The 144,179-nt window shown below is 41.5% G+C and overlaps 2 protein-coding genes across 3 annotated transcripts in view; both read right to left on the bottom strand.

Annotated features, from left to right (window-relative positions):
- Positions 1-17,111: 17,111 nt before the first annotated feature.
- On the bottom strand, positions 17,112-89,241 carry LOC123770452 (tectonin beta-propeller repeat-containing protein). 2 transcript variants are annotated; one of them, XM_045762299.2, is made up of 21 exons: positions 88,742-89,241; positions 77,619-77,877; positions 76,364-76,546; positions 71,047-71,199; positions 66,416-66,508; positions 66,028-66,208; positions 59,708-59,961; positions 49,192-50,201; positions 41,986-42,090; positions 40,566-40,737; positions 37,261-37,426; positions 36,952-37,061; positions 33,111-33,250; positions 30,176-30,254; positions 28,867-28,989; positions 28,480-28,599; positions 28,144-28,294; positions 27,194-27,390; positions 21,996-22,205; positions 21,436-21,669; positions 17,112-17,601 (listed from the first exon to the last, which is right to left on the bottom strand). In XM_045762299.2, the coding sequence occupies exons 2-21, from the start codon at positions 77,841-77,843 to the stop codon at positions 17,239-17,241; spliced, it is 4,269 nt and encodes a 1,422-aa protein (XP_045618255.2). In that variant the 5' UTR covers positions 77,844-77,877; positions 88,742-89,241; the 3' UTR covers positions 17,112-17,238. The 2 variants fall into 2 exon arrangements, with proteins under 2 accessions (XP_045618255.2, XP_045618254.2); XM_045762298.2 differs by having other exon boundaries at positions 66,025-66,208; positions 88,742-89,234.
- A 48,644-nt stretch (positions 89,242-137,885) lies between these two features.
- The window catches only part of LOC123770451 (piwi-like protein Siwi), a 54,993-nt gene continuing 48,699 nt past the window's right edge, over positions 137,886-144,179 (bottom strand). Inside the window, exon 18 of the mRNA XM_069301839.1 lies at positions 137,886-139,545. Coding sequence (XP_069157940.1) covers positions 139,429-139,545 — 117 coding nt within the window. The 3' untranslated portion in view covers positions 137,886-139,428. The remainder of the gene's footprint in view (positions 139,546-144,179) is intronic.

Raw genomic sequence — 144,179 nt, forward strand, 5'->3', positions numbered from 1 at the left:
CTTGAGGTTTTTGTTTTTCTTACCTTGGCTTCTGGGTTTATGAGTTGTTTCTCAGGTTTCTGGCTTACTATCTTTTAGTCGTAGAAAATGTTTTTGAGTCTACCTATTCTCACCCCAGCTTCTTTACCAAAGTAAAACCGTATTCTTTCCTGAGGGACCCTATAATTTTTTTGGGCACAGTTTTTCCTTCCTCTCACCCATCGTAATTCTGCTGTTATCTTGCATTGGTATCTTCATCCTGCTAGGCGGACTCAAGCTACATCTCTCATCCTTAATCCATGCACCATATCTCTTAGCCGTTTCACAAGAGTGGCTCAAGTAGTTCAACAATAGGTTCATCCTTGTACACACATCCTAATTTATAATTATCCTGTGGATATTTGTTAAAGAAGCTGTTTTCCTTCACGATGTCATGCTCTAACATCCAAAGCGTGGAGGGTTCGGGAGAAACAACTATACATTTGTGGCACCTCCCTCGGTGTTCGCAACTGTGCTTACAGTGTGTAGCATAGTCGGCTCTCCTCCAGCCGACTCTTTCTCCCCCTCTTGGTGGAGGTCAGGGTGCCCTGCAAGAGTGCTTCATGGTCTGTTTCCTGGCCCCCGAGGGTTTGTTGGGCACCAATCTGCAGCACAGGCGAGAGCTTCCCATGTACCTTTACTCTCTCTATTTCCGATACACGTTTGACTTGGGGAATACCTGGGTGGAATGATTCAGAAATTGGGCTTCAAGTGAATATGAACAGCGTCTTTTTTGACCAAGCCAAATGTCAAATATGGCATGAAAGGGGCTCTGAGCGAAAGTTCTAGAGGTCACTCTGGGCTGGACTCTGTGGCACTGGTGTAGAATACCACCCAGATCTGACTTCTCATAATAATTTTCAATAGAACCAGAAGGGATCTAGCCATAGGGAGCATCCAAGTGTCTTGATGAGAAAGGAATTTTTCATAATCACTCTCGGTCAAAATTTACAGGTGATATTTTTGAGTTTTAAATATATTTGCAAAGTTTCACCGATTTATTAGGAATAAATTAGATCAATTATATTATCAGGTATATATTTCTTCTTCAATACATTGGAATATAAGTATGGTTATTAGATTTGGCCAGACAAGAGGGGGACCTGGTACAATAAACTGATCTTTGTTCAAAATGATTTCACAATTATGTATCATGTTTAAGTAAAGGCTTTTATTTATACATCAGGAAGGCTCATGGCAAAACTACTTTTAGGCCTTTTATGTTATTTGTAGTAATCGTGCTAATGTTGTGTACTTAAAATGACATCATAATACTTTGTGTGTATTTTTGCAATTTCATTCTAAGAAATACATATTTGCACTTTATTCCATTCAAAAAAAAATTCTCTCCACATGTATACATTTAGCTTTATATTTTAAAAATAAAAAAAACAAGTCAATAATAAAATACAAAATCACAATTCTAAAGCTTTTTATTAAACAAGTATGTTACAAAGGGTCTTACTAACCCTTCTGCTGAAGTGCGTATTTATAGGTGATTTTGTTCTTCCATGGAGAGTGCAAAGCGTGCCTGCGAATGTCGAGTCAAATGAGAACTGTACATAAAGTTTGCAAAACGTTTGGTTTGGTGTGTGACATTGAGAGAGCTCTGGGAATAAAATGGCTTTGCTTTGATAAGCTGGAGAAGCCTCAATGCCTACGTTATGGAGGGTGGCATCATCATATTCAGTTTCTGTTCAGTCTAATATACTAAAGACTAAACTATACCACTTAGATTTTCAACTTTTTTTTTATCGTGTCATCATTTTCTATATACATAATTTAACAAACTCAGATTATTCATAGATTTGTTAAAAATATGCCACAGCAGAAGGATTAACCGAGAATTTCATTGTATGTTGCAAAGGTCTTTCTTTTCATTTCTTTTAACAAATGAAGCAAACGCAAAGCTACTGAACAAAGATTGATATACTGAAATGCACTGCTCTTTATTACTAACATTAAGAAATATACCAGAGAATTTACATACAATTCCAGCAGAGGACCTGATAGGCCTAGCTATAATTTGAGTCAATCTGGGATATCAAGCTCCTAACATGTTTTAACCTTATTAAAGCATAAAAATATCACCTATAGGAAAATGTCACAGTAATACATGTCAGATGTTACACAATTTCACACAAAATATACCAGAATTTATATAATTATTATAACAGGCAAAACTACTCTTCATAAATTAACATTTTCAATAAAATAAACAATTAACAGAAACCTACTATGTCTTTTACTATGTCTTTTAGTGATGCATTATCTGTTTGTGTAACACATCTGTAAATTAAGAAGAGAAGAAAATGATGCAGCCCGTCCTCCTACGGTTTCAAAACATCAAGAAAACGGTTAATTTAAAGTGTCCTTTCCTAACCCAGCAGACTAAGCCAGAGGACCCTAAAAAGAAAATGGTGACGTACTTCCATTTTCTAGTATGACAATTTTTGGCCTTAGGAATGCATACAAGCAAAAAGCAACGTTCTTTGTAAGGCTACAGGTTGAATGATAATGCTATATCACCGAGTTGTGATGGCGTAATGGCAATATTTACAGTCTAAAATATCTTTCAAACAAAACCTATTCACATCATCTAGGGCAATACCATACATTATTGTCATGGTCTGAAGAGTAACACACTTCCCACTAATGATTAGCATGCTTCAATATACTGTACTGAACTGCAAATGTAGTTTTGAACTTTTGGGAACTTTAGATAATCATATCTTTATGCTGTGTTTCCACAATTGAGCTAGCTAGCATTCTTACCCCATATTGTGAGCTAACATTCTCACCCCCATATTGTGAGCTGGCATTCACACTCCATATTCTGAGCTAACATTCTCACCCCCATATTGTGAGCTGGCATTCTCACCCCGTATTGAGCCGACATTCTCACCCGGTACTGTGAGCCGACATTCTCACCTGGTACTGTGAGCCAACATTCTCACCCGGTACTGTGAGCCGACATTCTCACCCCATACTGCGAGCCGACATTCTCACCCCATACTACGAGCCAACATTCTCACCCCATGCTGTGAGCCGACGTTCTCACCCCATACTGTGAGCCGACATTCTCACTCCATACTGTGAGCCGACAGTCTCACCTTGTACTGTGAGCCGACATTCTCACCCCATGCTGTGAGCTGACATTCTCACTCCATACTGTGAGCCGACAGTCTCACCTTGTACTGTGAGCCGACATTCTCACTCCTTACTGTGAGCCAACATTCTCACTCCTTACTGTGAGCCGACGTTCTCACCCCATACTGTGAGCAGACATTCTCACTCCATACTGTGAGCTGACATTCTCACTCCATATTATGAGCTGGCATTCACACCACACATTGTAATTACCTAAGTATAGTTACAGGATGAGAGCTAACATGAGCTAGAATGTCACGAGTGGCATACCACAGGATTCAGTTCTTGTACCGGTAATGTTCATTGTCTACATAAATGATCTACCAGAAGGAATACAGAATTATATGAATATGTTTACTGATGATACTAAGATACTAGGGAAGATAAGAAACTTCAATAATTGGCATGCCCTTCAAGAAGACCTGGACAAAATAAATGTATGGAGCACCACTTGGCAAATAAAATTTAATGTATATAAATGCCATGCTATGTAATACGGAATAGGAGAACATCGACCGCACACAACCTATAAATTATGTGAAAATGCTTTAAAAAATTATGAGAGAGAGATCTAGGGGTGGTTCTAGATAGAAAACCATCACCTGAGGACCACGTAAAGAACATTCTGTGGGGAGCCAATGATATGCTTTCCAATTTCAGAATTGCTTTTAAATATGGACATGGATGGTGAAATACTAAAGAAATTATTCATAACCTCTGAGATCAAAGCTGGAATATGCAGCGGTTGTATGGTGACCATATCTTAAAAAGCATATCAACAAACTGGAAAAGGTGAAAGACATGCAACTCAATGGCTCCCAGAACTGAAGGACAAGAACTACAAGGAGAGGTTAGAGGCATTAAATATGCCAAAACTAGAAGATGGAAGAAAAAGAGGCAATATGATCACTACGTACAAAATAGTAACGGGAATCGATAAAATTGATAAGAATTCCTGAGACCTGGAACTTCAAGAACAAGAGTTCATAGATTTAAACTAACGAAAAGAAGAAGCTGGAGAAACATATGAAAATTCACTTTTGCAAACAGTGGTAGATGGTAGAAACAAGTTAAGTGAGGTGGTGAAGGCCAAAATTGTCAGTAGTTGTAAAGCGTTATACGACAGACTTCTGGGAAGACGGGACACCACGAGTGTAGCTCTCATCCTGTAACTACACTTTGGTAATTACACACACACACACAGGCTGTCTATCCCCAACAAAATGACTATTACACAAATTATTAATTTGCACATACGAATGGAAACCTTAAAATGTGAAAAAGAAGGGAGACGTGTCAAGAATTATATAGAGCAAGGGTATATACCCAACACCTGACTGCACTGTGAAGATACACATTACTGTATTTTATCTATCAAGTCTCTATGAATTTATAATAATTCTTGTTGCTGGAGGCAGGAAGCCTGTACTTAGGCTTACCAAATATTCCCTCAGTCAACTACTGACCTTTCCCGGGTTGCAACCCACAACAATTGCCAAACTCCCAGGTGCCTACTAACTGCTAGGCGAACAGAAGCGTCAAGTGAAAGGAAACATTCCCAACCGTTCCTTTCCTACCTGGGCATTCAACCCAGGTCCCCTTGACTGAGAGTCGAGGATGTAAACTACCGATACACACTACTCGTTTCAAATGAGCAAACCAGTTCAACCCTTTATACAACCTTAATTGAACTTACACTTATATTTCATAACAAACTTCACAACACTGTTTCATGTATAAATATTATACCAAAAATATTGAAATGTGTTGGACTAGCCTGTCATCACTATTTGAAATCTCTGACAGAGGCTTGAAAAAACTAATCCGATTATATACAGTATGTTTTAATGTAAATATAATAGCCATTACTTGTACAACCAGCCAACAAGACAAATCTTATACAACTCCAAAGATTTGCAAAACATATACATCATTGTATCATTTATAGTATAAAGAAGAGGCTTAGAGCCACTGAAGGTTTTGAAGATAAAACTCATCTTCACAGATTAAAGAAGTTTGCTTAAGCTGACATGCTTGAAGCAATACAAAAATTCTAGATATACCACTGTACCAGTATATGCCTGAAACATTATGCATAATAGTGGTTTATTAAATATGCATTTTATGGAACAACTATTCTACCACTGTACCATGTTCCTCTGTATATTTTGTATCTATACTGTATCACGCAATCAAATTCTCCCTAGTTAGGGGGAATTTGATAAGCTTAACACTTTCGCCGCACGATGACGCATGTTATGTTATGCCCCAATAAATTTTGTTATTTATGCAGCATATTGCAGCATAAAACCAAAATATGGAGTAAGCCTGATGACGCAAATAGGCATCAATAATTAAAAAATTTGTAGAAATTCCATTTATTATCCGAATACTATGGGACTTGTTTTAAAATGTGCATCAACATCTGCCCATTCTCTGTATACCCCACATGGCATCCTAACCTCACCGTGTGGGCGCCCACTCATGCTGGAGGCTCACTGTTCTCATGACCTTGCACATGACAGGTGTGGCCTCCCCTCGAGTCGAAAAGTTTCCCCATTCTGGTCATTTTATCTCAGGTGTTTGTTGTTACCGGTTTTATAAACACAGCAAATTGACTTCCCGATGGATACTGATCAAGAAGAGAGCTAGTCCATGACTAAAGCATTGAAAGAAACACATCCAAGGGAAAAGTTATTTAGTTTTCATTGAATGAATAGAAAAGTGAGACTTGTATGGTCTTATATCCCTTTACAGCATTCTACGACGAACATTTTAATATCAAACTGAACAAAATAGCACGAAAATTGAGGTAAAAAAGCTGAAGAGATAATAAACATTGGAGTGATGAGCTCTCGGGCAATGCTTGGGTTACCTTGCAGTGTGCGGTGAGTCTAAAGAACTGTATAGGAAAGAAAGACATACTGTACTGTATGTTCTTATATGTAAATATAGCATGAAAATTGGGGTCAGAAAAAAAAATCACTGATATAAATCAGTAAACCATTATTATGCTATTACTAGTAAGCTAGTAAAAACAGTATACATTAGCAAACCCATCACTAGTATACATTCATAAGCCAACCCTGTAAAATACATTAGTATAACTAGCAATGTTCAGACAATGCATCACAATAATGTGGCTGAAGATATAATGACCAAACCACACATCAGAAGATAAAGAAACGATGATGTTTCGGTCCGTCCTAGACCATTATCAAGTCGTTTAATAGAAGAGAGGGACATGCAAATAAATAAGGTAAAAAGAGGTGAAGAGCAGGAAAGAGAACTAAAAAGGCAAGAATAGGATGAAGGTACTGTAATAATAGTATGAAGGTAAGAATAAGAGGATCGTAAGAAGAAGAGGAAAGGTAAGAATAAGAAATGGGGGTAAGAGAAAGGGATTAGGAATAAGAGAATGGGGGGAGGGGGGAAAAGCTCAAGTCAAATCACATTTGGTAGGAAGGTTAGAGCATTTAAGTATATACTGTGAAAGTGAAGAGTCAACAGCAACACAACTAGGACGAAGGTTCATGTTGGGAATGGTGTGAATCAGAGCCAGTTCGACAAGATGGCAAGTTTTCCTGCCTCTACTCTTCACAGTAGAGGCAGGAGAGATTGTTTTAGAAGAAGACCAATCTATAGGATGATTATTCTCTCTTAACATGACAGAAGAAAGCATTGTTTGTGTCTGCAAACTTAACACTTCTTTTGTGTTCCTTAAGCGTGTCATTCAATGTATGGCCAGTTTCACTAAAATATTAGAGAGGACAAGACGAACATGTTAAAGGGCAGTAGTGTTTAATTAGCAGTGTTAGCAACTTAACTATTTTCAGCAGTTGCTAATATTTTCCTTGTAGCTGTGTTTTGGAGTGTTCTACCTTTCTGGGAAGTAATTATGAAAAGAAAGTGCTAGCCGGTAACATTATTTAGCACCGTCTATGTCACTGGATATACAAAAGGCACTAAAATATCACTAAAGATTCCAATATGAGAACAAAGTAACAAAAAGCAAACAATATCAAAGTTATCAGACTCACTAAAGATGCTAACTAGGGAAAAATGACCCCAAGGGTCATTAGGAAAGTAAGACGTACAATGCAGGCGAGGAGTTGCAATAACGTGGCTGAAATATGTTGACCAAACCATACACTAGAAAGTGAAGGGACGATGACGTTTTGGTCCGTCCTGGACCATTCTCAATCGACTTGAGAATGGTCCAGGATGGACCGAAACGTCGTTGTTCCTTCACTTTCTAGTGTGTGGTTTGATCAAGACGTACAATCATCCCAAAAATCGGGACTTGTACAAGGAGGTGCATGACAAAGTGGGACAGAATAATTACAAGAAAACTGAAGAAATTAAAGATACAAAGGAAAGAAAAAGACACAGGTAAGATCAGGATCAGAGAAATCAGAGTTAGGGGCATAGCTAAAGTCAGCAGAGATGGCTAAGGGGAAGGGGGCTGTAGTAAGGATCATAAGTAAGTCGACACATAAGTAAGTCAGGCTGAAGGACAGTGTGCTCTGGAGAACAGGCAACATTAGAGGAAGGAACAAGGGCACTGGGAACACCTACAGTGAGGACAGATAGCTCAGCTACCGAGATGTGACGAGGTGCAGGAATAAAAACGGAGGGTGGGGACGGGTTTAATGCCTTCTTACCTGCCAGGGAAGAAGAGGGAAAAAAGACCAGGTTAATGCTACTAAGAGATAGCTGCTATTGTCTCAGGTGGGAAGGGAGAACAAGAGTGGGTGACATGAGGATGGTAGGGTGGAGGGTGGACATTGGCCCAATAGTCATATGTCAATAAGTGCCAAAAGACAGGGAAGGACAGAGAGGGAAGATGAGACCGAGAACTGAAGGGGCCTACAGTGGATAAAGAAAAGCAAAGAGGCGAAAAGATGATGCAAAAATGATGGGCAGGGAAAGAGTGGGAAGGTAAGGTAGAAATGCTGGCCAGTAACACCAGAGGAACATCTACAGTCTCAGACTGTAGGAGAGCAAGGTGGAAGAAGGGGGTAGGGGGCAAGGGGCTTGTGGAGGTGCTGGGGGTCAAGACTTAGACACGGTTGTGGACCTGAGGAAAGGGAGGAAGGTGGGATAGAGGAGTGCTATGTACTGCACGTCGCACTTGATGCAGGTACCAGTCTGGGTGGGATTAAACTGAACTGGAACATCCACAGAGTCAATAAGGTGTCTGAGTATGTGTAACTCTCATATATAATGACATGATGACTGGATATGGTCATCATGGAAGATATCTCAATAATTAGGCCATATCAGGGATGAACAGATCGTGGAATGTATCAGCAGTTGTGGAAAATGTGTGCACTTGATGGCAAGGATGGTGCCTTGGACCTCTTGGAAGGAGGAGAGCATAAAAGACACTATAGTAACCATCAAAGACTGAACTCAAGTGATGTGGTAGTCACTACTGGGGATGCAGAGGTTGACCCTGCCAAGGAAGAGGCTGAGAAGGAGGGGAGGATTAGAAGGGAGTAGCCAAAGACTAAGTCTGGTCTGGGCCCACCATAGCTGAAGCTATGGAGCCCGATCTTCCACTACAGTTCAACGCGGTGGCCTGGCCACCCATTCCACAATACTGAGAAGACACTAAAGTAAACAGAAATTAGACTTTGCAGCCCTGCACCCCTACCCATCATGGAGCCCAACAAGGGGAGTCATAAGCACATGGGCAACCTTAGGGGTAACTGGAACAATATATGTAGGCCACTATTGAAGGGCGTGAATAGTATCCCAGGGACTGATAGGGATACCAACTCTATGATGCCCACTTGACTCAATATCTGAGCTAACCAGACAAGCTGACCGATTCACATGGGCCACACTGAACCACCTGTTTTACCCCCCCCCCACCCCCCCCTCCAAGGGCTGCACCTGCTGGGTAGATGCAACAACCACATAAAGTATTATATTTATATTTTTATTGGCAAGAAAATCTTGCAATAATAGTGAGACGTCAACTAGTTTATTTTTTGCATTTTTTTCTGGGAGAGATCCTTAGGTGGCTCCCTGGTGCTTGCAGGTAGCCTCCAATTCTTACACTCGTTGAACGTATGGAGGGGGGATGGGGGAGTTTATTCATCAGCCTTGCAGGTTTTGTGTACCTCTACGATCGTATTCTCTCTCACAACTCTTGCACCACATACTCACTTACACTGCTTGTATTCATCTGCTACCCTTCTCTCTTCCATCTATTTATTCTTTAATATTACAAAGAAAAGAAATAAAAACATGTTAAAAATTAAATGTGAGCACATGTCAGTAACACTTTTGGTACAAAAATCTATATCCTCAGTTCAGGGGATGATGCCAAAGATGTCAACAATTAAAATATTTGTAAAAATTCCATTTATTGTCCGATTATTACGGGACTTTTTTTTTAAATGTGCGCCAACACCTTTCCATTCTCTGTATACCTCACATGACAACCTAACCAAAGCTCTGAAGTGTCGCGTCTGCTACAAGTCTGGTAAAAGAAAGGATACCGGGTATAAGTGCAAGTCGTGTGGTTTGGCACTGTGTGCCGCATCATGCTTTGGCTTGTACCATCGCAAGAGGACATACTGGGTGGCTAAGCGGTAATGCTTACCCACATCCCCTCCATCTGTAAAACATCTGTTGAGTGACTTTAGGAAATCTTGCCCTTCGAAGGAAGTGGAAGGGTTCTACCTAAATGCTCAATTCATGCTGTACAAACATCATGGTTGCCAAGTACAGATATGTTTAATCATTTTTTTTTACACATGATATTGTGGCCCAAACACTTACGAAGGAAACAAGACAAAAACTAGTGAAATAGTGTAACAAATAACGTCGGGAATGAATAACGACAATAAATAATGACGAAAAGCCCTTTTTTTCCCTATGACGATGTACTTTAACTTATGGTATTGGTAATGTTGTTCTTCTATTTGACATTATATGCATATATCCCTTTAGAGCATTCTATTGTGAACAATTTGATACCAAAATGAAAGACGTAGCATGACAATTGCGGTGAGAAAACTGGAAAGAGTACAGTATAAACACTTGAGCATGGTTGTGTGTTCCCGGGCAACGCTCGGCCTACCTTGAGGTGTGCTGCAGGTCGCCCGCCTACCCAGCCAAAGTGTTAAAAACAATTAAACATAAAAAAAACGCCACTCCGACCAATGAACAGAGCAACGACAGCACTAATAGTCACACAGGCAGTATAACAGCTGTTTACATATTTCAGGTCCATCAAAATAGAAATAAGTATTGGGGTGGTATAAATAAATAAATGAGCACAAATATTTTCACAACCATTTTGTGGGCAGTGAAACACATATCATTGGAATTGCCATTTATCTACCTAAAAGCCACAGAAAAACTGCAGCGCAATTAAAGATTCATTTATGCACTATTTTGGCATGCCCTAAACACATACCTTAATGTAGGTTTCATCACAAAATTCGATGGAATACGTATCGTATGGCAATACAGTATGTACCTAATATTACAACAATGGAAACAATCAGGTCATCTAAGCAGTACAGATCTTTGTAACCCAAAATATTTGCATCACTAAATAATATGATGTGTACTATAATATTATACATATATATCAAAGCTATGAGCAAATTAATGAACTCTGAGGCACTATGAATGTACAAGAAGAATGTCAACAGATATAAGCTATCCGTGAAGATTTGAACAAATGACGGAGGATATGCGAGTGTGCTTGTAACTTCCTACACTGACTGACTTCCCTGTGTAAGTCATTATAATTTCACATTTCTGGTCACTGAGCAAGATATCCAAGGTGTAAATTTACTCACAAAAGTTACAGCGTCAAAACATCACCAATAACTCTGCAACGGTCTTTGGAAAATTGAAATAGGTGCACCACCGACTTTGCAGATGAATTGATATTGTTCAAAAAATGGTAGGGGGGGGGGACACTATTCCTACTTAACAAAATTTAATCACAAGAAAATTATGTGAATATTACACTGTAAAAAATTAAATACAATTTTGTTTTACTAATTACTGTTGAAAGGAATTAGTAAAAACAAAGGAATTTTAAAACTTGTCCAACATAAATGTATTTGTAATTGTCAGTGAGGTGATAGCAATATTATTATATTCACAACAAAATCACAATAATGTGGCATATCTATGAGAATATTTTGGAGCAGGACCAAAGGAATTGAACGATCCAAGATTTTCTCAGATTATTATTGGAACGTGTAAGATACTCTTATGTTACTAAATAAGTTGGCCCATAGTTCTGTAAATCTTATAAAGTACTAATTGTGATCCCAAAATACAGCCCATGTAAGTGTGTTTATATATAGAATACAAGAGTGTGTGTATACAAAATGTTAAGAGTGAACAAATCTACGCAGTGACAAGGAGTCGAACCTGCGTCCGAGAGCACCCCAGACGCTGCCTTAATCGACTGAGTTATGAGTAAAACCCTGGTTTGTGCCTTGGAGAGACTGCAGGATCCAGTAAGTAGAACTTTGGTTTCAACTCCTTTTGACCATGTCGTAGCTCAGTCGATTAAGGCAGCGTCTGGGATGCTCTTGGACGCAGGTTCGAATCCTCGTCACGGCCCTTGTGGATTTGTTCATTTGATGCATCACGCAATTGTGATTTTTGTGTGTAAATGTTAAGAGTGTGTGTGTCATACCTATGAGTCAGAATCACACTACTAGGCCTAGTTAGCAGACACAGTTATAATTTAATTGCTAGAGCTTTTAATTTTGTTTTTCTTATATATCAGGCAAAATCATTCAGATTTTAATTACCGTATTTGTCGGCGTACAAGAGGCGTTTTTTTATTTGTAAATGTATAAAAAATGGCCCCGCGTCTATTGCAGCCATATTACGAATGCGAGACCGAGCGCCATAGGCAAGGGAGCCAGATGAGCATACTAAGTTTGCTAGGCACAAAAATCGTTGCTAATAATAAAATATTGAAAACGAGCCAAATTATTACAGTCAATTGTTACTAATAATAAAATATTGAAAACAGGCAGAGTTATCACAGTCTTATCACAAACTTACGAAAAATTGCTTACGATATACGTCAGCAGTTATGAAGGAAGCTCACATCTCGCAACCTTACCCAGCATACATAACCCAAATCTATGTCATACATTATTTAATGACTGTGTTACTTTTAAAACACATTCATTACATAAATGAAAAATGCTCCTAGAAATTTTAAAGGAATGTTCAACTTGCATTCGCCAGCCAGCCATTTGCAATGAGTGAATGACAACAAAACCAGAGCGTTATGATGATGCCCCACCACTGAGAGTGCCACCGCCGGGTGCGTAGCCCTGGTGGCCTGATGCAGCAACACAAAACATCACATCCAGAAATAAAAGTTTCACATCCTGTATAGCAATTCTCTTGCCCAAAATATAAACAACTACACAGCTGATCTTAGAGGAGGTAAGACTTGAGATACAAAATCCACTTGAAAATATTTTTCAATAAATGTATGATGAAACAAACTAATATAGTTTTTTCCACAAAAATAGCCTTGTAAATTAGGGGTGTATCCTATGCAAGGGTGCATCTTTTACACCGGCAAATACTGTACCACACACCGCTAATACTGTATACTATTTAACCTAGTTTTATGTAGGAACAGAGTTTTGGAATAATAGGCATATCTGGTTAAGAGACTGTTAGTTCACATTTAAAGTTTGCCTATTTTACTTAGGGTATTCAAATATAAATCTTTAGAAATACAGAAACTGTGCAGCTGAAAAATATAAATATATAGAAATAAAGGGCCTTAAAGTGCAGTACATGTGCAGTGAGGCTATTTCATGTCATTATATAAATTGTGAATGATATTTTGAACAAACGACATTTTTTCACTTTAATATTTACATTCTTTCATTCTACAGTATTATTCACATTTCTTCCGTCTCCAAGGTAAGACCTCCCTGTCGTATGAAAGTGGGAAAAGGGGGGTGGTAATAGTGAATAATTAGATGACATCATATGCTTCTAAAGCAAATATTTTGACTGGAAAACCAAAAATACTGACTTCTGTAGTGGCACAAAGAGCACAATATATTCTTAATTCAAACAGAGAAACTGTATACAAAATATATAACTACAGTACCCTACATGGAAGGAATGCATACACTGTATACTGTATTGTACATAAAATGACAAATTCTAAAAAAATGCAATAATAAATGGACTAATATTCAAAACTATTTGAGCCACTTTATCACTTTGACGACGATTCCTTAATGTTATAAGTGAGCCTTTGCAACGACCTTCGGGTTCTTGATAGAAACTTCATAGGCCATGAACGCTATTTTCTACACAGAACTATATACAGTACTGTATATACTGTATATATTATATATAATGTATATACACAGTATATATAAATATACTGTACATATACAGTATATATATATATATACTGTATATACACTAGCACACCAGTAACTGGCATAGTAGTGTAACAATTTTGTCATCAATCATGGCTAAGCAAAACTGTTCCCGTTACCTCATTTCTTGTCTGCGGTACATCTGACCCATTCTCTATGATGCAATACCAGATAAACCAATTAATTTTAACGGGTCTCTCTCTCTTGAACCATCAAGTTCATCTTCTAGCTTTACAACTTCAAGATAATCAGAATCATATACCGTACTGTACAACTGTTTGGTACAATATATGCCAGAAAATGCAGTATTGTACTTGCCTCGCAAGCACAATTAGGCGAGTACAATACTGCATTTTCTGGCATATGTAACTAATGTAACTAATTTACAAGGATGCTTTAAAGATCTTTTTTTTAAGTATGTTTCATCATAAATATATTGATTGTTATTTTAACCCTTTAACTGCGCAACGCGCCTGCAGGCCCAGGCTTAGGGTGCGCAACACACCCCCGGGTGTTTTTATTTTTCACGTTCCATTCAAAACTCCCGCGGCTACATGGGGTTCACATCAGCTTCCTCAGGGGTCTTGTAAACAGACGCCATCTTAAAAAAAATCATGGTCCACATTGCCGGGTGTCAGAGCCTGAGTAGTGAGTGAGCAACCAAGGCTGGCGCTCGCAGCATGAGCGCACAGCACTGCTGTTCAGCGTGTGACCACAGCATTGCCTAATATTGTCAAAATATATATATAATCTGTTTTATTTAGCCATGATAGTATTATAGAAGAGCCCGAGTGTGATAATGACTGGGTACAACGTTCAAATATCAGTGATTCAATGCTGTTCACGATGTTCACAGCGTTAGCCACAGCACCACAGCATTATTTTGTCCATCTAGGAATCTTCAAACGACTTTTTAGGTTCCTTTTCAAAATAAACTTGTGGTCAATTATTCATTTACAGGTATTAGTGACCATAATTGTGGTTATAATGAGCGTTGTGCGTAGGAAGGAGAAATTTTGGTGAGGGAGGGAGGAAGGAAGAGAATTGAGGTAGCCTCACTGTGTGGCAGTAACTCATGTTATGCTCACCATGCTAGCTTCGTGGTTCGCTATGGGGAACACACATGTACATGGGTATATACAGTGTGTGTGGAATAGTGTAATAACAGCACCAGGAGTATGTTGTGAGGAGCTATTTTGGTGAGGAAGGCGACTTCATAATCGTGGCGTCGTCTGCTGTCTGCTGTGTGATTTGTCATGCAGTGTATGGTGGCCACTATACTGTTTGGACACAATACCGGCTTACTTGCATAGTTCTGGTAAATAAAACATGTCGATAGGTATATATAACATGTGTAAATTGTGTAATAAATACAATAACAGTATGATGGGAGGAGCAATGTTGGCGAGTAAGATGTTGGAGTGAGGGAGGGCTGGCTGGGTGTGGCTGCTCACACTCGCGATGTTCTGAGTGTGTTGATGGTGAATGTATATAGTGTGTGGCAGTGTAGTGTGTGTACATATGTTGTAAATATACATAAATGAACTTGAAACATTCGTGTGAATAACTGTATGATTTGGAGGAGCAATGTTGGCGAGTTGGAGGAGTGAGGGAGGGCTGGCTGGGTGTGGCGGCTCACACTCGCGGTGTTCTGAATGTGTTGATGGTGAATGTATATAGTGTGTGACAGTGTATAGTCTGTAAATAGATTGTATATATACATAAATTAGCATGATACATGGTAAATATGTGTAACATATGTGTACACAAGTGTCATGCACGTAACACAGTGTCTTCGGACAGTATGGATGTTTTACTGCCATAATATAGTGTACGTGTTCATTATACATAGGATTAGCATGTAAAAACAAATAAAATGTATTTGGAACTGTGCGCAAAAAAAGTGCAAAAATATATTCGCGGCAACTCGCGTGCCCCGCCCCGGGTGCCCCACCGGCCCCGGGTGCATACTGCTCTGGCGCACGGGGAATTATGACGTCACGGCCCACCTTTCAGACCCCATTGCAGCCAAAATAAGTACAATTTCAAACTTGCGTTGCTATACCCATATACAGGGAGGGGTTTTTGACACTTTCCGAAGAAAAATTTTTTTCCCAAGGTTTTATTTCCTGCGCACTGGGGGGATGTCATATTTATAGGCCGCGCAGTTAAAGGGTTAAAGTGATTTTATAAGGAAAAACATAAGATTTTGTACCTGTAAATACAACTTACATGTGTAAATTGTATTTCCATGCACCGTTTATCCACCGCTGGATAAACAACATGCTCTCTAGGTGCCAGAAAATACAGTACTTCCTGACTATGATGATCGCATGAGTGACTGCTGGAAAATCTTCTCAACAATGCCCAAGTAAAGTATTCAATAGTTTTAATCATATACTGTACACTTATGTATTGCACGTTAGAAAACTCGGTATGTTGTGGTTCGACTCAGGCGTTCACTGCATTGTCAATTTAATATTCATTATCTCTTGTACATTTGCCCTGTATATCCAGCAGAGAAAAAAGCAATGTGGAAACTATGACTTCTACTTGCCATATTAACTTTTAATACCGATGTCAGTCTCCAAATAACATAGCCAAGGAATATGAAATAAAATGAAAGTGACGATGTTTCGTTTCATCTTGGCCTGTCACCAAGCTGTGACCTTATCAATTCACTACCTGGGGCCAGATTCATGAAGCAGTTATGCAAGCACTTACGAACCTGTACATCTTTTCTCAATCTTTGGTGGCTTTGTTTACAATTATTAAACAGTTAATGAGCTCTGAAGCACCAGGAGGCTGTTTATAATAACAAAAACAATTGATTGGGAGGTTTTCATGCTTGTAAACTGTTTAATAAATGTAACCAAAGCCATCAAAGATTGAGGAAAGATGTACACGTTCGTAAGTACTTGCGTAACTGCTTCGTGAATCTGACCCTTGATAAAGAGCCCCCGGCTAACTGAAATGTCATTATTTTCATTTCATACGAATCACTCGATTTATTTATTTCAGTCACATTATTGTGGCCTATTTTCTGCATCAATGAAGAATTATTATTGTAGGATAACAACCATGATATTCACCTGTATTTGATATGTATACCTCGAGATCTTCACAACTCAAGTCTCACATGATATACTCAAAATGTTGTTGTGTTGGACTGCACCTTTTAAAGACCAGCACATACCCAGACAATGCATGAAGAGAAGCTGCCAATTATTCGTTTTACTAAAAATCTAGTTTTCATTATCATATACTTCTTAAGAGATTCTTATAGAAGCAATGGTAGCTATTATAGATGTTATGAGGCATCACATAATGAACAATTTATCTTGTATGCTGGAGTTTGTTTATTTACGACGGTATGTAATGTGAATGATATCGTGAATGGAGAAGAGATTCATTTATTTTATAAAATTTACAACCTTTCTCCAATTCTTGTTTTATGGTGTGATGCCTCTTTATCACATCAAAGTGGGGAAATAGGATGATAATGTATGTAATAAAATCCATATAATACTCGAAGGGTTACGTTTAAACAGTTAAATACTGAATAGTATGAACATCGTATAAAGGAATCTCAAAAACTTACAATCTATTAACATTACATGTACAAAAGTAAACATTGTTTTTACCTCCATTGTCACGATGGAAGAGGGACACGTGCACAAATGGAGCTCCAACCAGTACCTACTGTGTATTCCCAGCTTGTGCCTAATGGACAAGATGGCGATATTCCAAGTCTGCGTGCAATCACTCCCTGTACTGTTCCCTTTTCTGTGACATAGGAGTCCAACACTGCCCACAGAGATCCGTCGGCACCAACACTAAAACTCGCGATATTTCCACATACCCACTCCCAGCTGGTTCCTTCTGGGAAGAGGGGTAGGACATTTGTCCGACGGTAAAGAGAACCGTCTCGGTCCAAGCCCCACACTGTTCCAGCACCAGCACTAACTTCTACAAGTGGCTGTCCTGGTGAATCAATGTTGACCCAGTCTGTACCCTGTAACACAATTATGAAATCTGAATTGGAAAAACAGCCCTGTTTGGGAATGGCAAAATATGGCACTAAGCTAGAGTTAAACTAATATCTGATCTCATATACTGTACTCATATGTAATGGCAGGTTGTCATGATCTACTTTAATGATTCACATTCTCTGAGTATGATGGACCCTATTCTTTGTTTACAAAACTTTTGGGGACCTGGTTGTAAACCAAATGGCAGATTGTTTTCCAGGGAAAATGAGTAGAGTTAGACTGAAGTTGATGTGTGGGAAAGAAGAGCTCTAAGCCTGCTAACAAGAGACAGAACTTGTTTGCTCCTGTTCACTCCTAAATCTACCCAGAACACTGATCATACACCAGGCTCTAATTGACTTTTAGCCCCGTGACAAGTACATTAAGGAGCTGGTAACATCTACTTAGTGCTCTGTCTCACCTAAGGGGTGAGAACAGGTGCTAGATCAACCAACACCAGCCCAAGCCACAGGAAAGCGATCTAGTTACAAAAGGAGTGTACACAGACTGCAATCAATTATGAAAAAAAGGCATTTGTAGCCATGAACTAAAAGGGTAAACAAAAATGAGGAACATTTACAACCTCAAGTGAAAATCTGGTTTAAAGATAGCCACTGTAGAGCATATAACAGACAATACATACATAGCTAGAGCTTGCGTGTTATAACAAGGCCAGCAACAATGCCTCGGCCAGATATGAAGTCCTAAAGGCACTGCTTAGGTACTGGCCCAACTAAAGAGAACCACGCAATGAAGAAAGCTATGTCAAACAGCCATAGGAAAGATACTCCAAGGATTATTAATTCTCAACAATCGGCTCCAGGGACGATAATCCTGGGAGTCAAGCTGAAGCAGTTAACAATACCTTAATGACAGTCACGCAAATGACTGGGTACCACGTCAAGAAGCAAAGAACCTTCTACAGCAACACATAGCCTAATGAGATGAATGACAAAAGTGAGGATCTCAATGATCATGAGAAAGATTATAGTAAAAGCAGATCAAAATAAATCCTGATTGTTGGTACTCGGTGACTTCAATTTGAAACCAATAAACTGGGTAAGCCAATGAAGCAAAAACGAAGGACATTTGGAATGGCAGATTCGAAAACCTCATCCTTGAGACATTCGTGTATCAAAACATTAAGCAGGTTATGAGAATGAGAGATGATGATGTTCCATCAATGATGGATTTGATATTCACCAGAAAGGGGAAAAAATAAAAACATTCAGTACCTCTCTCGGGTAAGAGCAGCCCATGTTTTCTTGCAAATAAAATACTGTACTGCATGTAATGTCTTATAATCTAGAAGAGAATGGGGAAAAGAACACAAATGAGTTCAATATAGGGGCCTGACAGCCGAGTGGACAGAGCTTCGGATTCGTAATCCTGAGGTTCCGGGTTCGATTCCCAGTGGAGGCGGAAACAAATGGGTAGAGGTTCTTTCACCCTGATGCTCCTGTTCCCTAGCAGTAAATAGGTATCTGGGAGTTAGACAGCTGCTACGGGCTGCTTCCTGGGGATGTGTAACAAAAAGGAGGCCTTGTCGAGGACCGGATCGCGGGGACGCTAAGCCCCGAAAATCATAAGATAACCTCAAGAAGGCCTAACCCTCAAACATACCAGAAACAAAAACAAACAAGAAATAACTACACGGCAGTGAGGAAAGAGAAACTCTGAGAAAGAGATAGTGGACAAATGTAAAACAGACCTATTCTATAAATTTATTAAAAGCAAGCTGCATGTACAGGATGAAATCCAGAGATTGAAAATGGGGGAACAGATTCACACAGAATGAAAAAGAATGTGTAAAACCTTAAATGAACAGTTCTAAAGTTTATTAATGTAAGATGAGTTTTTCAGAGAACCAGAAACAGTGCCAATTTCAGAGATTATCATAGAGTACATAGAGGTGTCAAGACAAAGTGGAAAAATGACTCAAGGAGCTAGGAAGACCCAAGGCAGTTGGACCAGATGAAGTTTCACCTTGGGTCCTGAGAGAATGCACACCTGAGCTCACCACTCCACTTGAATTGATATTTCAGATATCTTTGTGTAAAGGAATCTTAGCAGACATGGAAAAATGCAACTAGTTCAAGTCTACAAAAATGGTGGCGAGAAGACCCTCTAAATTATAGACCGGTATCATTAACAAGCATATAGTCAAAACACTGGAAAAAATAGTTGAAACCAAATGGGTTGAATATCTGGAGAGAAATTATACAATAACAGACAGACAGTTTAGTTTTCGAACAGGAAGATCCTGTGTAACAAATCTACTTAACTTTTATGATAAAACCACAGAGATTGAGGAAAAAAGATGATTGGGTAGAATATATCTATCTGGGCCTAAAAAAGGCTTTTTGACAAAGTCCCACACAAAAGGTTGTTTTGGAAATTGGAACATGCTGGAGGGGTGACAGGGAGACATCTGACATGGATGAAAATTTTCAAACTAACAGAAAGATGGGGGCAGTAATCAGAAGCAATGTACTGTATTTGACTGGAGGAGTGTTACTAGCGGAGTACCAGAGGGTTCAGTTCTTGCACCAATGATGTTCATCAGCTACATAAACGCTCTACCATCTACCAGAAGGAATACATGAACATGTTTGCTGATGATGCTAAGCTACTAAGGAAGATAGGAGACCAAGATTGTCATACCCTTCAATTGGTCTAGATAAAATAAGTGCTTGGAGCACTATGTGGCAAATGGAATTCAATGTGAATAAATGCAGCATTATTGAATGTGGTATCAGAGAAAATTGAATTTTTTCACAATTTACACACACAACTTACTAATTATGTTTAAAGCAATTAAAGAACTCTAACAAAGAAAGAAATCTATGGGTGGCTTTGGATGGTAGAGTGTCACCAGAGGAACACAAAGAACATTGTGCAAGGAGCATATGCATCTGTTTCCAACTTCCGAGTCGCTTTTAATTATATGGATAGTGAAATACTAAAGAAACTACGGGTGGTTTTCTGGACTTTTGTGAAACCAAAATTGAAATATGCAGCAGTTGTATGGTACCCGGTCGGCCGAGCGGACAGCACGCTGGACTTGTGATCCTGTGGTCCTGGGTTCGATCCCAGGCGCCGGCGAGAAACATTGGGCAGAGTTTCTTTCACCCTATGCCCCTGTTACCTAGCAGTAAAATAGGTACCTGGGTGTTAGTCAGCTGTCACGGGCTAAAGCCCCGAAATCATCTCAAGATAACCTCAAGAAGATACTCATATCTCAAGAAGCACATCAATAAACTGGAAAAGGTGCAGCGGCATGCTACAAAATAGCTCCTGGAACTGAAAAATAAGTTACAAAGAAAGGCTAGAGGTACAAAATATGCCAAAGCTATAAGATAGAAGAAAAAGAAATGATATGATCACCACTTACAAAATAATAACAGGAATTGACCAAATTGACAAGGAGGAATTCCTAAAACCAGCAACTTCAAGAACAAGAGATCACAGATTCAAGCTAAGAAAACAAGGTACCAAAAAATATTAGAAAGTTTTCTTTTGAAGAGTGGTAGATGGTTGGAACAAGTTAAGTGAGGTGATAGAGGAAACCAAAAACATCAGTAGTTACAAAGCGTTATATGACAAAAAGAATGGTGGGAAGACTGGACACCACAAGCATAGCTCTCATCCTGTAACTACACTTAGGTAATTACTGTTGGGTGAACAAAGGCATTAGGTGAAAGGAAATATGCCCAACTATTTGTACTTCTTCTGGGGATAAAACCCATGATCCACAGAGTACGAGTCAAGGCTATGAACCCCACGTGGTGTTGTACATCCCAAACCTGCCGACTCACCTGTGGAGTCTTCTTCGTTATGCCAAGCCTCAGATGTGCTCGGCCATCTTTGCTCACAGCCCACACCCCACAGCCGTCCACACCAGCACACACGCTGCACATGGGACACTCTGCTGGTACCAGTACCCACTTCTCCCCCTCGTGTTTGGATTCCGTCACACCTTGGCGGATCACAACTTCACCCGTGACACTCACGCCCCACACTGGTATTGTGCCATCCTCAGCATACTCTGGCTATGGTGAAAAAGATAAAATATTGATTAATCTTCCATGATTTTGTGAAATGAGTATATTCCTACATTTAATGACGGGCATGTACTGTACTTAAAGAATTACTATAAATGTAGTAATATAATTACTGTATTAGATACAGTATCTGCATGGATAAAAATGTGCATTACTGGCTTTAAACAACTGCATAATTTTGCAAACTACTCTTCTGTCATAAAGCAACTTACAGAACAACTTACAGAACCAAGCCAGGTAAATTACAAAAAAACAAGCCATGCAATTTATAGAAACAAGTCAAGTAACTTATGGTATCAAGCCATGCAACTTACAGAAACTGAGACATGAACAAGTGCCACCTTCTCCATCTGTGACCAGGGACCCGACGTCGAGACTCGGCACTTTCTCACCCAGCGGCGGCGACGCACCAGGTCTGTCACGTAGCGGTGGCCATGGTAACTAAGGGGGAAATCTGTGGCATATTGCCACCCTTCACGATCGACTCCTCCTGGGGTGTGATAGTCCACGCACCACTCGCTCGTCTGTTGGCACCCACGCTCAAGTTAGAATTAATTGAATTTCTTTTTCATCATTCTCCGTATTTGCACTTCAACAGTTCATATATATTCCTTATTTAAAACGTCTTTGGTCATTATAGGCATTATAATATTGAAGAGATGTTTTATGGTGTATTTTGAAGGTTTTTTGCTTTGTGGATTTATGTCCCTACTATACCCTGTACAAATATTGCACATCTCACCTCACTAACACCAACTGTAACCCACACATTAATACTTTTTCACCCTATTTTCCTGTGCAGTGGATTCCTGTTCCTTTCGATCCAGTAAGTGATCAGATGCAATGTAAACAAAGGATTAACAAGAAATTTATACTAAGGTCACTAGAAAGGTCTAGGCTAAAGTGATGATGAAATCGATCTACTGTACTGGAACAGCCTTATAGAAAACAAGTGTGGGTATCTGCCTCCTTTGGCATCATTCATCTGATGACTTTCTGCTCTCGGATTGCCATGAAGAATAATATTTAGGAAGTCTTGATTAACCTGGAACACAGACAGGTTATACTGCCATTCTGATTTTGACCTTTTTGATAATTATTTGATGACAGAAAGGAAGCTTCATCTACATCCCATCTCAATCAGGTAAAAGCAATAGCGGCCATCCATAGTTTTAAAATCTTGTGACTGTGGACTGCTGTAGGAACTAAAGTCCAATTAGCCAGAAAAGAAGTTATGGCTAGAGTCCAATGCCACAATGGGAGGTCCTAGGTGGAGACCACTTAACCGAGAACAAACCACCAGTGTGCTGTTGGAAAACAGATGGAGCCCCCCCTAGGCAGAGCCATGAACTGGAGAACAATCCAGACTGTTGCAGTTTTTTGGGGGACGTGTAAATGCAACAAAGTTAGAGACCCGCTGCTCCATGTAATTACCTAAGTGTAGTTACAGGATGAGAGCTATGCTCATGGTGTCCCGTCTTCTCAGCACTCTTTGTCATATAACGCTTTGAAACTACTGACGGTCTTGGCCTCCACCACCTTCTCACTTAACTTGTTCCAACCGTCTACCACTCTATTTGCGAAAGTGAATTTTCTTATATTTCTTCGGCATCTGTGTTTAGCTAGTTTATATCTATGACCTCTTGTTCTTAAAGTGCCAGGTCTCAGGAAATCTTCCCTATCGATTTTATCAATTCCTGTTACTATTTTGTATGTAGTGATCATATCACCTCTTTTTCTTCTGTCTTCCAGTTTTGGCATATTTAATGCCTCTAACCTCTCCTCGTAGCTCTTGTCCTTCAGTTCTGGGAGCCACTTAGTAGCATGTCTTTGCACCTTTTCCAGTTTGTTGATGTGCTTCTTAAGATATGGGCACCATACAACCGCTGCATATTCTAGCTTTGGCCTAACAAAAGTCGTGAACAATTTCTTCAGTATATCGCCATCCATGTATTTAAAAGCAATTCTGAAGTTAGAAAGCGTTGCATAGGCTCCTCGCACAATATTCTTTATGTGGTCCTCAGGTGATAGTTTTCTATCTGGAACCACCCCTAGATCTCTTTCTTTATCAGAATTCTTTAAAGATTTCTCACATAATATGTAGGTTGTGTGGGGTCTATGTTCTCCTATTCCACATTCCATAACATGGCATTTATTAACATTAAATTCCATTTGCCAAGTGGTGCTCCATATACTTATTTTGTCCAGGTCATCTTGAAGGGCATGACAATCATCTAAGTTTCTTATCCTTCCTATTATCTTAGCATCATCAGCAAACTTGTTCATATAATTCTGTATACCAACTGGTAGATCATATATGTAGACAATAAACATCACTGGCGCAAGAACTGAACCCTGTGGTACTCCACTCTTGACATTTCTCCAGTCCGATACATTGCCTCTGATCACTGCCCTCATTTTTCTATCAGTCAGAAAATTTTTCATCCATGTTAGAAGCTTACCTGTCACCCCTCCAATATTTTCCAGTTTCCAGAACAACCTCTTATGTGGAACTCTGTCGAAAGCCTTTTTTTAGGTCCAGATAGATGCAGTCAACCCAACCATCTCTTTCCTGTAATATCTCTGTTGCTCGATCATAGAAACTGAGTAAATTCGATACACAGGATCTTCCAGATCGAAAACCATACTGTCTGTCCGATATTATATCATTTCTCTCCAGGTGTTCTACCCATTTAGTTTTAATTATTTTTTCCAATATTTTGACTATTACACTTGTCAATTATACCGGTCTATAATTAAGGGGGTCTTCCCTGCTTCCACTTTTGTAGATTGGAACTATGTTAGCCTTTTTCCACACATCAGCTACAACTCCTGTAAACAGGGATGCCTGAAAAATCAGTTGAAGAGGAATGCTGAGCTCAGGTGCATATTCTCTCAGAACCCATGGTGAAACTCCATCTGGACCAACTGCCTTGTTCTTATTTAGCTCCTTGAGCATTTTTTCCACTTCATCTCTAGACACCTCTATGTGCTCTATGTTGTTCTCTGGAATTCTTATTGTATCTGGTTCCCTGAAGATTTCATTTTGTACAAACACACTTTGGAACTTTTCGTTTAATGTTTCACACATTTCCTTTTCATTTTCCGTGAATCTATTTCCCATTTTCAACCTCTGTATATCATCCTTTACCTGCAATTTGTTGTTTATGAATTTATAGAATAGACCTGGTTCTGTTTTACATTTGTCTGCAATCCCTTTTTCAAAATTTCTTTCTGCCTCTCTCCTCACTGCCGTGTAGTTGTTTCTCGCATCTTTGTATCGCTGGTATGTTTGGGGGTTTGGCCTCTTCCTGTATTGATTTCATTTTTGTGTCTTTTGGTCTCTGGCCGTCTCGCACTTTCTGTTGAACCAATCCTGTTTCCTAGTTCTGCTTCTCTGTTTTGGTATAAATTTTTTTGTGCCTTTATCATATATTTCACAAAACTTGACATACATCTCATTCACTTCCTTGCCTAGCAACAAGTTTGTCCAATTATACCCACAAAAATAATTTCTAAGGCTGCCATAATGTCCTCTCCTAAAGTCAGGTTTTTCAATTGCATCAACCTTCATATTTTCTTCCAGATTATAACGCATTGCATACTTTATTCCCAAAAAGACATAGTCACTTTTACCCAAGGGAGGAAGGTACTGAATGTCAAATATTTCTTCCTCAGATAAGTCAAGATAAGTCAGAATGGAGCAGACTGTCTTGACACTCACTGTCATAGGCCAAACTTCCTCCTCTACATGAGAATAAGAGGAGTCAGCTGCCTGGCTCTGCCAAGAAATGTATTATAATCCATCTCTAAGTCAGAGCTAAATAATAAAAGCTGCTTCATACGAGTCATTAATTCCTCCCGAGGAGGAATGGACCATTTTCCCACTTGAAAGCAGGGAGAGAAAATTACTCTGGCCTAGATTCAGGCCTCTCATATAACTCCCTCAGCATGTAAAAGCAGACCGTATGTGTATAGGCTTTCGTATTTCTTCCAGCGAGATACCGTTCCAACTCGCAAAAATAATAAATGGGATACTGTTGATGATGATGGTTCATGATTGTATATAGATACAAAACTTTATATAGATCCAAGTTATCACGTCATGCCTGACCCCAAGTCAAGCATATAGAGTAGAAGAGCTCCCAGAACCCCTTCCAGGGATACTCCAGGTATCTTTGGAGAAGTGAGTGCTTACTTGGGGCATTTTGGTCCCTTGGTCTTCAGATACAACATAGTTGACTGCACTTATGATACATCTAGGATAGAATCCCGCCAAACACACGACGAAACTATGACATTGCTACAATGTTCGAACAACTTTTAACACCTTCTAACGTGTAGTAACAAGCATCTAACAAGTTGTAACAACTTTCTAACATGCCATAACAAGATGTAACAGCTTTGCAACAAGTTATAATAAGGTAACAATAGGGACCATTATGCTGTGTGTTTGCAGAGTTTCCTTATACAGTACTGGTATAATGTGTGCGGAAATAAAAACCGCTATTTGTCTATGAGTGAGTGCGAGGAAGAGCCAAGCAGGAAGAGATATGACATGCTACCAACCAGCAATGGCTAGCTTCTGAAATTACCCTGTTTGAACCAGTACTGATTTTTCTGCAATATATTCAGATTTTACTCTATTTCTTCATAATAAAGAAGTAACTATCATAGGTTTGCTTAACACAGTTCAGTAATTCTGGTGTTGAAGACTGCCACTTGTGAGCGGGCAGATACCAAACATCATTCCTAAGCTGACTCGTGTATAATCTATAATGATACTTGAGGTTATTTTGAAATGATTTCGAGGCTTAGCATCTCCGTGGCCGGGTTCTCAACCAGGCCTCCTTTTTGTCAAACATACCCAGAAAGCAGCCCGTAGCAACTGTCTAACTCCCAGGTATCTATTTACTGATAGGTGAACAGGGACATCAGCGTAAAACTGTCCCATTTGTTTCCGCCTTCGCCGAGGATCGAACTCGGAACCTTAAGACTACGAATCCCGAGCTCTGTTCACTCAGCCGTCAGGCCCCATGATAATATTTATCATGATGATATTTTGATACTGGTTATGATAACATTTTATTTATTTTATTTTTATATACAAGAGTTCTTACATCCTTGTAAAGCCACTAGCACGCATAGCGTTTCAGGCAGATCCAGCACAAGTATGACTAACAATATCACATTTGATTAACCAATAATGATGGCTCTAATATTATTTATAATTACCACTACAACCCAACAGCATTAAGAGTATTAATATTATTTAACTACTTTTATCGATTGCTGTCTTTTGTATTTATTAAATAATGTATCCCATTGACTTTTCACATTAAAACCAATATACTGTACAGTAAACCTGGAATGTTACTTGCATTAATGTTACAAGCTCTCAAGTCAAGCCTGGCCTCGAGCCAGGCTTGGAGTGTAGAAGAACTCCTAGAACCCCATCAAGCAGGTGTTATTTTACCCATGATAAAAGCAAGATATTCCTCATACACCTCACCCAAGACCAATGACGGGACTGCAATCTGATGGTCTCCTTTGCACGGTGGTGACGTCCTGTCTGGTCGCTCCAAGTGTGGCGGTCAGTAGGAAGTCCTCGGTGGGTGAAGCCAGTCACCGGGTTCCAGCGCTGATTCTCCCACACGTACATGTGCCGCACATCGCTCATAATCTGCACTCCTGTGTCATTACTACTGGCTGTGGGAGGATACATCCCTTTAATTGACCCAACATGATACATGCTGATTTGTAAACTAGAGGGTGTGCCTCAGTCTCCATTGTTAAGTCATAACAAGAGTGCTAGTTCGTGTGGAGTAAATTCTTTTATTAATAATGATTGCCCTGAATAGATCATCTAATAACAATTATTAAAACCGAGTTAAAATATTACAGTAGATACACGTTAGTCTAACTGCATAAGCAATTGCAAATAGGATATGCAGAGATCAACTGGAAATAACTGATGAACTAATTATGGATAATTATTTATGGATGCAACCCACAATAGTTGGCTAGGTCCCAGGTACTTATATACTACTAGGTGAACAGTCGCATTACGTGTAAAGAAATGTGCCCCGATATCTCATCGTCTGGGAATTGTACCTGGGACGGTTGTGAACCAACCGCAGTGGACAGTGCATTACAGCAGCCCAGCCTCTCCAGAGCTGCCAATGTCGGTAAACTGACGTACTAAATTCCCCAAACCTAACCTAATTGAAGATCCATGAAAAGAAAATTGTACATCACCTCAATTTTGCAAGCCACTATGACTTATTACATCAGTTTTTGCCCTCGGGGGGGATTTATACGTCAAAATGCACCATACTATTCGAAAGGACGGGTTGATCACAGATACGTGAAGCAACTATATTAATGAACAGCAGTCCTAAAGAAAACCATCCTGTTAGATGGTAGCAAATTAATTTGATATAAATATGACAAATGCCTCACTTTTATAAAGTCCTCCACCTGTAGCTCCCGTGTAGGTGTAAACATGGAAGTCATGAGATATGCCCCAGGTTACTCCACCAGCTCCACTCTCCACACACTTCAAGTGTCCGCCCAGGCCTTGCCAGTACCATTCACTCAACTGACGCTCTCCCTGTGATAACATTATCTGCGATAAATATTCAGCAAATGGTCAGATTAATCATGGACAAACCATTAATTATCTACCAGAAAACTTGCAAAAAATAATTGATACACTTCTTTAGAAATCAGTTCAATATAATGATTCTTAACATTAAATCTATAGACATATACTGGTACTGAAGGTGGTGTACGCACAGCTCCATGGTTGTAGGTCACTGCGTCAACAGTGATGCCTCCTCTCACCACCAAGTGTGTGATTTTTGCAAATGAAAAACGATGCTTGAAGCTACACCAAAATTTATCGTTTATGGAGATCTGAAACAAGCATGTTATTTTAAAATGATTCTGGATTCTCAGTCCACACTCCACAAACTCATATTATTTCAGAGGGGTATATTCATAGTGCTGTGTAAGTAGTATAATACACTATATATAGTACAGTATATTCATAGCCAAGTACCTGCTTCTTCACTAATTGTAATGGTCTGAATTAATGTGAATATTCTGTAACTTAAAGTTATCATATTCTTCCAGTTTTTACAATTAAGTAATAGATATTTATACTTTAATAGAAGAGCTAACCTTGAAGTCATTGTCGTCACAGACGACCGACACTTCACAGTGAACACCGGGAGACAATCCTGTCAGGTCCTCGATCACTTCACTACCCCAGATGCCCTTCTTCTTACTATTAAGCACACTGTTCTGAAATATACACAATAAGAGTCAAAATTCAAGTTCACTATCAAAAACCAAGTTTATAAAGTAATGAAGAACCATTTTCTGGTGGGCCCTCAGGAGCCCACCAAACATGATGAAGGTAAAGCTAAGACTTAGGATTATGTACGAAGCCTCCGAGATCCGCCCTCACTTCCCGGGAGCCAGGATGAGAATGTGGCTCTCTTTACGAGGCAAGGAGAAGTTGGGGGGGGGGGGTAATGGGCAAACATATGAACTTCTCCCAAACATAAAATAACTGACGTTGCAGTTAAGAATGAGGAGGGTCTTGTAGTACAGATGGATTCATTCTCGACTCAGAATTGGGGATCCCGGGTTCCCTTACCCAGGCTGGAAAGAAATGGTTGGGCATGTTTCCTTTCACCTGGTGCCTCTGTTCACCTAATCTACCAAGGCATCAGCTCTTGTGTGGTTGCATGCTGGGAAGGGTCAGTAATTCAACACTGGGGGACCTCGGTACAAGTGTAGAGTATATATACATATCCCTTACTGTACACACAGGCTTCCTGTCCCAGACGAAAATGAATTAAAAGTGAGCGTGAGAAAGATGATCTCGAAGGTGAGATTTCTAAATGATGGACAGACCCTAAACCTCTCTGACGCAAGAAGTTTATTGCAATGTCTGGAGGCTTATGAGAACAAATATTTATAAATGCCTTACTTAGCCAAATAAAGGAAGGGAAATAAAAGTCCTGAACAACAGGCTAAATTCTAACTGAGATGGACTCCAAAAAAAGAGCTAAACAATCCAAAACTTTGGGAGCTACTGGAGAATACCTCCCAAAAGATGACATCTGCGACAAGGAGGAAACAAGTAATGAACAGGGCGAGCCTAACAGTCCGGTAAGAAACCGGAACAAAGTTACACAGTATTAACTAATTACCTAAGTGTAGTTACAAGGCGAGAGCAATGCTCAAGGAGTCGTCGTCCCAGTACTCATGGTCATGTGACGTGTTGAAATTATTAATGGTTCTGGTGATGCTGTCAAGTCCCCCCATCATCCATCCAGCTCCCCCCCACTATCCATCCATCCATCCATCTGTCTGTCTAGCCCAGTGAAGAACCTTTCCTATCCACATTAGCCAAAGGCCACCCCTCCACCTTCAGAAAAATCTTAAGACACAGCTGATACATCAATAATTCTTCACTAACCTTCTCAAAAAATCTTGGATTAATGTGGAGTGCAATATTAGCATCGACCCCTCTTGATGTCTGGAGATTAATGTGGAACCTTGGAGAGCGGGGGACAAACGTCATTACACATCAGTAATAGAAAAACAAATATTAAAACATTTAGTAAGACAGATCAACAATTTTTGAAAACATGTTCAGTTAGTCGAGTAACTAAATTTCCATTTGAATAATTTAAAAAACGGAATTTTTCACCCTACGCACCATTATTCTGCAGCCTGCACCCTACACCACCATTCTGCACCCTACACCACCATTCTGCATCCTACACCCTACACCACCATTCTGCAGCCTGCACCCTACACCACCATTCTGCAGCCTGCACCCTACACCACCATTCTGCAGCCTGCACCCTACACCACCATTCTGCAGCCTGCACCCTACACCACCATTCTGCAGCCTGCACCCTACACCACCATTCTGCAGCCTGCACCCTACACCACCATTCTGCAGCCTGCACCCTACACCACCATTCTGCAGCCTGCACCCTACACCACCATTCTGCAGCCTGCACCCTACACCACTATTTTTCAGCCTGCATCCTCCACCACTATTCTTCAGCCTGCATCCTACACTGCTATTCTTCAGCCTGCATCCTACACTGCTATTCTTCAGCCTGAATCCTACACTGCTATTCTTCAGCCTGCATCCTACACCACTTTTCTTCAGCCTGTATCCTACACCACTATTCTTCAGCCTGCATCCTCCACCACTATTCTTCAGCCTGCATCCTACACCACCATTCTGCAGCCTGCACCCTACACCACCATTCTGCACCCTACACCACCATTCTGCAGCCTGCACCCTACACCACCATTCTGCAGCCTGCACCCTACACCACCATTTTGCAGCCTGCATCCTACACCATTTTTCAGCCTGCATCCTCCACCACTATTCTTCAGCCTGCATCCTACACTGCTATTCTTCAGCCTGCATCCTACACTGCTATTCTTCAGCCTGAATCCTACACTGCTTTTCTTCAGCCTGCATCCTACACCACTTTTCTTCAGCCTGTATCCTACACCACTATTCTTCAGCCTGCATCCTCCACCACTATTCTTCAGCCTGCATCCTACACCACCATTCTTCAGCCTGCATCCTCCACCACTATTCTTCAGCCTGCATCCTACACTGCTATTCTTCAGCCTGCATCCTACACTGCTATTCTTCAGCCTGAATCCTACACTGCTATTCTTCAGCCTGCATTCTACACCGCTATTCTTCAGCCTGCATCCTACACCACTTTTCTTCAGCCTGTATCCTACACCACTATTCTTCAGCCTGCATCCTCCACCACTATTCTTCAGCCTGCATCCTACACTGCTATTCTTCAGCCTGCATTCTACACTGCTATTCTTCAGCCTGCATCCTACACTGCTATTCTTCAGCCTGCATCCTACACCACTATTCTTCAGCCTGCATCCTACACCACTTTTCTTCAGCCTGTATCCTACACCACTATTCTTCAGCCTGCATCCTACACTGCTATTCTTCAGCCTGCATCCTACATCACCATTCTTCAACCTGCATCTTACACCACTATTCTTCAGCCTGCATCCTACACTACCATTCTGCAGCCTGCATCCTACACTACTATTCTTCAGCCTGCATCCTACACTACCATTGTTCAGCCTGCATCCTACACCACTATTCTTCAGCCTGCATCCTACACCGCTATTCTTCAGCCTGCATCCTACACTGCTATTATTCAGCCTGCATCCTACACTGCTATTCTTCAGCCTGCATCCTACACTGCTATTCTTCAGCCTGCATCCTACACCGCTATTCTTCAGCCTGCATCTTACACCGCTATTCTTCAGCCTGCATCCTACACTGCTATTCTTCAGCCTGCATCCTACACTGCTATTCTTCAGCCTGCATCCTACACTGCTATTCTTCAGCCTGCATCCTACACTGCTATTCTTCAGCCTGCATCCTACACCACTAATCTTCAGCCTGCATCCTACACCACTATTCTTCAGCCAGAATCCTACACTGCTATTCTTCAGCCTGCATCCTACACCACTATTCTTCAGCCTGCAAACTGCACCACTATTCTTCAGCCTGCATCCTACACTGCTATTCTTCAGCCTGCATCCTACACCACTAATCTTCAGCCTGCAAACTGCACCACTATTCTGCAGCCTGCATCCTACACTACCATTCTGCACCCTACATCACCATTCTTCAACCTGCATCTTACACCACTATTCTTCAGCCTGCATCCTACACTACCATTCTTCAGCCTGCATCCTACACCACTATTCTGCAGCCTGCATCCTACACCGTTATTCTTCAGCCTGCATTCTACACCACTATTCTTCAGCCTGCATTCTACACCACTATTCTGCAGCCTGCATCCTACACCGTTATTCTTCAGCCTGCATTCTACACCACTATTCTTCAGCCTGCATTCTACACCACTATTCTTCAGCCTGCATTCTACACCACTATTCTTCAGCCTGCATCCTACACTACCATTCTTCAGCCTGCATCCTACACCACTATTCTGCAGCCTGCATCCTAACACCACAATTCTTCAGCCTGCATCCTACACCACCATTCTACAATAGTTCAATTCTCAAAATTCCTAAGTCCTGTACTATGTAACCATGCTGTTACCCCTTACTATATTTCTTTTACTTGCCCAAAGCGCTGTGCGTGTTAGTGCCTTTATATCTTATACATGTTCTGTACCTGTTGATTAACAACCAATAACATGTTCCTATGTCCATTTATAATTATAACTTTTTTTTTATTATAATCATATAGCACAAACAGGCTCATTTTTTTACACATTTTCTCGGACATTTACTACTGGATTCAATATAAACAAAGCATATAGATGATGATTACAAATGGCTACAAATAAGAAACAAGGGGCAGAAGATCCTACTGGTCAGCACTGCTGTGAATCTTGCCCGAGACAGAGATGAAACAACCTGGTCGGAATCCTCGATTCAAGAGAAAGGTTATTGGTGTAGCTCCTGTCCCTACAGGCAACTGCTGGTGCGCTGCCACCGACTCTGCACGCAACTGTAAGTAAAAAAACCAGAGTTGAATGTAATGAAACACCATCTTCTGGGCGAGTCCCGGAGGCTCCCCCAAGCTTACCAGGCTGGTATGTATGTATGTATTAGACTGTGGCATCAGTCAATTTGAATGGAGTTCTTGCCTACCAGGGACCACAAGCCAGAACCTGGCCCCATCAGAGAGGCACGATAAACAATGGCTTATAGAAACCCCCATGTGGTTGGAAACATTCCATGTCTGCCATTGACTGGGTTAGGCACCCAGAAGGGTAGGTGTCCCAAAACAAACACAACCTTGTTCAAAATTGCTACCGAAAGCCCAACTATCAAGCAGAGCTCCCCAATCTGAAAACAAGCATGACGTCACAACTGCCGCCGCACAGCTGTCTGCCCAGCTCCAACCTCCATGGGAGGGGGGAAGGGGGAGCCCTAGACCCCCCATGCTGGCCATCCGACCCCAGTTCAGAGGCTGAATATAAAAAAAAACAGCGTTGAATGTAATGAAACGTGTTACGGTGCCCTCTTCTATTTGCCTGCTTTAAGAGTCATATCAGCTTTCTCTACTGATTCTCTGAGATACAGAGAGTCTGTTGGTATATTGGGGACTGACTAAAGAGCCTAAATCTGTACTCCCTTGAGCGCAGGCGGGAGAGATACATAATAATTTACACGTGAAAAATATTAGAGGGGCTGGTCCCAAACCTGCACACAGAAATAACATCACATGAGACCAGAAAACATGGCAAGATGTGCAGAATACCCCCGTCGAAAAGCAGAGGTGCAACAGGTACTCAGAGAGAACTCTATCAACATCAGAGGCCCGAGACTGTTCAACATGCTTCCACTACACATAAGGGGCATAACTGGCCTACCCCTCACAGTGTTCAAGAGAGAACTGGATAAGCACCTCCAAAGGATACCTGATCAACCAGGCTGTGACTCATACGTCAGGCTGCGAGCAGCCGCGTCCAACAGCCTGGTTGATCAGTCCATCAACCAGGAGGCCTGGTCGACGACCGGGCTGCGGGGACGCTAAGCCCCGGAAGCACCTCAAGGTAACCTCAAGGTAGGTATATGCGGCGACCAGATCGTCGCCAGATAAGGGAGAAATTTACATTATAAGTTTGTAGGTAAGGGGAAAGTGACGCCCTGATACAAATGTAATGGTACCCCCCTACCTGCAGATCCGCTATTTTGTGGAGGACGCTAGCCGAGTGCGGATTGGGTGACTTAGGTCACGGGCGACCAATTAGAGCCCGCCGTGACGTCACAGAGTGCCCCTGGCGGCGCCAGTGGTGGTAGCGTCAGAGCTGGTCTGACTGCGAGAGGGAGAGGACATTTCTCGGTCAGCTCTCAAGGATTTGAGGCTCTACAAGCCTTACTCAGTGGATTAAACTAGCCATCGCAGCCCACCATTGTTTTTGAAGACCCTGTGCTTCCGGGAAGCAAGAAGAAACAAAGTTCATTGAGCAGAGAAGTGCCAAAACTTGAAGAGTCGGTCGGCGACGATGCTAGAGGGGCGCCGCCTGACGCTGGAGGGGTCTGGAAGGTGTGGCGGGCAGGCCTAGCTGTGACCGGGTCACGTTCACTGAGGATTTTGGAGGGATGACACCATTCCTAGGGCAAGGAGCAACGCCTTGGTATGGATGAGTGTGTGCATACAGTGATTAGCTCAGTACCCACTGGTGAACCAGGATTGGGATATCTGAAACATTGGGAGTGGTTTGGCGATGACGCGAAGGCTTCACGACACCTGAGGACTTGTGGAACATTCCTGGATCGTCAAGGACCGACTCAGGAAGCGTGAGAACCTCACACCATCGAGGGACAGGCGTCGTGAGCCAGGAATGTAAAGGTAGATCAATTTCCTTCCCATTACCCCTTGTTTGAGTAGGCTAGATAGGCCACGATATTTACCTATGTATGTTGCAGTATAACACTGATACATTAGTAGTAGGATAGGCTGCAGGGCGGCTTGTGTTCAGGACTGTTGAAGAGGACAGTGTGTTTGGACGACGGAGCAGTTGAAGAGGTGGTAGCCGACGTCGACGAAGAGGCCCCTATGTGTGAGAGAGTGGCTTCCTTTTTAATCTGCCCAGTTGGAGGAGTTGTTGGAGGTCGTGAAAGAAGAGTTGCTGACGATCTCCAGTTTTATTATTCTCATTTTTCCATTCCTGTATTGTTTGTAAATGTATATGTGATCTTGTAGTTTATGTCAGTAAATTCACACATTTTATCATTGTGTTTAAGTGTGCCTCCATAATAATGTCTATGAGCATACACGAGGGTTATCATAGTACCACCTAGTGAACACCACGTTTTCTACAAAAGGTCTTAGTGGCTGGAGAGTAGTAAAGCAGCACAGACTTATGTACAAGTGTACCCTAGGCTACCTGTCCAGTATCAGAGCCGGAATGGTGGCAACACTTTGGCAACAAGCAATGTAGTGGCTGGGGAGAGGTAAAGCCACACAGACTTTTATGGAAGTGTACCTTGGGCTGACACACCAGTGTCAACTCTATAGGAGTAGCAACACTTTGGCAACAAGCAGTATAGAATACACCCACTGAACTGCATTGCTGAGGTGCAGATATACCAACCCAGTTGGCGACCTTGTTAAAAGAAGGTAGGGAAGGCAGGTGGGAAAGGAATTCCTGCAAACTTTTTGTCTGGCAGGCAAGACTCAGGGGAAGTTATTGATAAAAGGTAAGCCTGGGTCTTCCTTCACTTCTCCACGGGTCTAGGCCGGAATTGCCAACAGCAGTTTCCCCGTGGTTGACTGAAGGGCTCCCAGGGTGAATCAGTGGCACCCCCTACATTGGTGGGAGCAAAAACCTGCGGTGGTGGGTATTACTGGTCCCCTCCTGTGGGACCAAGCGATTCCGGTGAATCCCAAGAGTGAGAGGGGCTGAGTATTCTGCCTTCTGAGCCCCTAGCAGCCAATTGCTAGCAGAGCCCCAGCCCACTCCCCCGTGACAAACGCCATTTTCTGGGCGAGTCCCGGAGGCTCCCCGGAGCTATCCAGGCTGAATGGATATGTATAACTTTCTGGCATCAGTCAATGCATGGAGTTCTTGCCTACCAGGGATCATGAGCCAGATCCTGGCCCCCCTCTAGAGAGGCATGAGGAGCAATGGCCTATAGAGACCTCCCTTATGATAGGGAGCATTCTATGTCTGCCATCGACCGGGATAGGCACTTGTTTTTTAGTCCTTGTATGTTGGCAAAGATGAATGAGATTACTCTATTAGGGATAGTTTGACTGGGAGACTTTTTTGGCAAGCCCATTATGCATGTACATATTGAGTTTGTTCTGACCAGTGATGATTGTTGTAGGGCAGTTGCCTGTCGTAGTTGTAATTCCTTGTTGGTGTGTAATTGTATCTGTAATTCTGGTAAGCAAGTTGGTCTGGCATCCCTATATGGTCTACAGGGCCTTTGATGACCCTGTAGATATGTATGCAGATGATGGTCCTATAGATATAAGAGTAAAATCTGAAGCTAAAGACACAGACGTTAGATGTGTAAAGTACACAACTGTTGGAGAAATATTTAGGCTATGTGTAATTTAGGCAATGTAACATTGGTTAGGTATAGTATCACACAGGATATATATATTTATATATAGTATTAAGGACAGGAGACACACACGAGATACTACAGCACTTAGGATCTAAACAAAATTTGAGACGTATTAACACTCGCCTCTTCTTCAGTAGTAGAGCAGTCATGTAGAAAGACATCTCCCTGCGAGGTCACAGCCCACACCATGTAAAACGACGGAGAGCCAGTCAAGCCCCGAAACTGATTACAAGCTGCAAATCGGCATCATAATCAAAACGAGGATATAATGAACTGCTGACATGCTAGTAAACCAGCAAGCTCCAGCAATCTCAAAGTAATTACAGTTAAACCTAACAATAAAGCAGTTATATACATGTATACATATATTTGATCTGAAGTGTGCATAAATATATATATATATATAATAGCTATATGGTTTGATCCACCTACCTGTTGAGATATGATTGAGCCAGTCCTCGGCATCTGTCTCGGTGGAGAAGCAGAGCGTCTTTGGCCTCAGGGGTTCATCAGGATGGTACATTGCCACAAGAGACCGACCCACAGCAGACTCCACGCACATGACACTTGTCAGAATCGTACTGCATGAAATTTCTTCCTGTAATGTGAAATCAATTTCTTGTGACTATGTTATGTTCTGGTTGTCAGTGTCTATCTTACGTACCCACCTACCCACCCACCCACTACCAACCCTCCACCTACCTGCACAGCAACCCTTCACCCACCTGCACAGTACCGATCTACCCACCCCTTACCAAGTATTGTATTATTTATATTTACCTAAGTTTACCTGAGGGCCACTAATACTAGTAGTCTTGATGAGGACAGGAACCTGGCATCTTGTCAAAGGTTCTCCCCATTTTCCCTCATGATCTTTTCCAGCTGTATTTTAAAACCCAGCAGTTTTGGCATTTACAGCTTTGGTGGGTAGGCAATTCCACAGGTTTACAACCCTATGGGATGAAAAAGCATCTCCAGTTTCCTGTCCTACATTATGGTTTGTTGAGCTTAACCCTGTTGCTCCTCGTTCGTGTTACATCTGACCTTTTGAAGAAATTGACCAGATCGACATCCTCCAAATGGTTCAGTATTTTAAAGGTTTCAATGAGATCCACCCTGTCATGCCTGGTTTGTAGTCTTGTTAGCCCAGTGGCCTTCAACCATTTCGGATTCATGAGATCAAGCTCAAGTACGTTTATTTGAGAGAATAAAAACATCTCAAAGGGATAGAGTAGCTCTGGTATGCTTTTTTTGTTGCCCGGTGTTGCACCTTCTCCAGAGCAGTTATGGCTTTCTGAAGATGAGGTCTCCCTGCCTGGATGCAATAATCCAGGTGGGGGCGCACCAGAGACTTATACAATTGAACGACTACTTTCCTTTCCTTGAAGGTAAAGGTACGCTTGATTATTGTCAGGGTTTGGTTCACTTTTCTTACTTCCGCTCCCACGTGTTGTGCAACTTTTAGTGAATGATGGATTCTGACTCCAAGGTCCTTTTCTTCATCTATCTGTTGTAAGGTAATACTGTCAATTTGGTAGTTGTGACTAGGATTGTGTTATGCCCCACATGCAAGGTCTTGCATTTATCAAAATTAAAAAGCATTTGCCAGTCATCTGACCATTTGAGAGGTTCATGTAGATCTCTTTGTAAGATCTCAATATCACTTTCACTTCCCACTTTACCACAGATTTTAGTGTCATCTGCAAATTTGATAATGTGGTTTGTAATATTTTCATCTATGCCATTGATGTATATGACAAAGAGGGGGTTGGTCCCAAAATGGACCCCCTATGGCACCCTCCCCTTAGCACATTTTCCCAGTCAGATTCTTTCCCATTTAGCACAACCCTTTGTTTCCTATGTTTTAACCATTGTTTTATCCATTCCAGTATTTTCCTATTTATTCCATGTGCCTGTAATTTCCTTGCCAGTCTCTCATATGATACAGTGTCAAAAGCTTTAGCAAAGTCCATGTGAGCTACATCTACCGGAAGTCGATGTACAGGAGTTAGATACATTTTTTTTACATAAAGCAGTACACCTCCTGCTCTTGTTGCTGTCCTTTCTGAACAGTGGATGATACCCTGGGGGGGGGGGAGGGGGGGGGAGGAGGAATTCCCCTTCAATAGTGTCCTGTCATCCCCATGTTTCACTTATGCCAATGATGTCTGGAGTCTCGGCCTCAGCATGTGCACACAATGCATCAAATTTATTCACCAAGCTTCTGGCACTAGTGTAGAAGCACTTTAAATTTCTTTCGCTGTTCGGCCGAGCGGACAGCATGCTGGACTTGTGATCCTGTGGTCCCGTGGTTGATTCTAGGCGCTTGCGAGAAACAATGGGCAGAGTTTCTTTCACCGTATGCCCCTGTTGCCTAGCAGTAAAATAGGTACCTGGGTATTAGTCAGCTGTCACGGGCTGCTTCCTGGGGGTGGAGGCCTGGTCAAGGACCGGGCCGCGGGGACACTAAAAAAGCCCCGAAATCATCTCAAGATGACCTCAAGATCCTATTGGGCTGTGAGATACCACCTAGATTCTGAACATAATTATTCTGTTTGTTGTCACTCCAGCTTTGTGCCTGTCCGTCTTCTCAGATATACAGGGTTAGTTCTGCCTGGCTGGGTGGAGGACTGCGTTCTCTCCTCCATCTACTATTTTGATCACCCGTCTTCTCCTGATTACTAGCTTTGAATCTGTTTGCTTCTAGGTTCGTTAATTCCTTAAACTTTCCTCTTAGCACACTTTTTTTGTGCTATTCAACTGTGTAGTATGGGGGAGATATAGACTTCGTTATACCCTTCAAGATTTTTTAGGTTATGTACATTGGTTAGTATCTTCCTTCTGTGTTCAAAGTTTACAAGGGTTATGTGTACATATACTGTACTGTGGGCATTCATCTAGCACTGTTTAGAAAATACATAGTTGCCCCTTTGTTTATTTAGTGGTTATATTAATAATAATAATAATAATAATTTTTATTTAGGTAAGGTACATACATAAAGAGAGATTTTACAGTTTGTTGGGTTAATAGATAGAGCTAGTACATACAATGCCTAAAGCCACTATTATGCAAAGCGTTTCGGGCAGAGAATATCTGAATACAGTTTATGTATTTCATTTACAAAAAAACTATATATAAATTTAATTTTAATGACAGTACAGTATTTAATTTATTACCCCAACAGCACCATATTTCACATAACTATAATGCAAGTAAGACATGCACTCTATTCCTTATATATTGTAAATAACTTGCATCTATATTTATATATTTGATATACTGTATACAGTATTTATGAAAGTGCTACTGCAGGAAACATTTGGTTATTTGCTAAACATCAGTACAGAATATAATTACTGTATTGTAAGAGAATGGTAATCCGAATTCTTGCGATCCAGATGAATTTGCGTTCAGTGTTTTAGAGTAAATGGCGGCAGTCATTAAGGAAATCATTAAAATGCACAGGTAAACAGTGGGAGTATCTGAATCATGGTACAAAAATATTTAGAATTTGTTCATTTTAAACATTCCTGGCAAGAAATTCGTCCAAGTTGAATGTTCGGTTAACTCGCTCGTATGAGGGCGAGTCTCGTATCATTCGGATTGCTGAACTCAGACAAAACAGTACAAATAATGAACTCTGCCTCTATAATCCCACATTTAGTAACCAATTTAATCAAAACTGAATTACTGTACTAATATCCACCAAAACCTCTGGTAAATAATAGGTACCTACCACATGTGGAGATCCAAGAGAGTAGCGTACAATGAGCGTGGCATCCTGCACTTGTGACCTGCGAGAGCCGACCATGACGAGCTCTAATGATGCTGGCACCCACTGTCCCCCTGCCCACCAGCGGCACTGGCCAGATATTACCCATGATGAGCCTTCAACTGCTTCCTCATAACTAGAGAAACACACAAGCAATGTAATAAACTTTATAAGGTCACATTGCAAGTATCGTCACATTTACGATACTTGCAAGCACATAGGAGGAGAAGGGAAATGTTCACATCTAATAGTATAAATGGAAGAGGACACTTACAAGCTCACTGGAGGAGGAAAATGTTCACAGCTAACAGAGAGAATATAGTACTTACAAGCACATAAGAGGAGGAAAATTTTCACTCCGAACTGTACCGATGAAAGAGGATACTTATAAGCACACGAGACGAGGAAAACGTTCACACCTAAGAGTACAGATGAAAGAGAATACAGTACTTGCAAGCACATAAGAGGAGGAAAATGTTCACACCTAACAGAATAGATGGAAGAGGATACTTACAAGCATATAGGAGCAGGAGAATGTTCACAACTAACAGTACAGATGGAAGAATATAGTACTTACAAGCACACAGGAGGAGGAAAATATTCACAACTAACAGTACAGATGGAAGAATATAGTACTTACAAGCACACAGGAGGAGGAAAATATTCACAACTAACAGTACAGATGGAAGAATATAGTACTTACAAGCACACAGGAGGAGGAAAATATTCACACCTAACAGTACAGATGGAAGAGGATACTTGCAAGCAAATTGGAGGAGAATGTTCATAACTAACTGTACAGATGAGGAGGAAATTTAAAAGTATATTGGTGTAAGAGGATATTTTCAAGAATTGTACACGGGAGGAGGAGGAGGAGGACATTTAAAGAACACATAATAAAGTATTCACAATAATACATATTAAGGAGGACATTCTTAAGCACACAGATGGAAGAGGATATTTATTAGCATGCAGATGGAAGGAATGTAAGTCTAGAATGGATGATGGTAATTGCAAATATTGAGCCAGAGAAAGATATTTACAGGTATAGATAAGGAAGCAAATATTTACAAGTATCGAAGTGGAGGAAGCTATTACAAGTGGAGGAAGCTATTACAAGTATCGAAGTGGAGGAAGCTATTACAAGTATCGAAGTGGAGGAAGCTATTACAAGTATCAAAGTGGAGGAAGCTATTTACAAGTACAGAAGAGAGGTGGAGGAGGTTACAAGTACAGAACAGAGGTGGAGGAGGTTACAAGTACAAAACAGAGGTGAAGGAGGATATTTACAATCTCAAAAGCAGTAGTCTTCACTAAACTAATACAATAATTACACATAGCACAGCCATGTCAAGTGCATTGTTTTCTTCTATGGCTCACATACCCAGTAAAAGGCTTGATCTCGGTGTTATACCGACTGCGTAAACTCTGCAACACATTAACTCTCCAGGGCTCTGTAGACAGCACTGGGGACCCTTCACTCATGAACCTTTAGACAAGAGTTACAAATGACATTGTATTATTCATAGAAACAATAAATATACGCTACGTACATATGTTGCAGGAAAACATCCATCATTGAACAGAATGAAATGCCTTGTTCTGGTGGGCTGCCTCAGTGGTTCCCCTGAGTCAGCTGCCTGTTGCGCTCCAAACCTAGCATGCCCCACCAAGTCCTTGTAAACTTGGAGGTAACCTGGGGCCAGATTCACGAAAGCACTTACGCAAGCACTTCCGAACGTGTACAACTTTCCTCAATCTTTGACGGCTTTGGTTACATTTATTAAACAGTTTACAAGCATGAAAACTTCCCAATCAACTGTTGTTATTGTTATAAACAGCCTAAAGGTGCTTCGGTGCTCATTAACTGTTTAATAATTGTAAACAATGCCGCCAAAGATTGAGAAAAGATGTACAGGTTCGTAATTGTTTGCGTAAGTGCTTTCGTGAATCTGGCCCCAGGCAGCTAGCTCAGGGAGCTACTGAGTGAAGCCTTCCAATTTGCAAAATATACCTTGTTTACGTACATACCAAAGATTTGTGTGTCTCAGGTACTATACAAGTCAATACAGCTATATAAGCATACATTGTCTAAACATGTCTCTTACTCAAGTATTGAAATACCTGTACTGTCTAAGCTCACTTATCTGAATTATATGCGAGTGCATATAATTAACGAAATCATCCGTGTCACGACAATGAATTCAGTTAAGTTTCTCAAAGGGTTGTAAACCCTGGAACCGCCAACCCGCCGAAGCCGTAAATGCTAAAACTCTGCTGGGGTTTAAAATACAACTGGAAAGGGTCATCTAGTCAAATGGGGGGGACCGTTGACAAGCTGCTGGCTTCCTGTCCTTATCGAGGCCACTAGTATTAGTGGCCCTCAGGTAAATGCCGGTAAATATGGAAAGGTCCTCCCACCAGATAAGCCAGACATAAGCATAAGCAGAATTTTTACCGAAGAAGTCCAAAGGTGAAAATATTCAATTTTGTTGTACTACAACCAACAATTTGAATTTCCACACACACTGTAATTTAAAAATATACCAGTACAGTACTGTAATTTAAATCAGAAGCTTCAGCTTACCTTATAGTTCGTCTTCTTGATTGGTGCTACATACGGTACTGTACAGTATCTTCAAATCAATAATCAATAATTCTTGAAAATTTACATAACCTAACTTAACACAACAGTAAAATTACAGTACAGTGCTTAAGCTTGGCAAGGTCAACTTCGACTGCCAGCTGCTGAAGCATAACTGGCTGAAGGCTTTCTTGGCTTTCTGGCGAGGTTTCATTGGTTGAAGGTTCTTGTCTTGTGGGTTGCATGGGTTGAACGGCCTTGGCTTGTCGTTATTACCAAATAAGAATTGAGTTTTGCTTGCCTCCTGTATTCATCTCTCTTTGGGTCGCCTCAAGTATGGCACTGATACACGAGTAAACTGTATTTATGCCCGAAACGCTTTGCGTAATAGTGGCTTTAGGCATTGTATGTACTAGCTATACCTATAAGTCAAACAATCCTTGTAAATATTTATTGTATGTATGTACCTTACCTAAATAAAATTGTATTGTATTGTATTGTATTTGATTGTCTGTGGTGTTGTTAGCACAACCTTCCTCCTCTTAATAACCCCAGGACCATTCCTGCTGCTGTCAGGCAGAGTCTTGACAAAAAATGTTCAAAGTTATTATGAAAATTCAAAGGATACTTAAAAATGTTTCACTAATGGCGCAGCATTGTGGTATAATGTGAGAGTCGAGAGCACGTGACCTGGATGGATCCACTTGGGGCAGGCAAGCAGGCATGTTACATAGGCTGTCAGGTGGAAAAATAACCCTAAATTTTTAGCAGGAAAGTATTGTCTGTATACTGTACATGGTTTTTAAGAAATTTGGATTTGTTACAATTTGATATCCTTATTTTTTACTGTTATGAATTGCTTTAACATATTTCTTGGTTATTCTATACATTAAAGATCATAGGCCCCCCCATCCTTAGATAGTCCCCCCCTACCCTGAAGTCAGCCACCCCCAAACACCTCCCATTACCCCATGCCTCAAGCGACTGCTGTACGGGATTATTACAGTATGGCCCGATGCCTGTGTGGTATCCCAGCAAGATCTCCGGTTATCAGAATAGCAATTCAGATATGGTGATGTTTTGCCAGAAAAATATTTGGCAGCAATTTTCAACAGATAACTCAAATGTTTGGATCAGTGGGCTTCGGATAAGCGAGCTCATACAGTACAGTACTAATAATAGTTGAAAAGGATAAATTTAAAATGTTGATTGTGTGATAGAGGATGGATGTTGTTGAGAATGGATTATAATAAAAGTGTCAGATTAAAGAGTACAAGACAAAAGAAAGAAGAGGCAGTGAGAATGTACATGCTGTTAGCCAGACAAGCATGCCTATTAACCCTTAAGTCGCTAAGGGCTTTTTGGCCTGCAACACTGCCAGGCACACACACAAAAAAAAATCTTATAAACGTGTTCATTTGTGTTCCCTGAGCACTGGGGGATGTAATTCGTACTTACCAATGACATAAATGAGCCGAGAAGTTGGCCGATTACGTTGATCTTCATTGCTCGAGTGTGGTGCGTCCTGGGAGAGTAAGGCGTGGCTTTGAAGCAGCCCGAGTTGGCGCAAATTTATTTTCGCTGCATTATTTGCAGTATTTATTGCGTATTTTACAAAAAAAAATTTTCACTGAGGTTGTATAATAAATGGTCACGATGTTTTATTGTATGGTCATGCGGCAATGTGATGACATCATCACATTTCCACGCTGCTGTCTGTGCAACCCCCCACTCCCTGGGAGAGAGGAAGGGGGAGCCCCAGACCCTCGCCGGCAATCCAACCAGTAGTTCTTAGGTTGGATGTCAAAAACACGCAAAAACACAGCCGACTGGAAGGAGGGAGAGATGCTCCCTCCCTCCCTCCGGGTCCCATCCAGAAAATGGTGTTTTATTTCATTCAACGCTGGTTTTCTGGGGAGAGCCCCGTTGGCTCCCTGGAGCTAACTACCCAGAGACAAGGAAAAACACAAGGACTTACCCGGGAGGCAGTCGGTCCTCACTCCTCAACACGAAGCCAAGACAACTAGCTGCAACTGCCGGCCCAATGCAACGCAGGCCCTACCAGGTCCAGGGACATTGACAAGGTAGCGACCAGCCAAGACCCTGTTCGACCTCCAAAAACCCCGTGCCCGAATGTAAACCCAAGACATGTTGCCAAAGCCAAAGCAGCAAACTTACGAACGTCGCAGGCACAAGGAATAGACTGCAGGCAGGCTCGACTCAATAACCCTGCAGACGACCTGAAAAACCCAAGTCCAGGAACAGGGAAGGAGGGAAACTGGGTCAACCCAAAGAGCATCCCCGACCACCTTAGCCGTGGAGTGCAAATAACAGCAGAGAGCCGCAACCAGATACATGATGCACCCCCAGCCTGACCAACCAAGCATCAACAACCCAAGGACCCCTCCGGAAAGCAACAGTCTCATTCTTTGGCAGAAAAGAAGTAGACGGCTGCAACTAAACAAACCTACCACCAGGACCGAAGGAACAGAAATCCCTGCGCCAGAGGAGAGCATGAAGCTCCCCGACCTGACCCCCAGAGGCCAATGCCAACAATAAAAAGAGCCTTGGAAAAACAATCCTGAACCAAAGGGGCCACCACAAACTGTGAGGTCGCCCCTTACGAGAACCAGTTTGATGTGCAGAGCGATCACCGTGCTCCGAAACTGGCACTACTGGCCCACCACGACCCCACCGGGAACGGCATCTAAGGCCACCCCGGAGAACTAACAAGTCCAACATACGGCGACAGCTAGAAGCAGCTGCTTGCAGATACTGCACAACTGCAGAATCAGCAAACAGCAACAAACAAGAAGGTGATGAAAATCTAAGAGCCAGGGCCCATGCAGATACCATAGAGTGAGCAAGCACAGACTGCCTGCACACGAGGCGTGAAGCAAAGAACAGAGACACCGCCTCCTTCAGAATCAGCACAAAACAATTTCAACAAGGCAGTCGATGCTCGAGATGTCGAGGCAACTGGTACCAATGAATTGGTACCAGACACAAGGCCGGTATCCAGTGCCTCCACATCCTCCTCAAGCCAGTCCGAAGACAGCTCAAGCAGGGAAAAGAAATGCAAAATCGAAGCCAAATGCCCCGGGCACGCAAATCCTCAGCCACCAGGGACGCCGAAAGGATAGTAACCTGTACATGAAGCTGCACCTGGCTAATAGCCTTAGGAAGAACGGGGGCGAATAAATACACATCGAGGTGCTCCAACTTGCCCCCCCCAGTTAACCTGAATTGCCGTAGATGTTTCCCGTCACCATTCAAGCATGCGGGTCCAACGGAACAAGTGCCAGGTCCCCATAGAAAAGAATGGATAGTCTGCAAACCAGGACGACTCCGGCACTTCGTAATGCACCCAATAAGGAAAAGTAGAACCGAACTCAAACGAGAAAAGGTCCAATATTGAGGCAAAATCTGGGTCATGCAGGACATAAGCTGCAATGGCCTCCCGAACCTCCTTAGGCAGGCTGCGGGAAGCCGAAAACCTCCAGAAAGAAGGGACCGAAGAACTCAAGGGAACCCGGAACAGAACCTGGGGAGGAGCAGAACTCATATCAAATTCGTACTGGGAGGGGGGTAAGAAAACCCCTCCCCTTGCAACAACGAGCCCCGCACCGAGGGTACCAACACCCAAGCGGGGTCAAACAGGGCCTAAGCCCCCTACAAGTCAGCTCCTCCCAGCCCTGGGACCCTCCACATCAGGCCCCGGGGCACAGTCGTCCCCCAAACCCTCCGCCCCTAAAGAAAAGGCAGAGTCAATCAAAAAAGCTGGGAAAGGGGGGGGGGGGTTTGCTGGTCAGATCTCGAAGCCCCAGCTGGGCTTCGCCAGTCTGCCAGTTTCGAAGACTGGCAGATCAAAAAACTGCCAGTCTCTCACCACCATCTAAACCCTGCCCTGACTCCGAAACCCTCAGACATTTGGGTTTGAGGGTTTCAAACCCAAATGTTTGGGTTTGAAACCCTCAGAGGAGGGTTTCAAAACCCAAACATTTGGGGGGGAGGGGGAGGAGGACAAACAACAGCAGAGGAAGGATGAGAGAGCGAGGATGAAACCAAAGTCGAAGCGATTAACGCCCCGAAGTTTGGGTCCCTATAACCAAAGCAAGGCAGCCTCAGGGCATCGAGAAAGCAACCAACCTAGCACATTGCAGCAACCGAAACCTTGCATGTAACGTCAAAGCTGCCTGCACCCAATTAACAGTATCAGTGGACCGGGTGAATTGGAGTACCAGCAGGGAACACCACTCGCAGGATTCTGGGTCAAACGTGTCATCAACCCAACAGGCAGCACGACGGTGAATGTCACCCTGAGACAAGAGGACAGAGCAACCTTCAAGCTCATAATGGAGATCGGACCCAGAGGTTGCATCCATTGGACCAATGAGCTCCAGTGGAGTTTTCCAGGGCCCTTAGGCTGACTGCTAAGGGAAGTCCAGGCATGGTACCGCTAACCAGGTGACCCAAACTACCGCGAGATCATGTAAACCTGAACCCCTGCGACGTGTACAACTACGGGGGCCTAGCAGGGGACCACCAAAAAACAGAGGTGGAACTACGACCATGGAACAGACCCCCCCACCAGCCAAAATCTAAAAAGAAAAGAAAACCCCCACAAAAGTACAACATCTCCAGGAGGAACAGAACCAGCCACTATGATAATAGTAGACAAGCTGCACAGTACGTTGCACCCCTACCAGCGATGATACTATCTCCAACCCAGGGCCAAACAGTGGCTAAGAAAACCCCTGCTGACCCCAAGGGTGGGCAAACACCATGCAGCAAAAGATCCCTGTAGAGGTAGTTCCCTAACGACTTGTGGAAGGCAACCTCAAGACGCAATGGCAGTACTTTCAGGTACCTGGAGAAGGGAGCCCTAGGCGCATGCAGCCCCAGTACTTCTGATATTACTCCCGGCTCACATACCACAACACAGCAGAGCAGCACTGCCAGGGCACAGCACTGCACAGAGACCAGAGTCGGAGTCGAATGACCGCCACGCAACACATCAGCCTTAGAACTGCGGGTGGATAGCCGGCATGGGGTCTGGGACTCCCGTTCCCCCTCCCAGGGAGGGGGGGGGAGCTGCGCAGAAAGGTGGCGCTGCGGTGGGTGTGACATCAAGCGCATTTGCTCGTTTTCAGATTGGGGAGTTCTGCTTAGCAGTTCAGTTTTCGGTAGCATTGTTTCAACAGTTGGGGTCTGATTTGGGGCGCTTACATTTCTGGGTGCCTAACTCGAATGACGGCAGACATAGAATGCTTCCAACCACATGGGAGGTTTCTATTGATCATTGCTCCTCATGCCTGAGAGGGCCAGGTTCTGACTCATAGTCCCCGGTAGACTAGAACGCCATTCAAATTGACTGATGCCATGGTCTAATACACACATATCAGCTCCAGGGAAACTCTCCACAGAAATAAATTTACTATTGGATGAGTCAGTACCCCCTTTCCTGCTAAATTGCCTTGGTGAATAGCTATTTTTTTTAGTTGAAGGTTTTTTTAATACCTCAAATATGAATACATAATTAAGAGTCGACCAGAAGCTGAATGTTCCGTTCCCACTAACTGTACTATAATAATAAATACAGCTATTCAACTTATGATGAAACAAAAACAACAACAACCCTGCTCGTGCCACTTGGTTAATCAGCAAACATAAAATATAAACAAGAACATTTTATTAAAGATACACACAACAAAAGGGGTGCATTACGTATATATGGCTCACTAGCTGTGTGCATGCCAGGCATTATCAAAACCTATTAATATCCTGCAACCCTTTACAAACAATAAAACACTATATATTAAAGCACTAAGACTATATGCTGCAAAATATTAAAATAGTAACAATCATTCATATAAAATCAATATATCAAAGAGTATAACAAACTTGATGTAAGAGCTACACAAGAATTCTTCATAATATATACAGTACTAGCAACAGCAAACGTTGATTTCTCAAGCATAGGTTAAAACAGACAAAGAGACTCACCACTTTGGCATGTTATTAGCTCGTATCCAGCATCCTCCCCCAGTCACCCACAACCACAGGTGTTCTGCTTCTAGTGGAAGCAGTTTGTAGTTTGGGCCTTCCTCTCTTGGGACCACAAGCGATCCCCGACTCAGACTTGCTTCACTGCCGGCACTACTGCTGCTAGCATGGCGGAGGCGTGACTCGCTCCACTCGAGGCTTGCATGTGTGTTCGGCTGCTGGACACAGGCCGAGACATGTCCCTGATCCTCTTTTCTCCTAGTGTCACTCACTGCGTTATCCCTTTGGCATTTTATATGAAAATCTTCTCGATTCCTGATGTTCGTCTTGTCATCAGCTTGGCTTGCTGTATTATCACTCTCTATTTCAGGAGAACTATTTGGGCTTGCTAACACAGCATCATTGGGCATATCACGACTATTGATGGCTTGGAGGCTGCTGATGAAATCTCCACCTTGATCAGACACAACTGATGAGCTGAGAGAGCTGGGATAGTCTTCGGGGTACTGGATTTTGATGCTCGACTCCCTACTGTCATCGTGATGCAGCGTGTCATTACTTTCATGCTGAACAACAGCTTCTTGTTCTTTTCCATGTTCTTCCTGAATAGGGCTTCTCTCATTCTCTCCGAGAGCCAATATATCGCTACTTTCCTTGATTGTTCCTGCAGGCTGGGCTCCCTGAAACTGAAGATTATTTAGTACTTTCTCTGCACTAGCCAAGTTAATGTCACCTTCTGCTCCTAAAATGGATTTAGTGATGGAATTAGGACTGTCCTCCTGTCCTTTGGCTCCTCTTTCAGTAAAAGTGTCATTAGTTATGCTACTGGGCATTTTTACAGTGGGGTGAGGAAGTGGGCTTGAACTTGGGCTGGGGTTCACACTTGGAGGCGGGGTTTCGACTGCACCAATGGGAAGGCAGATGGATCGCCAGGTTCGTCCAGCAAGCTCTGTTTCTGACACGCCTGTTCGTAGCACAATGGTGTGGTCCTCGTTACTTACGCCCCACACCTGAGAGATTGAAAAATCACAAATAAACAAACCAGCATTGAATGTAATGAAATGCCTCCACCACATCAGCAGGAGAACCCAAACACAAAAAGACCAACAAGAATAAAACCCTGGGCTTGCCCTCACAACACAGCATCATCACGGAGTGAACTAAAAGAAAGAACTACCCAAGGGCTACCCTGACAGAAAATGATACGAATTGAACCCCCAAAAAATGCCCTTTGCCACAACAAAAACCTATTGTGAAGAGGCCCCAGAACCCAACCACCACTGGAAAATGGAAAAGAAAATTAGTTACGGCCCAAGGTCCCCGTAACAGTTGAACTCGACAAAACAACCACCGAGTATTCCCCATTTGCCAGCTTCTCATCCCAGAAATGCAGAGTTAACAAGGGCCATCCTAGGCAAGAAGAATGTGGATGTGAATGTGATTAAATGAAAACAATGCCAAGCTGAATAGGAACAGAAGGGAAGGGAGAGAAGGAATGAAGAATAGGAAAAGGACCATGGGGTAATGCCCTCAGAGAATAGAGTTCCTCATCCCGTCAGGGTAGGAACCAATTCAGTGGTAAACCAGCCCGTCCTCCTAAGGCTTCCCAACGTCAAGAAACTGTCATACTAAAGTGCCCTTATCCTAATCTACCAGAGGACCCAAAACAGAAAACGGGACAGTATGTCAATTTCGTGAGCCACTACCATTTCCAGTATAAAAATTTTTGTTTTTAGGTAGAGTATACATCAAAATGCCACGTTTTATTAGGGGGAATGCGTTGGGTAAACAGATGCCATAACAAAAGAGGAGTTGAAGGTCCCAGGGTAGAAGGGTTAAGTTACCCATAGACAGTATAGCAAAAGTGGTAATGAATGACCATGGGAATGCAAAAATATTAGATGGCCATCTACAAACTTGCATCACCGCCAGTACGGAACTTGGCTATTTTACAAGCCAATTCCAACGGCACGTAACAAAGGATGGGGTCAGCGAAGGAAAATGAGGCAGTGATATAGGCAAAACAAGCGTCAGGCAACTTCACATCACCACCACCACAAAGTGACACTTGAATGTGACACCAAAACACCAGCTACCTGCTCAGTGCTCACTATACAAGTGGAGATACATCCAGATCAGAAAGGCCAGACGTGAAGATCAGAGAAGGCAGAACCAGAACACTGTTAGGCCAATCTGCTGAAAGAGGTGGAGCCACAGGAAAAAAAAAGCGAGTTCAGACACCAGGCCAGAAGAGGCAGAAACCAAGGCTGAGCCAGTCACTAAGGAGCCAGAAGGATGACCCTCCGGAAGTAAAACACCAGTCTGGACAACACGCGCAGCAACATCCAAACCAGGTTAAGAGGTACTGTACATGCACCTCCACTTTGACTGCACCCACTCACATGCCAAATAAATGACTGGAACATGGCAATGATAGAAGGAACACTTGTATACTTTCTGGTGGGGTTTTTCTTGGATCTAAAGTGATCACTAATCTCCAGACTTCCCTTTGAAGGGACTAGATATGGGTTCTGGTGCATGTGGGTCCTAGAGAGTCCCGGTGAGGTCCCACAATTACTTTTTTTTTCAGGGAAATTCCTGAACAAGCCATAAGCCTCTGGCTGGCCCACTAACCACACTTGCTGGCTTCCAAGCTGTAGCGTCAAAGAGCTACTAAGGGGTTCTCTAGTTACAGTATCTACCGAGACATTAACAACACACACACATGGCACTTCTGAGTAGTGTATATAAAAAGTAAAATATTTGTACACTGCAGTTATTTATAGTTATAAGCATGTTTATTAGATTGTTTATGACCATTATTTAAATAATGGTCATATAATAAATTTAGAAAATATACTGTAATTTTAGAGGAAAATCACCAAGTATGGGTGGTACAATATGGCAATTGTTTATACAAATTTTTCAATTTGCAAAACTATTTATATCTTTAGATAATTTAATTTGATTTTTAGCAGAGCAGCTTTCAGTCCTAAAGTCTCCAAAGTCAAAAACATATACATACATACATACATACATACATACACATACATACATACATACATACATACATACATACATACATACATACATACATATATACACACAGTACATAAAACATATCGCTATACATACTGTCCATTTGTTGTACACAATAGGTTTTTAGCATGGGGGGCCTGACAGCTGAGTGAACAGTGCTCAGGATTCGTAGTCCTACGATTCCGGGTTCGATCCCAGGCAGAGGCAGAAACAAATGGGCAGAGTTTCTTTAACCCTGATGCCCTCGTTCAACTAGCAGTAAACAGGTACCTGGGAGTTAGACAGCTGCTACGAGCTGCTTCCTGGGGATGTGTGTAACAAAAAGGAGGCCTGTTCGAGGACCGGGCCGCGGAGACGCTAAGCCCTGAAATTATCTCAAAATAACCTCAAGATAGAAGAAGCATTACAGTAAATACTAGAATAGTACGTAAGCTGAGGAATTTCAATGACTTTCATTTTTTGTACAAGAGAAGAGGCATGTACATGTAAGAGGTGTCATGAGCCAACTGTGTAAAACACACAATACAGACATATGTGCAAAAACCAACATTGGAACAAGCTACAATTTTCACTCTGGTTAAAACAATATACTACAGGCATACCTCAGAATGCGAGTTTAATCCGTTCCTGGAGACGCCTCGCCTTCCGAAAACTCGCATTCCGAAGTTAATTTCCCCATAAGAAATAAAGGGAAATGAATTAATCCGTTCCTGACTACCCCAAAAACCCCACATCAAACTAAATTTTTATACCTAATTTACCTAATTCATCTAAATAAACCTACAAAACTATGTTCCAGTTATTACTTACCTTGCTGTCGAGTGCTGTAGGCGTATGGAAGATGGTGAGGAGGGGGGAGGAGGAGAGGAGTTACTGTTTGGAAGGGGAGTCCCCTTCCATAATCACATCAGGCAGTGAGGACCTTTCTGGTGTGCTCTCCCTGGGACGTTTAACCTGAGTGCCACTAGGTCCTGGTTGAGGCTCACTGCTCGATTTCCTCACCACAAATCTGTCCATGGAAGCTTGCTTTTCCCTTCTTCGCAAGCTCTCTCTGTAGTAAGGCATCACATTGTCATTGAAAAGATTAAGACAACGGCCTACTACAGCTTTCTCTGGGTGAGTCTGTTCAATAGTTGTTTGAATCTCTTCCCACATCTGACACACCTTCTTAATTACTGCCGAAGGGACATTCGCTGGTGCTATTGGTGCTGCTGCCACCTCCTCCTCCACTGCAGAATCATTCGCTGCTGTGTTGACTTGCTGTTCCTGTTGAAGGGCTAGGAGTTCTTCGGTGGTCAGTTCTTCGTTGTGTTCTTCCACCAACTCCTCCACATCATCACCATCCAATTCCAAGCCCATTTGCTGGCCTAGACTAACAATTTCCTCAACAATAGGCGCATCATTTATAGGCTCAAACCCCTCAAAGTCTAGTTCTCTCACACCTTCAGGCCACAATTTTCTCCAGCCAGAGATCAGGGTTCTTTGAGTCACTTCTTGCCAGGCTTTGTCAACGAGTTTTAAAGCACTACAAATGTTAAAATGCTCTCTCCAGAACTCTTTGAGGGTGAGGTTTGTGGCTTCAGTCACTTCAAAACATTTCCGGAAATTAGAGGAGTGAATTAGAGGAGTGGTGTTAGGAGGAAGGAATTTAACTGTGAGGAATTTATTGTATTGAGGCATCAAATCATCTTCCAAGCCTGGAGGATGAGCAGGAGCATTGTCAAGGAGAAGCACGGCTTTGAGTGGCAATTGTTTCTCCTGCAGATATTTTTCTATGGCAGGGCACAGCACTTCATTCACCCACTCCGAAAAAATAAGCCTGGTGACCCATGCTTTTTTATTAGACTTCCACATCACACACAAACGGGTTTTCTGCACATTATACTGTTTGAAAACCCTTGGATTTTCAGAATGATACACTAGCAAGGGTTTAATTTTCAAATCGCCACTCGCATTTGAACACAGCACAAGCGTAAACCTATCTTTCATAGGCTTGTGTCCAGGCAAGGATTTTTCCTCCTTGGTAATGTATGTCCTCTTAGGCATTCTTTTCCAAAACAGTCCTGTTTCGTCACAATTAAACACTTGTTGCGGTAGGTATCCCTCATCCTCTGCAAACTCTTTAAATTCGTCAATAAATCGTCCAGCGGCTGGTTTGTCTGAGCTGGCTGCCTCCCCATGCCTTGTAACACTATGGATACCACTTCTCTTTCTAAATTTTTCAAACCAGCCCCTGCTTGCCTTAAACTCTTTCTTATCTGCATCACTCGTTGCAGGGGTCTTCTTTAGAAGGTCTTCGTGCAACACCCTGGCTTTCTCACAAATAATGGCCTCCGAAACACTATCACCCCTCAACTCCTTGTCGTGTATCCAAATTAATAACAACTTTTCCACTTCTTCAAGTATTTGTGGTCTTTGTGCCGTTAATGTTCTTACTCCTTTTGCCACATTAGCACTCATAATCTTATTTTTCTTCTTAAGTATAGTGCATATTGTTGATGTGGCTTTGTTGTACTGCCTACAAAGTTCAACAACACGTGTACCGTTCTCATGCTTCCGAATGATCTCTTGTTTCTCCTCTATTGTCATCCTCACATGAGCTTTCTGGCCTTTATCCTTACCACTGGCTTTCTTGGGACTCATGGTGAGATATATAATAACAAATTGTATAGACAAATCACCAAAAATCCAACAAAACACTAAAAATCAGCGAGAAGAATTGATGTGGGGGTAGTCACTGAGCGCGAGGCAATGGTAAACTGAGGGGCAGCGGGGCAGAGGGGCGACGATCGCCGAACCACCACGCGCTAGGTCGGCCTGTACGCGTATCAACAAACTCGCCTCCCGAAGTAACCATCGCCTTCCGAGACAAATTTTTGGAGTAAATACACCTCGCCTTCCGAAAACCTCGCATACAGGGACAATCACATTCCGAGGTACCACTGTATATGTATTTGTAATATAAAACTGAGGGTAGTTTTGTTTTTAAATGTGCTTGTTAATGCTAACAATTCCTTTAACCACTGTGCTGCGCCAACCAATAAATCCTGTTCCGAGAGTTGTGCTTTTTTATTTAATTAAACTATATTTTAATGTTATCATCAATGTTTTGAAATGAAAATGGCCGATTTTGGAAACATTTTGACATTAACTTTACCTGCATATTTATAAAAACAAAAATATGACCTTAACAATTGCATTACGAAGTTTTTGCCAAGAACAGGTGCACACTGCAGGGGTTAATGGAATTATATTAAAAGTTAAGTAACAAGTAAATGGGACAACTTTCCCCTGCTGATAATTCTTTTCTTTGTGGCTACAATCCCTCGACAGCACCACCACCACCTCCTCTTCACACTGCCTTTTCTTTATTACAAACTAGTTTTTCACTGTCATTGGCCATGGGAAACCATGATAAACCTGTTCTCAACAATACGAAACCCTTTCCTGTTTCTCCTCTTCTTTTCTATTTGTAAATAGCTGATAAACCAATCCTCATTCTTTCTGCACATTTCTATTTTGGTCCTAGCAAATGCAGTTGAAGACTCGCATGTGGTGGCCAAACGTGGACATAAAATTTGCATGTGAAACTTACTTGAAAATAATTTGAACAGTCTTACAACAATTCTAAGAAATTGTATGATAAAGATATCTGGAGGATACTTTCCAAGAGGCCTACTCTTGTTGATAGGAGAAAGGTCCCAGAAGAAACAGTATGATGATGACACTGATGGAAACCCAACCCAAAAACAATCAATCACCCCTCCATACACACACACACACACACACACTTTTAATCCATAATCATTTTTGGATGTTTAGAGAAGGAAATTTCATCTAGGGTGGACCGAGCGGCAGAAGAGATGAAAATCATAGAGAAAATAGTAGGTTTAGGAGAAGGCTCAAAGGAAAATGTCAGTGATTTTAGAAGAATAGGAAAATATGAGAAAGAAAAGAACCGCCCCTTAAGGGTGATGTTTAATGGAGTGAAAAACATGATGGAAGTGCTAAGAAATGCCAGGAAACTGCAGAGTGATGAGGTTGGCAAACTTTGGTCAATAAGACAAGACCTCTCCAAGGAAGACAGAGAAAAGCTGAAAATGAACCTAATTGAGGCAAAACGTCTAAATGGGGATAGAAATGAAGAAGACAGAAATTCTTTTTTTTACAAAGTGACAGGGACTGGAAAGCTTGTGAAATGGTACATAAAAACAAAGCAACAAGATCATTAATGGAAGGGGGGAGTAAAGAGCAAAGGAAAAGGGAACATGTTCCTGAAAATTGTATATACCAACATAGATGGAGTGAGGTCAAAAACTTTGGAGTTGCAAGATGTAATCCAGCTTAGGGTCCCAGATATTGTTGCATTATCAGAGACAAAACTTGAAGGAAATATAATAAATGAAGTCATATTCCCAAGAGGCTATTCAGTTTGGAGACGTGACAGGAAAACTAGGAAGGGAGGAGGAGTGGCTGTACTGGTGAAAAAACACCTGAAGGTAAAAGAGTTAATATTTGAAAACCCTCGAGATATTGACATAATGGCATTGCAGGTCTGGAATCAGGATGATAAGCTGATAATTGTAAATACCTACAGCCCACCAGCAAGCAACACATGGACAAAGGAAGAACTGGATGACAAACGAGAGGGCCTCATAATGGTCATGAGAGATATTATTGTACAAGCAGATAAAGATAAATCACGACTGTTGATACTGGGGGACTTCAACTTTAGAGCAATAGACTGGGAGGCCTATGAAGCAAGAACGGAGGACTTTTGGACATGCAGATTTGTGAACCTCATTCTGGAGACATTCTTGTATCAACACATAAAGCAAGCCACAAGAATGAGGGAAGGAGATGTACCGTCAGTACTGGATCTAGTATTCACCAGGAAAGAAGAAGAGATTTTTGACATCCAGTACCTTCCTCCCTTGGGAAAGAGTGATCACGTCCTGTTAGACATTAAATATGCTTTAAGATATCATCTAGAAGAAAATGGGGACATTGAAACAGTTGATAAACTCGATTTAAGGAGAGGCAACTATGGGGAACTTCGAAATTTTTTTAATGAGTGTAATTGGACAGAATTGTTGCTAGGCAGGGAAGTAAATGAAATGTATGCCAAATTTTTAAAACTATACGAGGAAGGCACACAAACATTCATACCAAAACAGAGATGCAGGGCCAGAAAACAGGATTGGTTCGACAGAAATTGTGAGAGGGCAAGAGACCAAAAGACACAAAAATGGAATCAGTATAGGAAGAGGCCAAACCCCCAAACATACCAGCGATACAAAGATGCAAGAAACAACTATACAGCAGTAAGGAGAGAGGCAGAAAGAAATTTTGAAAAAGGGATAGCAGATAAATGTAAAACAGAACCGGGCCTATTCTACAAATTCATAAACAACAAATTGCAGGTAAAGGATAATATACAGAGGTTGAAAATGGGAAACAGATTCACGGAAAATGAAAAGGAAATGTGCGAAACATTAAATGAAAAGTTCCAAAGTGTGTTTGTACAAAATGAAATCTTCAGAGAACCAGACGCAATAAGAATTCCAGAGAACAACATAGAGCGGATAGAGGTGTCTAGTGATGAAGTGGAAAATATGCTAAAGGAGCTCGGTAAGAACAAAGCAGCTGGCCCAGATGGCGTTTCACCATGGGTTCTGAGAGAATGTGCATCTGAGCTCAGCATTCCACTTCACCTGATCTTTCAGGCATCCCTGTGTACAGGAATCGTAGCAGACGTGTGGAAACAGGCTAACATAGTTCCAATCTACAAAAGTGGCAGCAGGGAAGACCCCCTCAATTATAGACCTGTATCATTGACGAGTGTAATAGTGAAAGTATTGGAAAAACTAATCAAAACTAAATGGGTAGAACACCTGGAGAGAAATGATATAATATCAGACAGACAGTATGGTTTTCGATCTGGAAGATCCTGTGTATCGAATTTACTCAGTTTCTATGATCGAGCCACAGAGATATTACAGGAAAGAGATGGTTGGGTTGACTGCATCTATCTGGACCTAAAAAAGGCTTTCGACAGAGTTCCACATAAGAGGTTGTTCTGGAAACTGGAAAATATTGGAGGGGTGACAGGTAAGCTTCTATCATGGATGAAAAATTTTCTGATAGAAAAATGAGGGCAGTAATCAGAGGCAATGTATCGGAATGGAGAAATGTCACAAGTGGAGTACCACAGGGTTCAGTTCTTGCACCAGTGATGTTTATTGTGTACATAAATGATCTACCAGTTGGTATACAGAATTATATGAACATGTTTGCTGATGATGCTAAGATAATAGGAAGGATAAGAAATTTAGATGATTGTCATGCCCTTCAAGAAGACCTGGACAAAATAAGTATATGGAGCACCACCTGGCAAATGGAATTTAATGTTAATAAATGTCATGTTATGGAATGTGGAATAGGAGAACATAGACCCCATACAACCTATATATTATGTGAGAAATCTTTAAAGAATTCTGATAAAGAAAGAGATCTAGGGGTGGTTCTAGATAGAAAACTATCACCTGAGGACCACATAAAGAATATTGTGCAAGGAGCCTATGCGATGCTTTCTAACTTCAGAATTGCATTTAAATACATGGATGGCGATATACTAAAGAAATTATTCATGACTTTTGTTAGGCCAAAGCTAGAATATGCAGTTGTTGTGTGGTGCCCATATCTTAAGAAGCACATCAACAAACTGGAAAAGGTGCAAAGACATGCTACGAAGTGGCTCCCAGAACTGAAGGGCAAGAGCTACGAGAAGAGGTTGGAAGCATTAAACATGCCAAAACTAGAAGACAGAAGAAAAAGAGGTGATATGATCACTACATACAAAATAGTAACGGGAATTGATAAAATCGACTGGGAAGATTTCCTGAGACCTGGCACTTCAAGAACAAGAGGTCATAGATTTAAACTAGCTAAACACAGATGCCGAAGAAATATAAGAAAATTCACCTTCGCAAATAGAGTGGTAGACGGTTGGAACAAGTTAAGTGAGAAGGTGGTGGAGGCCAAGACCGTCAGTAGTTTCAAAGCGTTATATGACAAAGAGTGCTGGGAAGACGGGACACCACGAGCGTAGCTCTCATCCTGTAACTACACTTAGGTAATTACACACACACACACACACACAGGGAGAGCCAGTCGGCCGAGCAGACAGCACGCTGGACTTGTGATCCTGTGGTCCCGGGTTCGATCCCGGGTGCCGGCAAGAAACAATGGGCAGAGTTTCTTTCACCCTATGCCCCTGTTACCTAGCAGTAAAATAGGTACCCGGGTGTTAGTCAGCTGTCACGGGCTGCTTCCTGGGGGTGGAGGCCTGGTCAAGGACCGGGCCACGGGGACACTAAAAAGCCCCGAAATCATCTCAAGATAACCTCAAGATAGCCACACACACACACAAGGCATCAAGAGACACATCACCCTGCAGTTGCCAGTCATAACTCACCTGATCATTAGGACCAACAGCCACCATGTTCAACTTGCCAACCATCAGCAGCCATGAAGTGCCAGTATCCAAATTCTGTTGTCCGGTTTCATTACCGTGCTTTACCCCATCTGTTGTCACGTCCTGAGAGGCCTCGAGGCCCCTTCTAAACCACACACGGTGATCTCTTGTTATGGCCCAGACTGAATTAACACCAACTGCGACTTGTTGCAAGCGACTGTCCTCCGGTGGCTCAACCACAACCCAATCACCACCTGTAGATTACCAAAACACAAATTAACACTATGACATTAAATAGACACAATAGACAACAATAAAATGTTGTCTATTGTGGATTGTGATACTCTACTTTTACACTGTCATCAACTTGTCATGTATATTTATACAATACCTGCATAAATTAACAAAAATAAAAGGAAAGTTGTAAAAGTTCTTGATGTGAATCAGAACAAAGCAAGCAGAGGATGACAGTTATTTCGGTGGCGCAGGTAAGTGTAACACTCCTACCCTTGTGAGTAGCACATTTAAGATGGACACTTCAGAAGAATAGTTTATTTAAGCAATTAACACACACAGCACTAAACCAATATGATTATATACGAGTCAGGGTATTTTTAATTATATAATGAGGTTGTATTTATTCATGAAAATGAAAGCTTATTGACCTGGCCAATGAGAGGCATACTAAACTTTGTTTAGTATGCCTATGTAAAACAAAGTTTTTAGTAGTCTCCGTGGTGTAGTGGTAAGACACTCGCTTGGCGTTCCGCGAACGCTTTATGGGTTCGTATCATGGCTGGGGAGCATTTACTGGGTGCAAATCCTTAACTGTAGCCTCTGTTTAACTCAACAGTAAAATGTGTACTTGGTTGAAACAACGATTCTTCGCGGCGGGGATCGTATTCCAGGGACCTGCCCGAAACGCTACCCATACTACTGACTGTACAAGAATGTAACAACTCTTGTATATATCTTAAAAAAAAAAAAAAAAAAAAAAAAGTTCCTACAGGATTTCACTCTGATCGTGCTTTAGAACATACCATTACCTTTTATATATTAATGTAATTAGCTGGCACGCATATTCCAAGTGGTCTACACAAGTAAACTGATGCATTCTTCTCCATGTCATGAAAATCTCCCTACTGAAATACTTTTCCAAGATTACTATACAAATCTATGCATTACCAAATATTACTAAAATCGTCCTCTACCATACGGGCTTGCTAAACGTCAACAATTGAGACATGCAGTTTAGGTATCCTTCATGGCAAAATTCATGATTTTAGGGAAAATTCACAAATCTACCTGTTGTTGGTTTCAGAAATCAATGTCCCTACAGCGTGGTGTGGTTTCTGACTAGGCCTCTTGGCTGGTGATCTAATCAACCAGGCTGTTGGATGCAGTTGCTCGCACCCTCACTTATGAATCACAGCCTGGTTAACGAGGTATCCTTTTGAGGCTTTTATCAAGTTCTCTTTTGAAATCCACGAGAGTCAGGTTAGGTTAGTTAGTTAGTTATGCCCCTTATGTGTAAAGGGAGGGGTTAAAAAATCCTTGACCCCTGATGTTGATAGAATTCTCTTTCAGCATATCTATTGCACCTCTGCTATTCTATTTCACAATACTGTATCAGGATGTTTTTTTGGAAACACATATTACATAAAAAAGTGATTAAAAATCCTCATACTTGCATTCAATTGATGATTTCACTATAGCTGTTGCAGTTTTTAAGAATAATATAGTATTACAAACACTTCACCCAAACCATCAATATTACACCCAAACCATCAATACTACACCCAAACCATCAATATTACACCCAAACCATCAATATTACACCCAAACCATCAATATTACACCCAAACCATCAATACTACACCCAAACCATCAATACTACACCCAAACCATCAATATTACACCCAAACCATCAATACTACACCCAAACCATCAATATTACACCCAAACCATCAATATTACACCCAAACCATCAATACTATACCCAAACCATCAATACTACACCCAAACCATCAATACTACACCCAAACCATCAATATTACACCCAAACCATCAATATTACACCCAAACCATCAATACTACACCCAAACCATCAATACTACACCCAAACCATCAATACTATACCCAAACCATCAATATTACACCCAAACCATCAATACTACACCCAAACCATCAATATTACACCCAAACCATCAATACTACACCCAAACCATCAATATTACACCCAAACCATCAATATTACACCCAAACCATCAATACTACACCCAAACCATCAATACTACACCCAAACCATCAATACTACACCCAAACCATCAATACTACACCCAAACCATCAATATTACACCCAAACCATCAATATTACACCCAAACCATCAATATTACACCCAAACCATCAATATTACACCCAAACCATCAATACTACACCCAAACCATCAATATTACACCCAAACCATCAATATTACACCCAAACCATCAATATTACACCCAAACCATCAATACTACTCCCAAACCATCAATATTACACCCAAACCATCAATATTACACCCAAACCATCAATATTACACCCAAACCATCAATATTACACCCAAACCATCAATATTACACCCAAACCATCAATACTACACCCAAACCATCAATACTACACCCAAACCATCAATACTACACCCAAACCATCAATACTACACCCAAACCATCAATACTACACCCAAACCATCAATATTACACCCAAACCATCAATATTACACCCAAACCATCAATATTACACCCAAACCATCAATACTACACCCAAACCATCAATACTACACCCAAACCATCAATATTACACCCAAACCATCAATATTACACCCAAACCATCAATATTACACCCAAACCATCAATACTACACCCAAACCATCAATACTACACCCAAACCATCAATATTACACCCAAACCATCAATACTACACCCAAACCATCAATATTACACCCAAACCATCAATACTACACCCAAACCATCAATATTACACCCAAACCATCAATATTACACCCAAACCATCAATATTACACCCAAACCATCAATACTACACCCAAACCATCAATACTACACCCAAACCATCAATACTACACCCAAACCATCAATACTACACCCAAACCATCAATATTACACCCAAACCATCAATATTACACCCAAACCATCAATACTACACCCAAACCATCAATATTACACCCAAACCATCAATACTACACCCAAACCATCAATACTACACCCAAACCATCAATACTACACCCAAACCATCAATATTACACCCAAACCATCAATATTACACCCAAACCATCAATACTACACCCAAACCATCAATACTACACCCAAACCATCAATATTACACCCAAACCATCAATACTACACCCAAACCATCAATATTACACCCAAACCATCAATACTACACCCAAACCATCAATATTACACCCAAACCATCAATACTACACCCAAACCATCAATACTACACCCAAACCATCAATACTACACCCAAACCATCAATATTACACCCAAACCATCAATACTACACCCAAACCATCAATACTACACCCAAACCATCAATACTACACCCAAACCATCAATACTACACCCAAACCATCAATACTACACCCAAACCAACAATACTACACCCAAACCAACAATACTACACCCAAACCATCAATACTACACCCAAACCATCAATACTACACCCAAACCAACAATACTACACCCAAACCAACAATACTACACCCAAACCATCAATACTACACCCAAACCATCAATACTACACCCAAACCAACAATACTACACCCAAACCAACAATACTACACCCAAACCATCAATACTACACCCAAACCATCAATACTACACCCAAACCATCAATACTACACCCAAACCATCAATACTACACCCAAACCAACAATATTACACCCAAACCATCAATACTACACCCAAACCATCAATATTACACCCAAACCAACAATATTACACCCAAACCATCAATACTACACCCAAACCATCAATACTACACCCAAACCATCAATACTACACCCAAACCATCAATACTACACCCAAACCATCAATACTACACCCAAACCATCAATACTACACCCAAACCATCAATATTACACCCAAACCATCAATACTACACCCAAACCATCAATACTACACCCAAACCATCAATACTACACCCAAACCAACAATACTACACCCAAACCATCAATACTACACCCAAACCATCAATATTACACCCAAACCATCAATATTACACCCAAACCATCAATACTACACCCAAACCATCAATACTACACCCAAACCATCAATACTACACCCAAACCAACAATACTACACCCAAACCATCAATACTACACCCAAACCATCAATACTACACCCAAACCATCAATACTACACCCAAACCAACAATATTACACCCAAACCATCAATACTACACCCAAACCATCAATATTACACCCAAACCAACAATATTACACCCAAACCATCAATACTACACCCAAACCATCAATACTACACCCAAACCAACAATACTACACCCAAACCAACAATATTACACCCAAACCATCAATACTACACCCAAACCATCAATACTACACCCAAACCATCAATACTACACCCAAACCAACAATACTACACCCAAACCAACAATACTACACCCAAACCAACAATACTACACCCAAACCAACAATACTACACCCAAACCAACAATACTACACCCAAACCAACAATACTACACCCAAACCAACAATACTACACCCAAACCAACAATACTACACCCAAACCAACAATATTACACCCAAACCATCAATACTACACCCAAACCATCAATACTACACCCAAACCAACAATACTACACCCAAACCATCAATACTACACCCAAACCATCAATATTACACCCAAACCATCAATATTACACCCAAACCATCAATACTACACCCAAACCATCAATACTACACCCAAACCATCAATACTACACCCAAACCAACAATACTACACCCAAACCATCAATACTACACCCAAACCATCAATACTACACCCAAACCATCAATACTACACCCAAACCAACAATATTACACCCAAACCATCAATACTACACCCAAACCATCAATATTACACCCAAACCAACAATATTACACCCAAACCATCAATACTACACCCAAACCATCAATACTACACCCAAACCAACAATACTACACCCAAACCAACAATATTACACCCAAACCATCAATACTACACCCAAACCATCAATACTACACCCAAACCATCAATATTACACCCAAACCATCAATATTACACCCAAACCATCAATACTACACCCAAACCATCAATACTACACCCAAACCATCAATACTACACCCAAACCAACAATACTACACCCAAACCAACAATATTACACCCAAACCATCAATACTACACCCAAACCATCAATACTACACCCAAACCAACAATACTACACCCAAACCATCAATACTACACCCAAACCATCAATATTACACCCAAACCATCAATATTACACCCAAACCATCAATACTACACCCAAACCATCAATACTACACCCAAACCAACAATACTACACCCAAACCAACAATATTACACCCAAACCATCAATACTACACCCAAACCATCAATACTACACCCAAACCATCAATATTACACCCAAACCATCAATATTACACCCAAACCATCAATACTACACCCAAACCAACATTACCAACAATGTAGAGTTAAAACCATAAAAAAAGAAGACTTCAGTAACCAACACTTTTTTTATATGACAGAGTACTGGGAAGATGGGACACCATGAGCAGAGCTCTCATCCCATAACTGCACTTAAATAATTACAGCACTTCATTTTACAGAACGGTGTCACTAAGCCTGCTTTCAGAGCAGAGGTTCAATGTAAAGAGGACCACAATTAAATACAGTCCTGTAATGAAGAATGAAGCAAGGCATTTTACACTTTTTACTACGACAACAAATTTGAATGCTTTGAAAGAAGCTATTAACCCCTTTTGATATGGCATTTATTTTGGGGCTCCCTCTTAGTGCATGACTTTTTTTATATATATAAAACCCTCTAATTCTCTTGAGTTTGCTCCCGAGATCTGTGAATAACAAGTCGTTCACTGTATACAATACAATATGTAGAAAATATTTAACCTCCGATGACCACTAACACACAGGAAAATTCTTATGTAAAGTCTTCCATTAATTTGGCATTTCAAAAGTCTACAATGTTCTCAGGCCCTTTCTCTTACTCCCCTTCCCTTACCAACACTACACCTATAAATTACCACCTGTCGGACAATCTCTAGTAACTCCTGTCCTGACAATGGCAGTTCCGTCCCATGTCACTGCCCATATTCGTCCTGAACGCCCAATCGACACTGATGTCACGTCCTGGTCCGGTGGTGTTGGAATATGCCCCCAGCCACATCCTTCAGGGCATGTGCCATCCACTCCCTCACGAACCATAATCTATTTAAACATTATTACTTATTACATAAATAATAAACGAAAGAATTTTTATTTTTTATTTCTAAAATCTCTAAACTTTTGTTTTGTGATACTTAAACATACAAGACTATACAAACTACAAGGGGAATAGTCAGAAATGCTTATATATACACACACACACACACACTTAAATGGAGAGGAAATAATGTTTTTATATACAGTACTCACTCTTCCGAGAGCTGTCACACCCCAAACCATAAGCTTGTCTGGATCATCGCCAGACACCTCGCCACCACCCACACCAATGTCAATAAATGGTTCCTAAGATGATAATGAGAAGAGCCCCAAATTAGTTATCAGCTTGTGGATCAAATGTGTATTAAAGGAAATATATGTACAGTAGAAATTTGGAGTAAAAAAAAAAAAAATCAAGGGTTGAATCTAATACAACAACTTTTCTGGTGGGCCCCATAGTAGCTAACCAAGCTTAGCTCAGTGGTAAAACAGAGCTCAAGCCCAACACACCAAACCTCCGAGACCCATCTGTCACCTATCAGGAGCCAGGACCAAAATTTGGCTCCACAGTCTACAAGACGAGAGGAGCAGATCTTCTCTCCTAGGTAAACAAGGCAAATAATAGGTGCTAGAGAGAATTTACCCAACAGCAACTAGCGTTTGCCTTATCCAGGTAACTTAAGTCTCCCTCCCAGTCTGCCCTGTCACTCTGGAACCTCCTGTATAAAACCCCCATAACCCCACAGGTTCCAAGGAAGGAATAAGAGCGAGGAATATGGACTTACTGGAAGCCTACCAGAAAAGTCTATTCGCAATATAAAATTCTCTAATTATCCCTCAGTTCCCAAACTTATTCACAATGTGGCCTTGAGAGGGATGGCCGCATTTTTCCACCTCACCGGGTGGTGAGAAACAAAGCCCCGATCTCAAAGGAGCACATAAAACATTGCCCTGCTCTAGCCACAGGTTAGAGCCAACAATGGTCCCAAGTCAGAGCTTAAAGAAGCCAAAGCCAAACAGTATAAGATGATAGTGTACACAGCAACCACAAAATCCTAGAAAAGTATGGAGAAGACAATACAAACAAAAATTTACACAAAAGTACAAATGCTTATGAGAGGAATAAATGGAAGACATACTAAGCCACCACACATCCATAAAGAAAGACATCAATGTAGCATCAAGGTACACGCCACCCGAGTCTGACACAGGAAACGGGACACTAAGCCAACTAATAAAAACAATAAACAAATAAAAACCTCAGAGGAGAGCAGCAAACCATTGAAGCAGAGCACACTGTTGAACCCTGAGGGAAGGCAAAGCCTTGGGAAGAAACAATGGGCAAGAAGGGCTGGGAACTGGGGCAGAACTGTCACATGGGAGTTAGTAGAACACAGCCCTAAAAATACTCCAACTCGGTCGTCAACAACAGCAAAAAAAGCAGCTGGACTTGGAAACGAGAGAGATATGAAACTATAATCTCAAGGGCAAGTGAAATATACATTCCATAAATGCTGTGTGCTCTAAAAATAATGCTTCGAACTGGAAATGGACATTTGGTGGTGCAGCAAGGGAACATGGGCAGATAGATACATGCCTGGTTGACCAATACCCCAGAGCTCCTGCCTCAACCAGGAATCAGAGAAATGTGGGTATCAGACTGGCTTAAAAGCCAGAATGGAAGCTACTGACCAGAGTCGAAACACCTGACAAAGCAGCCAATCACACTCACTGCTGTCAAAACCCATAAAATCCCTTGCCTCCAAGGAGAGAAAAGGGTAACGAACAAGAGAGATTGATCCACACTAGCAGTTTCACCATCCTGAGAAAGGCATCTGTGGCTGTAAAAGCATAGGAAAAGGCAAGCCTAGAAAAAGAACCAAGACCCATTCAGAACAGATTGAAGACACACCTTGCACTGTACAAGAACAGAGAATCTTCTCCAAACAGTGCAAGACCTGCAATCTATCGACCTAACATCTAGGCAACTGGAGTACTTGGATGTGGAAATACCAAACCCTGCTACACACAGCAATGCACAATCAAACAAGGCATTGTAGCAGCAACGAAAGAATAACCCCTCGGGAAAGACCTGAAAACTGGTGCAGCCTGCCACTAGTCAAGCACTTCCCAATGATAGCAAACCTACTTGCCAGAATGAATCTGGGACCTCACACAGCAGCCAGGAAGCAGAAAAGCGCCATATGTATATGATGATGAATCCAATTCAGACATATGGTTAGTTGTGCAGTAGGTACCAAAGCAAGTCCCACCAAGCAACACTTATAAGATAGGTGAGACAACAAACATGTTTGGGGAAAGGGGTCAAACCCAGGCCACAAACAGGGACCTAGAAACACAACAGTAGGAAAGTGGAGGTGGCCGCCAGGTAGTACCTTGAAGGATGATAGGAGAACACATTCATATGAACCAAGAAACCTTCATGGACAGAAACTAATCAAAAAGGTTCATGGGGCAACCATGGCTCTTTCTCCAGCAATCCCAATACCCTGTGACCTTTCCTACCACTGCAGGAAGGACCATGATGGGAGCCTACATCACCTTCAAAGCATAAAGCTTCAACACAGGGAAGAAACAGGGTGTCAATCAGAGAAGCCCTGGAACTCCTGGAAACAAACTGAGCCCATCCCAAAAGACAACAGAACCAAGCATGGAGTCGACCCCCCCCCCTGGCCACCATCACATCCCCAGAGTGGGCAGCCTGACCGCTTCTGCCAGCCCCACAGTAGGTAGAGCCAACAACCCAACCTTATGTTCAGCTCAGCAAAACTGTAGCTATTCCCAGACATATTCACCAAATATAATGTAATGTACAACTGACTTAGCAATGGTATGGGTAGAGCACAGAGACATGTGCAAAGTGAACATAAACTTTTGTGGAATGCACGGAAAGCATCCACCACACACACAGTAGGGCAGCAGATGAAGTAATGGACAATTGTAAATGTTGATGACAAAGGGGTGGTACCAGCTGGCCCACAGCTTGAAACAGCCAAGCAGCCCAAACCAACAATGGAAAATGAGAAGTGAATCGAGGATAGCTGAAGCAAAAGCAACAGAGGACACCAGCACATATGAGGCCCAAGTGCTGTAGACCAGACATTCAAAAACTTCCACGGAAAAACAGTTGGGCATCAGCATCAGCATCCACACCACTCACTATGGGCAGGGACCCAAAAAGCCTAACATTAAAAGTGGCCATAGCCAAAGAGGCAACAAAACCAGGAACCAATGGAACACACCAGAGAGCAATAATTACCCTTGAACCATGCAGGCCACACAATAGAGACAGTAAGAATGGCCATTGGTGCAAAAGAACTCTGAAGCACATCCTAGAAAACTGCAAACAGTAATGACAGGTAGACTTCAATGGAAAATTCATAACCGCACAGCCAAACACACTTACCAGATATAAACACAATAGAAACCAAGGACTACAGCACCTCGAACCATCCCAGATACTCCAGTTAAATAAGAAGCATTTTGGTAAAGTAGTCATAGACCCCTCAAACATTCAAGGAGGTTGGAGTGTAAGCATGCTAGGGTCTCAAAAGAAACACACACTACCTAAACACATCCTCGGCTAAAGTGCAAGACCCTTAATGCCCACAGGAGCAGGTCCCACACAACAAGCAGCTCTTCAATGTGAACAGGCACACTTTCCATTTACAGGGCCCTACAGCGAAGGATAAATTACATGCACAGTCCAAACCAAAGTTACTCTAGAGAAGTCGGCTCATAGAGAAGGAAGCCCGCCCAATACCTTAAACCATGTTGACCAAACCACACACTAGAAAGTGATGAGATGACGACGTTTCGGTCCGTCCTGGACCATTATCAAGTCGATCTGCCATTATTGTGATGAGAGGAAGGAGGCAATGGCAATAAATAGGCAAGAGAGAGAGGTGAGGAGAAGGAAATTTTAGAGGAAGAAAAAGCAAGGCAACAGGAATGGAAGGTATCACGCCTCTCCACTTCCTAGTGTGGTTTGGTCAACCTTTTTCAGCCACATTATTGTGATTCCTCATTTGCATCTTAAAACCAGGTATCTCTGGTGTGGTGTAAGGAAATGCAAACGGACGCAAAGAAAAAAAACCTGGCCATGATCAGAACGAAATGGAATGCCAGGGCACATGCAAGGTGTGGCATAAACATAAATGTATTCCTGACAAAATATTGTTAAAAGAAGTCAAAACCACTTAACTGAGAGAAGCCAATAATGGTCCAGCATAGGCTACAAGTATTGGACAGGATACACCTGGCAAAAGAGTGAAAGGGCAAGCATGGTCGAGACCTTAGATATGACTGGCCGACATATGGTAGGGAATTTGCCTCGTTTCCTAAGTGGGGGGTTCCTAATTTCCTTCTAGTAGGCCTTTGTTTTGATGCACCTACACGCTCTTGTAAGTTTTCCCTGGTTCATGGTTAATCTCTGATCCCCCCCATGCTTCCTTTGCCATGTGGAGTGAGCCAAATTCTGGTCCTGCCTCCTGAAGGTAAAGAACAGAGTCTCAAAGAGACCTGATGCGTTGGACTAGAGCTTACTGGAACTAGAGCTAAGCTTAGAGTGCTAGTAATGGGTCCTGCCCAGAAAATGTAACTTTGAATGTGAGAAACTACAAAGGAATAAAATTAAATGCTTTGAAATGCAGAATATGTACTGTAATGTTTTTATGAAATTACAGTACTGTAAGTGGAAACAAAATAGTATATCCAACCCTTAGATCCACTGAAACTTTTTCTTTTTTATCAAGAAAACCTGATGTAAACATTGTATGGAATATATTATTTTGATGTCCAAAACCATGGATGAAATGCCTGACCTGAGTTGGATCTTGGTGGATAGGTGGCACGGCAGACCAGGTGTCAAGTGCCACATAGCGGCGATAACGAATCCACTTCCGCCGCCGTACACACGAATTCCACCTCTTCTCCGTGGTGTATGTCCTCGGGAAATCTATTGCATATGTCCATCCCTGTCAACAGTGACCATTACTATAATAAAAATGACTATATAACAGCCTTCACATGCAGACAATGAGTCACAATAACGTGGCTGAAGATAAGATGACCAAACCACACACCAGAAGATAAAGAAATGACGACGTTTCGGTCCGTCCTGGTCTATTATCATATGATAATGGTCCAGGATGGACCGATATGATGTTTAATAATAATATGATGTTTTATGAAAATAAGTTCCAGCTCCTATGCCATGGAAGAAAAAAAATAAATGTAGACCTTGCAAACATTCAATGGGAGATGGTCTTAAGCGACAAAACTCCCACACAAGAACATGTTTGCTGATGATGCTAAGATAATAGGAAGGATAAGAAACTTAGATGATTGTCATGCCCTTCAAGAAGACCTGGACAAAATAAGTATATGGAGCACCACTTGGCAAATGGAATTTAATGTTAACAAATGCCATTTTATAGAATGTGGAATAGGTGAACATAGACCCCACACAACCTATAAATTATGCGAGAAATCCTTAAAGAATTCTGATAAAGAAAGATATCTAGGAGTGGTTCTAGATAGAAAACTAACTACTGAGGACCACATAAAGAACGTTGTGCGAGGAGCCTATGCCATGCTTTCTAACTTCAGAATTGCTTTTAAATACATGGATGATGAAATACTGAAGAAATTGTTCACGACTTTTGTTAGGCCAAAGCTAGAATATGCAGCGGTTGTGTGATGCCCATATCGTAAGAAGCACATCAACAAACTGGAAAAGGTGCAAAGACATTCTACTAAGTGGTTCCCAGAACTGAAGGGCAAGAGCTACGAGGAGAGGATAGAGGCATTAAATATGCCAAAACTAGAAGACAGAAGAAAAAGAGGTGATATGATCACACGTACAAAATAGTAACAGGAATTGATAAAATTGACAAGGAAGATTTCCTGAGACCTGGAACTTCAAGAACAAGAGGTCATAGATTTAAACTAATTAAACAAAGATGCTGAAGAAATATAAGAAAATTCACTTTCGCAAACAGAGTGGTAGACAGTTGGAACAAGTTAGGCGAGAAGGTGGTGGAAGCCAAAACCGTCAGTAGTTTCAAAGCGTTATATGACGAAAAGTGCTGGGTAGACGGGATACCACGAGCGTAGCTCTCATCCTGTAACTACACTTAGATAATTACAAGGAAAAGCTCAACTGACAGCTGAAGCATACATGGTCTGCTTGACCTGTGAGGAAGGTCAGAAAGAGGACCACTCTAGAAAGAGAACACACACGACTGTACAGGGGAAGTAAAAAATAACAGAAATGCTTAGGCAGACAACTATCACAAGAAAGGAAAATAAACCTAAACAGGGAGATCGAAAAAATAGAGCAAACGAAGCGATCATACGAGTCTGAGGAAAAGGAATTGAAACATAAAGCTATACAAGAGATAAAGAAAAACCCTAAATATTTCTTCACATACACAAAATCAAAATCAAAAACCTCCACCAGTATTGCACCTTTAATTACAACCGAAGGGACATACACAGAGGACAACAAAGAGATTAGTGAAATTCTAAGAAGCCAGTATGAGGCTATGTTTAGCACACCAATAAACAACATGGAAGTTGATGATCCAGACAGCTTCTTAATGAATGACATTCAAGCTGCAGATAATATAACGGATATTAACACGAACTCGGAAGACTTTAAAAGAGAAACTGACAATATGCCCATGCACTCAGCTCCTGGGCCCAACTCATAGAATTCAATATTCATAAAGTAATGTAAAGTACCAGTAGCACGAGCCCTCAGCATAATATGGAGAAAGAGCCTGGATATAGGGGATACCAGCTGCACTTAAATCTGCAGATATAGCTCCTCTGCACAAGGTGGGTAGTAAAGCCTTGGCAAAAAATTATAGGCCAGGTGCACTAACACCACACATAATAAAAGTTTTTGAAAGAGTGATTAGGAATCAAATTTCTAGTTTTATGGAAAATGAGGAGCTACACAATCCAGGACAACATGGATTTAGAGTGGGAAGATCCTGTCTGTCACAGTTACTCAACCACTATGACAAAATCACAGAAGCTCTAGAAGAAAGGAAAAATGCAGATGTTGTATACACAGATGTTGTATATGCAAAGGCATTCAATAAATGTGACCATGGAGTGATAGCACACAAAAATGAGGTCAATAGAAATAACTGGTGAACAGGACGCTGGATACTCAATTTCCTGTCAGACAGAACACAAAGAGTAACAGTCAATCAAATAAAATCGAGTCCAAGCGCAGTTAAAAGCTTTGTACCTCAAGATACAGTCCTTGCACCACTGCTTTTCCTTATTCTCATATCATATACAGACAAAAAAAAAATTCACAGCTTCGTGTCATCCTTTGCAGATGACACAAAAATAAGCAAGAAAATTAACTCTGCTGAAGACATTGAAAAACTACAAGCAGATATCAACAAAGTTTTTGATTGGGCAGCAGAAAATAACATGAATGTTTAACAGTGATAAATTCCAGGTACTCAGGTACAGCAAGAATGAGAATCTGAAACATAATACAGGGAACAAACACAATCGAATCTGTTCATAGTAGGAAAATAGCATGTCAAGGATTTGGGAATAATGATGTCCGACGACCTAACGTTTAGGGAGCATAACCAAGCAAATATTGCATCAGCCAGAAAAATGACAGGATAGATCACAGAGAACTTTCAAATCCAGGGATTCCATCACAATGGTTGTACTTATCAAATCACTTGTGCTGTCACGTTTTGAGTACTGCTCGATACTTATTTCCCCCCTTTAGAGCAGGAGAGACTGCCGAAATAAAGGGAATACAGAGAACATATACGGCACGCACAGATGCGATAAATCACCTAAATTATTGGGATTGTTTCAAAGCTCTCAAAATGTACTCACTAGAAAGGAGACAAGAGAGAGAGACCAAATAATATACACATTTTTTTTGAGATATATACAAGAGTTTTTACATTCTTGTACAGCCACTAGTACGCGTAGCGTTTCGGGCAGGTCCCTGGAATACGATTCCCTGCCGCGAAGAATCGTTTTTTCATCCAAGTACACATTTTACTGTTGAGTTAAACAGAGGCTACAGTTAAGGAATTGCGCCCAGTAAATCCTCCCCGGCCAGGATACGAACCCATGACATAGCGCTCGCGGAACGCCAGGCGAGTGTCTTACCACTACACCACGGGGACTGCCCAATGGTGCTAACTGGTTATCCCAAAGCTACCAAGCAAACAAACCAAAAGCTGGACCTCAGCGACATGTGCAAACACGAGGACCTAGCGAAAGGCCACCAAAATCATACAAGTGGTCCGACAGCCACACGAGGCAGACCCCCACCAGGCAAAACAGAAGAAAAACAAAAAACAAAAAGCACAATGTCTCCAAGAGAACAGAACCGGTCGCTGTGCATATATCAGACAGCTGCACAGTACCTTGCACCCCAGCCAGCAACGATACTACTTCCTAGCCAAGATCAAACATCCCAGCTGAACCCCAAGGGTGGGCAATCACCAAGCAGCAACAGAACCACGCTGAGGTAGTCTGCCGAACAACTCATGGAAGATAACCTTAAACCACAAGGGCAGTACTTACAGGTCACCTAGGGAAGGTGGCCCCTAGGAGTATGCTGCCCCAGTAATCTTGTACTCACCTAATTGTACTCACCTAATTGTGCTTGTGGGGGTTGAGCTTTGGCTCTTTGGTCCCGCCTCTCAACTGTCAATCAACTGGTGTACAGATTCCTGAGCCTACTGGGCTCTATCATATCTACATTTGAAACTGTGTATGGAGTCAGCCTCCACCACATCACTTCCTAGTGCATTCCATTTAGTCTGCCGAACGTGTTGTGTTACTCCTGGCTTGCACACCACCAACACAGAATAACAACACGGCTATGGACAGCACTGCTCAAAGGCATGGATCCAGAGTCGATCAACCGCCACCAACACAACAGCCTGTGAACTGGGATTGGGTAGATTGGACCCCCCCTTCCAGGGAGGAGGAAGTTGCGCAGACAGCGGCACGGCAGCTGTGGTGATGTCATGCTTGTTTGCTTGTTTTCGATTGGGGAGTTCTGCTTACTAGTTCGGCTTTGGAGAAATTTTTAACCATCTGTTGTTTGTTTTGGAATTCCTACCTTTCTGGGTGCCTGACCTGATAGATGGCAGACAGACTGCTTCCAATTACATTGGTGTCTATAGACCATTGCTCCTTGTGCCTCTCTGAGGGGGGCCAGGTTCTGGCGCTGGTCCCTGGTAGGCCTAGAACTCCATCGATTGACTGTTGCCATGGTCTAAAACACACATCAGCCCTATATAGCTCCGAGGAGCCGAGGGGGCTCTCCGCAGAAAAAAAATTATTTTTTTCGTTATTTTTTCTGCAGACCACAGAGTTGGTATATTTAACTCTTTGGCGTCCTGATGATGCATTATGCAGCCTAAAACCAAAATACGCAGAGTGGGTGATGACGCAAACGTTGTCATGCAATAAATTTTGCTTAGTCTTATTATTAAGTATAAACATTGTGAGTGAAAGAGTCTAACATTGGGAATGCTTGTCCTACCTTCCAGTGCAATTTGGGTGCCCTACCAGGCATGCCAAAGTTGTCATAATAAGTTTATTTATTATGCTTACGCTGTTTACGCTGTAAACACACCAGGCATGCCAGTGTTAATAAGTGCACAGTGCAGGAGTTAAGCCTGTGCTGACTCAGGAATAAACAGAAATTAGTATCGAAAGGAAGAGGATCAGTCCAGATCAAGCAAATTTCAGCAGACATACAGAAAACTACACTCATTTTCTGTTAGAAAACTGGTTTACAGTATGGGGGTTAAAACTATTGTTCCCAGCTTATAAATAACATTTTGTTTAACAATGACTAATTCGAGACATTCAAGTTTTCCTCGAAAATAGCTTCCCTCACTTCCAATGTTCAAAGCTCACTTAGTCGCACTTCTGAAATGTAATTGCAACACATTGCTGCATTGTTAAGGAATACAAGCAGTGTTTTTGCACTACACGTAAATGAAGTAAGTAATTATCAAAACAAGACTTGTAAATGAAATGGATAGAATAATTTAAAGCAAGAAAACAGAGGAAGAGCAATGCTGCAAAATAAACAAAAACCATAAATCATAACAGCTATACCTCTTTATCTAAGGCTTGCCCATTGTGAGTGTAGTGAATGTGCCATTGAGACTCCCACGACCATGCAAGAGTTGGAAGAGTGATTTTGTCCATAGGCCGCGGAGTGAGGCCATCAGCGGTCGAGAAGCTGGCTCGGTCTGATGGCAGCAGTACGCTGGTGAAGCCTTCCAGTGGGTTCCATCTCTGTAAACACACCATCCATTAGGAAAGTACCTTTAGCTCCCCTCTGAGCAATTGCCTACTAACTGTACTCCAGTCCTGCTGAGCACAGTCAGCTCACAATTGATTGAACAAGTATTCAATCTCAAGGTCTGGACATCACACACACCAAATGCAGGTTCTGGGGTCTATGCATAGTTTGAAGAACAATTTCAATGCAAACAGGAATGACAACATCAACCGGTTGGGCGTGTTCAGGTTTACCCATGCATACTACTACAGTACAGGTTAACCCTGCCCCCCCCTATCTACTGGTATTGGTCCTCACTCAATTTTCAGAAAACTGTAGTTAATCATCTAGATATATTTACAATTTAAAATAAAATTGAAATCATGGATAAAAAGAGGGCTTTGGTTATATTTAAAAAAATTACCGGTAATTGTTTAAATTTTAATACAGATGGTTGTCATAATAAAATATAAAGCATAAATAGAAGGCTAACTTAATATACAGTAACTGCTCTGAAAATACAATATCCCTATAACACACTAAGTATTGGTTCCTTTCTACCCGTCCCTTCCCTTTCCTCCCTCTGTCCCCTCCATATCCACCCACCCTCCCTTTCCTTCTTTCTCTTTCCCTCCAATCCTCTCCTCTCCTTACCTCTCACAATGGCTTTTCTCAAAGAGTGTTAGGATAAGAGATAAGATAACACACTCAAAGAGTGTGTTAGGATAACTTAATGTGCAGTTTATCAACTAATTGAAACTCATGATGACCAAACTACACGTCAGAAGCAGACAGTCACAATAACGTGGTTGAAGACATGATGACCAAACTACACGTCAGAAGCAGACAGTCACAATAACGTGGTTGAAGACATGATGACCAAACCACAACTCGGAAGATGGAGAAGTGATAACGTTTCGGTTCATGTGATCATACGACTTAATAATGATCCAGGACGAACCGAAATGTCATTGTTTCTCCATCTTTTGATGTGTGGTTTGGTCATCATATCTTCAGCCACATTGTCACTCACTGTTTGCATAATTGAAACTCAGTTTGGAACTACAAAAAAAATATTTACTGTACCTGGTTCTCATAGGATTCCTCACACACTCGTATGGGCACAGAGGATCCATATACAAACACGTACACCTGATGGTCTCCCCCTAGTGCCCATAACACTGTCTCATGTGCAGACACTCTCTTGAACTCCACCCCAAGGTAGGGTAGTTCACGCCACCACGACTGATCAGTCGAAAGGCTAAACACTCTGCCACAGTTGTTGGCAGCAAAAACTTGTGAGGATGGCATCCTGCTTATGCTTGGCCACCTCACTCCTCAGTATCTGCAACACAATTCAATCGTGTAATGAGACAAAATGGTCGGCTACATAAATGACTGAAGGCCAGAGAGCTAACATCACTACACTACTGTTGTGGATAAAAAAGCAAATGCCTTTTCACTAATAGGATTATAAACCCATCGAACTGCCTACCTACTAAAGCTGTAAATATTAAAACACTACTGCAATTCAAAATCTAGCTGGATAAAATCTGGAATATCATGTACTGTATCTGAGGTGTGCTTGCTTCCACTCCTATCCTCATAACCTAGCATTTGTCAAGATTAACGTCTAGTACCCATTTCTCGGACCATTTCTGGAGATTGTCTAGTTCATCAGCTCAAACATGGATAAGAATTAGCTTACGTTCTCATCTATTATCTTACTAAGAATTATCTATTAAACCGAGAAATATTTTCTCTTGACTTCTTTATCCCTTTCAGCTTTTTTGCATTGGCTAGTTGTGAAGCTCATCATGCCTTGGGTTGTTTCGTCTTTTAGTTCCATTTTGCACGATATTCACTAAAAATTTTCTTACCTTCTGGTACTTGCTTTTATAGAATGCTAAGTTCCCACTCCCCTCTTCCCTTCCTCTTGTCACAGCTTTCATTACAACTACAGTACATAATTAAAAACTAATACACAATGGTCACTTGCCCCCCACAGGCATTTTATGCTCAATGTTTTCATTGTCCATTTCGGTGTGTGTGAAGACGAAATCCAATCTTGCAGGCTGGTCTCCATGTCTTCATGTTTCCTTTATCTACATATCAGCTACAACTCCTTTACACCGGGATGCCTGAAAAATCAGTTGAAGTTGAATGCTGAGCTCAGGTGCACACACTCTCAGAACCCATGGTGAAACTCCATCTGGACCAACTGCTTTGCTCTTACTTAGCTCCTAGAACTTTTTCCCCCACTTCGTCTCTCGACACCTCTATGTGCTCTACGTTGTTCTCTGGAATTCTTATTGTGTCTGGTTCCCTGAAGATTTCCTTTTGTACAAACACACTTTGGAACTTTTCGTTAAATGTTTCACTCATTTCCTTTTAATTTTCCGTGAATCTATTTCCCATTTTCAACCTTTGAATATTATCTTTTACCTGCAATTTGTTGTTTATGAATTTATAGAATAGACTTGGTTCTGTTTTATATTTGTTCGCAATCCCTTTTTCAAAATTTCTTTTTGCCTCTCTCCTCACAAACGTGTATTTGTTTCTTGCTTATTTCTTGTTTCTTGCTTATTTCGCCATCAATATTTTGTAGGTATTTCACCATCTATGCATTTAAAAGCAATTCTGAAATTGGAGAGCGTAGCATGAGCTCCTCGCGCAATGTTCTTTATGTGGTCCTCAGGTGTCAGTTTCCTATTTACAAAGACCCTAGATATCGGAATTTAAAAATCTTTCACATAACCTGTAAGTTGTGTGTGTGGTCTATTTTTTCCTATTCCACATTCCATAACATCCATAACATCCATGTATGTTTTTTGTTTTTTTTTCTTGTTTTTCAAATCAACGCTGTTTGAATGTAATTTTCTGTAATAATTTGTAATTGTATTTGTGCTGCTTTTTCAACAATGTTCCCCCCTCTTTTACCTCTATTTTTATTTGTACTCAACACATTTTGTTCTTTTTACCCATTAGTTTTAAGCTTTAGTCATTAGTGTTTTTTCCTGCCCGAAACGCTTTGCGTAATAGTGGCTTTAGGCATTGTATGTACTAGCTCTATCTATAAAGCCAACAAACTTTGTAAAATCTCTTTATGTATGTACCTTTACCTAAATAAATATTATTATTATTATTATTATTATTATTATTACATGGCATTTATTCACATTAAATTTTATTTGCCATCGTCTAAGTTTCTTATCTTTCCTAGTAGCTTACCATCATCAGCAAACATGTTCATATTATTCTGCATTCCATCTGGTAGGTTGTTTATGTACACAATGAACATTACTAGTACAAGAACTGAATCCTGTGGGACTCTACTCATGACATTTCTCCAGTCCAATACATTGCCTCAGATTACTGCCCTCATTTTTCTGTCGGAAAAATTTGGATCCATGTTAGAAGCCTCCCTGTCACTCCTCCAGTATGTTCCAGTTTCCAGAACAACCTCTTAAGTGGGACACTGTTGACAGCTTTTTTAGGTTCAAATAAATGCTGTCGACCCAACCACCTCTTTCCTGTAAAATCTCTGTGGCTCTATCATAGAAACTTCCTAAATTCGTTACACAGGATCTTCCAGAGAAAGGACAGGTATGCATTAAGCAATGGTAGACAGGTATGCATTAAGCAATGGTGGACAGGTATGCATTGAGCAATGGTGGACAGGTATGCATTAAGCAATGGTGGACAGGTGTGCACTGAGCAATGGTGGACAGGCATGTATTGAGCAATGGTGGACAGGCATGTATTGAGCAATGGTGGTCAGGTGTGTATTGAGCAATGGTGGACAGGCATGTATTGAGCAATGGTGGTCAGGTGTGTATTGAGCAATGGTGGTCAGGTGTGTATTGAGCAATGGTGGTCAGGTGTGTATTGAGCAATGGTGGTCAGGTGTGTATTGAGCAATGGTCAGGCACATACTGAACAATGATAGTCAGGTGAGTAATTAGTAATACTGGTCAGACCGTGCATATTGAGCAATGATGGTCTGGTGCGTATTGAGCAATGTTGGTCAGGTGGGTAATAAGTAATGGCGGTCAGACTGTGCATATACTGTGCATATAACTAGTAGTGATGATCACGTGCATATTAAGCAATGGTGCTCAGGTACATATTGAGCAATGGTGGTCAGATGCATAAAGAGTAATAATAGTCAGCCATTATTAGGCAGTCAGCTAGTCAGTTAATTTACCTGGCAATCATCCAGCCAGTCAGCCATTCAGTCAGCAAGCTTCCAGTCAATTAGCCAGTAAGCCAGCCAGTTTCCTAGCAAGCAAGCCAGTTAGCCACCCAGTTTACTAGCAGGCCAGGCAGCCAGTTAGCCACCAGTTTACTAGCAGGCCAGGCAGCCAGTTAGCCACCAGTTTACTAGCAGGCCAGGCAGCCAGTTAGCCACCAGTTTACTAGCAGGCCAGGCAGCCAGTTAGCCACCAGTTTACTAGCAGGCCAGGCAGCCAGTTAGCCACCCAGTTTACTAGCAGGCCAGGCAGCCAGTTAGCCACCCAGTTTACTAGCAGGCCAGGCAGCCAGTTAGCCACTCAGTTTACTAGCAAGCCAGGCAGCCAGTTAGCCACCCAGTTTACTAGCAGGCCAGGCAGCCAGTTAGCCACAGTTTACTAGCAGGCCAGGCAGCCAGTTTACTAGCAGGCTAGGCAGCCAGTTAGCCAGCCAGTTTGCTAGCAGGCCAGGCAGCCAGTTAGCCAGTCAGTTTACTAGCAGGCCAGGCAGCCAGTTAGCCAGTCAGTTTACTAGCAGGCCAGGCAGCCAGTTAGCCAGTCAGTTTACTAGCAGGCCAGGCAGCCAGTTAGCCACCCAGTTTACTAGCAGGCCAGGCAGCCAGTTAGCCACCCAGTTTACTAGCAAGCCAGGCAGCCAGTTAGCCAGTCAGTTTACTAGCAGGCCAGGCAGCCAGTTAGCCACCAGTTTACTAGCAGGCCAGGCAGCCAGTTAGCCACCAGTTTACTAGCAGACCAGGCAGCCAGTTAGCCACCCAGTTTACTAGCAAGCCAGGCAGCCAGTTAGCCAGTCAGTTTACTAGCAGGCCAGGCAGCCAGTTAGCCAGTCAGTTTACTAGCAGGCCAGGCAGCCAGTTAGCCACCAGTTTACTAGCAGACCAGGCAGCCAGTTAGCCACCCAGTTTACTAGCAGGCCAGGCAGCCAGTTAGCCACCCAGTTTACTAGCAGGCCAGGCAGCCAGTTAGCCACCAGTTTACTAGCAGACCAGGCAGCCAGTTAGCGACCCAGTTTACTAGCAGGCCAGGCAGCCAGTTAGCCACCAGTTTACTAGCAGGCCAGGCAGCCAGTTAGCTACCCAGTTTACTAACAGGCCAGGCAGCCAGTTAGCCACCCAGTTTACTAGCAGGCCAGGCAGCCAGTTAGCCACAGTTTACTAGCAGGCCAGTCAGCCAGTTAGCCACAGTTTACTAGCAGGCCAGGCAGCCAGTTAGCCACCCAGTTTACTAGCAGACCAGGCAGCCAGTTAGCCACCAGTTTACTAGCAGACCAGGCAGCCAGTTAGCCACAGTTTACTAGCAGACCAGGCAGCCAGTTAGCCACCCAGTTTACTAGCAGGCCAGGCAGCCAGTTAGCCACCAGTTTACTAGCAGACCAGGCAGCCAGTTAGCCACCCAGTTTACTAGCAGGCCAGGCAGCCAGTTAGCCACCAGTTTACTAGCAGGCCAGGCAGCCAGTTAGCTACCCAGTTTACTAACAGGCCAGGCAGCCAGTTAGCCACCCAGTTTACTAGCATGCCAGGCAGCCAGTTAGCCACAGTTTACTAGCAGGCCAGTCAGCCAGTTAGCCACAGTTTACTAGCAGGCCAGGCAGTTAGCCATCCAGCCAACCAGTGTATGCCTGAGTATCTCAAAACAGTAGTGGTATGGAACACCACAGTAACCCTGATACCAATACAAGTCAAGTCATATTTAATTCCAACCACTTTCATACATCTATCCTATTCTTTGTCTTATTAAATTGTTAGCCTTAACCATCTGAGCCAATAATTGGTTTCATTTGGCTACTAACTTTTTGCCAAAGCAATATTTATCTTAACCTTTTATAAGTTGACAGTTTTATCTCATTTAAGACCATTATTACAATTTCTAACCTGGTTTAACAATTTCAAGACCTTGTTTAAATCACCCATGTGTCTTACAATTCAATTCTACAAATGGATGAATCTCAAGAAAATGTAAGATAGAATATAAGAAGCAGAAGTCACTGCAATGAGCCTTTTGGTCCATTTTAGATGTTGCCTGTCTAGATAAAACCTCTTTTCTCCATGTATCTATCAAGCCTATTTTTAAAGCTAGTTAAACCATTTATATCTATATGATGTAGGGCAGTAACCTATCCCACGTGTCCATTACCCTGTAGCCAAACAATACTTCCACATATCCTTATGGAATCTCAATTTCTCCAGGCTTATAGTCAGGTTACAGGGTCTGTTCCGATATGATTGCATCAAGACCTTACTCATATTATCCCTGTTGATATTCATCATCTTGAAGGCCTCAATCATGTCTCTCCTCACCCAGAACCACTCTTAAGAAATGCAGTCTGAGATTCCCTAACCTCCCTTCATATGCCAAGTCCCAAATACTAGTGATCAGTCTGGTTACCCTATGTTACTACCGAAAACATGAATTTTGCTACAATTTACCTATTAATAATTATCTGTTAGATTAAGAACCTGTTCAAAACTGTGTGTTAGTGGCTTTGCAAGAATGTATAAACAACAATGTTATGTACTCTCGCAAACCCAATGCACCACCACCTTGTATATACTGTATAAATAATAATAATAAAAAAAAATAGGATTTATTTAAGGAAAATTGATGTCCACTGCAAAGCAGTGACCAGAATTGGATGGCATATTCGAAGTAAGGCCTCCCAGCGTCAAATATAATTGGACGATGATTGTGCATTTATTGCTGACGTTCAGAGTTATAAACCCAAATGCATTCTAGTTCACTTTATAGTGTGTGTTCATACACTGCTACCTTCAACATATAAATAAAAGCAAACAGCAGAAGACCTATTGGCTCAAGCAATACCCACACAGTTTGAGCCTTTCATATCCATCTATTTTATCCATATTTACATCATACTAATAAAAAAAAACCTAATAATAATTGTTTAAATTGTCATATAACTGTGACCGCACAACCCTAGTAACATTCCTGACGATAACCACATTCATAACCATGAAATCGTAGCAGGATTTCTTCCAAGGGTCGAGGTAAACTCTCATTACATCCACATAGACCTATTATATCCTTCTTTGCATCGAGACAATAATCTTTAATTGATAATGACGATATCTGCATTGCCTAGTGTATCAACACATGACGATGACTGTAGCCTAAGAGGTTATTCTTTGAACAGAGGTTTTTAATCTTTGAAAGGAGGTTTTTAATCTTTGAATGGAGATTTTTTAATCTTTGAATGGAGGTTTTTAATCTTTGAATGGAGGTTTTTTAATCTTTGAACGGGGTTTTTTAATCTTTGAACGGAGGTTTTTAATCTTTGAACGGAGGTTTTTAATCTTTGAACAGAGGTTTTTAATCTTTGAATGGAGGTTTTTTAATCTTTGAACAGGGGTTTTTAATCTTTGAACAGGGGTTTTTAATCTTTGAACGGAGGTTTTTAATCTTTGAACGGAGGTTTTTAATCTTTGAATGGAGGTTTTTTAATCTTTGAATGGAGGTTTTTTAATCTTTGAACAGAGATTTTTAATATTTGAACGGAGGTTTTTAGTCTTTGAACGGAGGTGTTTTTAATCTTTGAACGGAGGTTATTTAATCTTTGAACGGAGGTTTTTTAATCTTTGAACAGAGATTTTTAATATTTGAACGGAGGTTTTTAATCTTTGAATGGAGGTTTTTTAATCTTTGAATGGAGATTTTTAATATTTGAACGGAGGTTTTTAATCTTTGAACGGAGGTTTTTTTAATCTTTGAACGGAGGTTATTTAATCTTTGAACGGAGGTTTTTAATCTTTGAACGGAGGTTTTTCAATCTTTGAACGGAGGTTTTTAATCTTTGAACAGTTTTTTTTAATCTTTGAACGTATTCTTTATTTTTGAAGAGAAGTTTTTTTAATCTTTGAACAGAGATTTTTAATATTTGAATGGAGGTTTTTAATCTTTGAATGGAGGTTTTTAATCTTTGAATGGAGGTTTTTAATCTTTGAACAGAGGTTTCTAATCTTTGAACAGAGGATTTTAACCTTTGAACGGACGTTTTTAACCTTTGAACGGAGAATTTAATTTTTGATCGGAGGTTTTTAATCTTTGAATAGAGGTTTTTAATCTTTGAACAGAGGTTTCTAATCTTTGAACAGAGGATTTTAACCTTTGAACGGACGTTTTTAACCTTTGAACGGAGGATTTAATTTTTTATCGGAGGTTTTTAATCTTTGAATAGAGGTTTTTAATCTTTGAACAGAGGTATTTAATCTTTGAACAGAGGTTTCTAATCTTTGAACAGAGGTTTTTAATCTTTGAACAGAGGTTTTTAATCTTTGAACAGAGGTTTTTAATCTTTGAACAGAGGTTTTTAATCTTTGAACAGAGGTTTTTAATCTTTGAACAGAGGTTTTTAATCTTTGAACAGAGGCTTTTAATCTTTGAACAGAGGCTTTTAATCTTTGAACAGAGGTTTTTAATGTTTGAACAGAGGTTTTTAATCTTTGAACAGAGGTTTCTAATTCCTGGGATTGTCCTTATCATCCTTCTCTATACATGTTCAAGTGAATTCATGTCCATTCTAAAGTATGAAGACCAGAGCTGAACAACATTACCTAATGGGGCTCTAACAGGAGCAGGTTATCCTGCAATGATTTTGGGGCTCGACGTCCCTGTGGCCCGGTCTCTGACCAGGCCTGGTTGCTGGACTGGTCAACCAGGCTATCGAATGCGGCTGCTCGCAGGCTGACACATGAATCACAGCGACTTTCCTACACTCTTGACTTCACCCCATTGATGCCCAACTCTGCTTCCCATCCTTCAATTGGGCCCTTGTTCAATTGAAGAGCCTTCCCCCTCCCAATGTAATGGGTCTTCATGGAGTATAGTGTCAAAGGCTTAGCCATGATCAAAATTTAAAATTGCCATGAATATATTTGCTAAGTATATCGTATGATATACTTTGATATTTATATAAATAAATAAATAAAATAAATATGTTTATTCAGGAAAGGTACATACATACAAGTGATGTTACATTAATGGATCTATATATATATAGAGCTAGTACATACAATGCCTAAAGCCACTATTATGCAATGCGTTTCGGGCAGGAAAAACATTAATATCTAGAACTTAATACTATTTGAGCATAAAGAATAAAATGTGTTGAGAACAAATACAAATAAAGATAAAAAAAAAGGGGAAACATGACTGAAAAAGCAGCACTAATACAATAGGTTGACAAACAGTGTTGATTAAAAAAAAAAAAATAACAGATATGGGTTGACAATAGAGGGGTAAGGTAGGTTACAGGGAATTTATTAGGTAGTGTTTAGTTTTTTTCTTAAACTGGTTGAGAGAGGTACAGTCTTTAACATGGTTGGGAAGATCATTCCACATTCTGGGTCCCTTGATTTGTAGAGCATTTCTAGTTTGATTAAGTCGTACTCTTGGAATATCAAAACTGTATTTATTTCTGGTGTGGTGCTCATGGGTTCTGTTACAACCTTCAATGAAGCTTTTGAGGTCAGGATTGGCATTACAGTTCAGCGTTTTATATATGTATAATACACAAGAGAGAATGTGCAGTGACTTAATATCTAACATATTCAGAGATTTGAGTAGGGGTACCGAGTGATGTATGGGGCTGGAGTTGGATATTGTCCTAATAGCAGCTTTGTGTTGAGTAATTAGAGGACGTAAATGATTTTGGGTAGTAGAACCCCAAGCACAAATACCATAGTTGAGATATGGATAGATGAGGGAGTAATAGAGAGTAACCAGGGCAGGGTGGGTACATAATATCTGATCTTAGAAAGAATGCCAACAGTTTTTGAAACTTTTTTTGATATATTTAGAATGTGTCCCTGGAAATTCAGCTTGTGATCAATGAGAACGCCAAGGAATTTTCCATCTAATTTGTTACAAATTTGGGTATTGTTTATTTTGAGATTTATTTGATTAGAGGATTTATTGCCAAACAGAATATAGAAAGTTTTGTCAATGTTAAGGGTGAGTTTGTTGGCAGTTAGCCAAAGGTGGACTTTATTTAGCCCAGTATTTATATACGATATGATAAGAGATATACGATATGACTTTGTATGCTATATGATATACATAATATTGTACGATATTATGCAATGTATACAACCTGTCCTCTTACAAATTACATCTGAATTTGGCCATTTGCCAGTATGGCCAAAAATGAACGTAATTTGAAAATGAAAAAAATTTAAAATTAATTTTTTTTCCAAAACAGTAAGTTAAGGGTCCTCTGGTAGATTTGGAGGGCAGGAAATTCTCCTAAGGTTTAAAGTCATGAAAAACGTTAATTGAAAGTTTCCTCTCCTAACCTAACCAAGTAAGCCAGAGGACTCAAACAGAAAACGGGACAGTACATCATCACTTTCGTGAGCCAATTTCATTTAAAGTTACTACATCCATTTTTGGCCATAGCACGCATACGAGTGAAAATCGACATTTTTAAGAGGACGGGATGGATATACAGTACTAAGCTTTGTTAGTATTTGTGAAGGACTACAAAAAGTTAGTGGACAAATGTAAAATATTGGTGGTGGAGAAGGAATGAATGTAAAAAAAAAGGAATGAAAAAAATACAGTATATACAAAATTTGGTCAGTTTCAGTACCACCATTTTTCATAACTGGCAAATGAATCTGTGCATTAGTTAAGAATTAATTAAATCAAGGAAGGAACATAGTTTGTGCAATGAAAGCCCTGCTTAGGAAGTACAAGATAGGAAGAGATCCAGCTACAGTATTTATTTATTTATTTATTTATATACAGTACAAGAAGGTACAATGGGTTTATGAGAGTACATAGCATTGATGTTTTTACATTCTTGTAAAGCCACTAACACGCATAGCATTTTGGGCAGATAGCTAGATTTCTGCCTAACCTTACTTATGAATACAAGATGCAGCACGAAATAAGCATGCAAAATTATATAGTTAAAAGCTGCGAAGAGGAATAAAATGTGAAGCATTTGCAGTGTCACGACTAAGGTAAAGTTAGTTAATGAGGTGAAGTAGAAACTTGGATACAGGATACAGCTGCTATTATAAATTCATATGCAGTAACTTTGTACAAGTAGGGCAGCAAAATAAGCTTTATTGTATCCATGAAGTACAGGGTCCCATAGATTAGTATCCAAAGAATCACACTTATATCCAACACACAGTACGCTCACATTCAGATCACTTTCAAGACGCCAGTACTGTATAAAGTGCTGTTCGTTTTACAATATACTGGTAACTCTTTCCTAAATTACACCCATTTTTATTGCAGCAAATTGGCAGTTATCACAATAAGCAGCCATTACAAGTAACCTTGGCCTCACCTAACAAGACCAAACTGTACCGAACCAATTCAAGATATAACCCAACGTAGCCTAACTTAAGAAGTTCAGAAAAAGCTTGGTTAGCGGAAAAAGAGATGGACGTCTGGCTTCACCTTGATGGTGGGTGGACATTAGGCCATTGCACTCATGTGAGGCCCACCAGAATTTATTACGATTTTAGCCCCGTTGACGTACGACTTGGACACAAGGCACCAGCCCTTTGCAGCCCAGACGCCAGTCCCTCGAGCATTTTTGCCTGTGGTCACATTTAATAGGTCTATACAATCGGGTTGTTTAATCTTTAGATGGGGAGAGGGCACGGTGTTTGCCGAGGCTGTAAATACCAAAACACTACCGAATGGAGAACAAAAAACAGCTCAATAAAAATTATGGGGTGGGGGAACCTTTGACAAGCTGCAAGCTTCCTGTCTACATCGAGGCCACTAGATAAAGTGGCTCCCACAGGTAAATTCAGGTAAATGTCCAAATGACTTCCACCCCCCCACCCCCAAACACAAAAAAGTCTAACACGTCCACATAATACTTGCATTATCAGCCAGTCTAACTGTCAATTGAGAAATTGTCAAGCCAGTCTAACCTAAAAGTCTAATACAGCCAGGAAAAGTGTAGGAATACAGTCTTACCGTTTATTATGAGCCACATCTGAGGGCAGGAGCTGTGGCCTCCCCCAGGCAGCTCCTGACGGCAGTCAGATGTTATGAGCTTGCCTCTCTAGCCTCGTCTCCTGACGGCAGTCAGATGTTATGAGCCTGCCTCTCTAGCCTCGTCTCCTGACGGCAGTCAGCAGGTGTACTGGGCCTCCCACAGGCGGCTCCTGCTGTATATATCACACAACACCTGACGGCAATCACCAGGTAATATAGATTGTTAATTTGCGGGTCGACGACGAGTCTGGGATGGGATAGGTGTTGTGTAGGTCTGCCTCAGGCGGCTCCTGACGTATTTACTGGCCGGCAGTAATCTGAAGGTGTTATGGGCCCTCCTGCAGGCGGTTCCTGAAGTATATACCGGTATATACAGGTGGTGAGGGCCTCATCCAGGCAGCTGGGGTAGTGAGGATAATGAGGCGTTTCTCCGGAACAAACCCCTACCGTCCCTCAGGTCCTGAACACTACTAGTACTCACTCCTTCCCTCCCACTCTCTCTCTCACCGAATTCACATATATACATATCTATCTATACATTTATATATTTAAACGTCCTACGTAAGCCATATCTCTTTACGGCTATGAAATTGAATGGTGGAAATTATTCTGGAGTTTTGCGATAACTTATCGGTGGCACAGTTGAGTTCATTCTTCGACTCGTAATTGGGAATTTCTGGTTCGAATCCCGACTGGGACAGAAAGGGTTGGGCACGATTCCTATCACCTGATGCTCCTCTTCACCTGGATAGGTAATAGTGATCACCTGAATACTTATTCATTGCTGATTAATCAGTAATCACCTGAATAGGTAATTGTGAAAAGGTACCGGCGAATTAGGCAACTGTTGTGGGGTGCATCCTGTTTGGGGCGGAAGGGTCAGTAGTTCGACCGGATACAAGTGACAGATACAAGATCCAAGTTACAATTTTCATCAATCATTTATTTATTTATTTATTTATTTATTTATTTATTTATTTATGCATATACAAGAATGTACATAAGGAATGTGAGGATACAAATATGGTAATTACAGTCTTGTAAAGCCACTAGCACGCGCAGCGTTTCGGGCAGGTCCTTAATCTAAGAAAATTTTAAGGAGGTAAATACTTGCAAAATTTATAGACAAAAAAAAGATAACAGATTACATGAAATGAAAAAAAAAAAAAAAAAAAAAGAGGAGAGAAAATTGTAGGTACAGTATATTAAGGCACATAGGTAGCTAAGATTGATTGCAATGACAGCTTAAAATGGTAGTTGACAACAAATTGGTAGGCACAATACAGCAGAAACAATATAAGATTTTCCGTGGTGTAGTGGTAAGACACTCGCCTGGCGTTCCGCGAGCGCTATGTCAAGGGTTCGTATCCTGGCCGGGGAAGATTTACTGGGCGCAATTCCTTAACTGTAGCCTCTGTTTAACGCAACAGTAAAATGTGTACTTGGATGAAAAAACGATTCTTCGCGGCAGGGGATCGTATTCCAGGGACCATAGGATTAAGGACTTGCCCGAAACGCTACGCGTACTAGTGGCTGTACAAGAATGTAACAACTCTTGTATATATCTCAAAAAAAAAAAAAAAAAAAAAAAAGATTGATTGACAATGACAGCAATGACATCAAGACGATTCGCCAATGGATTTTGGAAACCTACCTAACTTAACCTTACTTTATTTATTTATTTATTTATTTATATACAAGAAGGTACATTGGGTTTGTGAGAATACATAGTATAGTATTTACATTCTTGTAAAGCCACTAGTACGCGCAGCGTTTCGGACAGGTCCTTAATCTAACAGATAATTTTAAGTAGGTAAATTCTAGCAGAATTAATAAAATGGTAACAGATACACTGCAAGAAAAAAATGAGATGAGAGAGATTAGTAAGTATATTAAAGCACATTGGTATATTAAAGCTCTGATTGATTACATTGGCAGCTTGATTGGTAATTTAAACAAGATTAATAGACACCGTACAGCAGATTGACAGCACATATAAGAAGACAGCAATGATCACAATGGTAAAGATGTTCGGATTGGGTACATAAAGATTGGGAGAATGGGTAGCAATAGATACAGTGCAACTTTCCTGACCTCAAAAGCTTCATAGAAGGTTGTAACAGAACCCATGAGCACCACACCAGAAATAAATACAGTTTTGATATTCCAAGAGTACGACTTAATCAAACTAGAAATGCTCTTCAAATCAAGGGACCCAGAATGTGGAATGACCTTCCCAACCATGTTAAAGACTGTACCTCTCTAAACCAGTTTAAGATAAAAACGAAGCTATACCTAATAAATTCCCTGTAACCTACCTTACCCCTCTATTGTCAACCAATGTCTGTTTTTTTAAACAACGCTGTTTGTCGACCGAATTGTATTTGTGCTGCTTTTTCAGCCATGTTCCCCCCTTCTTATCCCTTCTTATCTCTTTTTATTTGTTCTCAACACATTTTATTCCTTATGCTCAATTAGTATTAAGCTTTAGTCATTTAAGTTTTTCATGCCCGAAACGCTTTGCGTAATAGTGGCTTTAGGCATTGTATGTACTAGCCCTATCTATAAATTCATCACTCTTTGTAAAATCTGTTGTATGTATGTACCTTACCTAAATAAACATTTGATTTGATTTTGATTTTAAAGCAAAAGGTAAAAAACTATGAAGATGAAATTAGGTACTTTTTAGTATTGTTTTTGAATGACGCAAAAGTTGGACAGCTTTTCAATTCAATAGGGAGTGAGTTCCATAGACTGGGTCCCTTTATTTGCATAGAGTGTTTACACAGATTAAGTTTGACTCTGGGGATATCAAAGAGATATTTATTTCTGGTGTGGTGATAATGGGTCCTATTACATCTGTCCAGGGAGAGTTTCAGAGCAGGATTTGCATTTAAGAACATGGTTTTGTAAATGTAGTTGACACGAGAGAATTTGTGGTGTGAGCAAAACCTTAAATCATTCTCTTAATTGGTCATCCCTCCCTCAGTGTTATTACTCGTGTATTCCACCTTTTTTTGTCCCTAGGATATTTCTCATTCAGACAGATCATCATTTTGGTACCCTGGTACTTTGATTTGTCTTCGGGCCAAAGCACCCTATCTTCTGCAATCCGACCAAAGGAGGATACAAAGGGCCATAGTTCCTCTAGCACGGACTAAGTTGCTGAGTTGGGACCTCAACAGCAGTTCTCGTCACCAGTTGACACTCGCACCCCTACACGTCGGTCAGAGATGATGATATTTGATTAGGTAGGGGAAGTAGCTTTCTTTTTTCAGAGCACAAGGAACGCTAATTCTGTAAGTATCATATAATTAAGTAGGAAACCTGTTACGACCCTGGGTTCCTCAGTGGAAACCAGAGGTCAAAATTGAGCTAAATAAACTACCTTTTAGTAGGGGGATGCATCACGAGGTGCATTTGTTTGTATCTTCCCTGCCAGATGTAAGACTATTCTTGTTTCTCAAAGAGCATTTAAAGACTGAGCTTGGGGTTGATTATTAAATAATAAAATAGGCACCAACTATGTTTACTAATACTTTCTAATCATTTGTAAAGTAAACCTGAGTAAACTTGGGATAGGAATGCTGTACGATTAGTTGAGCGGATATTTCAGTTCAGATCAGTTCACTGGCAGTGAGTGAACTGAGGGAGGAGAGTGGAGACGCTCTCTCTTCTCTGACTGGCGTTCGTGGGGATCGAGACTTTTCTGAGCTGCTCTGCACTCCTCTACCTTTCCTCTTACTTATTTCCCTTACCTTAAGTTCCTGTACCATTAAGTTAAGTCCTGTGTTTTTTTTAAGTGTGCCTACTCTGGGTTTATAAGATTAGTGGAGACCTTGGGGTAGTATTTGCCAGTGTTTTGGGTACCCATTAGTGTTGTGTTGTGTTAAGGTACCACGTGGGCTCACTACCCCCTAAGCTGCCCAAGCTTCAAGTGCTTCACTAGTAGTACTTTACCCTAGCTTGTTCTCAGTGTAAACCTTGTATCCTGCTTATGTGGACCAAGGCTTTTAACGTAAGATAGTGTGGGAAAGTAATTATTATTATTGTTATTGGTGTGAATGTATATGGGGGGTTGTTAAGGTGTTAATAAATAAGTAAGCTAGTGAAGGAGTATCCATTCTTCCTGTGTAGGAGATCTATGATCAACCTCTAGACTGACATTGTGTAGCCAATTAATATTCACTGTGGATATTTTACTTGGGGGCCGGGCCTTTTAGATCTCCCATATTCGATAACTCTCCCCTGGAAACACAAACCGAAACTGTCTCTATTTTCCGCTTGTTACAACTTGTAATAAAGTTGTTACATCTTGGCTTAACGTGTTTATGACGTATTAGAACGTTGTTACAACTTGCTATATTGGTTGTTATAACTGGTTAGGTGGTGTTAAAACTTGCTCGAACGTTGTACCAACGTCGTAGTTTCGGTGTGTGTTTGGCGGGTCAATGCTACCTACTGCCCCTTCATCCATTTATACTAGATCCCCCATAGTACAGACCCCCATTTATAACAAAACCCCTTGCTTCTGTCCTATAGAGACTCGGCAAGGTATCCCTACATTCTTGGACTACCTTTTCACTTTTGAAACAATTACAAGTTTCATTTGTTTTCGAAACTATCGGTTTCATTTATTTAGTAGGATTTTCTTGCCTTTATTCTCTTACATTGAGTACCGGGTACAAGATTTCCTGCGATTTTGATTGACTAATCATTTACCATCCTAATATTAACGTTAATGGTTAACGATTAAATTTCCACAGGATAGTTACCAGTTGCCACGTCATACTGTTACTGACACTTACAATATCACAAGTATATTCGTTGTACATTTATTTGCTATTTCAAAATGTTTCGTCTCTCAGCATTTTGTAATGATCCAGCAAGTGAAGTAGGGAACTTAAGTTGTGTCAAGAGGACCGAATTACAAACTCTTGCACACGAGTATCAACTATATGCTCCCCCCTGGAGCCAACAAAAATGACTTGCACAATATTATCTTGGATCACCTCTTAGATGAAGGAATTATAGACTCTGAAGCTCACGAAAACTATTCTATTGCAGATAAACATGGTCTGGCAGCTATGAAGTTGAAGCTCGAACTAGCGAACATAATTGAGCGGGAACAACAAAAAGAAGCTCTCCAGATACAGGAACGAGAGGCTGCCCTAAAGCGTGTCCAACTGCAAGAACAAGATGCATATGAGAAAGAAGCTCTACAACGAAGAGAACGTGAGGCTGCCCTAAAGAAAGAAGAATGAGAACGCGAGGCTGCCCTAAAGAAAGAAGAATGAGAACGCGAGGCTGCCCTAAAGAAAGAAGAACGAGAACGCGAGGCTGCCCTAAAGAAAGAAGAACGAGAACGCGAGGCTGCCCTAAAGAAAGAAGAACGAGAACGCGAGGCTGCCCTAAAGAAAGAAGAACGAGAACGCGAGGCTGCCCTAAAGAAAGAAGAACGAGAACGCGAGGCTGCCCTAAAGAAAGAAGAACGAGAACGCGAGGCTGCCCTAAAGAAAGAAGAACGAGAACGCAAGGCTGCCCTAAGGAAGAACAGGAACGCGAGGTGGCCCTAAAGAAATAAGAGGCTTCCCTAAAGAAAGAACAACAGGAACGCGAGGTGGCCCTAAAGAAAGAAGAGGCTGCCCTAAAGAAAGAACAACAGGAACGCGAGATGGCCCTAAAGAAAGAAGAGGCGGCCCTACACCAAGAGCGTGAGCGAGTACAGCTTGAAGCAAAAAAACATCACCTGGAGATGCAACGTGAGCACGATAAGAAGCAAGCTGATATGGTTCTAGCATGTCGTCAACAAGAACTCACCTTCGAAACTACACACCACGCTCAGCGCCAACAAGCTACCGCTAGTCCCCCAGTAAGCTTCAATGTCTCCCATGCAAGTAAGTTAATGCCGCCATTCGTTGAGACAGATATAGACGTGTTTTTTACCACTTTTGAGACTCTAGCTAAAAAATTTAGTTGGCCTGAAGATCAATGGTCTACCCTTCTCAGAGTGCATCTCACAGGTAGAGCTGCGGTTACTCTCAGTACCTTAGCGTCTGAGAATGACTACCAGACCCTGAAGCAAGCAGTTTTAGACACCTACCTTCTCTCCACCGAAAGCTACAGACAAAAATTCCGTGATTATCTAAAGGCAAGTACCACCACCTTTTTAGAATTTGCCATTACAAAGAAAAGATATTTCATGAAATGGCTGGAAGCAGCACATGTCTCTACATTTTCAGAATTCGTCAACCTCATTCTAGTTGAGGAATTCTTTAGACGTGCTCCCCCCCTTCCATCCGTTTATATTTAGCAGACAAAGAAGAAACCGACTACATCAGATGTGCGAAGTCGGCTGACACCTACAGCCTCATACACCGGCTATCACCAGACCCACCTTCCAGTAAGAAGTCTTGGTATAGTTATGACAAAGTGAGTACCGATCAAGCGAGCTCCCAATTGTATTGTAAGTATTGCAAGCTCTATGGACATACCATAGATAAATGTGGGAAGGCTCAATACAAAGGCTATAATGAAACTCCTAAACCCAAACCAACTCCTCCGAAGTCCGGTAAGCCTGTGATGAATGTTGGTGTTCCTGTTAATGATCTTTCTCTCTTCAGCAAACACCTGTACCCTGGAACTGTCTCTGCCAACAGTACAGATTCGGAGGGACGTTTCAAATTAAAGATCTTGAGGGACACAGCGGCTCTTCAGTCAATAATATAAAAAAAGCAAGAGTAACCCCTGTCCACAAATGTGGTGATCTCATAGATGTTAACAACTACAGACCTATATCAATCCTGCCTAACTTGTCAAAAATATTTGAAAAACTAATCTACAAGCAGCTTTACTCTTATCTAGCCAAACACAATATACTTAGCTCTTGCCAATATGGCTTCAGACCCAAAAAAGCACTAACGATGCACTTATTAATAAATAAATAAATAAATGTTTATTTAGGTAAGGTACATACATACAAGAGATTTTACAAAGTTTGTTGGATTAGTAGATAGAGCTAGTACATACAATGCCTAAAGCCACTATTACGCAAAGCGTTTCGGGCAGGAAAAACATTAATGACTAAAGCTTAATACTAATGTGTTGAGAACAAATAAAAATAGAGATAAAAGAGGGGGGAACATGGCTGAAAAAGCAGCACAAATACAATTAGGTCGACATGGGTTGACAATAGAGGGGTAAGGTAGGTTACAGGGAATTTATTAGGTAGTGCTTCGTTTTTATCTTAAACTGGTTGAGAGAGGTACAGTCTTTAACATGGTTGGGAAGGTCATTCCACATTCTGGGCCCCTTGATTTGTAGAGCATTTCTAGTTTGATTAAGTCGTACTCTTGGAATATCAAAACTGAATTTATTTCTGGTGTGGTGCTCATGGGTTCTGTTACAACCTTCAATGAAGCTTTTGAGGTCCTTTTGAGGTCCCACTCCGGAGACTACCACCAGGACGACCAGGTGGTCAACTTCAACACCGACTCCAGAACCGCCCATGACCCGGGCGACACAAACAGAGGTAATTCCTTCAGCTCCCAACACTCCTACCATCACTATCTCAGCAGCCGCACTAGCAGACGTGCTGTCTACAAACGATAACAGCACCACCAGCGCTCCTGAAACAGCTACAACCACCAATCAACGACACCTAAGCCTACCTAAGGCTGCGAGGCGAAAGACAAAAACGCCCACTACGATGGTTACGGACTCCTCAGACGAGGAAATCATAGTAGGAGCTCAACCACCACATCACAAATACGACACCTACACGGTTCAAGACTTCCTCATGGAGGCCACGTCACCAAACTCCAACGACAGCGCTGCTCAGCCAAAGTCGCAGGCAAAGAAAAAACGGAAAACCTAGAGGTCTACACTAACCCCACCAGCTCCATAACTGGTATAGCCAGCCCTCCAGGCTGAAAACCATCATGAAGACCCCCATCCATCGCCAGATCTCTAGTATCAGCCACTGATATAGATAATGGTTCCAAAGAGCCTCCACTTACGGACTCACCATAGCCCGTGCTACTGGAACTTACTGTTCTTAATCTTAAACAACAACAACAGATCATGTCGAGTACACAAAGATTGAACAACTGGGCAAGCACGACACAGACCGAGCTATTGGGCTTTTATCTAGCCACTGAATACCTTAAGCTCAATGGTGGTAGAGTTATTTTCTGTGACTCTAAAAGTGATTTGAAGTCCTTAAATAACCCATCACAATGTATGTCGGAAGTAGCTTGTAATATTAAATGGAATGTAATTTTTGCCAATGATAATAACTCGTGTATAAAATTTGTGTGGATCCCATCCCATGTTGGAGTTGGAAAAGATGACTTTGTAGATCCAATGTAGGCCAATGAGGCTTGCAGGAAAAAAAACATTGATTATGACTTTGGACTATCTAATGCAATTATTAGAAACATACGAATTAACGAAATTAATTCAGATTTAGAAGAACTAAGAAATGCCCAGAGACCTGAAATCTGCAGTATTAAAAGTTATGACAAGTTTTGTAATGATAGGTATTTGTATGGTCAGCACAGTAACCGGACCAGGCAATGTGATGTAGTCATTGCGCGAATTCACCTTGGCTATAGACACATCTGGCAGGTTAGTGAGGCTGAGCCATTACCAGAATACTCAGATTGTAAAGTCTGTGATAAACCTTCAGTGCATTCATTAGAACACTATATTGTTGAATGTGAAACCATAAAGGACTTTAGACCTCCTGGCCTATTGTACCACCAACTGTGTAACTATTTTATTGACTCGGGTGTTCTGGATGACATCCTAACAATTTATCCAAAATTTGCTTGTCCATTTTAAAGAATGGAGAACAATTTTTATTTATATTACTTTTAAGCTGCATCAGTTATGAACCCATCTCTGCCCTTGTGTGGCAGTGCACAATAGAAAGTTGTTTTCACATATCCATATATTAAAACATTGATTGTAACCGTGATATATATGTGCTTCAGCCTATAGTTTAGACCTATTGTCTTATGTATGACCCTCTGTCCTGCGTGACAGTGAATACCAGCATTATCCTCACTCTAATAAGACTTAATCGAAATCCTCAGATTAGGCAAAATTGTAATTAATTTTGTCAATAAAGTTGTTAATAATAATAATCTTTCTTTCCTTCGAGGATACATCTATCCTGCTTGTAGGACCCGTCCTAGTCTCTCTCAGATGAGGCGTCATGGGGCATAGAGAGGAACCAGCATTGTGGCTGCCTCGACAGTTGCAACAAAATGGGACGATTTTTTCACTTTTTTCCATCTTGACTCTACACTCTCGCGAGTCGTGTTTCTTACCACAATACCGACACCTGGGGTCAAACTGGCATTTCCATGCCATATGTCCCCAACGTAAACACTTCATGCATAGTATGGGCTCTTATATGTATTTTGGAACTTTCCTGTAGCCTAGTCCTTGCACAAAAATTCTTTCCGGCGCCTCACCCTTTACCAACGCAACAACCTGACTTAGTCACCACGAACACTGTTCCTCTTTGCCCATACAACATTATCATTGTTGAGAAGAAGACAGTCACGATCCAAATTTCTCGAGTAACCATCACAACATTCTCAAAGAAAACGGTTGTGAGGCATTCCGCTGCCTTATTTGTCCCAACTGTTATGTAGGGACAGAACTACTGGTTAATCTACTAAACTTAGTAGATTAACTACAAAAAAAAGATTAAATAAGATTATATAAATGATGTTATAATGATAAAACTGATCGGTATCTAAATTTTATCAACATAAAATTTTACTTTTAAATGTTTAATCTAATAGTTTGTTATGCAAATACTTTAAAAGTCTAGTCAGAATAGTTAAGATATTTAAAAATTTGAAAGGAAATTAAAATTACGTTCAAGATATTATATTAATTATATTTTTTGAAGTATAGTAATATTACCTATAACATTTAATTTATATATATAATAGTAATTAGACGTCATATCTAAAGAGTTCATAATTAAAACAGATCAATTTATACCAGAAAGATTTATCAGAAAAAATGGCATCTTCTTTAATTGTCTTATTTAAACAGTTTCAGAATTAACAATGTAATGTTTAAAATTTTTAGATATAATAAAGAGATAACAAATGTAACATAGTCAACTCTTATAAATAGTTTATCAACAACTAAATTAAAGAAAACGGTTACTAATATGGTTTTCTTTAAAAAAGTAAATATATGAACGGGAGGACACTTTTAAATAACCTTTATAAATGTAACAAAATTAATGTAATATATAAAATGAGGACGTATGGGAGGTAAATGTAACAGCACAATTAAGTGTATATATGTACTATGCAGACAGTCAGTAAAGTACTTATTACATTTAGTATTAAAACGTACTGTCTATTTGGTGGAAGGGTTGCACGTTTCGGCCAGATCCTTAACCTAACATGTAATTTTAAGAAGGTAATTTCAAGCAAAATTAAAAAAAAATGTTTACAGGTACATTATAAGTATAAAAATACATTGTAAGTTTAGTTTAGTTCATTTATTATGCACCCCACATCCGTCTTGTGGGCGGTAGTGGAAAGGGTTACAGGGGCACATATTTATTTTATTTATTTATGCATATACAAGAAGGTACATTTGGGAATGTGAGGATACATAAAATGGTAATTACAGTCTTGTAAAGCCACTAGCACGCGCAGCGTTTTGGGCAGGTCCTTAATCTAAGAAAATTTTAAGTAGGTAAATACTTGCAAAATTTATAGACAAAAAAAAATGATAACAGTTACATGGAATGAAAAAAAGATGAGAGAAAATTGTAGGTACAGTATATTAAAGCACATAGGTAGCTAAGATTGATTGCAATGACAGCTTGAATGGTAGTTGACAAAAATTGGTAGGCACAATACAGCATATGGCTAGCACATAAAAGAAGACAGCAATGAACACAATGATAAGGTTGTTTGGGTTAAATACATAAAAATTTGGAGATTGGGTAACACTAGGTACAGAGCAAATTTAAAGCTCAGTGTAGGAAACTAAGAAGACGAAATTAGGTACTTTTTAGTTTTGCTTTTAAATAAGGCAAAAGTTTTACAGTTTTTCAATTCACTAGGGAATTGAGGGCCTCCAAAGGATACCTGATCAACCAGGCTGTGACTCATACGTCAGGCTGCGAGCAGCCGTGTCTAACAGCCTGGTTGATCAGTCCAGCAACCAGGAGGCCTGGTCGACGACCGGGCCGCAGGGACACTAAGCCCCGGAAGCACCTCAAGGTAACCTCAAGGTAGGGAGTGAGTTCCATAGACTAGGTCCCTTAATTTGCATAGTGTTTACACAGATTAAGTTTGACTCTGGGGATATCAAAGAGATATTTATTTCTGGTGTGGTGATAATGGGTCCTATTACATCTGTCCAGGGAGAGTTTCAGAGCAGGATTTGCATTTAAGAACAGGGTTTTGTAAATGTAGTTGACACAAGAGAATGTGTGGAGGGAGTTAATATTTAGCAAGTTTAGGGATTTAAACAAAGGAGGTGAGTGTTGTCTGAAAGCAAAGTTAGTTATTATTCTGATATCAGATTTTTGCTGCGTGATGATGGGCTTAAGGTGGTTTGCAGTGGTAAACAGCAAACCCCAGCAATTTTCTAGACAACAATTTAGGTCATATGTGCTTTAGTGTTCCCGAGAACAGCTTTACAGCAGGAAGCAGAGCATTGTATTGCCACCAGTCTGGCCTATTGTCAGGTGTGACCACACAATCATAACTGGGCCCCGATGTTCCTGCTTAGACAGTCTTCCTTGTGTGTACCTCCTACAGTATCCGGCGACACTCTAACATTTAGGGACGGATTATGAATGTATCTCCCATTTTATTTAACATGTATATGTACATGTGTTAATGTTAGGGTGTTAATGTTCCACTTGGGGAGTGTTAGGGGGTGAGGTGGTGGGTGTTAATGTTCCACTTGGGGAGTGTTAGGGGGTGAGGTGGTGGATGTTAATGTTCCACTTGGGGAGTGTTAGGGGGTGAGGTGGTGGATGTTAATGTTCCACTTGGGAGTGTTAGGGGGGTGAGGTGGTGGATGTTAATGTTCCTCTTGGGGAGTGTTAGGGGGTGAGGTGGTGGATGTTAATGTTCCACTTGGGGGGTGTTAGGGGGTGAGGTGGTGGATGTTAATGTTCCTCTTGGGGAGTGTTAGGGGGTGAGGTGGTGGATGTTAATGTTCCTCTTGGGGAGTGTTAGGGGGTGAGGTGGTGGGTGTTAATGTTCCACTTGGGGAGTGTTAGGGGGTGAGGTGGTGGATGTTAATGTATAAATTTCATAATGAGAGGTTTGTGACAATTTTCATTTATACAGTATATAACTATAATGACTACTTGTTACGCCATTATTATGAATATCGCTTACGTAAATAAAACATTAATTTTGCTAAATATAAACAAAGTTATTTAAAAGTGTCCTCCCGTTATATATTTACTTTTTATTTAAAGAAAACCATATTAGCAACCGTTTTCTTTATTTTAATTGTTGACAAACTATTTTATAAGAGTTGACTATGTTACATTTGTTATCACTATTATATCTAAAACTTATAAACATTACATTGTTAATTCTGAAACTGTTTAAATAAGACAATTAAAGAAGATGCCATTTTTTCTGATAAAAATTGATTTGTGTTATAATTATAAACTGTTTAGATATAACGTCTAATTACTATTATATATATAAATTAAATATTATACGTAAAATTACTATACTTCAAAGAAATATAATTAATATAATATCTTGAACGTAATTTTAATTTCCTTTCAAATTTGTAAATATCTTAACTATTCTGACTAGACTTTTAAAGTATTTGCATAACAAACTATTAGGTTAAACATTTAAAAGTAAAATTTTATGTTGATAAAATTTAGATTTTAGAAAATAACTCAATATTTTTTATGTTTCTTTATTTTTGTAGTTAATCTACTAAGTTTAGTAAGATTAACTAATAGTTCTGTCCCTACATAACAGTTGGGACAAATAAGACAGCGGAACCCCTCACGACGGTTTGTTTTGAGAATGTTGTGATGGTTACTCCAGAAGAAGGTGTGTTGCACACAAGGATCATAGTTTTTAAGTTTCCAACTTACTTGGATCGTGACTGTCTTCTTCTCAACAATGATAATGTTGTATGGGCAAAGAGGAACAGTGTTCGTGGTGACTAAGTCAGGTTGTTTCGTTGGTAAAGGGTGAGGCGCCGGAAAGAATTTTTGTGCAAGGACTAGGCTACAGGAAAGTTGCAAAATACATATAAGAGCCCATACTATGCATGAAGTGTTTACGTTGGGGACATATGGCATGGAAATGCCAGTTTGACCCCAGGTGTCGGTATTGTGGTAAGAAACACGACCCGCGAGAGTGTAGAGTCAAGATGGAAAAAAGTGAAAAAATCGTCCCATTTTGTTGCAACTGTCGAGGCAGCCACAATGCAGTTGAATATGAGGATAATAATAAACAGGGGTCCGTCTAATTACCACAAGCCACCCAAGCCACCCAAAGCTTCAGAAAGCTCCCTGGCAATACGTTAGCAATGAATGCATATGATATGTTAGGTTAGGCTGACCTAACCTAAACTAACCTAACTTAACCAAACCAACCCTAACCTAACCTAACGGACGCTTGGATCGTCGACTTTATTTGGCCTCACCAGCTCTTTATTTTCGTCTAATTTCTTAATAAAAATATAATTTTTCAGATTAAAATTTAGTTTTCTCGTGTTGTACATTCAGCACCAACATTATAATGAGTAAATATATCACATGTATTCACCACCAACACAAGCCCCCTGAAGCCCCGCGAAGCCCGCGCAGCCCGCGGAACCAAACGGACCGATAAACAGGGAACACGCCGGGCACTGGGGATATTCCTAACTAAAACAGGGCGCCGCACACGCGGGCGTGGAGGGAACACGGGCAGGACTGTACCTTAGGATAATGGAGATGGGCCGGCTGCTCTGGAACGCCTATGGCTAACACTGAAAACTTCACTCAATCTGTAGCCCCGTGTGGGCCGCCCTTGCAGGCGACAGGGGGTGGTTTTGAAGGCTAAGTCGAAGGCGCATAGTCGACAGAGGTACTGGCGTCGTAGTCCACGTGTAACGGATGGCGGCGGAGCGTTTAGTAGTGTATCTGGCGAGGCTTGTGAGTTTTGTGAGTATCTGCCAGCGAGTTTTCATATGTCCAAGCTGCCTGGACCTCTGTGCACGCTCTGGACACTCGTGAGGTTTAACACCTGGATGCAGTAACATATGGACTTCATACATCGAGGACGCCTGAATCTTTTCCCACATTCTCGACACTCATGAGGACGATCCTCCAATGAATAAATCTCCCGCCACACTCTAAACGGCGTTCAACTGAATGCCTTAACATATGTCTCATCAAAGGGACAGGACGACCGAATCTCTCACCACACTCTGGACACTCGTGAGGAATTGTCATCTGAATGCACAAAATTGTGTCTTCATATGACGAAGCCTCCGTGAGGCTTCGTGGTGTAGTCTCCGTGGTGTAGTGGTAAGACACTCGCCTGGCGTTCCGCGAGCGCTATGTCATGGGTTCGTATCCTGGCCGGGGAGGATTTACTGGGCGCAATTCCTTAACTGTAGCCTCTGTTTAACGCAACAGTAAAATGTGTACTTGGATGAAAAAACGATTCTTCGCGGCAGGGGATCGTATTCCAGGGACCTGCCCGAAACGCTACGCGTACTAGTGGCTCTACAAGAATGTAACAACTCTTGTATATATCTCAAAAAACAAAAAAAACAAAAGCAGACTGAACCTCTTCCCACACTGTGGGACACTCGTGAGGTTTGGCATCTACACTTGTGGGGTTTGTCAGCCGAATGTAATAAAACATGAGTGGTCATACTTCGAAAATGCCTGAACCTCTTCCCACACTCTAGGCACTTATAAGGATTCTCCCCCGAATGCACTAACATGTGAGTCTTTATATTTCCACGCTGACTGAATCTCCTCCCACACTCAGGACACTCGTGAGGTTTGTCACCCGAATGCACCATGTGAGTCTTCATACCTCCAAGCTGACTGAAGCTCTTCCCACACTCTGGAGACTTATGAGGTTTCATCTTCTTCGCGACAAGTGCAGAATATGTGAAGAATTTCGTGAGCACTTGGCGCTCAATGGTGATGCTCCATTATGATAGGCGCAGTGTGTGTGAAGGTTATACCTTAATGCTGATGTGTGGAAAACACAACACCAGCGTTTTGTAGTGTAACTGGTGAGGCGGAGGCGAGCAAGAGGGCGCTGAACGAATCGAATCGAATTAAATATAGGACAAGATACCCTTCGGGTGAGCTTTGAAGTGGGTATAGGTGAAGAATAGCTTGGGTGAGAGGAAGCGTCGGTAGTTGTAGAGATAGAGCCAGGGCTAGACCCAGCTGCTCGGCTGAATATGAGGCTACTTGAACACCTGGTCGGCTTAGGCTTGGCTGGCAGGGTCCCGAGGGAGGGGCAGCGGTGTGAGGTCTTCTTTCCTCATGATGTGTGGAGTCTTCTTTCTTCTTAGGAGTTGAAGTCTTCTTTCTTCTTTGAAGCTGAAGTCTTCTTTCTTCTTTGAAGCTGGAGTCTTCCGTCTTCTGTCCTGCACGTTGGTCTGCTCCGAAGCTTGCAGGGGGTTCCACCACCTCAAAACGAGCAAAATTAGGTCCCTATACCCCTAAAGAGGGGGGGGCGGGGTGAAGGCGGCTACCTTCGGGCGAGTCTGGTGCTGAAGCTAGGCTTGTTATTCTTCCTTGTTCTCTTGCGTGGAGTTTGGTCTGTTGGCGTGCTTGGTGAAGGTGTGGGTCTTGTCACTACTTTATATTCGTTCAGTTCTTCTCTTGATGCTCGCCATACGCTGTTGTACATCAGGGTTTTCATGTCAGTTACTACCCTGGTAACAGTTTCCTCGCCGTTTCTGTGTTTCTTCGTTATTGTTCCTGCTTCCACGTCCAGGATTGACAATGGTTCTTCTGTGTCCTTGGGGTCGTGAATCAGGAATCTGCGTGGGGATCGCAGACCTTCTAGGCTTACTGGGGAGACCGATTCATTGTCGAATTCTGACAATTCGCAGCCGTCGCCGTCCTCGTGTTCATATACTGGGTCCCGCAGTGGTACGTGGAATTCTTGCATTCTCGGGTCGGTGTTTTCTTCGACAAAACTCATGACAGTAGTGTATGGGTTGAACATTTTCGGGGCTGCTATGATGGTAGTCACTTTGGGTTACGGTGCGATGACAGTTGATGGTTCAGCAGATGTTGAGATCGGTTGAGAAGCCGTCGGGGTGCTGTCGTTTGCCGTAGTCGGGTTTGCAGGAGTGGCTGGTGTAGGGTTGGCCTCTGTTGTAGTAGAGCAGGAGTTGAACATGGCCTCTGGTATCACAAACGGGGGTAGGTTGTTCTCCTTGTATAGTTCCTTGAGTAATTCATATCGTAGTCTGAGATCTCCACCTGAGAGCGCCGTTGCGAAGTGTATCAGGGCTGCAACAGTGCTATCAGGGGTGGCTGCAGGCGGCGTAAGTGAGGACGGCTGGCTGGCTGGGTTGAGAGGTGTTGTCTGTGACCTTGAGTGGCTGGCGCGGGAGCTGCTGGTCCAGTAGTTGACTTGTGCGCCGCTCGCGGCGCCACTTGTCGGGAGTGCTGGGAAGGCTTCTGCTTGAATGTTGAAAGATTTCACTCTTGGAGTAGGATTTCGAGGTCTGGCGTCGATCATTTTCGCTATTTCTTCCTGCCTGGTGGGGCAGTCTTGAGAGACGGCTGTGTGTTCTCCGTTGCAAAGTAGACAGCGCTTGATGGTGGCTGTGCAGGTCCTGTGGTGGTGTTCTCCAGTACAAATGCTGCATTTCTGCAGCCTGTTTGGGCACTTCTGGGCGTAGTGGGTGTATTGATAACACCGAAAACATTGACGAAGGCGGAAGTAACGCTGCCTGGTGATCTGGTGGGGTGTGCAGGCCACTCCACAGCATCTGAGTCCGTTGTCGGCCACGAGAGTAGCCTCTGCTGGAGTCTTGAGGGTGACCTTGAGGGTTGGCCTCCCGCTTTCACCCTGCTGGATGAGGTGGGCCGAGATGGCTGTGAGAGACCGGTTCAGAGCGTTTATGCTCTTCACGATCTCAGTGATGGGCTGTTCGGCGATGATGGCACTCACTCTGTGGATGAATATTGTTCTTACAGCCTGGAACTGGAGGGGAGGCAGGAGTGTTAGCCCCTTTGCCTCGAGTGCAGTGGTCGATGTTGTGGTGAAAAGAGCTTCTAGTGCAGCTGCAATACTGAAGAGAATTTGGGGTCCCTTAACGTCCATAACGACGTCTATGGGTGCTACCCCAGAGGTCGAGGTCAATAGGTCCATGATCTCGGCCTTGTTAAAAGTGGTGTCGGTTCCTCGGAACCGCACCTTCACTCTGAAAAGCATGATGCCTATGCAGGCACCACGCTAGAAATCAGGAGGGAAGCGCTCACGTTGCTGCTCAATATTTACCCACCCGGCAGTGCTAGGTGCAAGCTTCCTCTCCTGCTTGATGATAATGATGGCGCTGTGTCCGCAGCTTGCATTTAAGTACCCCACTCGGTGCGCGCGCGCGCTACATAGTCGGTTAGTTTCCGACTCATGGTAATGCATTTTCTTCTTCGCAGAATTTCACCACTTTTCTGAGAAAATCAGTGATTATTTACAATTATCGATTCGAGTAACTTTCCCACAATAGACGTTAGGCTAAATGGCCAATAGTTTGACGCAAGTGATCTATCTCCTTTCTTAAAAACTTGTATCACATTAGCAACGTTCCATAACTCTGGCACTCTGCCTGACTCTATTGATTTATACATTTATGGAACTGATTTATAAATATTGATTTATAGATTTATTGATCTCACTCCCTTATGAATTGAAAAGCTGTCCAACTTTTGCGTCATTCAAAAACAAAACTAAAAAGTATCTAATTTCATCTTCATAGTTTTTTACCTTGTTGCTTTAAAATTGCACTGTATCTATTGCTACCCAATCTCTCAATCTTTATGTACCCAATCCAAACATCTTTACCATTGTGATCATTGCCGTCTTCTTATATGATATCAATTTGCTGATGCCTATTAATCTTGTTTAAATTACCAATCAAGCTGTCAATGTAATCAATCAGAGCTTTTATATACCAATGTGCTTTAATATACTTACTAATCTCTCTCATCTTATTTTTTTCTTGCAATGTATCTGATATCATTTTATTAATTCTCCTAGAATTTACATACTTAAAATTATCTGTTAGATTAAGGACCTGCCCGAAACGCTGCGCGTACTAGTGGCTTTACAAGATTGTAAATACTATGCTATGTATTCTCACAAACCCAATGTACCTTCTTGTATATAAATAAATAATAATAATAATAGTATATGTCAGTTGCTTAATTAAGAAACTGTACTTGTGGTCGATCTCGAACCCATTGTTGATGTGACGACTTATATTGAATTTTATAACTAGCTCATCAAGATTGTAACTTGCTTAGCTAAATGAATTGTGGGGTTCAGTCCCTGAGCCCATTATGTGCCTCTGTAACTCTTTCCACTACCGCCCATAAGATGGGTATGGGGTGCATAATAAATGAACTAAACTAACTCATGATTATTGGTTTGTGGTCACTACCAATGTCCATTTATACAGTATATAATTATAATAATTACGTGTTATGCCAGTATTATGCTTATCGCTTTTGTAAATACATTAATTTTCTTATATAAAGAAAGTTATTTATAAGTATTATTTATAAAGTATTATTTATAAGTTATTTATCTCTTGTGTATTATACATATATAAAACGCTGAACTGTAATGCCAATCCTGACCTGAAAAGCTTCATAGAAGGTTGTAACAGAACCCATGAGCACCACACCAGAAATAAATACAGTTTTGATATTCCAAGAGTACGACTTAATCAAACTAGAAATGCTCTGCATATCAAGGGACCCAGAATGTGGAATGACCTTCCCAACCATGTTAAAGACTGTACCTCTCTCTCCCAACCAGTTTAAGACAAAAACTAAACACTACCTAATAAATTCCCTGTAACCTACCTCACTCCTCTATTGTCAACCCATATCTGTTATTTTTTTTTTTTAATCAACACTGTTTGTCAACCTATTGTATTTGTGCTGCTTTTTCAGTCATGTTCCCCCTTTTTTATCTTTATTTGTATTTGTTCTCAACACATTTTATTCTTTATGCTCAATTAGTATTAAGTTCTAGATATTAATGTTTTTCCTGCCCGAAACGCATTGCGTAATAGTGGCTTTAGGCATTGTATGTACTAGCTCTATCTATATATCGATCCATTAATGTAACATTACTTGTATGTATGTACCTTACCTGAATAAACATATTTATTTATACGTGTCCTGCCGTTTAATAATTTAACTTAATTTAAAGAAAACCAAATTTTCTTTCGTTTTCTTTAAATAAGTGGTTGGAGACACTATTTTATATGAGAAAACTATGTCAAATTTTCCTCAGTGAATTATATATAAAATTTATAGACGAGATATTGGTAATTCAGTAACTGTCTAAATAAAGCAATCAAAGATGACGCTAATTTTGAGATAAATGTTTCTGGTATATATTGATCAATGTTTAAATTATAAAGTGTTCGGTCCGCAGGAGAAACAACAATTATATAAACATGAAATTTTATTGTTGCCTTAGCCAGGGCATTTAAAATTATATAAGTTTTGTTCTATTATTTAAAATATCTTTAAAACACTGCTAATAAGTAAAAAAAAACACTTACGTACTTGCTAGTCGATAAAAATATTAGCATAATAAGCATGCCTCCTAAATATTTAGAAATAAAATTTAATTCCGAAGCAAGATAAAGCACTTTGTATATTAATACTAATAGTTTTTGTTGTTATGGTTTTATTTTTGTAGTTATGCTACTAATTTTATTTTTATGAGGTAGGAATGTGTCAGTAGTTATTAATAAGTAGGAAATATATTGTTAATAATTGTAGGAATGGGTTTAGTGTGCAGGGAAGAGGTTATTGTGACACTGTATGGCCCTACGATGCAACGGCAGGAAGACCCCTCTTCCCCCCCCCCCTAAAGGGACTGATATCGCCCCTGGAGGGAAGGCACAGGTGACAAAGTTAGCGTGACACGGCGTGCTGCCTGAGGCCAGAGACAAAGGTGCAGGGCCATGGCCCCAAGCGTGAGGCACAGGAACGTCAGGCACCAGAGAGGGGAGGAGGTCGCGGGACCCGGAGGCACCGAGCGGGAAGCACGTAGATTCAGGCATAAAAGAGGGGAAGGGAGCGGGGAGGGGAGGGCTGATAATGTTCCACTTGGGGGGTGTTAGGGGGTGAGGTGGTGGATGTTAATGTTCCACTTGGGGGAGTGTTAGGGGGTGAGGTGGTGGATGTTAATGTTCCACTTGGGGAGTGTTAGGGGGTGAGGTGGTGGATGTTAATGTTCCACTTGGGGGAGTGTTAGGAGGTGAGGTGGTGGATGTTAATGTTCCACTTGGGGAGTGTTAGGGGGTGAGGTGAAGGATGTTAATGTTCCACTTGGAGAGTGTTAGGGGGTGAGGTGGTGGATGTTAATGTTCCACTTGGGGAGTGTTAGGGGGTGAGGTGGTGGATGTTAATGTTCCACTTGGGGAGTGTTAGGGGGTGAGGTGGTGGATGTTAATGTTCCACTTGGGGAGTGTTAGGGGGTGAGGTGGTGGATGTTAATGTTCCACTTGGGGAGTGTTAGGGGGTGAGGTGGTGGATGTTAATGTTCCACTTGGGGAGTGTTAGGGGGTGAGGTGGTGGATGTTAATGTTCCACTTGGGGAGTGTTAGGGGGTGAGGTGGTGGATGTTAATGTTCCACTTGGGGGGTGTTAGGGGGTGAGGTGGTGGATGTTAATGTTCCACTTCGGGGGTGTTAGGGGGTGAGGTGGTGGATGTTAATGTTCCACTTAGGGGATGTTAGGGGGTGAGGTGGTGGATGTTAATGTTCCACTTGGGGGGTGTTAGGGGGTGAGGTGGTGGATGTTAATGTTCCACTTGGGGGAGTGTTAGGGGGTGAGGTGGTGGATGTTAATGTTCCACTTGGGGGGGTGTTAGGGGTGAGCTGGTGGATGTTAATGTTCCACTTGGGGAGTGTTAGGGGGTGAGGTGGTGGATGTTAATGTTCCACTTGGGGAGTGTTAGGGGGTGAGGTGGTGGATGTTAATGTTCCACTTGGGGGAGTGTTAGGGGGTGAGGTGGTGGATGTTAATGTTCCAATTGGGGAGTGGTAGGGGGTGAGGTGGTGGATGTTAATGTTCCACTTCGGGGGTGTTAGGGGGTGAGGTGGTGGATGTTAATGTTCCACTTAGGGGGTGAGGTGGTGGATGTTAATGTTCCACTTGGAGAGTGTTAAGAGGGTGAGTTTGTGGATGTTAATGTTCCACTTAAGGAGTGTTAGGGGGTGAGGTGGTGGATGTTAATGTTCCACTTGGGGAGTGTTAGGGGGTGAGGTGGTGGATGTTAATGTTCCACTTGGGGAGTGTTAGGGGGTGAGGTGGTGGATGTTAATGTTCGACTTAGGAGGTGAGGTGGTGGATGTTAATGTTCCACTTGGGGAGTGTTAGGGGGTGAGGTGGTGGATGTTAATGTTCCACTTAGGGGGTGTTAGGGGGTGAGGTGGTGGATGTTAATGTTCCACTTGGGGGCTGTTAGGGGGTGAGGTGGTGGATGTTAATATTCCACTTGGGGGCTGTTAGGGGGTGAGGTGGTGGATGTTAATATTCCACTTGGGGGCTGTTAGGGGGTGAGGTGGTGGATGTTAATGTATAAATTTCATAATGAGAGGTTTGTGGTTGCTACCAATTTCCATTTATACAGTATATAATTATAATGACTACTTGTTACGCCATTATTATGAATATCGCTTATGTAAATAATACATTAATTTTGTTAAATATAAACAAAGTTATTTAAAAGTGTCCTCCCGTTTATATATTTACTTTTTTTAAAGAAAACCATATTAGCAACCGTTTTCTTTAATTTAGTTGTTGATAAACTATTTTATAAGAGTTGACTATGTTAAATTTGTTATCTCTTTATTATATCTAAAACTTATAAACATTACATTGTTAATTCTGAAACTGTTTAAATAAGACAATTAAAGAAGATGCCATTTTTTCTGATAAATCTTTCTGGTATAAATTGATCTGTGTTTTAATTATGATCTGTTTATATATGATGTCTAATTACTATTATATATATAAATTAAATGTTATAAGTAAATTTACTATACTTCAAAACAATATAATTAATATAATATCTTGAACGTAATTTTAATTTCCTTTTAAATTTTCCAATATCTTAACTATTTTGACTAGACTTTTAAAGTATTTGCATAACAAACTATTAGATTAAACATTTAAACGTAAATTTTTTTTCTGATCATGGGAAGAAAGACTTTTACACACTATTAGTCTTAATTTTAGTCGAGTAAATATTTTTTTCTGCAGAACATGCAAATAATTAAGAAATAACATATGTAACTTGTCTATGTCAAACATAGTACTATTATTAAACTTAAAATGTAGACCCGTAGTAGGAGTAAGCTTCGCCTAGTGACATGGAAACGAATTCTGCAGAAACTTAATAGCTTATCTTGTACTAGAAGTAAGGCAGTGTAAATGTAATATTTAATTATATAACACTATGTAGCAGTCAGGACACAAGAGTAAATAAGAATTGCATAGACCACATTAACGCTTAAAGAAGCCCGCCCAAGAGGCCGGAAAGACATAATTGTAAATCCTAGGTGAATTAAGGGGAATTAAACAGGCGGGCAGAAAATACCTAGAGACTAGGGAAAAACCTGATATGACAAAGCGGGAAAATTTAACACAGGGCGTGAGGCCGTGCCGCCAAGGAATAAGGTTATCTTGAGATGATTTCGGGGCTTTAGTGTCCCCGCGGCCCGGTCCTCGACCAGGCCTCCACCCCCAGGAAGCAGCCCGTGACAGCTGACTAACTCCCAGGTACCAATTTACTGCTAGGTAACAGGGGCATTCAGGGTGAAAGAAACTTTGCCCATTTGTTTCTGCCTCGTGCGGGAATCGAACCCGCGCCACAGAATTACGAGTCCTGCGCGCTATCCACCAGGCTACGAGGCCCCTCTGCTGGTGGAGGTGGAGGATTTCTTGACTAAAGGTAGGGCTTACTGGCACCTAGACTGACTGTAAAGGCAAAGATTAGCTGCGGACAGCGGAACACTTGGAGACCAGCGCTGCACCCCCTTCCACAAGCAGAGGGTAGAAACTGGTGGGACACTGGCACAAAGCATGACAGGGAATCGGCAATTGCAAGACTGGGAGGCGGGCGGGTGTTTCAAGTGCAGCGGCGGCGGGTGCCGGCAAAGTGAGGGTAGAGCCGATTGATGAAGATTAAGTCACCCAAAAGGTGACACGGGCATGAATAGCCCGTAAGTGGTGGCCCTTTTGAGCCATTACCAGTATCAATAGATGATACTGGAGATCTGTGGAGGTGCGGCTGCACCCTGCGTGACGGGAGATGTCTCCCATGAATGTGTCCAAGATGAAGATTAAGCCATCTAAAAGGTGGCACGGGCATGAATAGCCCGTAAGTGGAGGCCCTTCCCTGGAAACACAAACCGAAACTGTCTCCATTTTCCGCTTGTTACAACTTGTAATAAAGTTGTTACATCTTGGCTTAACGTGTTTATGACGTATTAGAACGTTGTTACAACTTGCTATATTGGTTGTTATAACTGGTTAGGAGGTGTTAAAACTTGTTCGAACGTTGTACCAACGTCGTAGTTTCGGTGTGTGTTTGGTGGGTTTTGAGCCATCACCAGTATCAATAGATGATACTGGAGATCTGTGGAGGTGCGGCTGCACCCTGCGTGACGGAAGTCTTCCGTGTGCTTCTGCTGAAGACACAATTGTGGAGGGCAGAGCCCCAATTGATTGATTGATAAAGATTAAGCCACCCAAGAGGTGGCACAGGCATGAAATGCCCGTAAGTGGTATAATTTTTTTCAGTATTCTGAGGTTGCATTTAATCGTCAAGCTGTTATCGCGGGGGAGGATACTGCTTCACAGTCTTTATGAGGGTGTCCAGCTGCTGGACACCTTTGTTGACCAGGAGAGTGGCTGTGTTGATGGCTTCAGGGTGGCCACTGCAAGATTCAGGAACTCTTAAAGCTCTTCTAAGGTCATTGGTTGCTTCACATTCCAGAAGATAGTGAAGTAATGGCTTTTCTGTGACAGTTTGGCAGAAGATGCACTCTCTCTGTCGGGGTTCACCAATCTCCCAGTTGCATCTGTAACCTAGACGTAGTCTATATAACCTAACTGCTATTTCCCTGTGGATTCCTTTTGGGATATTTAACCTTTCTAATTTGGTTGCCTGAAGATACCATGTTGCAGATGGTGAACCTTCAGCTATTCTCTGGTGCAGGTTGGCTTTGTTGAGATGTGAGAGTTTTTTGGTGATGATGTTTTTTATGTTCTCTAGGCTGGGTTGAATTGTTTTATGTATCACTGGATGACGAGTTGCCAATTTAGCAATTTCATCAGCTTTCTCATTTAATGGGATTCCAATATGGGATGGGATCCAGTTTAATGTTATGTTGAGTCCTTTGCCTTTAGCGACTGCTCCAAGATACAAAATGGTGGTAATTATTTCCACATTATCTTTCCACTGTTTTTTCCTAGTATTTGAAGTGCAGCTTTTGAGTCTGTGTGTATGATTGCATTTTGAGTGTTTTGTGCAATCACATATGCGAATGCCTATTGTATGGCAAACAGCTCAGTTTAGGTTGATGATACTAGTCCTCCCAGTCTCCAATATGCTTGTGCGCTGGTCGTGCAAAGAGCACTCCTCTTGACATACCAGAAACATTCTAAGGAAACTACTCCAAGCTTGTACTAAAGAGGCACCCTTCTTGAGCCCGGATGAGCACATGTATAAGCAAGTAAATGGGGTCGCCATGGGTTCTCCCCTAGGTGTCCTGTTTGCAAACTTCTACATGGGTACCATCGAACAAAAGGTCTTAGTTGACATGAACTTGAAACCGGCCATATACTGCAGGTATGTTGACGACATTTTTACACAGGTACCTGATGTCAGACATCTGCAGGAGCTGAAGGAGGCATTTGAGCGGAATTCTGTGTTGCGTTTCACTTACGAGATGGAGAAGGATGGGAAGCTGCCCTTTCTAGATGTAACAGTCATGGAAAAGAGTGGAGGTTTCCACACTGCAGTCTACACTAAGGAAACGAACATAGGAATGTGCCTAAATGCCAACAGTGACTGCTCGGACAGGTACAAGAGGAGTGTTGTTAACGCTTATGTCGACCGTGCCCTCAGCCACAGCTCAGAATGGAAGGAAGTCGATGAAGAACTCTGTAGAGTAAGGCAGGTCCTAGTCAACAACGGCTTCTCCAATGGTTTCGTTGAAGACATCATAAGAAGGAAGGTGAAACGCCATGCAACCTCTGAAAAGACAACTAACCTAACACCTGTACCCCCCTATTAGACTATTTTACAGGAACTTCTTTTCCACAGCTCATAAAACGGAGGAAAGGGTCCTGCAAGATATTGTTAATAGAAACGTTATCCCTACAGACAAAAATCAGAAGATTCAATTGACGATCTACTAGAAACCAAGAAAACGGCCAGCCTACTCATGAGAAACTCTCCAGACACAAAGCAGAATGCTTTAAAAGAGACCAATGTCGTCTATGCCTTCAAATGCCCACTTGGGGACTGTAAGCCTCAAAGAATTCAGTATATAAGCCAGACAACAACATCTCTTTCCAGGCGATTAACGATGCATAAGCAACAGGGCTCCATTAAGGAACATATAATCTCTTCCCACAACCAGACCATCACCAGAGAAGTCTTAACAAAAAACACTTAAATCATTGATAGATACAGCGATAGTAGCCGGCATGATATCTGCGAGGCACTACACATTAAGAAGTTGACACCAGCAATCAACAGCCAATTAATTAATGCTCAACTATATTCTACCCACTTCAAGACTCCGCATTAATATAGAAGCATCAAGAAATATGGGCCAATAGGCCCTCTGCAGTTACTTCCATTCTTCCCTTTAACTTACAAAATATTATACCCATTGTTTCGTGTTCTGTCTTGTGTTGAAAGTTTGTTTTCACCTCATCCAAAACTGTTGTAACATATCACCTCACCCAAATGCAGGTATAAAATCGAAGCTGTTCAGTTATAGTTGTGTGTGTGTAAACTAAAGTCTTTGAAAATGTAATAAGTTTTACGAAACGCGTTCAAGTGTCGCGTCAGACTAGAAATAAAAATGAATTTTGGAGAATTGATTTTTCAGTTGCCATCAACAGTGATAAGAAATATAAGAAAGATAGAGAAAATTCGTGTTAGAATTATTAATCTAATTTTTTCGGTCATATTTAATAATATATATATATGTATAAATATATATATATATATATATATATATATATATATATATATATATATATATATATATATATATATATATATATATATATATATATATATATATATATATATATATATATATATATATATATATATATATATATATATATATATATATATATATATATATATAACTGAAAACTCACACCCCAGAAGTGACTCGAACCCATACCAGTTGCGTTGCTCCTGGGAGTATGGGTTCGAGTCACTTCTGGGGTGTGAGTTTTCAGTTGCATATTGTCCTGGGGACCATTCAGGCTTGTTCGCACATATATATATATATATATATATATATATATATATATATATATATATATATATATATATATATATATATATATATATATATATATATATATATATATATATATATATATATATATATATTAATATATTTTGGTAGCAGTCTTTCCTGTAGACATATTTTATTAAATATGACCGAAAAAGTAAGATTAATAATTCTAACACGAATTTTCTCAATCTTTCGTACATTATGCTTCACTGTTGGAGGTAAATCAAAAATCACTTCTCCAAAATTCATTTTTATTTCTAGTCTGACGCGACACGGGCGCGTTTCGTAAAACTTATTACATTTTCAAAGACTTCACAAATACACAACTGATTAGAACTTGCGTTTCCCTGATTTTATATCTACATTTGAGTGAGGTGGGAAGGGTGATGTGGCATTACATTTGAGTGAGGTGGGAAGGATGATGTGGCATTAGAGGATATTAATAGGGTATTAAAAGTATCAACACAAGACAGAACACGAAACAATGGATATTGAATAGAAGTGTTTGTAGAAAGCCTATTGGTCCATATTTCTTGATGCTTCTATATTGGAGCGGAGTCTTGAGGTGGGTAGAATATAGTTGTGCAATAATTGGCTGTTGATTGCTGGTGTTGACTTCTTGATGTGTAGTGCCTCGCAAACGTCAAGCCGCCTGCTATCGCTGTATCTATCGATGATTTCTGTGTTGTTTACTAGGATTTCTCTGGCGATGGTTTGGTTATGGGAAGAGATTATATGTTCCTTAATGGAGCCCTGTTGTTTATGCATCGTTAAACGCCTAGAAAGAGATGTTGTTGTCTTGCCTATATACTGGGTTTTTTGGAGCTTACAGTCCCCAAGTGGGCATTTGAAGGCATAGACGACGTTAGTCTCTTTTAAAGCGTTCTGTTTCGTGTCTGGAGAGTTTCTCATGAGTAGGCTGGCCGTTTTTCTGGTTTTATAGTAAATCGTCAGTTGTATCCTCTGATTTTTGTCTGTAGGGATAACGTTTCTATTAACAATATCTTTCAGGACCCTTTCCTCTGTTTTATGAGCTGTGGAAAAGAAGTTCCTGTAAAATAGTCTAATAGGGGGTATAGGTGTTGTGTTAGTTGTCTCTTCGGAGGTTGCATGGCTTTTCACTTTCCTTCTTATGATGTCTTCGATGAAACCATTGGAGAAGCCGTTATTGACTAGAACCTGCCTTACCCTACAGAGTTCTTCGTCGACTTGCTTCCATTCTGAGCTGTGGCTGAGAGCACGGTCGACGTATGCGTTAACAACACTCCTCTTGTACCTGTCAGGGCAGTCGCTGTTGGCATTTAGGCACATTCCTATGTTTGTTTCCTTTGTGTAGACTGCAGTGTGGAAACCTCCGCCCTTTTCCATGACTGTTACATCTAGAAAAGGCAGCTTCCCATCCTTTTCCGTCTCGTAAGTGAAACGCAGCACGGAACTCTGCTCAAATGCCTCCTTCAGCTCCTGCAGATGTCTGACATCAGGTACCTGTGTAAAAATGTCGTCAACATACCTGCAGTATATGGCCGGTTTCAAGTTCATGTCGACTAAGACTTTTTGCTCGATGGTACCCATGTAGAAGTTTGCAAACAGGACACCTAGGGGAGAACCCATAGCGACCCCATCTACTTGCTTATACATATGCCCATCCGGGCTCAAGAAGGGTGCCTCTTTAGTACAAGCTTGGAGTAGTTTCCTCAGAATACTTTCTGGCATGTCAAGAGGAGTACAGGCTGGATCACGATACACTCTGTCGGCTATCATTCCGATTGTCTCGTCCACAGGTACGTTGGTAAACAGCGATTCTACGTCCAACGAGGCTCTTATCCCTGTGGCCCGTGCGCCCCGCAGTAAGTCCACAAATTCCTTTGGAGACTTCAGGCTGAAGGCGCAAGGAACATAAGGAGTCAGCAGGCCGTTGAGTCGCTTTGCCAATCTATACGTGGGTGTGGGTATCTGGCTAATGATTGGCCGAAGTGGGTTTCCAGGCTTGTGCGTCTTGACATTTCCATACGCATATCCAGGTTTATATTCCCCAATGATCTTTGGCAGGTGGAGTCCGGATTTCTTGGCGTTCACAGTTTCGATCAGTTTGTTGACCTTTGCTTTTAATTCGGCTGTAGTGTCCTTCGTTACCCTTTGGAACTTAGTTTGGTCAGAGAGTATGATGTTCATTTTCGCCAGATATTCGTCTTTTTTAAGAATGACATATATTGGCGACTTGTCACCTCTCCTGACAACTATCTCCTTGTTCTCACGAAGGCTTTTAGCTGCCGCTCTAAGCTCGGGGGACAGTATGGTGCTTCTGTAGTTGCCTCGATTCTTTCCTCCTTCTGCAATAAGTTCTGCTTGTAAGGTATCTTTGGTAGTGACCTTCTTTTGTGTCTCGAGGTCGAATATGTCGTCCAACAGAATTTCCAACTCCACTTTCCGGGCCATTTCACTCGGTCTGGACATAACATGACAGTTTATGCCCAGATTTAGGAGAGTGACTTGGTCCTCAGTGAGGTTAATTCCTGCAAGGTTCAGGAAGCCATCTCTTGGTCGTGGAATTGCCATAGGTCCTCCATATAATGTTGTTAGTTTCTTGATAATCCTTGTTTCAGTGCTGAGGTGATGTTGGTCTGTGAGGATGTCGAGGTGTTGTTCAATGCGGGTACGGATACTATGGTCGATGTTGCTATTTCTCCACTCGTTTGTAGCATGAAGTAGTTGCGTTTTTTTGTCTTTGATTTCATTCTCTGCCTTGTATATCTGATCACGAATCAGATCCTGGCGATATTTTATCGTGAAGGCTTGATTCCTTGCTGCTGGGTCGTGCACTTTAACATTAGTATATTTTGGTAGCAGTCTTTCCTGTAGACATATTTTATTAAATATGACCGAAAAAGTAAGATTAATAATTCTAACACGAATTTTCTCAATCTTTCGTACATTATGCTTCACTGTTGGAGGTAAATCAAAAATCACTTCTCCAAAATTCATTTTTATTTCTAGTCTGACGCGACACGGGCGCGTTTCGTAAAACTTATTACATTTTCAAAGACTTCACAAATACACAACTGATTAGAACTTGCGTTTCCCTGATTTTATATCTACATTTGAGTGAGGTGGGAAGGGTGATGTGGCATTACATTTGAGTGAGGTGGGAAGGATGATGTGGCATTAGAGGATATTAATAGGGTATTAAAAGTATCAACACAAGACAGAACACGAAACAATGGATATTGAATAGAAGTGTTTGTAGAAAGCCTATTGGTCCATATTTCTTGATGCTTCTATATTGGAGCGGAGTCTTGAGGTGGGTAGAATATAGTTGTGCAATAATTGGCTGTTGATTGCTGGTGTTGACTTCTTGATGTGTAGTGCCTCGCAAACGTCAAGCCGCCTGCTATCGCTGTATCTATCGATGATTTCTGTGTTGTTTACTAGGATTTCTCTGGCGATGGTTTGGTTATGGGAAGAGATTATATGTTCCTTAATGGAGCCCTGTTGTTTATGCATCGTTAAACGCCTAGAAAGAGATGTTGTTGTCTTGCCTATATACTGGGTTTTTTGGAGCTTACAGTCCCCAAGTGGGCATTTGAAGGCATAGACGACGTTAGTCTCTTTTAAAGCGTTCTGTTTCGTGTCTGGAGAGTTTCTCATGAGTAGGCTGGCCGTTTTTCTGGTTTTATAGTAAATCGTCAGTTGTATCCTCTGATTTTTGTCTGTAGGGATAACGTTTCTATTAACAATATCTTTCAGGACCCTTTCCTCTGTTTTATGAGCTGTGGAAAAGAAGTTCCTGTAAAATAGTCTAATAGGGGGTATAGGTGTTGTGTTAGTTGTCTCTTCGGAGGTTGCATGGCTTTTCACTTTCCTTCTTATGATGTCTTCGATGAAACCATTGGAGAAGCCGTTATTGACTAGAACCTGCCTTACCCTACAGAGTTCTTCGAATTAAAGAATTATTAATCTTACTTTTTCGGTCATATTTAATAAAATATGTCTACAGGAAAGACTGCTACCAAAATATACTAATGTTAAAGTGCACGACCCAGCAGCAAGGAATCAAGCCTTCACGATAAAATATCGCCAGGATCTGATTCGTGATCAGATATACAAGGCAGAGAATGAAATCAAAGACAAAAAAACGCAACTACTTCATGCTACAAACGAGTGGAGAAATAGCAACATCGACCATAGTATCCGTACCCGCATTGAACAACACCTCGACATCCTCACAGACCAACATCACCTCAGCACTGAAACAAGGATTATCAAGAAACTAACAACATTATATGGAGGACCTATGGCAATTACACGACCAAGAGATGGCTTCCTGAACCTTGCAGGAATTAACCTCACTGAGGACCAAGTCACTCTCCTAAATCTGGGCATAAACTGTCATGTTATGTCCAGACCGAGTGAAATGGCCCGGAAAGTGGAGTTGGAAATTCTGTTGGACGACATATTCGACCTCGAGACACAAAAGAAGGTCACTACCAAAGATACCTTACAAGCAGAACTTATTGCAGAAGGAGGAAAGAATCGAGGCAACTACAGAAGCACCATACTGTCCCCCGAGCTTAGAGCGGCAGCTAAAAGCCTTCGTGAGAACAAGGAGATAGTTGTTAGGAGAGGTGACAAGTCGCCAATATATGTCATTCTTAAAAAAGACGAATATCTGGCGAAAATGAACATCATACTCTCTGACCAAACTAAGTTCCAAAGGGTAACGAAGGACACTACAGCCGAATTGACTTGGGTAAATACTGGTTCAGTAACAGGGTTGTTGATTTGTGGAACCAATTGCCGCGTAACATTGTGGAGGTGGGGTCCCTCGATTGTTTCAAGCGCGGGTTGGACAAGTATATGAGTGGGATTGGGTGGTTATAAATAGGAGCTGCCTCGTATGGGCCAACAGGCCTTCTGCAGTTACCTTTGTTCTTATGTTCTTATGTTCTTATGAATTAAAAGCAAAGGTCAACAAACTGATCGAAACTGTGAACGCCAAGAAATCCGGACTCCACCTGCCAAAGATCATTGGGGAATATAAACCTGGATATGCGTATGGAAATGTCAAGACGCACAAGCCTGGAAACCCACTTCGGCCAATCATTAGCCAGATACCCACACCCACGTATAGATTGGCAAAGCGACTCAACGGCCTGCTGACTCCTTATGTTCCTTGCGCCTTCAGCCTGAAGTCTCCAAAGGAATTTGTGGACTTACTGCGGGGCGCACGGGCCACAGGGATAAGAGCCTCGTTGGACGTAGAATCGCTGTTTACCAACGTACCTGTGGACGAGACAATCGGAATGATAGCCGACAGAGTGTATCGTGATCCAGCCTGTACTCCTCTTGACATGCCAGAAAGTATTCTGAGGAAACTACTCCAAGCTTGTACTAAAGAGGCACCCTTCTTGAGCCCGGATGGGCATATGTATAAGCAAGTAGATGGGGTCGCTATGGGTTCTCCCCTAGGTGTCCTGTTTGCAAACTTCTACATGGGTACCATCGAGCAAAAAGTCTTAGTCGACATGAACTTGAAACCGGCCATATACTGCAGGTATGTTGACGACATTTTTACACAGGTACCTGATGTCAGACATCTGCAGGAGCTGAAGGAGGCATTTGAGCAGAGTTCCGTGCTGCGTTTCACTTACGAGACGGAAAAGGATGGGAAGCTGCCTTTTCTAGATGTAACAGTCATGGAAAAGGGCGGAGGTTTCCACACTGCAGTCTACACAAAGGAAACAAACATAGGAATGTGCCTAAATGCCAACAGCGACTGCCCTGACAGGTACAAGAGGAGTGTTGTTAACGCATACGTCGACCGTGCTCTCAGCCACAGCTCAGAATGGAAGCAAGTCGACGAAGAACTCAGTAGGGTAAGGCAGGTTCTAGTCAATAACGGCTTCTCCAATGGTTTCATCGAAGACATCATAAGAAGGAAAGTGAAAAGCCATGCAACCTCCAAAGAGACAACTAACACAACACCTATACCCCCTATTAGACTATTTTACAGGAACTTCTTTTCCACAGCTCATAAAACAGAGGAAAGGGTCCTGAAAGATATTGTTAATAGAAACGTTATCCCTACAGACAAAAATCAGAGGATACAACTGACGATTTACTATAAAACCAGAAAAACGGCCAGCCTACTCATGAGAAACTCTCCAGACACGAAACAGAACGCTTTAAAAGAGACTAACGTCGTCTATGCCTTCAAATGCCCACTTGGGGACTGTAAGCTCCAAAAAACCCAGTATATAGGCAAGACAACAACATCTCTTTCTAGGCGTTTAACGATGCATAAACAACAGGGCTCCATTAAGGAACATATAATCTCTTCCCATAACCAAACCATCGCCAGAGAAATCCTAGTAAACAACACAGAAATCATCGATAGATACAGCGATAGCAGGCGGCTTGACGTTTGCGAGGCACTACACATCAAGAAGTCAACACCAGCAATCAACAGCCAATTATTGCACAACTATATTCTACCCACCTCAAGACTCCGCTCCAATATAGAAGCATCAAGAAATATGGACCAATAGGCTTTCTACAAACACTTCTATTCAATATCCATTGTTTCGTGTTCTGTCTTGTGTTGATACTTTTAATACCCTATTAATATCCTCTAATGCCACATCATCCTTCCCACCTCACTCAAATGTAATGCCACATCACCCTTCCCACCTCACTCAAATGTAGATATAAAATCAGGGAAACGCAAGTTCTAATCAGTTGTGTATTTGTGAAGTCTTTGAAAATGTAATAAGTTTTACGAAACGCGCCCGTGTCGCGTCAGACTAGAAATAAAAATGAATTTTGGAGAAGTGATTTTTGATTTACCTCCAACAGTGAAGCATAATGTACGAAAGATTGAGAAAATTCGTGTTAGAATTATTAATCTTACTTTTTCGGTCATATTTAATAATATATATATATATATATATATATATATATATATATATATATATATATATATATATATATATATATATATATATATATATATATATATATATATATATATAGTAGTTTTTTGAACTCATCCGACGCTGGGCAGGAACCGAGGATGCAGCGGATATCCACCACTGGCTGCAGGATGGCAGGCAAGTTGGGAGAGCATGTTGGAGGTGGGCAGAGGGGAGGCAACCTGTGGTTAGAGGATCAGTAACCACAAGGCTGGAGAAATATCCGAATTAGTAACTGGGCGTCCACAATGCAAGCCGAGTTGGTAGCGATACTGGTAGCACTTGAAATTATTGACAACACTGAAGTAGACAGCTTAATTATTTCTGACTCCCTTTCCTCACTACGAGCAATAAACACTTTGCAATCAAGTAATAACGTGCTTGACATGGAAGCTAGACGTAGATATATAAGAATATTAAGCAAGAGGGTAAATATAAAAATGTTGTGGATTCCTTCTCACATTGGCATGCAGGAACATAACAAAGTTGACGCCCTTGCTAAGGCTGCAGTAAATAAAGACAGTATTGAACGGAATCTTGAGTTATCAAATAGGTCCCTTAAAAGTGTTATTAGACGAGAACTCCTGGATGAATTTGAAGAAAGTAGAACAGTGCAAACTGGAACTAGCAGGTCCATTGTTCATCACAATGAAATGTGTGAAGTAAAACATGTGTATGGGGCAAGTAACAAAGTCAGTAGACTAACAGATGTTGTCACAGCTCGTATAAGACTTGGCTACAAGTATCTCTGGCAGTTCGGCTTGTATAGGGATCTAGATGAAGTAAAGTGTAAAGTGTGTGGACAAAGACAGGGACACACACTCGAACACTATATCTTGGATTGTAGTAAAATTGAGCCTTTTAGAGATAAATCTAAGCTCACTCTGTATGATATGGCAACCTATCTTATTACTATGGATAAATTACCTGAAATCCTTGAACTATACCCACATTTCGCTTCCAGTAGATGAACGACATATGAGATTCAGAAACAAGTAGTGTATTGTGAGGACTAATAATAAACAGAAGCTCCCCTATGACTCTGTAATATCCCCATTGGTCAAACTATTATGTATTAGCGATAAGACCTACCATTAATGTATGATGACTTACTGTAAATATATAGCTCTCGTAATAGCACTTTCTCTGTAACTAGCGGACATTGTAACTATAAGGTGTGAAGGATAGATGAAATTGTTTATGTAATAATCTAAGATGAGGTCTGATAAAGACCTTTTGTGCCCTCTGTAATGCTTTTGCGCTACCGCTCACAGGATGGGTATGGGGTGCACAATAAACTAGCCGCCTTCGGCGGCAACAATGAAAAGGTTGGAGCACCCTGGTTGTACCCGAACCTTGAGTATATATACTACAGAGGAACTGTTATAGAAAGCAGCCTGGGCACGCTAAGGGTATGTTTAAAGAACTACTTTGGGACCCGAGGACAGGTTGATCACATGTGACTTACCCTCAATATGTTCTAGTATTTTGACAATGTTCACCAAACATTATGTTATAAATTAGCTTCTTGTTATGGGGTATTAAATATGGTATAGAGTATTAAAGATTTAAGAAGGGCCAACAGCTAGAATCAAGATGTATCAAAATTAGTGGGATAAATAGGCCTGGCCCCCAAGGAGCATAGGTTCCTGTTAATGCTTCAAGGTATTAGAAACAGATCTGTTTTCAAGGATACAATCATCTACACCACTACAACAGGATTAATGGATACACCTCAAAAACTAACTTATTTATTAAACCCTCAAACAACCCCCCATATACTTTACTATCATAACAATAACTACTTTACCACACTATCTTACGTTAAAAGCCTTTGTCCACATAGGCAGGATACAAGGTTTTACAATTAGGACAAGCTGGGGTAAGGTATACTTGAAAATAACTCGAAAGCTTGAAGTAGCTTGGGGTAGTAGTAGTAGTAGGCAGGTAGTAGGCCTCGTAGCCTGGTGGATAGCGCGCAGGACTCGTAATTCTGTGGCGCGGGTTCGATTCCCGCACGAGGCAGAAACAAATGGGCAAAGTTTCTTTCACCCTGAACGCCCCTGTTACCTAGCAGTAAATAGGTACCTGGGTGTTAGTCAGCTGTCACGGGCTGCTTCCTGGGGGTGGAGGCCTGGTCAAGGACCGGGCCGCGGGGACACTAAAGCCCCGAAATCATCTCAAGATAGTAAGCCCCACGTGGTACCCTATCACAACACAAACACTTAGGGATGCCCAAAACACTGGCTTATACTACACAATATCTATACATCACACACAAGCCTAGCTAGTAGCACGGTTATACAGGTTTATACTTAACTTAGTGGTTACGGTAGCTTAAGGTAAGGGAATAGGAGAAGGAGGAGGAGCATGGAGACAGAGCCACACAGGGAAGATGTTGTCACAACCACAGCCCGAACAGAGAAGGACGAACTAGCGCCCTGATACCTCTTACTCTGAATCGCTGCCGGTCGGATATTCAGCTGATCGTACAGCAGACATCAACCCAAGTTTACTCAGATCTTCCTTACTAGTTTCCTTTAACATTCTAAGAATAGCTGATAATTAGTTCAATGTTATAATTAATCAACAACAAGCTCAGTCTGAATGCTCTGTGAGAAACAAGATTCATCTTACGTTTGGCAAGGGCGACGGGAATAAGGCATACTCCAGGCTTTTAAGGAGCTCTAATATAAATATTATTGTAATTAAATATCCTTCTCACATGATCCAATTCTATGAATTAATGTGTAGTAATTATTTAGAGCACAAATTGACCTCTGGTTTTCATCTAAGGAACCCAGGGTCGTAACACATTACACTGTCTAAAATGTTTGTATTTTGTTCCTAAGCATGATAATATAAGATGTATATATAAGTAGTAGATTAACTACAAAAAAAATTACATTCGAGTATTACTAGATTCCACTCTTATTTATTAAATTCTGAAGACATATTTACAAAAATAGGACTGTTATATATTACACACTTAGAAATATTATGCAAAATTTAAAAATATTTAGCAAGTTTGGTAACTTTCTTATTAAATTTGTATAGATATTTTTTATTTATTTTTTTAAGTTTTGTAAAACAACCTATTCATTTTACGTATTATATTTTGTATTTATTAAAGATATAAATTGACTTAAACCATTTCAACATTTAAATCTTCAAGAACATACATGAGTAAGAGTGGTAAAAATATCTAATCTTCTTTGTTTCTCTTATTTGAATATTGACAAAATTTATGGTATCCCTATAAATTTTCGAAATGATTCATATATTAAAATTTTTCATACATATAGTTTTATAAAATAGTTTCCCAGGAATCTACCCAAAGAAAAGGGAAACTAATAACGTTTTCTTTAAATAAAAACAGGACACGTAACAGAAGGGAATACTCATATAAACGAGTTTAAATCGACTCACAAAAGTGACGTTCTGTTCAGTTTTCTATTTCAGTCGTCCGGCTTCAACCCATCCTCCGAATTGACAGTACGATTTAATACTAAGTGTAATAAGTACACTTTTGTACTGTCATAACCAGTGCATAATTGTACTTATGGGGCTGTTACATTTACCCAACTCCCTCCCCCGATTTAATTCTTCTCGTTTTCTGTTAAGTCACTCAGAATTTTAGGATGACGTTTTCAATTTCAATTAGCAATACACAAGTTTTAAATATCAGGAATTTTTTTTTCAGGTTAATTAAACAATAGAGATTTTATACAAAATTTTAAAATATCCTGAGTTACTTTGCAATTTATTGATATATTTTAGTTTTGTTTTATTAGTTTTATAAAACTGTAATATCAATATAGCTATAGGTTAAGTAATAATTGTAATTAAGAAGCAATACAATTATTATCTTCAAAAACTATGACGGTTAGGTGAGGTTGTGGTTTTCTTTTCAGTTTTTCGGGTAAACTCAAATATTCACAATATATTTGACAGTACGATTTAATACTAAGTGAAAATAAGTACAATTCCTAACTGCTATGAATAGTACATAATTGCACTTATTTGTCTCCTTACATTTACCACCCCATTTTTGGAGGACGGGCTGTCCGGCTTACGCGCAGAGGTTATAAGAGGACACTTTAAATTCACGTTTTTCATAACGTATTGAAACTTTATGAGAATTTCCTGCCCACCTAACCTATCAGAGGATCCTTAACTTACTGTTGTTGAAAAAATATCCCAAATTTATTTTCATTTTTTTTTTCATTTTCAAATTACGTCCAGATTCGGCTATACGGGAAAACGGCCAAAAGCGACGTTCTTTTTAAGAGGACAGGTTGACGACGAGCGGACGTCCGGACACCTCCTCCACTTGGGAGCCGCCGGATCACATTCTGTTTCGCGATTTTGGTTTGATTCCTCCGTTTGGCGTTCTTCTTCAACGGTCCGGATTATTGCGACGCCTGGCGCACGTATCGTCTTGGGTCACAGGATATGGGTTGATAGATTTTGAACGCTTTCTTACTGGTTCTCCTGGCGTGAGTTTGATACGCAGGCCTTCAGTTGCTTCATATTCTAGTAAGTAATGTAATATTGGTATTTTTGTATTTGTTCCACAGATATGAAACTATAAGTATTTGGTTTATTACCTCTCAGCAGTACTTGTAACCAAGTCCGAGTCTGTATATGGCTGTTGCAATGTTTCTGGATAGGTTTCTGGAGTTACTGGGTCGTGGAGGGCTTCTGGTGTGCCCTCAGACGTAGTGAGCAGCTGGTTTCTGCTCTGCCGGAGGACTCTGGATGACTTATGTGTTTTAGTTGGTTTTGCTATCCCAGGGTTCTATGTGTGGGGGTGGGGCTGGTGCTTGTTACCCAGAAGGACTCCTGGGGCTCCCCAATCCTATTGCACTGGATTTGCACTACCCAAAGACGACCAACCCACCAGGTGGACGACCGACCAGGTGGATTCTGCCAGTACAATTCTTCATAGGACTAGCGGGTCCCCTACAGGAGACCTTAGCACATGTTTGGTCCTGGCTCAGATACACCTTCGAGGAGCCCCCTTCCTGCGATAGTTCGCCCTGTAGCCACCGATCACCTAGAACGAGCATATTGCCAGAGGACGCCCCGTCCTTAACTTAAACTGACCCTAGACCTAAGGGAAATGACGAGCGGGCTACAGAGGTTTCCGAGACTGGGGCCATGAGGTTGTGAGAGCCCCCTATGACAAATCTTTTATGCCTCCCACACCCACTATCTAGATTGATAGATAGAACAACTATATAATATGTCTAAAGCTACTAATATGCACAGTGTTCCGGACAAGATGTGGGAACAAATTTTGAGACTATTTGAGATCAAAAACATGAATTGAACAGAAATAGGGGAGAGATAAAAAAAAAGGACAATATTCAACGATGGATGGAACAGCAGAAGTAATTTTAACTAAATAAACAGACAGACTGCAATATTCTATTAGTTTATATATGGCAGATATCACTAGTTATGCAAGTTGGTCAATAATCAATAATGTTTGATAATAGAAAGACATAGGTTGACATTTAGGCGGTAAGGTAGGTTACATGGAGTTGATTAGGTAGTAATTAGTTATTCTCTTCAACTGGTTGAGTGAGGTAAAGCCTTTGACGTAATTGGGAAGGTCATTCCAAATTTTGGGACCCTTGATTTGGGACCCTTGACCCCCGAGCATTTGTAGTTTTGCAAAGACCCACTCTTGGAGTATCAAATACATATTTGTGACTGCGGCTCTCCTACCCGCATTCCAAGCGCTAATGCGTCGAAGGGTAGACCTGACCACAGCCGCCGGAACCCCTTTTACCGGTATGTCTGAGCGCTCTAGGATTTGGAAAGCAAAACTGTACAGCATGGATGATGGTGCCGGCCTTGTATCTGCTTGTGAGATTCCTTCCTGCCACAAGTGGGTCACGTTCGGTATTCGTCTGCAAAGCGGAAGAGATTTTGATCATGCCATCATGATTAGGGCAAACACTGTAGCCACTGCGTCTATAGATGCTAGTGGTAGACCCGGGGCTTCTGGTCTCTGCCAAGCATGCCGGAGACCAAGAACCCTGGGACACATATCCCAGGCCTGCTATATGACGCACGGGGCTCGGGTGAAACATCATGACAATATCACCCCGGTTCGTAGCTGGCCGCCTGCGGCAGAGAGGTTCTGTGGTGGAACGTGAGATCCGTGTACCGGATGGAGGGACCTTCTGTTTGCCTGACATCATTGCTTGCAAAGGTCACGAGGCCTTTATATTAGACACCCAGGTCTCTGCTGATAACTTCCCACTCTCCCGTCCACATCAGAGCAAGTATGACAAATACGGCACCCCAGAGATCCTTCAACAGGTGAGGGAATATACAGATAAGCACACAGCATCCGCTTCTTCTATAAGCCTTAATTGGAGAGGGGGATGGTGCAAGGAGAGTGCGCGTGAACTTCTGGATATGGGACTCACTAAGAGCGACCTTGTGATTTGCTCTGTGAAACCCTTAACATGGAAATATTCCCTCTACAGAATATAGTCAAAGTCCATACCAAGGGGCAGACCACCTTAGTTCCAGGATCACCGTGCAACGAGTGCATAAGGGTTAATATAGTCTTGTTCAGGCGAACCACGGCTTTTAGCTAACTATCTAGGCAGAGTCGTCATCTGGAGTACCTCTTCGAATGGTTTCTCACAGGCGGGTGGAAGACCTGGCCGGAGCCCAAGAGTGGGTATGGCGGCGGCCAGAAGGACCCCCATTCCCGTACATGACTACCCTCCCGCTCTGGGGGCTTGCTAGGAGCTTTGGCTTTGAATTGTTTTCCACATATGCTGTTGTCAAGTCACCAAACATGCCGCTTAGGCAGGTTGTTGTTTTGCCCTGAGCTTTAGTACTTTTTTAATGATATACTGTGCGATAGTATTAAAAGATATACTTTTAATGATATCCCTTTGTGTGCCGTGTCTTATATAAGAAAAAAACATTATAAATGATTTTTCCATAGTACTAACCCATTATTATTATCATCTTAACTCTTGTGGGTGAGATTGCCATCTAACCATTTTGATATATTTTAGTTTGTGTTGTTAGGGGAATATGTGTGCTTAGGGGTACCTATCTCTCCCCATGCCTAGTGGGTGGGGGAACAGGTGCCCTGAAGTTATATAAAAACCCTCCCCCACCCCTCTCCGAAGTCGCAAGGGGATGCAGTGGACAAATATCTCTTCAGGATTGGAATTACAGTTAAGAGTTAAAAGAACATAAGAACAAAGGCAACTGCAGAAGGCCTGTTGGCCCATACGAGGCAGCTCCTATTTATAACCACCCAATCCCACTCATATACATGTCCAACCTATGCTTGAAACAATCGAGGGACCCCACCTCCACAATGTTACGCGGCAATTGGTTCCACAAATCAACAACCCTGTTACTGAACCAGTATTTACCCAAGTCTTTCCTAAATCTAAACTTATCCAATTTATACCCATTGTTTCACTCGTCAACCTGTCCTCGTCCCCACCCACATAGACTTGTTCTAAGACCTACCATTAATGTATGATGACTTACTGTAAATATGTAGCTCTCGTAATAGCACTTTCTCTGTAACTAGCTGACATTGTAACTATAAGGTGTGAAGGATAGATGAAATTGTTTATGTAATAATCTAAGATGAGGTCTGATAAAGACCTTTTGTGCCCTCTGTAATGCTTTTGCGCTACCGCTCACAGGATGGGTATGGGGTGCACAATAAACTAGCCGCCTTCGGCGGCAACAATGAAAAGGTTGGAGCACCCTGGTTGTACCCGAACCTTGAGTATATATACTACAGAGGAACTGTTATAGAAAGCAGCCTGGGCACTCTAAGGGTATGTTTAAAGAACTACTTTGGGACCCGAGGACAGGTTGATCACATGTGACTTACCCTCAATATGTACTTGTATTTTGGCAATGTTCACCAAACATTATGTTATAAATTAGCTTCTTATTATGGGGGGGTATAGCGTATTAAAGATTTTAGAAGGGCCAACAGCTAGAATCAAGATGTATCAAAATTAGTGGGATAAATAGGCCTGGCCCCCAAGGAGCATAGGTTCCTGTTAATGCTTCAAGGTATTAGAAACAGATCTGTTTTCAAGGATACAATCATCTACACCACTACAACAGGATTAATGGATACACCTCAAAAACTAACTTATTTATTAAACCCTCAAACAACCCCCCATATACTTTACTATCATAACAATAACTACTTTACCACACTATCTTACGTTAAAAGCCTTTGTCCACATAGGCAGGATACAAGGTTTTACAATTAGGACAAGCTGGGGTAAGGTATACTTGAAAATAACTCGAAAGCTTGAAGTAGCTTGGGGTAGTAGTAGTAGTAGGCAGGTAGTAGGCCTCGTAGCCTGGTGGATAGCGCGCAGGACTCGTAATTCTGTGGCGCGGGTTCAATTCCCGCACGAGGCAGAAACAAATGGGCAAAGTTTCTTTCACCCTGAACGCCCCTGTTACCTAGCAGTAAATAGGTACCTGGGTGTTAGTCAGCTGTCACGGGCTGCTTCCTGGGGGTGGAGGCCTGGTCAAGGACCGGGCCGCGGGGACACTAAAGCCCCGAAATCAACTCAAGATAACCTCAAAATAACTCGAAAGCTTGAAGTAGCTCGGGGTAGTAAGCCCCACGTGGTACCCTATCACAACACAAACACTTAGGGATGCCCAAAACACTGGCTTATACTACACAATATCTATACATCACACACAAGCCTAGCTAGTAGCACGGTTATACAGGTTTATACTTAACTTAGTGGTTACGGTAGCTAAATGTAAGGGAATAGGAGAAGGAGGAAGAGAATGGAGACAGAGCCACACAGGGAAGATGTTGCCACAACCTCAGCCCGAACAGAGAAGGACGAACTAGCGCCCTGATACCTCTTACTCTGAATCGCTGCCGGTCGGATATTCAGCTGATCGTACAGCAGACATCAACCCAAGTTTACTCAGATCTTCCTTACTAGTTTCCTTTAACATTCTAAGAATAGCTGATAATTAGTTCAATGTTATAATTAATCAACAACAAGCTCAGTCTGAATGCTCTGTGAGAAACAAGATTCATCTTACGTTTGGCAAGGGCGACGGGAATAAGGCATACTCCAGGCTTTTCAGGAGCTCTAATATAAATATTATTGTAATTAAATATCCTTCTCCCATGATCCAATTCTTTGAATTAATGTGTAGTAATTATTTAGAGCACAAATTTACCTCTGGTTTTCATCTAAGGAATCCAGGGTCGTAACACATTACACTGTCTAAAATGTTTGTATTTTGTTCCTAAGCATGATAATATAAGATGTATATATAAGTAGTAGATTAACTACAAAAATAAATTATATTCGAGTATTACTAGATTCCACACTATTCATCAAATTCTGAAGACATATTTACAAAAATAGGACTGTTATATATTACACACTTAGAAATATTATGCAAAATTTAAAAATATTTAGCAAGTTTGGTAACTTTCTTATTAAATTTGTATAGATATTTTTTATTTTTTATTTATTTTTTTAAGTTTTGTAAAACAACCTATATATTTTACGTATTATATTTTCTATTTATTAAAGATATAAATTGACTTAAACCATTTCAACATTTAAATCTTCAAGAACATACATGAGTAAGAGTGGTAAAAATATCTAATCTTTTTTGTTTCTCTTATTTGAACATTGACAAAATTTATGGTATCCCTATAAATTTTCGAAATGATTCATATATTAAAATTTTTCATACATATAGTTTTATAAAATAGTTTCCCAGGAATCTACCCAAAGAAAAGGGAAACTAATAACGTTTTCTTTAAATAAAAACAGGACACGTAACAGAAGGGAATACTCATATAAACGAGTTTAAATCGACTCGCAAAAGTGACGTTCTGTTCAGTTTTCTATTTGAGTCGTCCGGCTTACGCGCAGAGGTTATAAGAGGACACTTTAAATTCACGTTTTTCATAACGTTTTGAAACTTTATGAGAATTTCCTGCCCACCTAACCTATCAGAGGATCCTTAACTTACTGTTGTTGAAAAAATATCCCAAATTTATTTTCATTTTTTTTTTCATTTTCAAATTACGTCCAAATTCGGCTATACGGGAAAACGGCCAAAAGCGACGTTCTTTTTAAGAGGACAGATTGACGACGAGCAGACGTCCGGACACCTCCTCCACTTGGGAGCCGCCGGATCACATTCTGTTTCGCGATTTTGGTTTGATTCCTCCGTTTGGCGTTCTTCTTCAACGGTCCGGATTATTGCGACGCCTGGCGCACGTATCGTCTTGGGTCACAGGATATGGGTTGATAGATTTTGAACGCTTTCTTACTGGTTCTCCTGGCGTGAGTTTGATACGCAGGCCTTCAGTTGCTTCATATTCTAGTAAGTAATGTAATATTGGTATTTTTGTATTTGTTCCACTGATATGAAACTATAAGTATTTGGTTTATTACCTCTCAGCAGTACTTGTAACCAAGTCCGAGTCTGTATATGGCTGTTGCAATGTTTCTGGATAGGTTTCTGGAGTTACTGGGTCGTGGAGGGCTTCTGGTGTGCCCTCAAACGTAGTGAGCAGCTGGTTTCTGCTCTGCCGGAGGACTCTGGATGACTTATGTGTTTTAGTTGGTTTTGCTATCCCAGGGTTCTATGTGTGGGGGTGGGGCTGGTGCTTGTTACCCAGAAGGACTCCTGGGGATCCCCAATCCTATTGCACTGGATTTGCACTACCCAAAGACGACCAACCCAGGTGGATTCTGCCAGTACAATTCTTCATAGGACTAGCGGGTCCCCTACAGGAGACCTTAGCACATGTTTGGTCCTGGCTCAGATACACCTTCGAGGAGCCCCCTTCCTGCGATAGTTCGCCTTGTAGCCACCGATCACCTAGAACGAGCATATTGCCAGAGGACGCCCCGTCCTTAACTTAAACTGACCCTAGACCTAAGGGAAATGACGAGCGGGCTACAGAGGTTTCCGAGACTGGGGCCATGAGGTTGTGAGAGCCCCCTATGACAAATCTTTTATGCCTCCCACACCCACTATCTAGATTGATAGATAGAACAACTATATAATATGTCTAAAGCTACTAGTATGCACAGTGTTCCGGACAAGATGTGGGAACAAATTTTGAGACTATTTGAGATCAAAAACATGAATTGAACAGAAATAGGGGAGAGATAAAAAAAAGAATGACAATATTCAACAATGGATGGAACAGCAGAAGTAATTTTAACTAAATAAACAGACACTGCAATATTCTATTAGTTTATATATGGCAGATATCACCAGTTATGCAAGTTGGTCAATAATCAATAATGTTTGATAATAGAAAGACATAGGTTGACATTTAGGCGGTAAGGTAGGTTACATGGAGTTGATTAGGTAGTAATTAGTTATTCTCTTCAACTGGTTGAGTGAGGTAAAGCCTTTGACGTAATTGGGAAGGTCATTCCACATTTTGGGACCCTTGATTTGGGACCCTTGACCCCCGAGCATTTGTAGTTTTGCAAAGACCCACTCTTGGAGTATCAAATACATATTTGTGACTGCGGCTCTCCAACCCGCATTCCAAGCGCTAATGCGTCGAAGGGTAGACCTGACCACAGCCGCCGGAACCCCTTTTACCGGTATGTCTGAGCGCTCTAGGATTTGGAAAGCAAAACTGTACAGCATGGATGACGGTGCCGGCCTTGTATCTGCTTGTGAGATTCCTTCCTGCCACAAGTGGGTCACGTTCGGTATTCGTCTGCAAAGCGGAAGAGATTTTGATCATGCCATCATGATTAGGGCAAACACTGTAGCCACTGCGTCTATAGATGCTAGTGGTAGACCCGGGGCTTCTGGTCTCTGCCAAGCATGCCGGAGACCAAGAACCCTGGGACACATATCCCAGGCCTGCTATATGACGCACGGGGCTCGGGTGAAACATCATGACAATATCACCCCGGTTCGTAGCTGGCCGCCTGCGGCAGAGAGGTTCTGTGGTGGAACGTGAGATCCGTGTACCGGATGGAGGGACCTTCTGTTTGCCTGACATCATTGCTTGCAAAGGTCACGAGGCCTTTATATTAGACACCCAGGTCTCTGCTGATCAGACATCTCCCGTCTCGCTGGGTGCAGCCGCACCTCCACAGGTCTCCAGTATCATCTATTGATACTGGTGATGGCTCAAAAGGGCCACCACTTACGAGCTATTCATGCCCGTGCCACCTTTTGGGCGGCTTCATCTTCATCTTAACACATTCACAAGGGAGACATCTTCCATCATGCAGGGTGCATTCGCACCTCCACAGATCTCCAGTATCAGCTCTTGATACTGGTAATGGCTTAGAAATGGCCACCACTTACAGGCTATTTATGCCCGTGCCACCTTTTGGGTTGCTTCATCTTCATCTTAACACATTCATAAGGGAGACATCTTCCGTCATGCAGGGTGCATTCGCACCTCCACAGATCTCCAGTATTAGCTCTTGATACTGGTAATGGCTTAAAAGGGCCACCACTTACGGGCTATTCATGCCCGTGCCACCTTTTGGGTGGCTTAATCTTCATCAATCAATCAATCTCTGCTGATAACTTCCCACTCTCCTGTCCACATCAGAGCAGGTATGACAAATACGGCACCCCAGAGATCCTTCAACAGGTGAGGGAATATACAGATAAGCACACAGCATCCGCCTCTTCTATAAGCCTTAATTGGAGAGGGGGATGGTGGAAGGAGAGTGCGCGTGAACTTCTGGATATGGGACTCACTAAGAGCGACCTTGTGATTTACTCTGTGAAACCCTTAACATGGAAATATTCCCTCTACAGAATATAGTCAAAGTCCATACCAAGGGGCAGACCACCTTAGTTCCAGGATCACCGTGCAACGAGTGCATAAGGGTTAATATAGTCTTGTTCAGGCGAACCACGGCTTTTAGCTAACTATCTAGGCAGAGTCGTCATCTGGAGTACCTCTTCGAATGGTTTCTCACAGGCGGGTGGAAGACCTGGCCGGAGCCCAAGAGTGGGTATGGCGGCGGCCAGAGGGACCCCCATTCCCGTACATGACTACCCTCCCGCTCTGGGGGCTTGCTAGGAGCTTTGGCTTTGAATTGTTTTCCACATATGCTGTTGTCAAGTCACCAAACATGCCGCTTAGGCAGGTTGTTATTTTGCCCTCAGCTTTAGTACTTTTTTAATGATATACTGTGCGATAGTATTAAAAGATATACTTTTAATGATATCCCTTTGTGTGCCGTGTCTTATATAAGAAAAAGACAATACAAATGATTTTTCCATAGTACTAACCCATTATTATTATCATCTTAACTCTTGTGGGTGAGATTGCCATCTAACCATTTTGATATATTTTAGTTTGTGTTGTTAGGGGAATATGTGTGCTTAGGGGTACCTATCTCTCCCCATGCCTAGTGGGTGGGGGAACAGGTGCCCTGAAGTTATATAAAAACCCTCCCCCACCCCTCTCCGAAGTCGCAAGGGGATGCAGGGGACAAATATCTCTTCAGAATTGGCATTACAGTTAAGAGTTATAAATACATAAAGTATATTTGAGAGGATGTGCAGTGACTTAATATCTAACATATTCAAAGATTTAAATAAGGATTGCTGTCTGGAGCCACAGTTTTATCAATAAGAACATAAGAACAAAGGTAACTGCAGAAGGCCTATTGGCCCATACGAGGCAGCTCCTATTTATAATCACCCAATCCCACTCATACACATGTCCAATCTACGCTTGAGACAATCGAGGGACCCCACCCACGTTACGCGGTGATTGGTTCCACAAATCAACAACCCTGTTACTGAACCAGTATTTACCCAAGTCTTTCCTAAAGCTAAACTTATCCATTTTATACCCATTGTTTCGTAGTCTGTCTTGTGTCGATACTTTTAATACCCTATTAATATCTCCTTTGTTATGTCCATTCACCCACTTGTAAACCTCTATCATGTCACCCTTAACTCTTCGCCTTTCAAGTGAAGGCAATTTAAGCTTTGTTAATCTTTCTTCATATGACAGGTTTCTAATTTGGGGAATTAACTTAGTCACCCTACACTGGACACGTTCAAGTGAATTTATATCCATTCTATAGTACAGCGACCAAAATTGAACTGCATAATCTAAATGGGGCCTAACCAGAGCAAGATATAGCTGAAGAACCACACACCAGGTGTCTTGTTACTAACGCTTCGATTAATAAATCCCAGTGTCCTATTTGCCTTATTATGAACATTCATGCATTGATCCTTTTGTTTTAAATTCTTACTAATCATAACTCCCAGATCCCTTTCCCAATCCGACGTCGTAATCTCAACACCATCAGTTCCTCACTCTTAATCAGTCTGACCTACAAAGTCTGCGCGAGGAGTAGGTCGCTAAAAGAGCAAAGCCCAACATATCTAGATCAGGTGGGGCTGCTTCAAGCCCCCATTTCCCGGTCAGAGCCGTGTTTCTCTCTTCATTGCAGAGTGGGGGTTTCCGCGACAGTTGCTCTGTGGGTGAGGGAGGCTCCGCCGGAACCCCCCCTCGTCCAACCCATCTTACTATTTTGTCTCTTCTGGTCTTCACTTACTTCTAATTTATACTTCCTTAGCTGGGCCTGCGCCCCTACGTTATTCTTATATACGCCTTCTTTTGGACAGCAATTGGTAACATACGCCTCCTTTTAGACAATAATTGGCAACTCCAATTTTACACTATAAGCCTAGACTCATTTATTGTATCCACTGTTATACAACGTTTGTTTCAAATTACGATTTATATTTATTACTAATTTCATATTGTTAAATCATGTAAACATTTGGGCATTTACTTGTTAAACGTTCTGTATCACTAACAATTATTATCGTTAGAAAGGTAAAATAAAATAACATTATAAAGCCCTTTTTGGCTTTTGCTCAAACCTCCGAAAACCTGCAATTTTGACCGTTAAAGTGAAGTCTTAGATACTCGATAAGAGGTTTAGTGCTGGGTGTATACAAGGTTGCATAAGTTGGCTGTTTGAAGGTAAAATGACTAATGTTCAATGAATGATGCAGTGTAATAATAAATTAAACTAATTTCAGTAAGAAATGAAACTAGGAGCAATAACAATAAAATGCTAGATAAAAAAATAACAATAGCAAAAAATACAAATATAATGAAACCAAGTAACAAAGAAATAATAATCAATGTAATTGGACAATTAGGATACATATGACTAGTAAAAATAAGGAGTCAATAAAGATTGACTATGGTTTAGTAATAAAATAAAATTTGTAATTAATTAAATGTAATTAAATTTAGTAATTAAAATAAAATGCTAAAATCAAATCAAATCAAATGTTTATTTAGGTAAGGTACATACATACAAGAGATTTTACAAAGAGTGATGGATTTATAGTTAGGGCTAGTACATACAATGCCTAAAGCCACTATTACGCAAAGCGTTTCGGGCATGGATGACATTAGAATGTCGTAGATTACTTTGAGGTACACTCAGGTACACTGAAAACAATAGTTTACAATTCAGGGACAGGCATAGCCAGAGTACAATGGAGCAATGGAGTATAGGGAGGCTAGGTATCAATGAGACCTAGGTTACCTATCCTCCACTAGGTAACAAGGAAGTTAATTAAAATGAGGCACTCATAGGGTTAGTCAGGTCAGATAAACCACATTGGGATAGGAATTTATTGAGGTTATCCCCTTTTTGACATTTAATTGTTTTTACTTTAGTTCACGTTCAAGTTGGTTTATGGAGAAAAGGAAGTACATCTCAAAAGAATAGAGTAGCTTAGGCTATTTCTACCCTCGTGTATATAAGGTCCCTCAAGGGGCTCACAAACCTATACAGTACACAATTATTAATCATATTTTATACTTTACATTCCGATGGTAATCACATGGCATACTGTGAGATGTCTTATTGATTATGTTGCCCCTGTCATTTCTTTGTTTTGGTAAAGGCAGACTAAAGAAGTTGGAGAAGGTAAAGTCATTTGAAGGAAGGAACCCAATGGCAAGAACAAGGAAGAGAGGGGGAACCCATTGGCAGGAACAGGGGAGAGAGGGGAACCCCATTGACGAGAACAGGGGAGAGATGGGGACCCCATTGGCAAGAACAGGGGAGAGAGGGGAACCCATAGGCAAGAACAGGGGAGAGAGATGGGAACCCATTAGCAAGAACAGGGGAGAGAGGGGGGAACCCATAGGCAAGAACAGGGGAGAGAGGGGAACCCATTAGCAAGAACAGGGGAGAGAGAGGAACCCTTAGCGACATCGAAAGTTCGAGACAAATATTTACCATGAAAAAATAAAATAAGAAAACAGGAGTCCACACTATGTCTGGTGAGACTGAGGAAACGTCAGTGAGAAGAGTGAGGTGAAGAAGGGCTTCAGTTTCGTTCATGTTTATCATCTTCCACCTCACTTTCTAACCATATATTGTCATTATCTATCACTTTTACTCTATGCGATATGATAATGGTCCAGGGCGGACCGGACCGTTGTCACCTGATAATGGTCAAGGAAGAACCTAAATGTCGTCACCTTCTCTATTTTCAAGTGTGTGGGCTGTCATCCAATTCCGACTTACGAATCTCAGACACGATAGTCCTTACACCAGTTCTCAGTTGACCACCTGAACAAAAGAGGTTTGTCAAACAAAAATAAAAACTGATTAAAATTTGTCTGTGTTTCTTGCTCCTGGTGTCATCACTCGTGCAGGAGTCCATGATGAAGGTTCAGAGACCTTCATCATGAGACGTTTTCCCCGAAAACAAGTTGAAATTCGACATGTATTACAAGATGTTGTAATCTTGAGCGAGGCCAAAGAGCCGTGGACCAGAGGTAGACTTGTAAGACAGTCTTCAGAGGTACCAGAGTTTATCACAGAGGTTGTGGTGGGGGGAGTCATGTATGGCCTGGCCGGTGACGTAGGCCAGCTTGTGGGCGTAGAGGCAGGGGGCAGGCACTCTCACAGGGCCCTGGGGAGAGGGGAGAGAGAGAGACACACATATCAGTAGCCAGGGAGAGCAAGGTAAAGAGGACGAAGGTAGTGATAGGTAGGTGACATTTCCGCACCCCATGCCCTTCAACCTTACCTTATGTTCCCCACATTCTATGTTGTTTAACCTGTGTGTATGTTAGACTTGATAAAGCTGTGCACAAGTGTGCACAAAGTACTATCTTCTTTAATATAGCAGATAGAAAATCAAAATTAGGTGTGTTTGGATAGCAGACACCTTCAGCTGTCCAGAAAACTAACGATCGTTGCTATAGCATTTCTGGATAAATAGTTAAAGGATCAGCCTGAATTTTGATCTCAAGTCTCCTAGAGACACGAGAGGGAGGGAGAGAGAGGCAGGCACTTGTTCTTGGGTAACGGTCCCTAGCCAGTGACGTCACGGCAGGTTTTCTGCCATTGGTCGCGGCACCTGTGCCTACACGATGCTCGAACCTGATTGGCCGTTTTACCAACGAGGGGGACGTGCGGCCTCAAGATTTCCCGCCGAGAGAGACACCATTCTGAACTCCAGCGCTGTCTCTACACACAGAAATCACAATTGCGTGATGCATCAAATGAACAAATCCACAGGGGCCGTGACGAGGATTCAGTTAGCTCAGTCGATTAAGGCAGCGTCTGGGATGCTCTCGGACGCAGGTTCGAATCCTCGTCATGGCCTTTGTGGATTTGTCCAGCGCTGTCTTGTGTAGACGTGGTTTGTTCTGTTCCGGCCAGAACAGGGTAATTTGCCTGTCTACATCATAGTACAGCCAGCTTAAGTGTATCTACCCCTCCCCTTCGTTATCGTCGCAGGATCCGGTAATCGCTGGGCGCTGGTAGATGTCACATAACGAAGATACAAGATAGAAATACCAGCCATCAAACGTGTTACACCACAGGAGCAACAGGAGTGTAGCTAAGATCAGTGTTTATCGCCCAAGTACAGTGGTATCCATCACCATATCGCTAAGTAAACTGTGTGAAAGGCATCGAGTTAAGCGATTCCAAGTGTTTGAGTCCTAGACGTGATATTCAAATTACTGGGGATTGTGTGGACTGTGTTTATTGCGTTACCGGTATAATCAAAGTACACAAACTATCATTTCACTGTATCATTCGTCTCAAGTGTCAAATTCCTTGTGTAGACCTAGTCAGCCGATCGGTGTTCGTTCTTCATAATCCCGCCACGGGAAAGAGTTCGATTCTCCGAGGAAGCACGATAGGTGAAGGCCTATTACAGCTAGTCTGTGTGATAACTGTAATTGGTCTTTAGTGTGTTTGTCATGTTACACTATATTTTACACATTTAGTAACTGTGTGTTTATAAATTGTGTTTTTATTGTTAAGTGTGTATTATTATAACGTCACTCCGTGTCTAACCATGTCCATGTTCCGTGTCTATCTGTGTGTAATGAAGTAAGGGCGAAGAGGGAGAACGGCCTATTGACATAGCTCGAGTGCATGGGGGGAGTTGTGTAAAACCCTGGTTTGTGTCTCGGAGAGGCTGCAGGATCCAGTAAGTCCAGTAGAACTTTGGTTTTCAACTCTTTTGACCATGTCGATTAAGGCAGCGTCTGGGATGCTCTTGGACGCAGGTTCGAATCCTCATCACGGCCCTTGTGGATTTGTTCATGTCCATGTTGTCTTTCTTTACTTAAAGGGGACATGCAGTGATTAAAAGTAAGTGTTATTGAACTGTTATTGTATTCATTGCTTTTATGACATGAATAAAAGTGTCAAGTTTTAAGTGTCAGTGAGTTGTGTTGTTCAGTGCTGAGCTTAAGCACTGTATTGTGTACTTGAGGTTATCTTGAGATGATTTCGGGGCTTTAGTATCCCCGCGGCCCGGTCCTCGACCAGGCCTCCACCCCCAGGAAGCAGCCCGTGACAGCTGACTAACACCCAGGTACCTATTTTACTGCTAGGTAACAGGGGCATAGGGTGAAAGAAACTCTGCCCATTGTTTCTCGCCGGCGCCCGGGATCGAACCCGGGATTTTACTGTTTGTGTTGGTCTACGTGACCCGGTGTTGTTGTGACTTTGTGTTCATTATTGTGAAGTCAGTGTTATCGAGTTATTGTAACTAATTGCCGTCATATTTAATGCGAGGAGATTAGCAATCGTGTTGGCTAATCAGTGGCTGTCAAGCGGCCTCAGTGATCGTCTAGCACTAACGTAATTCTTCGTGAGTTAGGTTGATCTGTCAAGTTTGACAGGAACTTGAGCGGTTACTCAGGGATTGCTAATTACCGATAAGTTCTTGTTTGACTTCATTGAGTTGTTTTGATTGCTTGACTGTCTGTGTTGACAGAGTGTAATTACCGTAGTTTACCTGTAGTTTACCTTGTCTGATGCGACTGTCCTGGAGACAGATTACCGTAATTGGATTTACTAAGTAACGTAATTGAAATTGAAATTGAAATAAGTTTATTGAGGTAAAATACACACAAAGGGATGAGGTAGCTCAAGCTATTCTCACCCCGTTCAGTACAACGTGTTAATATATACATATACACACATCACAAACAATAAACATATTACCAAACATTCTGAGAGGTAAACATATACATTTCCTCCTTCACAAGTAGTATGGTATCAGACGTACATATGTAATGTAATTGATTAGATCAAGTGTCATCGGTCTGTCTTTGTGTATTAACGTAATTGAGTGTTTGACTGCCGTCTTCAGAGACGAGTCTTAATGTAATTTTTTTTTTTTTTTTTGAGATATATACAAGAGTTGTTACATTCTTGTACAGCCACTAGTACGCGTAGCGTTTCGGGCAAGTCCTTAATCCTATGGTCCCTGGAATACGATCCCCTGCCGCGAAGAATCGTTTTTTCATCCAAGTACACATTTTACTGTTGCGTTAAACAGAGGCTACAGTTAAGGAATTGCGCCCAGTAAATCCTCCCCGGCCAGGATACGAAGCCATGACATAGCGCTCGCGGAACGCCAGGCGAGTGTCTTACCAATACACCACGGAGACTGTTAATTAAGTGTTGTACGGAAGACTGACAGTGATAGTGACAGTGACCTGTCTCAGTGATAGTGACAGTGACCTGTCTCAGTGACAGTGACAGTGACCTGTCTCAGTGACAGTGACAGTGACCTGTCTCTGTGACAGTGACAGTGACCTGTCTCAGTGACAGTGACAGTGACCTGTCTCAGTGACAGTGACAGTGACAGTGACCTGTCTCAGTGACAGTGACAGTGACCTGTCTCAGTGACAGTGACAGTGACCTGTCTCAGTGACAGTGACAGTGACAGTGACCTGTCTCAGTGACAGTGACAGTGACCTGTCTCAGTGACAGTGACAGTGACCTGTCTCAGTGACAGTGACAGTGACCTGTCTCAGTGATAGTGACAGTGACCTGTCTCAGTGACAGTGACCTGTCTCAGTGACAGTGACAGTGACCTGTCTCAGTGATAGTGACAGTGACCTGTCACAGTGACAGTGACAGTGACCTGTCTCAGTGATAGTGACAGTGACCTGTCTCAGTGATAGTGACAGTGACCTGTCACAGTGATAGTGACAGTGACCTGTCTCAGTGATAGTGACAGTGACCTGTCTCAGTGACAGTGACAGTGACCTGTCACAGTGATAGTGACAGTGACCTGTCACAGTGATAGTGACAGTGACCTGTCACAGTGATAGTGACAGTGACCTGTCTCAGTGATAGTGACAGTGACCTGTCTCAGTGATAGTGACAGTGACCTGTCTCAGTGATAGTGACAGTGACCTGTCTCAGTGACAGTGACCTGTCTCAGTGACAGTGACAGTGACCTGTCTCAGTGACAGTGACCTGTCTCAGTGACAGTGACAGTGACCTGTCTCAGTGACAGTGACAGTGACCTGTCTCAGTGACAGTGACAGTGACCTGTCTCAGTGACAGTGACAGTGACCTGTCTCAGTGACAGTGACCTGTCTCAGTGACAGTGACCTGTCTCAGTGACAGTGACAGTGACCTGTCTCAGTGACAGTGACAGTGACCTGTCTCAGTGACAGTGACAGTGACCTGTCTCAGTGATAGTGACAGTGACCTGTCTCAGTGATAGTGACAGTGACCTGTCTCAGTGACAGTGACCTGTCTCAGTGACAGTGACAGTGACCTGTCTCAGTGACAGTGACCTGTCTCAGTGACAGTGACCTGTCTCAGTGACAGTGACCTGTCTCAGTGACAGTGACAGTGACCTGTCTCAGTGATAGTGACAGTGACCTGTCTCAGTGACAGTGACAGTGACCTGTCTCAGTGACAGTGACAGTGACCTGTCTCAGTGATAGTGACAGTGACCTGTCTCAGTGATAGTGACAGTGACCTGTCTCAGTGACAGTGACCTGTCTCAGTGACAGTGACAGTGACCTGTCTCAGTGACAGTGACAGTGACCTGTCTCAGTGATAGTGACAGTGACCTGTCTCAGTGACAGTGACAGTGACCTGTCTCAGTGACAGTGACAGTGACCTGTCTCAGTGACAGTGACAGTGACCTGTCTCAGTGACAGTGACCTGTCTCAGTGACAGTGACCTGTCTCAGTGACAGTGACAGTGACCTGTCTCAGTGATAGTGACAGTGACCTGTCTCAGTGATAGTGACAGTGACCTGTCTCAGTG

The sequence above is a fragment of the Procambarus clarkii genome, chromosome 46, assembly GCF_040958095.1.
Source record: "Procambarus clarkii isolate CNS0578487 chromosome 46, FALCON_Pclarkii_2.0, whole genome shotgun sequence".
Lineage (NCBI taxonomy): Eukaryota > Metazoa > Arthropoda > Malacostraca > Decapoda > Cambaridae > Procambarus > Procambarus clarkii.

Excerpts from the sequence above, each read along its gene's own strand:
- LOC123770452 (XM_045762298.2), bottom strand. The coding sequence starts at position 77,843 with ATGCCATCCTCACAAGTTTTTGCTGCCAACAACTGTGGCAGAGTGTTT. Across the intron at positions 66,209-66,415 it reads GTGTGACAGCTCTCGGAAGA|ATTATGGTTCGTGAGGGAGT; the intron begins GTGAGTACTGTA and ends ATGTTTAAATAG. Across the intron at positions 17,602-21,435 it reads TAACGAAGAAGACTCCACAG|GGTACAGACTGGGTCAACAT; the intron begins GTGAGTCGGCAG and ends ATTGTGTTACAG.